A 144,179-nucleotide genomic window follows, 5' to 3' on the forward strand; every position below is an offset into this window, starting at 1 on the left:
AAAACTATAGTTTGTTAACAAGAAATTTGTGACGTGGTTGAAAAACGAGTTTTAATGACTCCAACCTAAGTGTATTCCCCTCTTGTCGAGGTGGGATAGGGCAGTGTGGATTGCAGTTGAGATTGCATCATCTGTGGATTTGTTGGGTTGGTACGCGATTTGGAGTGGGTCCAGGGTGTCTGGGATGATAGTGTTGATATGTGTCATGACCAGCCTTTCAAAGCACTTCATAATTACAGATGTGAGTGTCTACAGGGCGATAGTCGTTTAGGCAGGTTACCTTGGAGTTTATGGGAAAAGGGACAATGGTGGTCAGCTTGAAACATGTTGGGATTAAGGACTGGGACAACGAGAGATTACAACTGTTCATGAAGACACTTGCCAGCTGGTCTGGTTATACTTTGAGAAAGCGCCCTGGTATTCTGTTTGGCCCGGTGACCTTGTTTAAACAGGTTGTAAGCGGTAGCTCTAGCCTTTAGCCCAGAACGGATATTGCCTGTAATCCATGGTTTTTGGTTGGGATACAGGCTTATAGTCACTGTGGGGACGACATCCTCCATGCACTTATTGATGAAGCCTGTGACTGTTGTAGTAAACTCCAGTCTGTACTAGTAAAACAGTCTTGTAGTCTTGCGTCTGCTTCAGGCCAGAGAAGCTATGACTGTTGTGACAGACTGAAGACAAGCATAGCCACACCTCTGAAGACAAGTACTGGCCAATTTACTGACACATCACCCATCACTCTGGACCCAGGCACCAGTCTTCACCTAGCAACCAAATAGACCAGAACCTTGTTTCCCGATAGCAATGGAACTTAGGCTTACGAGTGTTTTACGATGCATCTTTCCTACAACAGACGAAGATGTAACTTAAGTTTCCCAAAAAACCACGCAGAGAGAACATTCGCTAAGTGCTTCGTTGAGGCATGTGTCGATACTGATGGGATCAAAAGAAAAGCAACGCTGCTCTTGGATCAGCAAATCCCATTCAGATCTTACCTTAACATTAGAATTATTCCACAATACTGATGACGGATAAGCTCTTAGGAAGATATTATCACCTATGGCTGCAAATATTGAGGAGCCTTATTCTATTCTATTCTAATGCTTACCCTATAATAATGCACTAAATCAAGATTTGTCACATCTGTTGTGGAAAATCTTACTCAGGGACACTCAAAGTCAATCTTAAAGGAATCATTGTTTATTATCAGTTAACTGGAGAGGTTCCAACAAACTTGATGCACCATAGTGAACATCTGTCAGGAGCTCCATTGGGGCAGACCCGTTAGATCTCTTATATACAGACAAGTTATATTTGCATGATTTAGCTTATTAATTCATCATTAATTCATCATTAATGTTTGCTTCATTCATGTGACCGACCAATACTGGGTCATGCATGTGACAGACCAATACCTCACAAGGATTCTTGTCTCGTAAGCTGAGACCTTGAAACAGAGACGTCTTTCATTCTCAAAACAAGCATCTGGGCCTACTGCCAAATTGCAGATACTGATAGTGAGGATTCGTTCAATCAGTCACTTGCATGAACACGGAAAACGGTTATTAGAAAAGCACAAACATACAGTGGTTGCTCAACTAAAAGTTTTGCGGTTATGCTGTGGGACTTAGAGGTAATTTTCGATTTAGTACGGTACCCTGCGTCACTACTTTATTGCTCCAGACCAGCGCAAGGGGGAGTTAGAGCACGGATTATGCTTTTGGGTCCCAAGGCGCTACTTTGTCTCTAACTGATAATGAATGAGCGACATAAACCAAATAGAAACTGATAATTGTGCACTTACCTACTAAAACTGTTGCTACACACCCTCTACTACGTTGTACAGTGCCCGAGTGGCGCAGTGGTCTAAGACACTGCATTGCAGTGCAAACTGTGCTGCTACAGATGCTGGTTCAATACCTGTGCCGGGTGTAACAGGAAGACCCATGAGGCGATGGTGGGCTTTTGGTTTCTCTCCCTCTAAAAACAGAAATAAATAAATAAACGGGCTTTATTTACAAATTAGTAACTATGTCTCACCCCATGTTCAAGAATAGCCTTTTTCTCGCTCACTTTAGGTTATTTGAAACTAAATCATCTCTAAAATATAGTTATTTTTTAAACAAGCCATAGAAAGTTGGTTGTAATTTCAGTTTAATCCACCAGAAAAGACAGAATAAATAATAAAACAAATATTGTGGTTAAAATCAAATATACTAATTGATAAAATGCCCCTTAGATATTAATTTAGAATCCTCCAATCCTCTAAATCTAATTATTGGCGGAGAGTCACGTCATCAATTTTTTAAAATGTTATAGATATACTGTAGGTCTACCGTAGGCGACATGAGTCTCACTAGTGTTGAGTAATGTGCTGTTAAAAGTGGTGTAGGTCTTATTTATTTTTAAGGTGTATGCAGCATTTGTGTGTTGGAGTCACTTTTAATTCTTAATTGACCTACCATTTCTATCATAGGCCACTGTAATCAATGGGGGCTCAGGGCGGTACATTCTGCTCATCTGATGAAGGTGCACATGGATCAGATTCAAACTTTGAAGACCGAGACCGAGTCATTGAAGGCAGACCATCAGAAAGAGAAACATTCTCCGAGGGCAGAGATACGGGCGACAGCTGATGCATTGGTCCAGAGCCAGGCGGTATCTGCGGAGAGTCACACGTCATTGGTGGAGAGTCAGGCGGCATTGGCGGAAAGTCAGGTGGAGAATGACGTGTTGAACAGGGCGAGGAATGAGATGTTGTCACAATCCATGCCAGGCACACCTGTGAGCTCTGGAACTCCACCTACAATAGGCAGAGTCAACATACCTGGCGGGTTCGTCAGGTCGTCGGTTCACCCTGACATTTCCATTCCTCTTCTGACAACAGAACTTGACCAACTGCTCACCAGGCACAGCAAGGACCGTTATGCTGTTCTGCTATTCCAAGGATGTGTACTTGTCAGACTGCACAGTAGCCTAATAAACAAATGCAGGCGGCTTCTATCTTCAAAATGCTTTAAATGCTTTATTATCCTCATGCAACCGCAAAAATGTCGGTTAAAGCATATACTGTACAGTACTGTATTTCTTCATCAGCATCTTTATGCTTTCCTTAATAAATAATGATAAAAATACTCTTTCAAAATGCAGATGAATCCATAACGAATTACTTTGGGAATAAATATCACTGAATGACAGAAATAATGGAACAAAGTAGGCTAATGAAGGTAAACAAATTGTTGCTTACTGGAAAATGTATGGAAGAGACAGCATTCAGAGGTCAAGACAGCGCTGCTCTGAGACAAGCACGGGGACTGGTCTTGATAAATCAGTAACATTTTTATTTTCACTGAATCTCCATTTGGGTATTGGTTCATCTACAATTAGGGTGTGGAAATGTTAGGATTATTTTGCTCTTACTGTAGTACTGTAGCCTACTCCCGGCGAGTCCTGATTTACAGCGCCATTATGGGCTATTAGCAGGAGCGTTGCTACAGATGCTGGTTCGATACCCGTGCCGGCCGTGACCGGGAGACCCATGAATCGACGGTGGGCTCTCTCCCTCTAGAAACAGAAATAAATTATTCGAAATAACAAACTGGTTTTATTTACAAATTAGTAACAATGTCTCACCCCATGTTCAAGAATGGCCATTTTCTCGCTCACTTTAGGTTATTTGAAAACAAAATAATCTCCAAAATATTGTTATTTTTAAAACAAAGAGACTATTATTATTATTATTAATTTATAATTATATAAAAGCCCCTTAGATATTCTCACAGATCAGATTTGCCTAAACGAAAAATGCCACTTAGATATTAATGTAGAATCCTCCAATCCTCTAAATCTAATTATTGGCTGAGTCACGTCATAAATTTTTTTTAAAATGATATACTGTAGGTCTACCGTAGGCGACATGAGTCTCACTAGTGTTGAGAAATGTGCTGTTAAAAGTGGTGTAGGTCTTATTTATTTAAAAAGCATATTGAAGTTAGAAGCAATAGGTTTGAAGCAATAGCCTTCCTGCTGTGGTCAACTATTTCAGCACCGTTTCACGCTGCTCTGAGACAAGCATGGGGACAGATCTTGATAAATCAATGCGATTTTTATTTTCACTGAATCTCCGATAAATTTCTTAAAAACAATCCCGTATACTATGTTCTTACAAAAAAAGGTTTAAAATTCTCCAGAACAGCCAATATTGAAGGCTATCAAATTCTTCTCAAAGATGCCCTCTGGTGGTCAAACTAGCACTAATGATAACAATTGCTGACAATTAAATAACATGTCATAGAATTCTGCGGCAGCCCGCAAGGTGTGCTGCAGTATGACGCAACTTTTAAAGGAAGAACCACTGTTGAACACAGAAATTGGTAAATAGAAAAGCACCAACATAAAATGTTCCATCACACATCATTGCACAATGCACACATGTTCGGCAGCAGCGCCTCTTCAACCTCAGGAGGCTGAAGAAATTCGGCTTGTCACCAAAAGCACTCACAAACTTCTACAGATGCACAATCGAGAGCATCCTGTCGGGCTGTATCACCGCCTGGTACGGCAACTGCTCCGCCCACAACCGTAAGGCTCTCCAGAGGGTAGTGAGGTCTGCAGAACGCATCACCGGGGGCAAACTACCTGCCCTCCAGGACACCTACACCACCCGATGTCACAGGAAGGCCATAAAGATCATCAAGGACAACAACCACCCAAGCCACTGCCTGTTCACCCCGCTATCATCCAGAAGGCGAGGTCAGTACAGGTGCATCAAAGCAGGGACCGAGAGACTGAAAAACAGCTTCTATCTCAAGGCCATCAGACTGTTAAACAGCCACCACTAACATTTAGCGGCCGCTGCCAACATACTGACTCAACTCCAGCCACTTTAAAAATGGGAATTGATGGAAATTATGTAAAAATGTACCACTAGCCACTTTAAACAATGCCACTTAATATAATGTTTACATACCCTACATTACCCATCTCATATGTATATACTGTACTCTATATCATCTACTGCATCTTGCCATCTTTATGTAATACATGTACCACTAGCCACTTTAAACTATGCCACTTTATGTTTACATACCCTACAGTACTCATCTCATATGTATATACCGTACTCTATACCATCTACTGCATCTGCCATGCCGTTCTGTACCACCACTCATTCATATATCTTTATGTACATATTCTTTATCCCTTTACACTTGTGTGTGTGTGTAAGGTAGTAGTTGTGGAATTGTTAGGTTAGATTACTTGTTGGTTATTACTGCATTGTCGGAACTAGAAGCACAAGCATTTCGCTACACTCGCATTAACATCTGCTAACCATGTGTATGTGACTAATAAAATTTGATTTGATTTGAAAAATAAATAAAGAGAGTCGCATACTCTATATATAAACTTCCAGTAATTTATTGGGTAAAGCACTAACGTTTCTGCATCACTGTGCTTGAACCAGGTAAAATAAACAATTTGTGCAACCAATGACAATATTGAGGGGTGTGTCAAAATTGGGGCGGCAGCGTAGCCTAGTGGTTAGAGCATTGGACTAGTTAACCGAAAGGTTGCAAGATCGAATCCTGAGCTGACAAGGTAAAGATCTGTTATTGTGCCCCTGAACAAGGCAGTTAACCCACTGTTTCTAGGCCGTCATTAAAAATAAGAATTTGTTCTTAACTGACTTTCCTAGTTAAATAAAGGTATAAGATATATATAAATGTGGTGGTCAAGAAGTGGTCTTGTGATGAAGGAACGTGCACCATTGAAAGGAGTGATTACCTGTGTAAAGGCAGGGGTGAAGCGGAAGATTCCCGGGGCCTATGATGCCCGCTGTCTGGTAAGACACAGACCCTGGTGGAGAGCGTGGTGAAACTGGACAGAGTGATAAGATAATGAATGAAATTTACTTCAGTAAGGTTGGCTTTGTAGCGGTCATGGTTATCAACTGTGGAATGGAAAACTGTACCGTAAGTCACAGAAAATAGGTGTTGTGGTGACAGCTGCAGAGAAGTACTTGCTATTACAACATTTAACCGAAGATTTTTTTTATAACAAAACCAAGATAGACAACAGCCTGTAATTTCAGTGGGCATAGTGGGCAGAACAAGCAAGGAGGTGGGCAAAGCCCACGAGCTAGCAAGAGCATATTGTCACGTTGTAGCATCATTTTCATAACAGATTGTAGTTTTGGGAACAGAAAACTGTATTGAAATCAAATGTTTAGGTAATGAGTAAATTAGCAGAATGTCGGCCAAAATCCATCTTGTTCCATCTCCCACTGCCGGCCACTGCTTCACATTTATACAGCCGTCTCATTGTACAGCTGTCTCATTGTTCTATCTGTGATTTAACTGCAGAAGAGCCACAGGGGGTATTGAATGGTAGTGTCCTGTCCTCCCAGGCCAGTGGTCTGCAGTGTCCTGTCCTCCCAGGCCAGTGGTCTGTGCAGTGTCCTGTCCTCCCCGGCCAGTGGTCTGTGCAGTGTCCTGTCCTCCCAGGCCAGTGGTCTGTGCAGTGTCCTGTCCTCCCAGGCCAGTGGTCTGTGCAGTGTCCTGTCCTCCCAGGCCAGTGGTCTGTGCAGTGTCCTGTCCTCCCCGGCTAGTGGTCTGTGCAGTATCCTGTCCTCCCAGGCCAGTGGTCTGTGCAGTGTCCTGTCCTCCCAGGCCAGTGTCTGTGTAGTGTCCTGTCCTCCCAGGCTAGTGGTCTGAGCAGTATCCTGTCCTCCCAGGCCAGTGGTCTGTGCAGTGTCCTGTCCTCCCAGGCCAGTGGTCTGTGCAGTATCCTGTCCTCCCAGGCCTGTGGTCTGTGCAGTATCCTGTCCTCCCAGGCAAGTGGCCTGGTGTAGGATCAAATAGGGTCACAATAGTGGAATGGGGTGGTGGGCTTTTTAATGAGTGTAGGGTTAGTTGATTGGGCATTCCCCCTCCTTTTCCATTGTTGTAGCGCAAAGTATGTTTTTTTTTACTCCAGTCCAGTTCGTGGCGGTAATGCAACATATTGGATGCCAACCGCCGTTAAACCTCACCAAAGAAGAAGAAAATGCGCAACACAAACATACATTGGCTACTGCTAGACAGGTTGACAGTTGGATTTTGAAGAAAGCATACAGACTTTGAACAATAAGGTAAGAGTTTTCCAAATACTATAGCTGATAATTATAGGAAATTATACAAGGGGTGGGTCTAATCCTGAATGCTGATTGGTTAAAAGCGCATTCCAGCCGGTGTCTATTCCACACGTTACCAATAAATCGATGATGTTAAAATGCCTCATCAACCCTACCAGGCAAATTATAAACTTGTTCTCCACTATAAAAAGCATCTAGACATTATCTCACATTTTATTTTAGACTAACATTTAGTTTTCATCTGAGGAGATTTGTATAAACTTCTTCTCAGGGCTAACACCCGTGCCAATATCCTACAAACAACGGTATATTTGGCATTATGACTTATTTGTTGAAGAAAGTGCCATGTACGCAAACACGGTAGTTAACTGATCCAGCTAACGTTAGCTAATTAGCCAGGCTAGATATCTCGCAGGTTCCACCCAGTACCAGTTAACGGGTGGGTATAATTTGTGGAACGTTCCAACAGGAAACTGTTCCAAAAACTACGTAAATAATAAGGATGCCAACAAACGCATACAAAGTAGCATGATCAATTCACCTCGCTAACTAGCTGCCGAATAGGCATCGACTCACCACGTAGCTTATTATTAATGTTTGTCCATAGGCTACCAGAGTGAGGACAGACATTTTTCGGAATAAACGTGGTGATTGAATAACTCAACAAAATTGCCCGCTTTCTACCTGGTATTTTATACTGCCGCTATACAACTTTGTATGCGTTTGTTTGCAACCTTGTTATTTACGACGTTTTTGGAACGGATTCCTGTTGGAACGTTCCACAAATTATACCCACCCCCAGCTAACATTAACATAATGGTGTCTCTTTCCATGTCAACACAGTCTGATTACGACAAGTGGATTTTGCGAGAAGTTCATCCGTTTAGGTGGGGAACTTTACTCTACAGAACAAGCAAACCAACCAATCCAGGAAATCGTGTGTTGCTGCTTGTTACCGGAAAAGAAGACGTCATGCTGCCCTCAAAAGACATCTGTTGGTCCTTGATAATAGGGATGGTACAACTTGCCTACATGGTTCTTCCTGTTCAAGGTAGGGTCAACTAGAATCAGTTATATTTCTATGCAACTCACCCTGTCTACAGTCGGTGGTTTGAAGGTTTTGTCTCCTGCATTTGGCTGCCTTGGTCATTAACATGAACTCTTTCTTCCACATCTTTTAGCTCAAGAATGCTCCAAACCCATAGGAAAGCCCAACATGGTTTTGACAGAAGCCTCCATCACCAAAGAGACATTCGGAGAGGGAACAAACGCAAATTTTGAGTGTGAAATTGGATATGTCAGTGCAGGAGGGTCTCGATCAGTCACCTGTACTGCAGGCGTTTGGAGTGAAGTGAAACTGACATGCAAAAGTAATTCCAATAATTATATTTATTATTGTGGTAAAAAGTTTATATATTCATTGCCCATCCATAAAACTCAGTGAAATACTAGCCTAAGCCTAGCCTGGAATCCGGACTTGTTTTGTGCAAAATATTCCACTCCTTGCCACTCCATGTCGTATGCCAATATGTTTGGCATATGAAATGGAGTGGCATTTTAGCACAAAACAAGTATTCCAAGCTAGCCTACATTTCCTCTGTACATGAGTCTGACTAGTTTTCTTCATGGTTTTCAGGAAGGTCATGTGGCCACCCAGGAGAAGTGACGAACGGCAAATATATTCTCGAAGGCGTAGAGTTCGGTGCCAGAGCTGCTGTTACCTGTGACACTGGGTCAGTGCAAGGCTATTTGCCTCCCCTTTCTCGCTCTCTCTTGTGCGTGCGCGCACTCATTCTTTAATAGGGCTCAACTGAGTACTTTAACATGTCAACTGTCATGTTTCACAAAGTTGACAATTTGCAGGCCTAATACTTTTTGTCCCTAAAAGCTAAAGGAAATGTTTGTAAAGCTTATGATATCATGATCAGTGAACAGTATGTTGTAACCCCTTGCTATCCCAAAACCAATGGTCCAAATACTGTCTCATATTGTGTAATCTTTCTCAGCTATACACTTGTGGGCAGCGGTGTAAGGAACTGTTTGGCCGAAGGCTGGGATGGCAGAGTTCCTGTATGTGAAGGTTAGTCAAGTGAACCCTGACCTGTTCACCGGACATGCTACCTGTCCCAGACCTGCTGTTTTCAACTCTCTAGAGACAACAGGAGCGGTAGAGATATTCTTAATGATCGGCTATGAAAAGCCAACTGACATTTACTCCTGAGGTGCTGACTTGCTGCACCCTCGACAACTACTGTGATTGTTATTATTTGACCATGCTGGTCATTTATGAACATTTGAACATCTTGGCCATGTTCTGTTATAATCTCCACCCGGGAACAGCCAGAAGAGGACTGGCCACCCCTCATAGCCTGGTTTCTTCCTAGGTTTTGTCCTTTCTAGGGAGTTTTTCCTAGCCACCGTGCTTCTACACCTGCATTGCTTGCTGTTTTGGGTTTTAGGCTGGGTTTCTGTACATCACTTTGAGATATCAGCTGATGTAAGAAGCGCTATATAAATACATTTGATTTGAAGTGAAAATAACAATAACTGTAACAGTTCTAAGCTTGTGCCTAGATCAAAACTGTTCATAACTGCTGTTGTGTTCTACTCTGCAGTGGTGAAGTGTGGAAAGCCCCCCACCATTGTCAACGGTGGACCTGTTATCCCACCTGAAGACGAGTACAGCTATAGAAGTGTTGTGGAATATAGCTGTGAGAAGGAATTCACTCTGGTTGGAACTAAATCCATAGTCTGTGAAAAGGACGGAGAATTCCAGCCAGCTCCACCTGAGTGTAAAAGTACGTTGAAAGCTTGCCTTTTTACCCCCTTCTGTTTTGAACAGTCATAATTATGGTTGTTAAAAACATAGAACTGTTCGTATGAACTGTTCACACTGATAAGATATTGTAATCAGATTACAGATACTTTTGAAAACTAGATTACTTCTTGGATTATTTGACTTCAGAAAGGATTCAACACCTTTCTGTTTTCAATGACATTCAATTCAGCTTTAAAAAACAGAGCAATTTTTAAGTTTGTTCCACCTGAGCGAGTCTGACCACAAGTCAGAGACCACTATGATGACACCCCAAATGCGTTGGGGTGTCATCATAGATGGATCCTTTGTCTACGTCTAATGCCTCGTAAAGAGAAAGTAATCAGATTACATTACTCCACCACACAATCATGAACACGGTCAGGGTCCAGATGACCTAATTTAAAAACATTTTTAAAATAGCAAAAATATCACTATCTAGCCTGATAAAAAAATAACATAAGCAGAGATGTGCGTGAGACATTTAAGTTATAATGCCCGAGAAGCCGGTGTTTGAAGAATGTGTTGGCACGGATGTTGTTCGTTTTCGTCGAGTGCCGGCAAACCGTGCCAATATATCCTCCAAACACCGGCGTCGAGGATATTATCACTTTTATACAACAAGTTACCAACATTTTCAAATAATGATTGACATATTTTCATAATTTTTTAAATTTTGATTAATTTATTCATACTATTTCATCTTTCCACAAGATATATTCCTGACCCAAATGTAGGATTGCTAGAGACGCAACCCAGTCATTCAGTCTTTTTATCTGTATCTATGGACGCGACCCAGTCGTTCGTTCTAAATGCCATACTGGCTGGCAATGGTCTTATCCCTTGCTTGCTAGCTAGCCAACTACGGCTAACTTAGCCACGTCAAAGTGGAGCCAGAATAACAGCAAAGCATTTGCATTTGTTTAACCTCTAACGAGCCTCTACCCCGGGTCCGGGATCACCCCCCATCCCCCCACACACTGATTAGCATAGCTAGCATAGCTTCACAAGTAGATAGTAGCATCTAAATATCATTAAATCACAAGTCCAAGACACCAGATGAAAGATACAGATCTTGTGAATAAAGCCACCATTTCAGATTTTTAAAATGTTTTACAGGGAAGACAAAATATGTAAATCTATTAGCTAAACACGTTAGCAAAATACACCACTTTTCTAACTCCATCAGTTTCTTACTACTTCAGGTGCTATCACCAATTCGGCTAAACTAAGATATTGATAGCCACTAACCAAGAAAAAACCTCTTCAGATGACAGTCTGATAACATATTTATGGTATAGGATAGGTTTTGTTAGAAAAAAGTGCATATTTCAGGTAGAAATCACAGTTTACAATTGCACCGACCATCACAAGACGACTAGAATTACTATAGAGAGCAACGTGTATGACCAATTTACTCTTAATAAAACATTTCATAAGAATAGACAAAGCATAGCAATGGAAAGACCCAGATCTTGTGATTCAAGACAATATTTCAGATTTTCTAAGCGTTTTACAGCGAAAACACAATAAATCGATAAGTTAGCATACCACATGTGAAAACGTTACCAGAGCATCGATTCCAGCCAAAGAGCGCTATAACGTAATCACCGCCAAAATATATTAATTTTTTCACTAACCTTCTCAGAATTCTTCCGATGACACTCCTGTAACATCATTTTACAACATACATATACAGTTTGTTCGAAAATGTGCATATTTAGCCATACAAAACCGTGGTTATACAATGAAAATAGTAGCAACTCAAGCATCAAAATGAGGGACGTCAGCTTTCAGAGTGATCTAGTTTAATCGAAAGCTAATCATATACTTGACTAAAAAATACAGGGTTGACAGGAATCGAAAGACAAATTAGTTCTTAATGCAACCGCTGACTTACATTTTTTAAATTATCCTTACTTTTCAATACAGGGTTCGCCAAGTGACGCGATAACAAACAAAATGGCGAAATATGCGTTTAAAATATTTCGACAGAACAACGATTTATCATATTAAATATTGCTTACTTTGAGCTGTTCTTCCATCAGATTCTTGGGCAATGTATCCTTTCTATGTTGTAATCTTCTTTTGGTCGATAGATGTCCTCTGTCCTTCGAAATATCCACTAACGATCGAACGGGACCCCAAAACGTGTCCAAAGTTTCAGAGTGCACAACAAAGAAATTCCTCAAAATCGCACTAAACGGATATAAATTGCTATAAAACGGTTCAAATTAACTACATTATGATGTTTTTAACAACTATAACGACTAAAAACATGACCGGAGAAATATTACTCTCTAAACAACGATTTGGAAGGAGGCAGGTCTGATGCCCATCTTGCGCACGACGCATGCAGGAAGAGAGCGGTACTTCTACGTTTTCGTGTTTTATAGTGGCTGTGATTGTGCAATCGACTCCATTCAAAACGTGATGACGTACAGACACCCAGAGGAAGACGTAGGCAGTGTCGGTTTCTTCATAGCATTCACTGTCGCCTTAAAAACAGACTCCAGATCAGGGGTAAAAATTTCTGAAATCTGACCCCTGTCATGAAAAGTGCTGTAGATATTGTTCTGTACCACTCAGAGACAAAATTCCAACGGCTATAGAAACTAGAAAGTGTTTTCTATCCAATAATAACAATAATATGCATATTGTACGATCAAGAATTTAGCACGAGGCAGTTTAATTTGGAGACCCAAATATGCTAATGCAGAACAGCACCCCCTATAGTTCCAAGAAGTTAAGCTGTTTTCTAGTTAGCTTTATTTGGATACATCTATAACAATGAGCTTGTCAGGACACTGAAGAAAGACAATCCATGACATTAATTTGAGGTGATTTTAATAAGCAAAACCATACTCTTTGTTATCCACCACAGCTGACATAGCTATAGCTACTTATTCTACCGGTATGTCACATTTATCTGTACATTCACCTGGATGGTTAAAATATCTGTCGGAGTCTGTGCTACTACTTCTGCTGCCTTGCTTCAGTCTTTTGGGTGTTGATGGTGCTGCAGTATTCTCTTTGTTTTCGGCCAGGATGTTGCTCGAGTGTTTTCTGTCTGTTGGTGAGGGACGCCAGTAGCTATGGAGCAAACCTTCGCACCGATGTCCACTCACTGACATAATCTCCCTCGCTTCTAAACCAGCATTGGCCAGTTTCTGGACTGTCGTGGTCCTGATGCTGTGATTTGTGTATGTAGTTGTTCCCGCTGCCCTGCAGATCTTGGGTAGAAGTGCTGCCAGATAGTTCACGCCCATCGGCTCTGACATGTACCAGATCGAGTCCCCGATACACCCTCCTCTCCTTGGGTGGAGATAAAATACAATACATGCGTTATCCAGGCATTTCGATAAATATTTCTCCAGTCATGCCACCGGGCGTAGTGGGTTCCCTGGCTGCTCGAACAAGAATCCCCTCTTGGACTCCCAGCCCCTCTCCCTTGAGTCCAGATGATTGTTTGTGGCCTCGTTATATGCGAGGGTTGTGTATCTGAGAGAGAGAATGCGTTATTGTTTTCCAGTAGCCTAATTACGAGTGCAGCTTAGAATTAACCCAAACAGACTATCAACAACATACCGTTCTCGTCTGTTTTCACGAGGAATGAGTTGGGCTTTAGTTGTCTGTTTTCCTCTTCGACCTCAGATGTAACTGGAGGTCGAACCACACTTTTTGGACCAAACCCCCTGGTGTACCGGGATTCAGAGCCTGGAAGTTTTGGAAAAGGGCCATGTCCTTATCGGTGTTTTGAGGGTAGCTGTTTTGATATTTTCCTTGCAAATTTTATTCGTCACATGCGCCGAATTCAACAGGTGTAGACCTTACAGTGAAATGCTTACTTATGTCTTGTCTTGACTATCATTAAATGTGAAGACTGTTATTTTATCAAATCAGTTTTCTATGTGTAATTATTATTACGTGATTAATCTGATCAGAAACTTTAATCAACTAGGAAGTCGGGGAACCACGGGAAATTGTTTAGTCCTCATCTTATCGAGTACAGTCTTCTATTAATGATTATTAATCTTTACCTTCCATCAGTCTCATTCCAAACGTTGTAAAATTCTTGGTTATGTGCACGAACCCTAGTGTAAATTATGAATCAACGATATACAAATTGGCTTATTTATTTACTAACTAAATAATCACAGAAATACATAAACGCACACAATTAGTTCATACATCGTGTTGCTACATTGTACAAAGAAAAGTCCCTAGCGGGCGAAACCAATATGATGGCTTGGTAAACAAATAATAGGGGCAGTGTGGCAGTTCAAGAGCGGGAAACTCATAGAGGATTACTACACTCATAGAAATTGCTAATACTTTACATGAAGGATGACCGCTCATTCGAAAATAAATTGCAATTGACATATTTACACGTATTTCTTGCTGTCTCTCTCTGTGGTCGCCGGTCCGTCTGCTGGAGAGAGTCGACAAAAGTCTCTGCTTGTGTTTCCCCGAAAATTGGTTTGTCTTTTGTGGTTGTAGGTGGTTAGAATGGATACTTTAGAGTACCGTTCATAAATGATCTCATAGATAGATGCTTCGGCGGTTGTCAGTATTCTCGTTCTAGACTTGCGTCATTTTTAGCAGCAGACTAGTAATTATACGTCTAAAATTTGCTCTTATTCTGTAGGGATCGATAGACTCAGTTTAACCATTTCTAGCCGTGTAGCCAATGCTCCACGTGGTATAGTCTTGTCCTTTGGTAGAGTTGTAGTTTAAACCACTTCACACACCAGCATCACCTGGCATGATTTGGTCTTAGAAATTCAACCATTTGCAACTTACACCGGGGTTTCCGTGGTCTGGTGTGAATTTCATCAGTAGTGGGTTTTATACATTTTAGTAGAAAAGTGTGGTTCCGTGACGCCGACGTAATGTCTATGCTCACGTGGGCCATGATCTACACCCAGAAAGGGCCACGTCATGACCCTTACAAGCCCTTAACACGTTTCTTAACTTTGTTGGTTAAGTAGAAAAATAAAAGTAACAAATAAATAAACAGTAGCAGTAAAATAACAATAGCAAGGGGGTACCAGTACAAAGTCAATGTGCGGGGGCACCGGTTAGTCGAGGTAATTGAGATATGTACATGTAGGTAAAGTGACCATGCCAAGATAATAAACAGAGTAGCAGCAGCGTAAAGAGGTCTGGGTAGCCCTTTGATTAGCTGTTCAGGAGTCTTATGGCTTGGGGGTAGAAGCTGTTAAGAAGCCTCTTGGACCTAGACTTGGCGCTCAGGTACCGCTTGCCATGAGAGAACAGTCTATGACTAGGGTGGCTGCCGTCTATGAACATTTTTTAGGGCCTTCCTCTGACACCGCCTTGTATAGAGGTCCTGGATGGCAGGAAGCTTGGCCCCAGTGATGTACTGGCGGTACGCACTACCTTCTATTGTACCTTGCGGTTGGAGGCCGAGCAGTTGCCATACCAGGCAGTGATGCAACCGGTCAGGATGCTCTCGATGGTGCAGCTGCAGAACCTTTTGGGGATTTGAGGATCCATGCCAAAACTTTTCAGTCTCCTGAGGGGGAATAGGCTTTGTCGTGCCCTCTTCACGACTGTCTTGTTGTTCTTGGGCCATGTTCGTTTTTTTAGTGATGTGGACACCAAGGAACTTGAAGCTCTCAACCAGCTTCACTGCAGCCCCGTCGATGAGAATGGGGGCGTGCACGGTCCTCCTTTTTCCTGTAGTCCACAATCATCTCCTTAGTCTTGATCACGTTGAGGGAGAGGTTGTTGTCCTAGCACCACACGGCCAGGTCTCTGACCTCCCTATAGGCTGTCTCATCGTTATTGGTGATCAGGCCTACCACTGTCATCAGCAAACGTGATGATGGTGTTGGAGTCGTGCCTGCCATGCAGTCATGAGTGAACAGGGAGTACAGAGGGGACTGAGCACGCATCCCTGAGGGGCCCCGTTTTGAGGATCAGCATGGCGGATGTGTTGTTACCTACCCTTACCACCTAGGGGCAGCCTGTCAGGAAGTCCAGGATCCAGTTGCAGAGGGAGGTGTTTAGTCCCAGGGTCCTTAGCTTAGAGCTATGAGGGCACTATGGTGTTGAACGCTGAGCTGTAGTCAATGAATAGCATTCTCACGTGGGTGTTCTTTTTGTCCAGGTGGGAAAAGGCAGTGTGGAGTGCAATTGAGATTGCGTCATCTGTGGATCTGTTGGGGTGGTATGCAAATTGGAGTGGGTCTAGGGTTTCTGGGATAATGGTGTTGTGAGCCATGATCAGCCTTTTAAAGCACTTCATGGCTACAGACGTGAGTGCTACGGGTCGGGAGTCATTTATGCAGGTTAACTTAGTGTTCTTGGGCACAGGGACTATTGTGGTCTGCTTGAAACATGTTGGTATTACAGACTCCGTCAGGGACAGGTTGAAAATGTCAGTGAAGACACTTATTTCTTATTTAACCTTTATTTAACTAGGCAAGTCAGTTAAGAACAAATTCTTATTTTCAATGACGGCCTACACTGGCCAAACCCCCGGACGAATCTGGGCAAATTGGGCGCCGCCCTATCTCAATCACGGCCGGTTGTGATACAGCCTGGATTAAAACCAGGGTGTCTGTAGTGAAGCCTCAAGCACTGGGATGCAGTGTCTTAGACCGCTGCACCACTCGGGAGCAACTTGCCAGTTGGTCAGCGCATGCTCGCAGTACACGTCCTGGTAATCCATCTGGCCCTGCAGCCTTGTGAATGTTGACCTGTTTAAAAGGTCTTACTCACATCAGCTACGGAGAGAGTGATCACACAGTGGTCCGGAACAGCTGATGCTCTCATGCATCCTTCAGTTTTACTTGTCTTGAAGCGAGTATAGAAGTCATTTAGCTCGTCTGGTAGGCTCGTGTCACTGGGCAGCTCGCGGCTGTGCTTCCCTTTGTAGTCTGTAATAGTTTGCAAGCCCTGCCACTTCCGACGAGCATCGGAGCCGGTGTAGTACGACTCAATCTTAGTCCTGAATTGACACTTTGCCTGTTTGATGGTTCGTCGCAGGGTATAGCAGGATTTCTTATAAGCTTCCGGGATAGTGGCCCGTTCATTGAAAGCGGCAGCTCTACCCTTTAGTTCAGTACGGATGTTGCCTGTAATCCATGGCTTCTGGTTGGGGTATGTACGTACAGTCACTGTGGGGATGACATCATCGATGCACTTATTGATGAAGCCAGTGAATGGCATTGGAAGAATCCCGGAACATATTCCAGTCTGCTAGCAAAACAGTCCTGTAGCTTAGCATCTGCTTCATCTGACCACTTCCTTATTGACTGAGTCACTGGTGCTTTAGTTTTTGTTTGTAAGCAGGAATCAGGAGGATAGAATTTGTCAGATCTCCCTCGCCAAATGGAGGGCAAGGGAGAGCTTTGTACGTGTCTCTGTGTGTGGAGGTGGTCTGTAGTTATAGGTGGTTAAGGTGGTCTATATATATATATATATCTCCCCTCTGGTTGCACATTTAACATGCTGATAGAAATGAGGTAAAACAGTTTTGAGTTTCCCTGCATTAAAGTCCCCGGCCACTAGGAGAGCCGTCGCAGGATGAGTTTTTTCCTGTTTGCTTATGGCCGTGTACAGCTCATTGAGTACGGTCTTAGTGCCAGTATCGGTTTGTGGTGGTATGTAGACAGCTATGAAAAATACACAAACTCTCTTGGTAAATAGTGTAGTCTACAGCTTATGAGAGACTCTACCTCAGGTGAGCAAAACCTTGAGACTTCCTTAGAATTCGTGCTTCAGCTGTTGTTTACAAATATACATGGACTGCCACCCCTTGTCTTACCAAAGGCCACTGTTCTATCCTGCCGAAAAAGCTTAAAACCCCCCAGCTGTATGTTTATTAATGTCGTCGTTCAGCCACGACTCGGTGAAACATAAGATATTACAGTTTTTAATGTCCTGTTGGTAGGATATACGTGATCGTAGTTTGTCTATTTTATTATTGATTGGTTGTACGTTGGCTAATAGGACCGATGGTAAAGTTAGATTACCCTCTCAGTGACGGATCCTAACAAGCCACCCGGATCTGCGTCCACGATACCTCTGTCTCTTTCTCCTGCGAATTACAGGGATAAGGGCCTTGTCTGAAGTAAATTGAAGAAAAAGTATTCCCCCAGTATGGGGTGAGTAATCACTGTCCTGATATCTAGAAGCTCTTTTCGGTCATAAGACACGGTGGCAGAAACGTCATCAACAAAATAACTTACAAATAACGCAAAAAAAACATACACAATAGCACAATTGGTTACGGGATCGTAAAACGGCAGCCATCTCCTTCCGCGCCATTATTCATACATTTCCTGGCAGGGTTGATGAGACAGTGGATTGCGCAGTGAGATGGAACATAGTAAATAGGCATTTCAACGTCATAGATTTAGCAGGTGGTATCTTGTGAAATACACAGGCTGGAATGCAGTTTTATCCAATCAGCATTCAGGATTAGACCCACCTGTTGTATAAACATACAACACAGGCTAATAGAGCAGTCTAAAACATGGTTTATGTGTACTGTGGGCCTATACTTAAAAACCATGATGCAACATTGAGCTCAGAATAGGTGTGTAACAAACTAGCTTATTTATTGAAGGCCTAGTTCCAGAATTCATAAATAAATGGTTATAGCAAAATTGTGATAATATTGCCTTCAAATAGCCTTAAACTAATGAGGAACTTGGGCCCACCTTGTTCACAACAGTAGCTAATGAAATTGCTCTTTGTTTACATCTGCAGTGGTTTCATGTCCTGCTCCTGTTGTTGAGAATGGCGTTAGGATTGAAGGTCGTTCGCCCCCCTACAAGCACAAGTCTTTTGTGACGTATAAGTGCAACGATGGATATGAGATGACGGGAGAGGCCAGTCTGACATGTGAAATAGAAGGCTGGTCAGCTTCTATTCCCACATGCAAAGGTAAGACTTGTTTCGTGTGTTTGTTATTTAACAGACTTTAGCCTATATTTTAACTTAGATATTTTGGTGTTTAGGACCAGAAGACCAATATGTCAGCAAACTGACTTTCTGAATTGACCCTATCTTATATAAACATATTGAGACTATTTTGATAAGACATTATGGTATGTGTGGTAGGCCTAGTCTTCATGTTAATCATTATTTTTCACCATATGCATGCCTGTGCATAGCAACCTCAGGTAATTATTTTCCCTGACTGCATTAGTTTGGATTTGGTCATTGTGATTTCCATTTATTATTTCCTTCTTGTCCATTCCTTGCTACTCGCCTGCATGCTTTTTAGGGCTGACCCCAGTTATTCGACTGGTTGATTGTCTGGTCAATAATGGGCTGTTGGTCGACCAAGATTGTTTTTTATTTTGTTTGGGCAGTAAAATAAAGGTATTTATTTTATACGGCACACAAGACACCGGTCTTATTCACGCCCATCTCAGTGAACGAATCTATTGCGGAGGCCGAGACAAATCCATTGCAGAGGTCGCAGGGATGGCACAGTCCAAGAAGTCCATTGTGCAGCCACACTCCCCGTCTCCCTCCAGAATGCGCACTCTCTCTTCACATCAAACAGCAAGCAAACAGTCTGTTTTTACATCCATTGAGAATGACAATAGTTCCTCAATGTATTTGAAAAATATTTCCAGCTCTCTCCCTTTCGAGAACCACTCAGTGTGAAAGGGAAAAATGTTATGCTCTGATCGAGTGGAAACCCCCTGGTGTACCGGCATTCAGAGCCTGGAAGTTTTGGAGCAGGGGCATGTCCTTATCGGTGTTTTGAGGGTAGCTGTTTTGATATTTTCCTTGCTGCCTTAGTTGTTTGATTTTGCCCAGAAATACATGGTTAAAAATGGTAAATTCAGTGTCCTTCATAAGGCACCAGCTGCGACTGATGGGTGGGTCATTTAGAAACCGGTTGAGCCCACTACGGAGTGCCAGGTAGCTACTTATGCTGTACTGCTCACCCTTCCCATTTCGTACATTTCCATAAAACTGTCGGAGAAGGATGTTAAACTCTTCCTTAGTGACAGTTTTGAAGTCAACAACTTTTTTCTTCTCTGCTAGCCAGCCCTCGAAGCAACGCACAGCCCAGTTTGTATTCTTAACTGTTTTTTTCCCGTTGCAGCTTTTCTCTTGGTCTATTCAATGCAGTGTCCCCCAAATCTGCATGCCTGGGTATTTTTGCCATCTCTTTTTCCGATTAATCAATAGTCTTGTCGACAAAAATATCCAAAAAGGTTCCACTCATCCATTTTAGTTTTGGCAGCAAAGTATCGATTTAGCCAATCAACTGAAAAAGTTTTGCATGTTGCTATGACAACCAGCTCAAATAGCTGTCTGTCTCTCATTCGGACACGTTCACTTTATATGGGACAATGGAGATCGCAATTCAGTATTGAGAAGGTTGGAGAGACAGACGGTAAGGTTTATACATCTCTGCTGTTGAAAACCAAATGCTAGTCTAAAAGAAATGGGAGATAATGTCTAGATGCTTTTTAAGTTTATAAATCAAATGTTATTCGTCACATGCGCCGAATTATGTCTTGTCTTGACTATCATTAAATGTGAAGACTGTTATTTTATCAAATCAGTTTTCTATGTGTTATTATTATTACGTGATTAATCTGATCAGAAACTTTAATCAACTAGGAAGTCGGGGAACCACGGGAAATTGTTTAGTCCTCATATCGACTCTTCAGATATTTTCATATCTTATCGAGTACAGTCTTCTATTAATGATTATTAATCTTTACCTTCCATCAGTCTCATGCCAAACGTCGTAAAATTCTTGGTTATGTGCACGAACCCTAGTGTAAATTATGAATCAACGATATACAAATTGGCTTATTTATTTACTAACTAAATAATCACAGAAATACATAAACGCACACAATTAGTTCATACATCGTGTTGCTACATGGTACAAAGAAAAGTCCCTAGCGGGCGAAACCAATATGATGGCTTGGTAAACAAATAATAGGGGCAGTGTGGCAGTGTGGCAGTTCAAGAGCGGGAAACTCATAGAGGATTACTACACTCATAGAAATTGCTAATACTTTACATGAAGGATGACCGCTCATTCGAAAATAAATTGCAATTGACATATTTACACGTATTTCTTGCTGTCTCTCTCTGTGGTCGCCGGTCCGTCTGCTGGAGAGAGTCGACAAAAGTCTCTGCTTGTGTTTCCCCGAAAATTGGTTTGTCTTTTGTGGTTGTAGGTGGTTAGAATGGATACTTTAGAGTACCGTTCATAAATGATCTCATAGAATAGATGCTTCGGCGGTTGTCAGTATTCTCGTTCTAGACTTGCGTCATTTTTAGCAGCAGACTAGTAATTATACGTCTAAAATTTGCTCTTATTCTGTAGGGATCGATAGTCTCAGAGTTTAACCATTTCTAGCCGTGTAGCCAATGCTTCACATGGTATAGTCTTGTCCTTTGGTAGAGTTGTAGTTTAAACCACTTCACACACCAGCATCACCTGGCATGATTTGGTCTTAGAAATTCAACCATTTGCAACTTACACCGGGGTTTCCGTGGTCTGGTGTGAATTTCATCAGTAGTGGGTTTTATACATTTTAGTAGAAAATTGTGGTTCCGTGAAGCCGACGTAATGTCTATGCTCACGTGGGCCATGATCTACACCCAGAAAGGGCCACGTCATGACTCTTACAAGCCCTTAACCAACAAAGTTAAGAAACGTGTTAAGTAGAAAAATAAAAGTAACAAATAAATAAACTAGCAGTAAAATAAGAATAGCAAGGGGGTACCAGTACAAAGTCAATGTGCGCGGGCACCGGTTAGTCGAGGTAATTGAGATATGTACATGTAGGTAAAGTGACCATGCCAAGATAATAAACAGAGTAGCAGCAGCGTAAAGAGGTCTGGGTAGCCCTTTGATTAGCTGTTCAGGAGTCTTATGGCTTGGGGGTAGAAGCTGTTAAGAAGCCTCTTGGACCTAGACTTGGCGCTCAGGTACCGCTTGCCATGAGAGAACAGTCTATGACTAGGGTGGCTGCCGTCTATGAACATTTTTTAGGGCCTTCCTCTGACACCGCCTTGTATAGAGGTCCTGGATGGCAGGAAGCTTGGCCCCAGTGATGTACTGGCGGTACGCACTACCTTCTATTGTACCTTGCGGTTGGAGGCCGAGCAGTTGCCATACCAGGCAGTGATGCAACCGGTCAGGATGCTCTCGATGGTGCAGCTGCAGAACCTTTTGGGGATTTGAGGATCCATGCCAAAACTTTTCAGTCTCCTGAGGGGGAATAGGCTTTGTCGTGCCCTCTTCACGACTGTCTTGTTGTTCTTGGGCCATGGTCGTTTTTTAGTGATGTGGACACCAAGGAACTTGAAGCTCTCAACCAGCTTCACTGCAGCCCCGTCGATGAGAATGGGGGCGTGCACGGTCCTCCTTTTTCCTGTAGTCCACAATCATCTCCTTAGTCTTGATCACGTTGAGGGAGAGGTTGTTGTCCTAGCACCACACGGCCAGGTCTCTGACCTCCCTATAGGCTGTCTCATCGTTATTGGTGATCAGGCCTACCACTGTCATCAGCAAACGTGATGATGGTGTTGGAGTCGTGCCTGCCATGCAGTCATGAGTGAACAGGGAGTACAGAGGGGACTGAGCACGCACCCCTGAGGGGCCCCGTTTTGAGGATCAGCATGGCGGATGTGTTGTTACCTACCCTTACCACCTAGGGGCAGCCTGTCAGGAAGTCCAGGATCCAGTTGCAGAGGGAGGTGTTTAGTCCCAGGGTCCTTAGCTTAGAGCTATGAGGGCACTATGGTGTTGAACGCTGAGCTGTAGTCAATGAATAGCATTCTCACGTAGGTGTTATTTTTGTCCAGGTGGGAAAAGGCAGTGTGGAGTGCAATTAAGATTGCGTCATCTGTGGATCTGTTGGGGTGGTATGCAAATTGGAGTGGGTCTAGGGTTTCTGGGATAATGGTGTTGTGAGCCATGATCAGCCTTTTAAAGCACTTCATGGCTACAGACGTGAGTGCTACGGGTCGGGAGTCATTTATGCAGGTTAACTTAGTGTTCTTGGGCACAGGGACTATTGTGGTCTGCTTGAAACATGTTGGTATTACAGACTCCGTCAGGGACAGGTTGAAAATGTCAGTGAAGACACTTATTTCTTATTTAACCTTTATTTAACTAGGCAAGTCAGTTAAGAACAAATTCTTATTTTCAATGACGGCCTACACTGGCCAAACCCCCGGACGAATCTGGGCAAATTGGGCGCCGCCCTATCTCAATCACGGCCGGTTGTGATACAGCCTGGATTAAAACCAGGGTGTCTGTAGTGAAGCCTCAAGCACTGGGATGCAGTGTCTTAGACCGCTGCACCACTCGGGAGCAACTTGCCAGTTGGTCAGCGCATGCTCGCAGTACACGTCCTGGTAATCCATCTGGCCCTGCAGCCTTGTGAATGTTGACCTGTTTAAAAGGTCTTACTCACATCAGCTACGGAGAGAGTGATCACACAGTGGTCCGGAACAGCTGATGCTCTCATGCATCCTTCAGTTTTACTTGTCTTGAAGCGAGTATAGAAGTCATTTAGCTCGTCTGGTAGGCTCGTGTCACTGGGCAGCTCGCGGCTGTGCTTCCCTTTGTAGTCTGTAATAGTTTGCAAGCCCTGCCACTTCCGACGAGCATCGGAGCCGGTGTAGTACGACTCAATCTTAGTCCTGAATTGACACTTTGCCTGTTTGATGGTTCGTCGCAGGGTATAGCAGGATTTCTTATAAGCTTCCGGGATAGTGGCCCGTTCATTGAAAGCGGCAGCTCTACCCTTTAGTTCAGTACGGATGTTGCCTGTAATCCATGGCTTCTGGTTGGGGTATGTACGTACAGTCACTGTGGGGATGACATCATTGATGAAGCCAGTGAATGGCATTGGAAGAATCCCGGAACATATTCCAGTCTGTGCTAGCAAAACAGTCCTGTAGCTTAGCATCTGCTTCATCTGACCACTTCCTTATTGACCGAGTCACTGGTGCTTTAGTTTTTGTTTGTAAGCAGGAATCAGGAGGATAGAATTTTGGTCAGATCTCCCTCGCCAAATGGAGGGCAAGGGAGAGCTTTGTACGTGTCTCTGTGTGTGGAGGTGGTCTGTAGTTATAGGTGGTTAAGGTGGTCTATATATATATATATATATATCTCCCCTCTGGTTGCACATTTAACATGCTGATAGAAATGAGGTAAAACAGTTTTGAGTTTCCCTGCATTAAAGTCCCCGGCCACTAGGAGAGCCGTCGCAGGATGAGTTTTTTCCTGTTTGCTTATGGCCGTGTACAGCTCATTGAGTGCGGTCTTAGTGCCAGTATCGGTTTGTGGTGGTATGTAGACAGCTATGAAAAATACACAAACTCTCTTGGTAAATAGTGTAGTCTACAGCTTATGAGAGACTCTACCTCAGGTGAGCAAAACCTTGAGACTTCCTTAGAATTCGTGCTTCAGCTGTTGTTTACAAATATACATGGACTGCCACCCCTTGTCTTACCAAAGGCCACTGTTCTGCCCTGCCGAAAAAGCTTAAAACCCCCCAGCTGTATGTTTATTAATGTCGTCGTTCAGCCACGACTCGGTGAAACATAAGATATTACAGTTTTTAATGTCCTGTTGGTAGGATATACGTGATCGTAGTTTGTCTATTTTATTATTGATTGGTTGTACGTTGGCTAATAGGACCGATGGTAAAGTTAGATTACCCTCTCAGTGACGGATCCTAACAAGCCACCCGGATCTGCGTCCACGATACCTCTGTCTCTTTCTCCTGCGAATTACAGGGATAAGGGCCTTGTCTGAAGTAAATTGAAGAAAAAGTATTCCCCCAGTATGGGGTGAGTAATCACTGTCCTGATATCTAGAAGCTCTTTTCGGTCATAAGACACGGTGGCAGAAACGTCATCAACAAAATAACTTACAAATAACGCCCAAAAAACATACACAATAGCACAATTGGTTACGGGATCGTAAAACGGCAGCCATCTCCTTCCGCGCCATTATTTATACATTTCCTGGCAGGGTTGATGAGACAGTGGATTGCGCAGTGAGATGGAACATAGTAAATAGGCATTTCAACGTCATAGATTTAGCAGGTGGTATCTTGTGAAATACACAGGCTGGAATGCAGTTTTATCCAATCAGCATTCAGGATTAGACCCACCTGTTGTATAAACATACAACACAGGCTAATAGAGCAGTCTAAAACATGGTTTATGTGTACTGTGGGCCTATACTTAAAAACCATGATGCAACATTGAGCTCAGAATAGGTGTGTAACAAACTAGCTTATTTATTGAAGGCCTAGTTCCAGAATTCATAAATAAATGGTTATAGCAAAATTGTGATAATATTGCCTTCAAATAGCCTTAAACTAATGAGGAACTTGGGCCCACCTTGTTCACAACAGTAGCTAATGAAATTGCTCTTTGTTTACATCTGCAGTGGTTTCATGTCCTGATCCTGTTGTTGAGAATGGCGTTAGGATTGAAGGTCGTTCGCCCCCCTACAAGCACAAGTCTTTTGTGACGTATAAGTGCAACGATGGATATGAGATGACGGGAGAGGCCAGTCTGACATGTGAAATAGAAGGCTGGTCAGCTTCTATTCCCACATGCAAAGGTAAGACTTGTTTCGGTGTTTGTTATTTAACACACTTTAGCCTATATTTTAACTTAGATATTTTGTGCGTCATTTGGTGTTTAGGACCAGAAGACCAATATGTCAGCAAACTGACTTTTTGAATTGACCCTATCTTATATAAACATATTGAGACTATTTTGATAAGACATTATGGTATGTGTGGTAGGCCTAGTCTTCATGTTAATCATTATTTTTCACCATATGCATGCCTGTGCATAGCAACCTCAGGTAATTATTTTCCCTGACTGCATTAGTTTGGATTTGGTCATTGTGATTTCCATTTATTATTTCCTTCTTGTCCATTCCTTGCTACTCGCCTGCATGCTTTTTAGGGCTGACCCCAGTTATTCGACTGGTTGATTGTCTGGTCAATAATGGGCTGTTGGTCGACCAAGATTGTTTTTTATTTTGTTTGGGCAGTAAAATAAAGGTATTTATTTTATACGGCACACAAGACACCGGTCTTATTCACGCCCATCTCAGTGAACGAATCTATTGCGGAGGCCGAGACAAATCCATTGCAGAGGTCGCAGGGATGGCACAGTCCAAGAAGTGCATTGTGCAGCCACACTCCCCGTCTCCCTCCATAATGTGCACTCTCTCTTCACATCAAACAGCAAGCAAACAGTCTGTTTTTACATCCATTGAGAATGACAATAGTTCCTCAATGTATTTGAAAAATCTTTCCAGCTCTCTCCCTTTCGAGAACCACTCAGTGTGAAAGGGAAAAATGTTATGCTCTGATCGAGTGGAAATTTCATAAAATAGGCTTACCTGAATAATTCTTATCCCTTGCGCAAATTCCCTACAGCTGTGTCTTTCCTGAACTCACTGGTGCAGCAAACTGAGGGGCCCAAAATATTTTATACAATGTCAGTCTGGACCCAAGTTAATAGTTGATACAATGTTTCAAGTTTGTTGCAGACTGGCAATGCTTAGCCTGTGTAATTTATAGGATATTTATTTTTCATCAGGATATTTTCTACCTGCAGGCTGCAATGTTTTTACGTAGTTGGCAATAGATGTTATTTTTTAGGGTTGTATACTTTTCATTTAGATTTGGATAGAATTTTGATTAATAACATGACAAAGATTGAGATACGAAGACGTATTATAAATTAAATGAAACTGTTCCACGCAAAGTGTGCATATGAAAACCATAACTTGGCACGCAGATCAGTAGAACTTGTCAAATAAATTGGAATTCTACATGAGAAAGTTTGCAGACTCCTCGTGTATCCTATTACTGGCAACTTCAGGAGAGTAACGGCAGAATTTCCGAATGTCAGTAGGAGCGGAAGGAGGATGGTCGGACAGGTTACTTTTTCCCCTTATGGTTATCTTGATCTCTGGCTCCCTCTTCAGTCATTTGTGTTATTTCATCACCGTGAGTTTAAAGTAGAGGTTGACCGATTTATGATTTTTCAATACCGATTATTGGAGGACCAAAAAAAGCCGATGCCGATTAGTCGGATGCTTTTTTAAAATATTTTTTTATATATATTTGTAATAATGACAATTACAACAATACTGAATGAACACTTATTTTAACTTAATACATACATCAATAAAATCAATTTGGTCTCAAATAAATAATGAAACATGTTAAATTTGGTTTAAATAATGCAACAACAAAGTGTTGGAGAAGAAAGTAAAAGTGCAATATGTGCCATGTAAAAAAGCTAACGTTTAAGTTCCTTGCTCCGAACATGAGAACATATGAAAGCTGGTGGTTCCTTTTTAACCTGAGTCTTCAATATTCCCAGGTATGAAGTTTTAGGTTAGTTATTATAGGACTATTTCTCACTATACCATTTGTATTTCATATACCTTTGACTTTTGGAAGTTCTTATAGGCACTATAGTATTGCAAGCCTAATCTCGGGAGTTGATAGGCTTGAAGTCATAAACAGCGCAATGCTTGAAGCACAGTGAAGAGCTGCTGGCAAATGCAGGAAAGTGCTGTTTGAATGAATGCTTACGAGCCTGCTGCTGCCTACCACCGCTCAGTCAGACTGCTCTATCAAATATCAAATCATAGACATAATTGTAATATAATAACACACAAATACGAGCCTTAGGTCAATAATATGGTCAAATCCGGAAACTATTATTTCGAAAACAAAACGTTTATTCTTTCAGTGAACGGGTGGCATCCTTAAGTCTAAATATTGCTGTTACATTGCACAACCTTCAATGTTATGTCATAATTATGTAAAATTCTGGCAAATTATTTACGGTCTTTGTTAGGAAGAAATGGTCTTCACACAGTTCACAACGAGCCAGGCGGCCCAAACTGCTGCATATACCATGACTCTGCTTGCACAGAACGCAAGAAAAGTGACACAATTTCCCTAGTTAAAAGAAATTCATGTTAGCAGGCAATATTAACTAAATATGCAGGTTTAAATATATATATATACTTGTGTATTGATTTTAAGAAAGGCATTGATGTTTATGGTTAGGTACACATTGGTGCAACGACAGTGCTTTTTTCGCGAATGCTCTTGTTAAATCACCCGTTTGGCAAAGTAGGCTTTGATTCAATGATAAATTAACAGGCACCGCATCGATTTATATGCAACGCCAGACAAGTTAGATAAACTAGTAATATCATCAACCATGTGTAGTTAACTAGTGATTGTTAAGATTGATTGTTTTTTATAATATAAGTTTAATGCTAGCTAGCACCTTACCTTGGCTCCTTGCTGCACTCGCATAACAGGTAGTCAGCCTGCCATGCAGTCTCCTCGTGGAGTGCAATGTAATCGGCCATAATCGGTGTCCAAAAATGACGATTACCGATTTATAAAAACTTGAAATCGGCCCTAATTAATCGGCCATTCCGATTTAATCGGTCGACCTCTAGTTTAAAGCATCAGAAAATCTCAATGCATATATAGTTGATTTTATTAACACACAAGGTGTGGTTATATATGGAAAAATACATGTTTTAAAATCAATTGGTTGAAAGTACAGACCTTTTTTCTTCTTTTTTTCGGAACAGCCCTAATGCTTTTAGTAGCAAAGTTGGTTACTATTTAAAACAAACTGGTGTTCATGTTCTACCTTTGATCTATTCAAACAATCCCTTGGTCTAGTGAGCTGCTTACCTTCCATTGAGGTCTGCTGATTTACACTTTATTAATGATTGATTAGCCATCTTGTCCAAGACCATTCTACTCCTCAGACCACACTGGCTGACTAAAGCATTTGAGGGATCACAACAGTAAAGTGTTGTGACAGACTAGACAAGAATAAGTACTGGCTTAATTGTATTGCATTCCTTTGTAGCCCTTCCGACTACAACAGCCGAAAATGTGCTTCCCAAAAACATTTTGAATGGGTATTACAGTGACCTGCAGTCATTTGGCTGGCCAATTATCGTCAATTACATGACCGTCACAGCCCTACTAACACCTCAACTGACTTTATTAGCCTAACCTTTGATCCTTTATGGTAATAGAATAAGCCAGTGGTGTGTTTCTGGTGAGGCTTTCAAATTACCTCCACACAAAGTTGCATGTCAGTCTGGCTGAGGTGGAGAATTGTCATTGGTACTGTGAAGTACACACAGCCTATTATGCTCGCTAAATTCCCCTAATTATTTGTGTCCACAGAGATATGCTTGTCTAAACTTTAATTGACTCTTGAATTATAGATTCAACTTGAACCTGGCCGGCAACAAGTGGTAGTTTATGGTGGCTTTTCTCCTTGATTGTGATCTGAATATACAGTATGTAACAATGTACCTATCAAGTAGTCATGGGGAAATACAACCCATATCAAAAACGTTTGAAGTAAACATCAATCTGTACTCGCATAGGGCTGAACCCGACCTTGAGTTATGTTTCACATAGACTACCTCTAACACAGAAATAAAGTAGTTTGTTCACTGGCATGCCATGCCTCTAACACCACCTAATTCTTTCACTGCATTCTTTTTGATTTATTTTATTTATCCAACACCAGTAAGCTGTAATTGTTGGTGTTAAGTGTGTGTGTGAACCCTAATATCACCTCTTTTAGTAACAGATGGTGCACCTGGTCCTGTTCCCACTGATCCACCAGCGGCCAACAGTAAGCTGCCTATTGATGTTTTACATGCTCTTTCCATGACATAGACTGGCCAGGTGAAAGCTATGATCCCTTATTGATATCACTTGTTAAGTCCAATTCAATCAGTGTAGATGAAGGGGAGGAGACGGGTTAAAGAAGGATTTTTAAGCCTTGAGACGATTGAGACATGGATTGTGTATGTGTGCCATTCAGAGGGTGAATGGGCATGACAAAAAATGTAGGTGCCTTGGAACGGGAAATGGTACTAGGTGCCAGGCGCACCGGTTTGTGTCAAGAACTGCAATGCTGCTGGGTTTTACATGCTCAATAGTTTAGTGTGTATCAAGAATGGTCCACCACCCAAAGGACATCCAGCCAACTTGACACAACTGCGGGAAGCATTCGTGTCAACATGGGCCAGCATCCCTTTTTAAAAAAGAAAAAAATTACATTCTTATTTACAATGACGGCCTACCCCGGACGACGCTGGGCCAATTGTGCCCGCCCTATGGGACTCCCAATCACGTCCGGATGTGATGCAGCCTGGATTCGAACCACTGCACTAAGATGCAGTGTCTTAGACCGCTGCGTCACTCGGGGGGCCCCTGAGTGTGGAGTCTATGCCCTGATGAATTGAGGCTGTTCTGAGGGCAAATGGGGTGGGGGGGCAACTCAATATGAATGTTTTGTACACTCCGTGTATATGTTACAACAGTAAGCTGTCTCCCAGTTGCTATCTATTGGTTTTGTATATGATATCTTTGATGGTTTGAGCATTATTTAGGCTATTAAGTGATGATTTAATATTTACTGCAAATTCATGATGGCATATTCCTTCCCTCGTTTGTTTCTCTTACAGACCACACATGGAAAATAGTACTGGGATTTCTAGGTGCACTTGGTAAGTTGCAAGAATTTTACTATATTCCATCTTATAAAGACGAACAGGATAAGCAGTATTTGTTTGGTTTTATGTTGAACATTTTCACATCTAGTCATGCAACAATGTTGCTGTACCAATAATTATTTTTTTAACATACTCAGCAAAAAAAGAAGCGTCCTCTCACTGTCAACTGTGTTTATTTTCAGCAATCTTAACATGTGTAAATATTTGTATGAACATAACAAGATTCAACAACTGAGACATAAACTGAACAAGTTCCCCAGACATGTGACTAACAGAACTGGAATAATGTGTCCCTGAACAAAGGTGGGGTCAAAATCAAAAGTAACAGTCAGTATCTTGTGTGGCCACCAGCTGCTTTATGTACTGCAGTGCATCTCCTCCTCATGGACTGCACCAGATTTGCCAGTTATTGCTGTGAGATGTTACCCCACTCTTCCACCAAGGCACCTGCAAGTTCCCGGACATTTCTGGGGGGGAATGGCCCTAGCCCTCACCCTCCGATCCAACAGGTCCCAGACGTGCTCAATGGGATTGAGGTCTGGGCTTTTCGCTGGTCATGGAAGAACACTGACATTCCTGTCTTGCAGGAAATCACGCACAGAACGAGCAGTATGGCTGGTGGCATTGTCATGCTGGAGCGTCATGTCAGGATGAGCCTACAGGAAGGGTACCACATGAGGGAGGAGGATGTCTTCCCTGTAACACACAGCATTGATTGCCTACAATGACAACAAGCTCAGTCCGATGATGCTGTGACACACCGCCCCAGACCACAACGGACCCTCCACCTCCAAATCGATCCCGCTCCAGAGTACAGGCCTCGGTGTAACGCTCATTCCTTCTATGATAAACGCGAATCCGACCATCACCCCTGGTGAGACAAAACCGCGACTCGTTAGTGAAGATCACTTTTTGCCAGTCCTGTCTGGTCCAGCGACGGTGGGTTTGTGCCCATAGGTGACGTTGTTGCCGGTGATGGAAGGCAGGTCCTCACCAGACAACAGGCCTACAAGCCCTCAGTCCAGCCTCTCTCAGCCTATTGCGGACAGTCTGAGCACTGATGGAGGGATTGTGCGTTCCTGGTGTAACTCGGGCAGTTGTTGTTGCCGTCCTGTACCTGTCCTGCAGGTGTGATGTTCGGATGTACCGATCCTGTGCAGGTGTTGTTACACGTGGTCTGCCACTGCGAGGACGATCAGCTGTTCGTCCTGTCTCCCTGTAGCTTTGTCTTAGGCATCTAACAGTACGGACATTGCAATTTATTGCCCTGGCCACATCTGCAGTCCTCATGCCTCCTTGCAGCATGCCTAAGGCATGTTCACACAGATGAGCAGGGACCCTGGGCATCTTTCTTTTGGTGTTTTTCAGTCAGTAGAAAGGCATCTTTGGTGTCCTAAGTTTTCATAACTGAGACCTCAATTGCCTACCATCTGTAAGCTGTTAGTGTCTTAACGACCGTTCCACAGGTGCATGTTCATTAATTGTTTATGGTTCATTGAACAAGCATTGGGAAACAGTGTTTAAACCCTTTACAATGAAGATCTGAAGTTATTTGGATTTTTACGAATTATCTTTGAAAGACAGGGTCCTGAAAAAGGGACGTTTCTTTTTTTGCTGAGTTTATTTTTATTACCATGGTAGTATTCTGTTCAAGCCTTACCTTGCAGGACAGACATGAAGTTATTTGTAATACTTTTCTATTGTTACTGGCACACAAACCTATACCAATACCCCTTTCTTTTGACATCCCTTTTTTTAAATTAATGTTGTTCACAATAAGGAGAAGGAATGTTGTGGTGTTAAACTCTTTGCCAAGTAAAAATTAACTACTTTATATGTTAAACAAAATAATACCTAAAGGATTCAAACTTCTCCTTTTTTCTTTCTAGTCGGTGTTTGTATTATAGGATTTATAATCTACAAATATAGAGCACGGTAAGTCATTCTCATTTCATTAACTAACATCCAATCAAGGCTTGTTTCCTGTCATGGCTCCTCCCTCTTTTCTTTGCTCACTAAAACAACTGTTGCTCAGTTTCATGTGTTCTTTTGAGTTCTTACTGCCGTCATAGCCACCAATGCCGTTTCAGCTAAATGCTGCATGCTTTATATTTGCGAAGCTTTCTGGTGTTTAATATCAATATACACACACCAGCCACAGTAGTGGAGCTGCAAAGTAAACGCAATGGCCATTTTGTCAAATCTTCTAGTGTTCTTAAACATTGAACTGGTTGGTGTGATGTCCAGACGGGTTGTCACTCACGTGTCGGGCAAGGGTGACAGATTGTTGGGGCAATGGGTTTGGCCTAGCCTGGGTTCCAGACTTGTTTTGTGCTAACATTCCACTCCTTACCACTCTGTCATATAACAAACAGTTTGCCATGACACATGTCAAGGAGTAGATTGTTACACAGAACAGGTCTGGGTTCCAGGCTAGGTTTGGCCTCCTGGTCATCCAGAAAAACAGACATGGTGACCAGTGCTCGACCTTTGTGTTACAGCTTTCAATTTGGATACTCAGGAAATGTGGCCACTAATATCTCTGAAGAGAGAGAGTTGTAGCACCCTTGGCCATGGTAAGAAGATGGACTTCTGAGCACACCGTTTTAATGTATTTTTATATAATAAGAAGTTTAAATGCTGCATGCTTTATATTTGCGAAGCTTTCTGGTGTTTAATATCAATATACACACACCAGCCACAGTAGTGGAGCTGCAAAGTAAATGCAATGGCCATTTTGTCAAATCTTCTAGTGTTCTTTAACATTGAACTGGTTGGTGTGTCTGTCGTTGATGTCCAGACGGGTTGTCACTCACGTGTCGGGCAAGGGTGACAGATTGTTGGGGCAATGGGTTTGGCATAGCCTGGGATCCAGACTTGTTTTGTGCTAACATTCCACTCCTTACCACTCTGTCATATAACAAACAGTTTGCCATGACACATGTCAAGGAGTAGATTGTTACACAGAACAGGTCTGGGTTCCAGGCTAGGTTTGGCCTCCTGGTCATCCAGAAATGCAGTCATGAAATACATTGCTCAACTTTTGGGTTGCAGCTATCGATTTGGCTACCTAGGAAATGTACCCAGTAATAACTCACTAAAGACAAATGTATCCCGTTTATGTTCACTCTTTTAGCAGGGCAGGTGTAGAAATAAATGTGAAATGTATTTTCTGGAGTTTTCTAACTGAATTTTTGGTATTTTATTTTTCAGTACCAGGTCTTATTTGCCCTAGTTTCCTCTTGCTTCCTTGATAAGGGAGTCACAGTGAACATGCTGCTGTGATTTAATGTACTACCCTCCTGCTTATGAATGTAGTAGCCCCTCCCAAACACCGGGTTCATATCCTTTCAAAGGAAGTTCTATTACGTGATGTTTAGAAACCTCATGATGAAGAATGAATTGGTTCATTCCCATTTGGAAGCTTGTGCTTAATGAGTGGCCAAACCTGATTATTCAATAACTATTCATGTTTCCAGTGTACTTCACAAATAACAGTTTTGCCCGTTCTGAAATGAAGGCAATCATATCCATTAAGATGCCCCGCAAGACTCACAGTATAGATGCATCAAGTGCTGTCATTTCTAAACAGTAAAACAGATTTGAATGAAAATACCCTCAAATAAATGTGGCATTCTGTACTGTCGCCTCATATCAAACATTTGATCTAACGTGCTGGAGTATAGATCCTAATTTAAGTTTTAGATTCACTGACCAAATAAATACATATAGGAGTGTGTTTGACGCAACGTCTTAATATAAGTCATGCCACTGAAGGTCAACATATTGGTTTGCTAGAGCAGGTTGCAGGTGTGTTGAAATACTCATATCCTGGAGCTCAAGAGCAAAGATGGTTCAATTGCTTTCACCAAGTTTAGCTCTAGTCATTGAATTTGAAAAGCTTGGTTTTACAAGGAGACCATGCTTGAAACACTAAAGTATACTTTTGAGTGTGTTTAGCTCTTTGAGGGATCAAGGACTCTGGCTCATGATCCAGCTTTGGAATCTTTATTTGAACTTATAGCCTATTTGTATTGTTCTACTGTAGATAAGCCAAGGAAAGATGCATTTTTAAAAAGTAAAGACATTTTGTTTTAATAAAAAGGGAAATAAATGCCTGTAATGTTCCAATGTCTATTTCCAGAGATGAATCATGTTTGAGACTTTTTCCCCTGTAAACTGTTCTTGAATGTGTCACATTGAATGTGTGAGATTCATTATGGCAACTGGCTGAAGTATATTGAGCAAATGTATTGGAGATCTGCTATTCAACCACTTCTAATTTAACATCCACCGTACCTGACAGCTGAATTGCTGCCTTTCAGTAAATGCAAATCTCTTGCAATAAGACCACTGGGCCATGGTGTTCTAGGAGGAAGCCTGCAGCTGTCACTATTATATAAGGCTAAAATGAATCAGTTTATTTGTCACATGCACAGAATAGCGCGTGTAACAGTAGTAGAATGCTTACTTCCTCAACAGTGCAGAGTAAATGTAAAGTAGAAAAACTCACTATACAAAGTAGATGAATCAGCACAGTGAATTTTGAATGTTAGAGTTTTAGATTCTTTACTTTGCCTTATCAATGGAAAAGACAAAACATTCTGCAGTTATACCCTGTATTTATTTGATATCTTGACTGACATTTTCCACTCCCCTCTTTATTCCATTGCTTGGTCGTCTCATACTAAATAAACAGCAGTGTTAAATGTAAAACAGCATGTTTACCAAATGGAATGAAAATACGTGTTCCAAAAGGTCGTCTTTCATTATATCTAAGACAACTATCGAACAGGATCAATTTTAATGAATAAAATGAAGTATTAATGTGTGTTTAAGTATAATGTAGATCTCACCACTGACTCTAAATGCTCTACTTACTCTACGTCTGTGTCTATAGCCAGTTTTATTATCAGTGTGGAACCACTTAATGTATGTTGTGGTCAGCCAATTATGAAAGTTTTTTCTTCTTCACATGTTTGATTTAATGTACCAATCAATTAAACATCGCTCATTTATACATGAACTGGTGTCGTTTGTCTGTCCATTGATTACATTTGATACTGAACTAGTATCCATCGTTACTGTTACAGTATACTGTGTCTGGGTCATGGCAGTCCTTGGTTCTTTGCCTAATATTTACACATCTCAGATGGATCTGTTATCTTGCTGAAACTGCTCTGGGCCTGTGATGTAATTTAAAGGAATACTTAAGGATTTTGGCAATGGTCTGCCCTTTATTTAGAGTCTAATGAACTCATGAGAAAAACAAATCTGTATCTAGTATTAAGGACGTTTGAGGTAGTTTCGCGAGCCAATGCTAACCAGCATTTTCGCAATGACGAAGTTCATGGTATCTACTAGCAGTTACCATAGACTTCCGGTCATTGCGCTAACGCTAGTTAGCACCTACCTCCAAACTGCACGCAGACACACACAAATGGTATCCACGAGTTCATATGACCCTGGGGAAGAAGGTGAAGGGCTACATTGCCAAAATCCTGACGTATCCCTTTAAACATTAAGACGATAGTACCAGATGCATCATTATTTAGGAGCCAACTACATGTTTCACGAACAAGCACGTAGCGATAACGTTCGCTAAGGACGTCATTACGCTTCGAACACACCGATTGTGTGTGCGTTTCGACACACCAGAAGTACATTCATTTCCAATGGAACGCTGCGTTTGCCTTGCAGCATTGCGTTGCAGAGGCAGTTGCAGAGGCAGTTGCAGAGCGTTCTGTGTGGTCAAATTGTATGCATGGACTTGACAGAAAGTAGCAAAATGTGAATGTTGAATTTTTGTTGCACACATATCCAGTAAAAAATGTGTGGGATTACATAATAAAAACAGTTTGACTGGAGAATTTCTTTACATGTTTTTATTCATTTATTTGCCAAGTACACTGCTCAAAAAAATAAAGGGAACACTTAAACACAATGTAACTCCAAGTCAATCACACTTCTGTGAAATCAAACTGTCCACTTAGGAAGCAACACTGATTGACAATACATTTCACATGCTGTTGTGCAAATGGAATAGACAACAGGTGGAAATTATAGGCAATTAGCAAGACACCCCCAATAAAGGAGTGGTTCTGCAGGTGGTGACCACAGACCACTTCTCAGTTCCTATGCTTCCTGGCTGATGTTTTGGTCACTTTTGAATGCTGGTGGTGCTTTCACTCTAGTGGTAGCATGAGACGGAGTCTACAACCCACACAAGTGGCTCAGGTAGTGCAGCTCATCCAGGATGGCACATCAATGCGAGCTGTGGCAAATCAAATCAAATCAAATTTTATTAGTCACATACACATGGTTAGCAGATGTTAATGCGAGTGTAGCGAAATGCTTGTGCTTCTAGTTCCGACAATGCAGTAATAACCAACAGTAATCTAACCTAACAATTCCACACTACTACCTTACACACACACACACAAGTGTAAAGGGATAAAGAATATGTACATAAAGATATATGAATGAGTGGTGGTACAGAACGGCATGGCAGATGCAGTAGATGGTATAGAGTACGGTATATACGTATGAGATGAGTACTGTAGGGTATGTAAACATAAAGTGGCATAGTTTAAAGTGGCTAGTGGTACATGTATTGCATAAAGATGGCAAGATGCAGTAGATGATATAGAGTACAGTATATATACATATGAGATGGGTAATGTAGGGTATGTAAACATAGTATTAAGTGGCATTGCTTAAAGTGGCTAGTGGTACATTTTTACATAATTTCCATCAATTCCCATTTTTAAAGTGGCTGGAGTTGAGTCAGTATGTTGGCAGCGGCCGCTAAATGTTAGTGGTGGCTGTTTAACAGTCTGATGGCCTTGAGATAGAAGCTGTTTTTCAGTCTCTCGGTCCTTGCTTTGATGCACCTGTACTGACCTCGCCTTCTGGATGATAGCGGGGTGAACAGGCAGTGGCTTGGGTGGTTGTTGTCCTTGATGATCTTTATGGCCTTCCTGTGACATCGGGTGGTGTAGGTGTCCTGGAGGGCAGGTAGTTTGCCCCTGGTGATGCGTTCTGCAGACCTCACTACCCTCTGGAGAGCCTTACGGTTGTGGGCGGAGCAGTTGCCGTACCAGGCGGTGATACAGCCCGACAGGATGCTCTCGATTGTGCATCTGTAGAAGTTTGTGAGTGCTTTTGGTGACAAGCCGAATTTCTTCAGCCTCCTGAGGTTGAAGAGGCGCTGCTGCGCCTTCTTCACAACGCTGTCTGTGTGGGTGGACCAATTCAGTTTGTCCGTGATGTGTACACCGAGGAACTTAAAACTTTCCACCTTCTCCACTACTGACCCGTCGATGTGGATAGGGGGGTGCTCCCTCTGCTGTTTCCTGAAGTCCACAATCATCTCCTTTGTTTTGTTGACGTTGAGTATGAGGTTATTTTCCTGACACCACACTCCGAGGGCCCTCACCTCCTCCCTGTAGGCCGTCTCGTCGTTGTTGGTGATCAAGCCTACCACTGTAGTGTCATCCGCAAACTTGATGATTGAGTTGGAGGCGTGCATGGCCACGCAGTCGTGGGTGAACAGGGAGTACAGGAGAGGGCTCAGAACGCACCCTTGTGGGGCCCCAGTGTTGAGGATCAGCGGGGTGGAGATGTTGTTACCTACCCTCACCACCTGGGGGCGGCCCGTCAGGAAGTCCAGGACCCAGTTGCACAGGGCGGGGTCGAGACCCAGGGTCTCGAGCTTGATGACGAGTTTGGAGGGTACTATGGTGTTAAATGCTGAGCTGTAATCGATGAACAGCATTCTCACATGGGTATTCCTCTTGTCCAGATGGGTTAGGGCAGTGTGCAGTGTGGTTGCGATTGCGTCGTCTGTGGACCTATTGGGTCGGTAAGCAAATTGGAGTGGGTCTAGGGTGTCCGGTAGGGTGGAGGTGATATGGTCCTTGACTAGTCTCTCAAAGCACTTCATGATGACGGAAGTGAGTGCTACGGGGCGGTAGTCGTTTAGCTCAGTTACCTTAGCTTTCTTGGGAACAGGAACAATGGTGGCCCTCTTGAAGCATGTGGGAACAGCAGACTGGGATAAGGATTGATTGAATATGTCCGTAAACACACCAGCCAGCTGGTCTGCGCATGCTCTGAGGACGCGGCTGGGAATGCCGTCTGGGCCTGCAGCCTTGCGAGGGTTAACACGTTTAAATGTTTTACTCACCTCGGCTGCAGTGAAGGAGAGCCCGCAGGTTTTGGTAGGGGGCCGTGTCAGTGGCACTGTATTGTCCTCAAAGCGGGCAAAAAAGTTGTTTAGCCTGTCTGGGAGCAAGACATCCTGGTCCTCGACGGGGCTGGTTTTCTTTTTGTAATTCGTGATTGACTGTAGACCCTGCCACATACCTCTTGTGTCTGAGCTGTTGAATTTCGACTCGATTTTGTCTCTGTACTGAGACTTAGCCTGTTTGATTGCCTTGCGGAGAGAATAGCTACACTGTTTGTATTCGGTCATGCTTCCGGTCACCTTGCCCTGGTTAAAAGCAGTGGTTCGCGCTTTCAGTTTCACGCGAATGCTGCCGTCAATCCACGGTTTCTGGTTTGGGAATGTTTTTATCGTTGCTGTGGGTACGACATCGTCAATGCACTTCCTAATGAACTCGCTCACCGAATCAGCATATTCGTCAATATTGTTGTTGGACGCGATGCGGAACATATTCCAATCCGCGTGATCGAAGCAGTCTTGAAGCGTGGATTCAGATTGGTCGGACCAGCGTTGAACAGACCTGAGCGCGGGAGCTTGTTGTTTGAGTTTCTGTTTGTAGGCTGGAATCAACAAAATGGAGTCGTGGTCAGCTTTTCCGGAAGGGGGGCGGGGGAGGGCCTTATAAGCGTCGCGGAAATTAGTATAACAATGGTCTAGTGTTTTTCCAGCCCTGGTAGCACAATCGATATGCTGATAGAATTTAGGGAGTTTTGTTTTTAGATTAGCCTTGTTAAAATCCCCAGCTACGATGAATGCAGCCTCAGGGTGTGTGGTTTCCAGTTTACAAAGAGTCAGATAAAGTTCGTTCAGGGCCATCGATGTGTCTGCTTGGGGGGGAATGTATACGGCTGTGATTATGATTGACGAGAATTCCCTTGGTAGATAATGCGGTCGACATTTGATTGTGAGGAGTTCTAGATCAGGTGAACAGAACGACTTGAGTTCTTGTGTGTTGTTATGATGATCACACCACTTCTCGTTAATCATAAGGCATACCCCCCCGCCCCTCTTCTTACCGGAAAGATGTTTGTTTCTGTCGGCGCGATGCATGAAGAAACCAGCTGGCTGCACCGACTCCGTTAGCGTCCCTTGAGTTAGCCATGTTTCCGTGAAGCAGAGCACGTTGCAATCCCTGATGTCTCTCTGGAATGCTACCCGTGCTCGGATTTCATCAACCTTATTGTCAAGAGACTGGACATTGGCGAGTAGTATGCTAGGGAGTGGAGCGCGATGTGCCCGTCTCCGAAGCCTGACCACGAGACCGCCACGTTTTCCCCTTTTTCGGCGTCGCACAGGGTCGCCGGCTGGGATCAGATCCATTGTATTGTGTGGAAGGCAAAACACTGGATCCGTTTCGGGAAAGTCATATTCCTGGTAGGAACGATGATGAGTTGACGTTAATCGTATATTCAGTAGTTCCTCCCGACTGTATGTAATGAAACCTAAGATTACCCGGGGTACCGATGTAAGAAATAACACGTAAAAAAACAAAATACTGCATATTTTCCAAGGAACATGAAGCGAGGCAGCCATCTCTTTTCGGCGCCGGCAAGAAGGTTTGCTGTGTCTGTCAGCGTAGTGTCCAGAGCATGAAGGCACTACCAGGAGACAGGCCAGTACATCAGGAGACGTGGAGGAGGCCGTAGGAGGGCAACAACCCAGCAGCAGGACCGCTACCTCTGCCTTTGTGCAAGGAGGAGCAGGAGGAGCACTGCCAGAGCCCTGCAAAATGACCTCCAGCAGGCCACAAATGTGCATGTGTCTGCTCAAACGGTCAGAAACAGACTCCATGAGGGTGGTATGAGGGCCCGACGTCCACAGGTGGGGGTTGTGCTTACAGCCCAACACCGTGCAGGACGTTTGGCATTTGCCAGAGAACACCAAGATTGGCAAATTCGCCACTGGCGCCCTGTGCTCTTCACAGATGAAAGCAGGTTCATACTGAGCACATGTGACAGACGTGACAGAGTCTGGAGACGCCGTGGAGAACGTTCTGCTGCCTGCAACATCCTCCAGCATGACCGGTTTGGCGGTGGGTCAGTCATGGTGTGGGGTGGCATTTCTTTGGGGGGCCGCACAGCCCTCCATGTGCTCGCCAGAGGTAGCCTGACTACCATTAGGTACCGAGATGAGATCCTCAGACCCCTTGTGAGACCATACGCTGGTGCGGTTGGCCCTGGGTTCCTCCTAATCCAAGACAATGCTAGACCTCATGTGGCTGGAGTGTGTCAGCAGTTCCTGCAAGAGGAAGGCATTGATGCTATGGACTGGCCCGCCCGTTCCCCAGACCTGAATCCAATTGAGCACATCTGGGACATCATGTCTCGCTCCATCCACCAACGCCACGTTGCACCACAGACTGTTCAGGAGTTGGCGGATGCTTTAGTCCAGGTCTGGGAGGAGATCCCTCAGGAGACCATCCGCCACCTCATCAGGAGCATGCCTAGGCGTTGTAGGGAGGTCATACAGGCACGTGGAGGCCACACACACTACTGAGCCTCATTTTGACTTGTTTTAAGAACATTACATCAAAGTTGGATCAGCCTGTAGTGTGGTTTTCCACTTTCATTTTGAGTGTGACTCCAAATCCAGACCTCCATGGGTTGATACATTTGATTTCCATTGATAATTTGTGTGATTTTGTTGTCAGCACATTCAACTATGTAAAGAAAAAAGTATTTAATAAGAATATTTCATTCATTCAGATCTAGGATGTGTTATTTTAGTGTTCCCTTTATTTTTTTGAGCAGTGTATATTATTTATTCGATGACATCCACAAATTAATTGTGAGAGTCTATAATATAATTTCCATCAAATGCAGTTTTGGAGCGAAATGCAACAATAGTCAAGATAGCAGAGTAGGCTCTTTCAACAATGAGACCAACGTTGAGGAAGGTGGTCTTGATCACGCTGTTGGACCGGGACCAGCCCCGCCGAAAGCGCAGGTCTGTGTGGTTCCAGAGATGGCTAAACTCCCGAAAGCAGGCAGGGGAGTTCCATCGTCTCATTCAAGAGCTTCGAATGTTTGGAGAGGAATTCCGAAGTTACTTTCGTCTGGACCACATTCAGTTCGATCACCTGCTCCAGATGGTTGGAGCCAGGATCGCCCGGATGGATATCAACTACCAGGAGTCCATCAGCCCAGTTGAACGCCTGGCGATTTGTCTCCGGTAAGCTACATTCTAGGACATTTTGAAAGCCTTTGATACCATAATTGATTGATTCATTGTTTTTATGTGCAACCTAGCTACTTAAAAGGGTTCTCCGGCTGTCCCCATAGGAGATCCCTTTTTGGTTCCAGGTAGTACCCCTTTTGGTTCCAAGTAGAACCCTATTTAGGTTCCATGTATAACATTTTCCCCAAAGGGTTATACCTGGAACCAAAAATGGTTATCGGGACCCTCCGGGACTCTGCCTTTGGCCAGGCACTTCAGGATGGCACCCTGGAGATTCCACCACCTGCATCATTCCCTGGAGCTGAAGACCTGGGACCTGTTCCCCACGTCTTCGTCGGCGACTAGGCCTTCCCTTTAAGACCCAACTTCATGAGGCCATACGCTGGACGCCAGCTGCCATTGCCAAAGCCTGTAAGGATCTTTAACAAACGATTGTCCAGGGCAAGGTTAGTTGTTGAATGCGCCTTTGGGATTCTGGCAGCCCGGTGGAGAATGTATTGGAGAGTGCTTGGTCTCAGCCCCTCAAATGTCGATGCCTGCGTGAAGGCCACATGTGTTCTCTATAACTACCTGTGGAGGTCATTCCAGGAGCCGCTCCGGATGGAGATGGGCACGCCAAATGGTCCCCTACCTGATGTCACCAGGGCAGGTGCCAACAACACCCCCAGACAGGCACTCCAGGTGAGGGAGAAGCTGACCACCTACTTCTCATCGCCAGCAGGTGAAGTCCCATGGCAGTATGCCGTGGAGTGAAACTGCTCTTTTAAGAGCCCCCTAACACAAAGGTTATTTTAAGAACCATCCACCATTGTCCATAAAGTTGCATTTTTTCCACAGATTACTTTGTATCATTGTCTCTCTTCATTTGGAAGTTATATTTAAGTGAAATTTGGGAGTAAAGACCACACCGTAACCCCTTCCCTCTCCCATTAACGTCAGTATTATACACACCTGGCATGGTACATCAGGTGAGCGGGAGCACTAATTAAGGTTATACGACATACAGTTAGTATGATAACAAAGGGTAACCTAGGGTCCATACAAATAGTACAGTTTACCACCATGTTCACTGGCCTGACAAAATACAGGTGGGAAAAAAACGAATTGGGAAGAGAATGACGTGTTTTTACTTTCATCTAGATAAGGTATTTCTTAATTTTTTTTATACATTTGCTAACATTTCTAAAAACCTTTTTTCGCTTTGTCATTATGGGCTATTGTGTGCGGATTGCGCAGTATCTTTATTTATTTAATCCATTTTAGAATAAGACTAAGGTAACAAAATGTGGAAAAGTGAAGGTCTGAATACTGATTTACTGTAGGCCTATTCTTGTGTGTATTAATAATCTAAACCCGATCTAGTGTGACAGTAAAACAAGCAGTGAATGATATCATGCAATAAACAAATAATCTAAACCCGATCTAGTGTGACAGTAAAACAAGAAGTGAATGATATCATGCAATAAACAAATAATCTAAACCCGATCTAGTGTGACAGTAAAACAAGAAGTGAATGATATCATGCAATAAACAAATGTTGCTTAATGAGTCCGGTGACTTTCATTGCATTTGTCAGGATTTCATCATGTATGTTCTTCCTGTGATTGCCCTGTATAAAACAAGTCTTATCTATTGATTTTGGTCGGAGACGGGAGAAAAGAAGCCTAACATAAATGGAGTTGAGAGCTCAAAAATAAATGTCTGTATGTTGTAATAAATAAGTTATTCCATTGTAGCACAAATTTTGTTTGTTAGAAGGGGAGAATACTGAGTTGTGTGACATGAGATTATAAATCGATCATAAAATCATCATCCATTTATAATCTCATGGTGATTGTTATTATATCCCTCCCAGGAACTCTGTCATACAATGAGACAATGTTGCACAGCGTGAGAGTCACTTTTCACTGTAGACACTCAACATAATGGAGAGCCAAACCTTTCAGATCTTGACCAGAAATGACAAACCACTTCCGGTTGTAGCCCCTCTTTCAAACTAATAACCTCAATATAAAAGTTTTCCATCATGATATGTGATTACTGTATATTAAGAGATCAGATATGTGTACATAAAGTTGGTAAAACATGTAAGGAATGTCTTTGCTGTAATCACTTTAAGAACATGGTTACAGCAGAACTGTTCGTGAGGAAGCTGTGATGATATTGTGTTAACCACAAACACACAATAATACTTACAGTATCTTACTGCTTAGAAACCATGCATAAAATATGCAGTAATCTTGCCCAAGTATTTGGAAGCATATCTACAGCTTTGACAAATATTGTGTCAGAGCTGGGAGGAGTGGCAGGAAATTATGAAAGGGTGTGCCGTTTCCTCAGTTACTCTACATGAGTCACACTTAGAATTGTTCTTCATAGCACATTTACATGGAGTGGTTCTGATACTTTAAATACAAAAGTGGTGATTATTTTTTATTTTTTTATTTTTAAACAATCCATCCAGCTCAGCGTGCCACTCCTTCAGGGGTGTAATCAGTAGTCCAAACAAATGTTCAGTTTCTCAACTTAAACGAGTCTCTACTTGACAAATTCAGGTAGCTCCCTCCCCATTTCGTTCCGTTGGCTTCCATTTAAGAAACGTTTTGCAACAGAATCGGCGTAATAAATCAAATCAAATGTTATTTGTCACATGCGCTGAATACAACAGGTGTAGTAGACCTTACTGTGAAATGCTTACTTACAAGCCCTTAACCAACAATGCAGTTCAAGAAAGTGTTAAGAAAATATTTACAAAATAATCGAAAGTAAAAAATAATAAAAAGTAACACAATAACAAAAACAAGGATAAATACAGGAGATACCGGTACCGAGTCAGTGTGCGGGGGTACAGGTTAGTCGAGGTAATTTGTACATGTAGGTATGGGTAAAGCGACTATGCATAGATAATAGACAGCAGTGAAAAACTAATGGAGGGGGAGGGGGGGGGGGGGGTGTCAATGTAAATAGTCCGGGTGGCCATTTGATTAATTGTTCAGCAGTCTAATGGCTTGGGGGTAGAAGCTGTTAAGAAGCCTTTTGGTCCTAGACTTGGCGCTTTGGTACCGCTTGCCGTGCGGTAGCAGAGAGAACAGTTTATGACTTGGGTGACTGGAGTCTTTGACCATTTTTTGGGCCTTCCTCTGAAACCGCCTAGTATATAGGTCCTGTATGGCAGTGATGTACTGGGCCATACGAACTACCCTCTGTATCGCCTTACGGTCAGATGCCAAGCAGTTTCCATACTAGGCAATGATGCAACGGGTCAGGATGCTCTCGATGGTGCAGCTGTAGAACTTTTTGAGGATCTGGGGACCCATAACAAATCTTTTCAGTCTCCTGAGGGGGAAAAGGTGTTGTCGTGCCCTCTTCACGACTGTCTTGGTGTGCTTGGACCATGATAGTTTGTTGGTGATGTGGACACCAAGGAACTTGAAACTCTCGACCCGCTCCACTACAGCCCCGTCGATGTCAATGGGGGCCTGTTGGGTCCGCATTTTCCTGTAGTCCACGATCAGCTCCACTGTCTTGCTCACATTGAGAGAGAGGTTGTTGTCCTGGCACCACACTGCCAGGTCTCTGACCTCCCTATAGGCTGTCTCATCGTTGTCGGTGATCAGGCCTACCACCGTTGTGTCATCAGCAAACTTAATGATGGTGTTGGAGTCGTGTTTGGCCACACAGTCGTGGGTGAACAGGGAGTACAGGAGGGGACTAAGCACGCACCCCTGAAGGGCCCCCGTGTTAAGGATCAGCGTGGCAGATATGTTGTTGCCTACCCTTACCACCTGGGGGCAGCCTGCCAGGAAGTCCAGGATCCAGTTGCAGAGGGAGGTGTTTAGTCCCAGGATCCTTAGCTTATTGATGAGCTTTGAGGGCACTGGTGTTGAACGCTGAGCTGTATTCAACTGCATTCTCACATAGGTGTTCCTTTTGTCCAGGTGGGAAAGGGCAGTGCGGAGTGCGATTGAGATTGTGTCGTCTGTGGATCTGCTGGGGTGGTATGTGAATTGGAGTGGGTCTAGGTTTTCCGGGATGATGGTGTTGATATGAGCCATGACCAGCCTTTCAAAGCACTTCATGGCTACCGACGTGAGTGCTACGGTGCGGTAATCATTTAGGCAGGTTACCCTCGCTTCCTTGGGCACAGAGACTGTGGTGGTCTGCTTGAAACATGTAGGTATTACAGACTCGGTCAGTGAGAGGTTGAAAATGTCAGTGAAGACACTTGCCAGTTGGCCTGCGCATGCTTTGAGTACACGTCCTAAAAATCCGTCTGGCTTTGTGAATGTTGACCTGTTTAAAGGTCTTGCTCACATCGGCTTCAGAGAACGTGATCACACAGTCGTCCGGAACTGCTGGTGCTCTCATGCATGCTTCAGTGTTGCTTGCCTCGAAGCGAGCATAAAAGGCATTTAGCTCGTCTGATAGGTTCACGTCACTGGGCAGCTCGTGGCTGGGTTTCCCTTTGTAATCCGTAATAGTTTTAAAGCCCTGCCACATCCGACAAGCGTCAGAGCCGGTGTAGTAGGAATACACCCAGGTTCACTACTGAGTTGACCTGGTTGGTTCCTAGCTGGGGTATTTTGCAATAAACTGTTAACTTAAAACAGAAAATGTTTTTCAACGAAAACAAGAGTTTTTATTGGACAAATTCTGGGGTGTATTCATTACGTCTCACAACGGAAACCGTTTATCATTTAAGAACCAAATGGAAGCAAACGGAACTGTCACGCCCTGATCTGTTTCACCTGTCTTTGTGCTTGTCTCCACCCTCCTCCAGGTGTCGTCCATCTTCCCCATTATCTAACCCCTGTGTATTTATACGTGTGTTTTCTGTCTGTCTGTTGCCAGTTCGTCTTGTTTGTTCAAGCCTACCAGCGTTTTGTCTCAGCTCCTGTTTTTCCCTAGTCTCTCTTTTTCTCGTCATCCTGTTTTTTAAAAACTTTTGCCTGTCCTGACCCTGTACCTGCCCACCTGACCACTGCCTGTCTCTGACCCTGCCTGCTGTCCTGTACCTTGGCCTCTGCTCTGGATTATCGACCCCTGACTGCCTTGACCTGTCGTTCGCCTGCCCGTGGTTACAATAAACATTGTTACTTCACACAGTCTGCACTTGGGTCTTACCTTGATTCCTGATAGGAATGAAACGGAGAGGGACCTACCTTAATTTATTCAATAGAAACTCGTTTTTGTATTTTTTGTTATTGATAAGACCCAGGAAATTACAACCTTTTTTTAGTCGCACTAATGCAAAAAATACACAGCATAAATTCAAAGCACACTTCTAATTAACATTGCAATTCGAACCGAATGCAGTTCATAAACCCTGCAGAAAACCACTATAACCCATAAAATAATGTGTGCCTCTGAGCTTTCATTGTGTCTTCAGACAGTTACCAATTTGATAGGCCTATGCACAATTCATTACATAGGCATCTCTGTCACAGCCATGGTCTGTTCACAATTCCGAGAGGCATGAGGGGAAATTATATTTTCTCTTGTCCTAGACCCTATAAGCTATTTTCCTATTCAGTCCCAATCTCACTGAAACATAAATTCCTGACTCCTGTCTCACATGGAAATTCCTAACTTTATTCTGTAATCCATAGGTTGCTTTATCAAAGCACTTCTCTCACTTATGGATGTCAAAATACCGCTAATAACATTTCCCCCGCTTCTTTGCGATGTCTAGTATATGCTGCCCATCTGAGAGCTTCGGTTGAGAATGTGTGATCAACAAATGGTATGAGAGTAGATGTCTATTTTCAGGGGCGCAACTTTGGTTTTAGAAGTGAGGGGGACATAACTTGGTGGGGGGTCTGGGGTACCTCCCGTTTTTGGGGGCATCTAAAGCTCATTTCCTGCATTTCTACACAATCTAATATGACCCATGGCCCTTTAGCAGTCTCTATTTAGAACATAAAGTAAGCAAAAATGCCCAAGCTAGGTAAGATATCATTATTAAATATGTTTAAGTGATTGATAAGGCCGAACTAGATCAATGATAATTCAATAACCTATATTGTGTTGTACCTTTAACCAATAGCTTAACAAATGAACAACTCTTACAAATGAAGTACAAAGATTGTCTTTATTAAGCCAGCCCGAGCCGCCTGAACGCGCCAACACAACTTCCTTCCCATCTTTTTTTTTATGTCTCAAGGAAAGGTTGGAAAACAATTTTTTAAATAAAAAACCACATTAACAGTACACCCTCCATATAATTAATATATTTTTACTTGCACACAATATAGCTGAGTCACCCCGTCCTACCCCTAGGGGTCCACGTCCCTGCAGCGCACCAACCCAACACACCAAACCAACATTTATTATTGGTTTCAGGTGTGTAAGGCCAAGGCCAAAGTGTCAACCAACAGTACAGCAGACCCCCAAGGCCAGGACTGAGCAGCCCAACAGCTAGGGATTGCCTAATAGGTATCTCCCATGACGTGGGCATGTTTTCAATACAGACTCCTTTTGTCGTACTGTATTCCATATGGCATCCAGACCTTATAAAAGTTCCACAGTATACACTTAGTCTTGTAATAAATACAATCTAGTGATGCATAACTTGACATTTCTTCCATCCATTGTGGGTGTAAGGGCACAAGGCGAGACCCAAATGCAGACACAGGAGGCAGATGGTTGAGCTCCGATATTTATTACACCAAAAGGGCTAGGCAAAAGGCAGGTCGGGGACAGGCGAGAGTTCATAAACCAGGTCAGAGTCCAAACAGTACCAGGGCATAGGCAGGCTCGAGGTCAGGACAGGCAGGGGTTCAGTGAACAGGTCCGAGTCCAAACAGTACAAGGGGATAGGCAGGCTCGAGGTCAGGCAGGCGGATTCGTAGTCAGGACAGGCAAGGGTCAAAACCAGCAGGACTAGGAAAAAACAGAGACTGGGAAAACTAGGAGCTAGAAGAAACACTGGTTGACTTGGCAAGACAAACTGGCACAGAGAGACAGGAAACACAGGGATAAATACACTGGGGACTCATGGAGAAAACAGGAGACACCTGGAGGTGGGTGGAGACAATCAGGGCGTGACAGTGGGAGGATAACCAACCTTCCAATTAATGGCAATGCATTTCTTAGCCGCTATAAATGCTAGGTTACACAGTTTCTTCTGATAAGTCTCCAGTATCAACATTTCCAAGCAAACAAAAACAGGGAGAAGGGAGAATCTGTGCACAGATAAAAGAGCATACTCTTTGACAGAATTCAGCCAGCCTTCACAAGACCACAACATATGCAAATATGTCCCCTTTTGTGTTTTACACTTCCAACAGAATAATTACATTTCTATGTGCATGATATTCAGTTTCACTGGCATATAGTACATTCTATGGATAGGCTTAAACTGCAGTAATTTATGTCTGAGATTCTATGAACACGACTGGGCATTCTAACATATCTTTATCCATTCATCATCATCAACAGCGTCTCCCAGGTCTTCCTATTTTATTTTATTTTATTTCACCTTTATTTAACCAGGTAGGCTAGTTGAGAACAAGTTCTCATTTGCAACTGCGACCTGGCCAAGATAAAGCATAGCAATTCGACACATACAACAACACAGAGTTACACATGGAATAAACAAAACATACAGTCAATAATACAGTAGAAAAAAATTAAAAAGTCTATATACAGTGAGTGCAAATGAGGTAAGATAAGGGAGTTAAGGCAATAAATAGGCCATGGTGGCGAAGTAATTACAATATAGCAATTAAACACTGGAATGGTAGATGTGCAGAAGATGAATGTGCAAGTAGAGATATTGGGGTGCAAAGGAGCAAGATAGATAAATAAATACAGTATGGGGATGAGGTAGATAGATGGGCTGTTTACAGATGGGCTATGTATAGGTGCAGTGATCTCTAAGTTGCTCTGACAGCTGGTGCTTAAAGCTAGTGAGGGAGATGTGAGTCGCCAGCTTCAGTGATTTATGCAGTTCGTTCCAGTCATTAGCAGCAGAGAACTGGAAGTAAAGGCGACCAAATGAGGAATTGGCTTTGGGGGTGACCAGTGAGATATACCTGCTGGAACGCGTACTACGAGTGGGTGCTGCTATGGTGACCAGTGAGCTGAGATGAGTCGGGGCTTTACCTAGCAGAGACTTGTAGATAACCTGTAGCCAGTGGGTTTGGCGACGAGTATGAAGCGAGGGCCAACTAACGAGAGCGTACAGGTCGCAGTGGTGGGTAGTGTATGGGGCTTTGGTGACAAAACTCACTATTGTTCGACATGTTTTGTGTCATCGGGAAAAGCCTTTATCAACCCTTGATACAGTTTGGAAATGAACTTTAGAGACTGCCTTAAAATAGTTTCAATCTTTTTGCCTGTCCAGTGTTTGCCGCACAGAGAATGTAAATGTAGAAATAAAGTGTATCTGCAAAAATTCACCTCAGCTCCGTCAGACTAGTCATCCCTGGCTACCTGACCCTGATGAGACCCCTTTCACCATCTGATCCTGCTCCGATGAGGCATGACAAATAATTCCATTTGTGTACATTTATACATTCTATTATCCATGAATAGACTAAATGGTTCAACAATTTAAATGACTATTACTCCCGGATCTCAGACTGTAGCCTACCTATCAACTCAAGATGGAACTTTGAATCCATTCACTGATGGTTATAATATACTGCAAAATCTTCCCTGGCTGTCTGACCCTGCTGGGACACCTGTCACCATCTGATCCTGCTAAGACATGATTAGCATAGTGTTGTGTACTGACTGTGCACCATGACAGTGAAGCCTTGTGAAAATGGATGGGGCGGCAGGTAGCCTAGTGGTTAGAGCGTTGGGCCAGTAACCGAACGGTTGCTAGATCGAATCGCCGAACTGACAAGGTAAAAATCTGTTGTTCTGCCCCTGAACAAGGCAGTTAACCCACTGTTCCTGGGCCGTCATCGTAAATAATAATTTGTTCTTAACTGACTTGCCTAGTTAAATAAAATAAAAAAAATGGAAAGCCTGTAAAGCTGTTTATACCATGGCAGTGTGAAAAGTAGGGAATTAGCTAGGGAAACTGACAGATCAATAACGGTACATTGTTATACTGACTAGTAAAAGCTTGCATTGCACTGAAAAAACGTCAGAATATTGGAGAAGACCCAGATGCAGACAGTGTCGAAGTAACAAAAGTGTATTACTAGAACAGGTGGCAGGCAAAACGACAGGTCAAGGGCAGGCAGAGGTCAGTAATCCAGATCAGAGTCCATAAGGTACAGAACGGCAGGCAGTCTTGGGGTCAGGGTAGGCAGAGGTCAATAATCTAGGGTGGTGTGACAAGGTACAGAACGGCAGGCAGAAATGGTCAAAACTGGGAAAACTAGAAAACAGGAACTAAAAAAAAGACAGGTGCAAGGGAAAAACGCTGGTAGGCTTAACGAACAAAACAAACAACACAGGTACAAATACACTGGGGATAATGGGGAAGATGGGCGACATCTGGAGGGGGGTGTAGACAAGCACAAAGACGGATGAAACAGATCAGGGTGTGACAGGTCTTCAATCGTTTGGCCGCTGGTTTCATCGTTTGATTCAGGTCTAGTGTGATTGAGAAAAAAACAATAGCTAAGTTAGTGACTTTGGCTAACTCTGCTAGCTAATTTTACAATGGTACATCATCAAATTTACTTCTGTTGAAACGGGACAAAACAAAGGTTACCAAACATTTCCATACACATAACAGCTCTTAGATACTGCTACCAGACAGATAGCTAGAGCTGAACTGGCTGTGGTAGCTACTAGCTAGCTAACTAGCTGCTCGTACTGTAGGTCATCAGTGGCGGATTTAGGCATAGGCGACATGCGCAGCCGCCCAGGGCGGCATCTTGCCGGGGGCGGCATGGGGCGCCCGCACAAAAAAAGAAGATTGGAATATATATACAGTGGGGAGAACAAGTATTTGATACACTGCCGATTTTGCAGGTTTTCCTACTTACAAAGCATGTAGAGGTCTGTCATTTTTATCATAGGTACACTTCAACTGTGAGAGACGGAATCTAAAACAAAAATCCAGAAAATCACATTGTATGATTTTTAAGTAATTAATTTGCATTTTATTGCATGACATAAGTATTTGATCACCTACCAACCAGTAAGAATTCCGGCTCTCACAGACCTGTTAGTTTTTCTTTAAGAAGCCCTCCTGTTCTCCACTCATTACCTGTATTAACTGCACCTGTTTGAACTCGTTACCTGTATAAAAGACACCTGTCCACACACTCAATCAAACAGACTCCAACCTCTCCACAATGGCCAAGACCAGAGAGCTGTGTAAGGACATCAGGGATAAATTGTAGACCTGTACAAGGCTGGGATGGGCTACAGGACAATAGCCAAGCAGCTTGGTGAGAAGGCAACAACTGTTGGCACAATTATTAGAAAATGGAAGAAGTTCAAGATGACGGTCAATCACCCTCGGTCTGGGGCTCCATGCAAGATCTCACCTCGTGGGGCATCAATGATCATGAGGAATGTGAGGGATCAGCCCAGAACTACACGGCAGGACCTGGTCAATGACCTGAAGAGAGCTGGGACCACAGTCTCAAAGAAAACCATTAGTAACACACTACGCCGTCATGGATTAAAATCCTGCAGCGCACGCAAGGTCCCCCTGCTCAAGCCAGCGCATGTCCAGGCCCGTCTGAAGTTTGCCAATGACCATCTGGATGATCCAGAGGAGGAATGGGAGAAGGTCATGTGGTCTGATGAGACAAAAATAGAGCTTTTTGCTCTAAACTCCACTCGCCGTGTTTGGAGGAATAGAAGGATGAGTACAACCCCAAGAACACCATCCCAACCGTGAAGCATGGAGGTGGAAACATCATTCTTTGGGGATGCTTTTCTGCAAAGGGGACAGGACGACTGCACCGTATTGAGGGGAGGATGGATGGGGCCATGTATCGCGAGATCTTGACCAACAACCTCCTTCCCTCAGTAAGAGCATTGAAGATGGGTCGTGGCTGGGTCTTCCAGCATGACAACGACCCGAAACACACAGCCAGGGCAACTAAGGAGTGGCTCCGTAAGAAGCATCTCAAGGTCCTGGAGTGGCCTAGCCAGTCTCCAGACCTGAACCCAATAGAAAATCTTTGGAGGGAGCCGAAAGTCCGTATTGCCCAGCGACAGCCCCGAAACCTGAAGGATCTGGAGAAGGTCTGTATGGAGGAGTGGGCCAAAATCCCTGCTGCAGTGTGTGCAAACCTGGTCAAGAACTACAGGAAACGTATGATCTCTGTAATTGCAAACTAAGGTTTCTGTACCAAATATTCAGTTCTGCTTTTCTGATGTATCAAATACTTATGTCATGCAATAAAATGCAAATTAATTACTTAAAAATCATACAATGTGATTTTCTGGATTTTTGTTTTAGATTCCTTCTCTCACAGTTGAAGTGTACCTATGATAAAAATTACAGACCTCTACATGCTTTGTAAGTAGGAAAACCTGCAAAATTGTCAGTGTATCAAATACTTGTTCTCCCCACTGTATATATATATGAGAGAGAGAAATAATGGTGACATTTGATCGGTTTGGTTCGATCGGTTTTCTATCACTCAGTTGCACGCCATGTCGATGATATTATGTCACCGTGTGGGACTGTGGGTCAATTAACCTTGTCGGAGTGGGCGCCCTGTGTCACGTTCTGACCTTAGTTCCTTTGTTTTAGTATGGTCAGGGCGTGAGTTGGGTGGGTAATCTATGTTTTCTATTTCTGTGTTGGTTTTCTGTGTTTGGCCTGATATGGTTCTCAATCAGAGGCAGCTGTCAATCGTTGTCACTGATTGGGAACCATATTTAGGCAGCATGTTTTCTGTTGGGTTTTGTGGGTGGTTGTTTTCAGTCTTTGTGTGTCTGCCCACCAGATAGAACTGTTTCGGTTTTCACTTTGTTGTTTTTGTATTTTGAGTTGTTCACTTCCATTAAATAAGATGAACAATTACCACGCTGCGCATTGGTCCTCTGATCCTTCAAACTTCTCCTCCTCAGACGAGGAGCAAGACGACAGCCTTTACAGAACCTCCCACCAAAACCGGACCAAGCAGCGTGGTAACAGGCAGCAGCAACAGGAGTGGCAGCGATACCTGGAGTACTGGACTTGGGAGGAAATATTAGACGGCAAGGGACCATGGGAACAGCCGGGTGAATATCGCCGCCCCAAGGCAGCTGGAGGCAGCGAAAGCCGAGAGGCGGCATTATGAGGAGCTAGCTCGGCAGCGCGGCTGGAAGCCCGAGAGGCAGCCCCAAACATTTCTTGGGGGGGGGGGGGGGGGGGCACACGGGGAGTGTGGCAGAGTCAGGAGTCAGACCTGAGCCAACCCGTGCTTACCGTGAGGAGCCGAGGATGGAACCAGAGCCAGTCGGGGTGGAATTGGAGGTGAGCAAGGGGAGTGAAACAGAGACAGTGAAGGAGTTAATGGGGAGATTGGAGGAGAGAGTTATGAGGGAGGTGCTGTGTTGGTGCATGAGGCACGATATCCGCCCGACGGAGCATGTCGGGGATTTGATGTCACCTGAGTCAGCTCTCCATACTCGCCCTGAGGTGCGTGCTAGCCGTCTGGTGAAGACTGTGCCAGCCCCACGCAACAGGCCTCCTGTGCGCCTCCCTAGCCCTGCACGTCCTGTGCCAGCTCAGCGCACTAGCTCTCCTGTGGCAGCCCCTCGCACCAGTCCTGCGGTGCCGGCACCACGTACTAGGCCTCCTGTTCCTGCTCCCCGCACCCGCCCTGAGGTGCGTGTTCCCAGTCCGGTACCACCAGTTCTGGCACCACGCACCAGGCATACTGTGCGCCTTCAGAGTCCAGTATGCCCTGTTCCTGCTCCCCACACTCGCCCTGAGGTGCCTCGCACCAGCCCAGTACCACCAGTGCCAACACCACGCCCCAGGCTTCCTGTGCGTCTCCAGAGCCCTGTAAGCCCTGTTCCTCCTCCCCGCACTCGCCCTGAGGTGCGTGTCCTCAGCCCGGTACCACCAGTGCCGGTACCACGCACCAGGCATCCAGTGCGTCTCCAGGGTCCAGTACTCCCTGTTCCTGCTCCCCGCACTCGCCCAGAGGTGCGTGTCCCCAGCCCGGTACCACCAGTTCCGGCACCACGCACCAGGCCTACTGTGCGCCTCAGCAGGCTAGAGTCTTCCGTCTGTCCAGCGCCGCCTGAGCCGCCCGTCTGTCCAGCGCCATCTGAGCCGCCCGTCTGTCCTGAGCCGTCAGAGCCGCCCGTCTGTCCTGAGCCGTCAGAGTCGTCCGCCAGTCAGGAGCCGCCAGAGCCGCCCGCCAGTCAGGAGCCGCCCGCCAGTCAGGAGCCGCCAGAGCCGCCCGCCAGTCAGGAGCCGCCAGAGCCGCCCGCCAGTCAGGAGCCGCCCGCCAGTCAGGAGCCGCCAGACCCGCCCGCCAGTCAGGAGCCGCCAGAGCCGCCCGCCAGTCAGGAGCCGCCAGAGCCGCCCGCCAGTCAGGAGCCGCCAGAGCCGCCCGCCAGTCCGGAGCCGCCCCTCAGCCCGGAGCCGCCCCTCAGCCCTGAGCCGCCCCTCAGTCCTGAGCCGCCCCTCAGTCCTGAGCCGCCCTTCAGTCCGGAGCCGCCCTTCAGTCCGGAGCCGCCCCTCAGTCCAGAGGCGCTCCTCAGTCCAGTGGGGTTCTTTATTAGGGTTCCCAGGCGCTCAAAGGACGTCACTGAAGCGGACAAAGACAATGGTGGAGTGGGGTCCACGTCCAGCGCCAGAGCCGCCACCGCGGACAGATGCCCACCCAGACCCTCCCCTATAGGTTCAGGTTTTGCGGCCGGAGTCCGCACCTTGGGGGGGGGGGGGGGTACTGTCACGTTCTGACCTTAGTTCCTTAGTTTTGTCTTTTGTTTTAGTTGGTCAGGGCGTGAGTTGGGTGGGTAATCTATGTTTTCTTTTTCTGTGTTTGGCCTGATATGGTTCTCAATCAGAGGCAGCTGTCAATCGTTGTCCCTGATTGGGAACCATATTTAGGTAGCCTGTTTTCTGTTGGGTTTTGTGGGTGGTTGTTTTCAGTCTTTGTGTGTCTGCACCAGATAGTACTGTTTCGGTTGTCACTTTGTTGTTTTTGTATTTTGAGTTGTTCACTTCCATTAAATAAGATGAACAATTACCACGCTGCGCATTGGTCCTCTGATCCTTCAAACTTCTCCTCCTCAGACGAGGAGGAAGACGACAGCCGTTACACCCTGATTGTAGTTTGTGAGCTAGGCAGGCTATTGCCTGGGTAGGTCTCCCACTCAGAAGTACGAGATGGGGAGGGGGCGGGGGTAGGTTGACCTCAGGTCTCCCCACTGGAAGCCTGAGGTAGGGGGAGTGGATGACTCTATCAAATAGCGCACCTCTTACTTTGTACAGTACTAATGCAATTAGTTTTGCAATTTAGTTTGTGTGTTTTTTGTTTGAAGTGCAATAGTGTAATAATCAGGTTCTCTTCTTTCTAAGTGTGTTATTCTATTTGTGTGATATAGGATTTGTGCAATTTTGTTTTATTTGTGTGTTTTTTGTTAGCAATAGGGTAATAGGGTAATAATTAGATTCTCTTTTTTTATTTGTATTTATATACTTAAATTTGTTTCTATTTGTCTTTGTTACTTCTTTTTTTATATTTATGAGTCTTATTTTGTATATATATATATATATATATATATATATATATAGTTTTAAATGTTTTAAATGTTATGATTATTTATTTGTGTTGTTCCAAATGTCGGAATAAAAATTACAGTTAGTGCAGAATGGTGCTTTTTTTGTTGGGGGCGGCTAAAGGGGGGGGGGGGGTAGTTCGCCCAGGGAGCCATATAAGCTAGAACCGCCACTGCAGGTCATTCACCTAAGTCAAGAGGGGATGAAATATTAGCTAATGTAACATGTCAGTTACACTACTAGCTCAGCACTGGGAATACACTTTTTTGTTGTTGTCAAACAGCGGTTACCTTGCCAGCTAGACCACTCAACTAAACAGTAGCCAGTTTCTGCTCTGCTTGCATTTACAACTCGGAGAACAAAAGCACTTGCACTGAGACGCAGTGCCTTAGACCGCTGCGCCACTCGGGAGGCCATGAACAGAAGTTCTTCCACACCGATCTCGACAAGCCACTTCTGTATGGACCTCGCTTTGTGCACGGGGACATTGTCATGCTGAACCAGGAAAGGGCCTTTCCCAAACTCTTGTCACAAAGTTGGTAGCCCAGTATCGTCTAGAATGTAATTGTATGCTGTAGAGTTAAGAGGCCTAGCCCGAACCATGAAAAACATTCCCAGACCATTATTCCTCCTCCACCAAACTTCACAGCTGGCACTATGCATTGGAGCAGGTACCATTCTCCTGGCATCCGCCAAACCCAGATTCATCCGTCGGACTGCCAGATGGTGAAGTGTGATTCATCACTCCAGAGAACGCGTTTCCACCGCTCCAGAGTCCAATGGTGGCGATCTTTACACCATTCCAGATTATGCTTGGCATTGGTGATCTTAGGCTTGTGAGATGCTGCTCGGCCATGGAAACCCATTTCATGAAGTTCCCGACAAACAGTTATTGTGCTGACGTTGCTTCCAGTGGCAGTTTGGAACTCGGTAGTGAGTTTTGCAACCGAGGACAGACAATTAATACGCGCTACGCGCTTCAGCACTCGACGGTCCCGTTCTGTGAGTTCTTCAGTAAGGCCATTCTACTGCCAATGTTTGTCTGTGGAGATTGCATGGCAATTTTATACACCGGTCAGCAACGGATGTGACTGAAGTAGCCAAATCCACTAATTTGAAGGGGTGTCCACATAATTTTTTATATATAGTGTAGTTACTCTATCATTACTAAGTATTACTAAGTAATTTACTCTGAATTCTTTACATAGTGGTGCAGCCAAGCCGACAAGGTAGTGCAACACCCCTCTTATTTGGGGAGAACCCTGCATAGTGACCATATCTTGGTTTTAAAAGGGAATTTCACCCTGAATCTCCCACGGAATATAGTCACTACTATATTAACAACATTACGTTTTTGCAGTGATGTAAATGACTTAACTAAAAAATACTTGAAAGTACTACTAAAGTCGTTTTTTTTAGGTATCTGTACTTTACTATTTATATTTTTGACAACTTTATACTTTTACTTTAATACATTCCTAATGAAAGTGATGTACTCCTGTAATGCCCGAGGTGCAGTGGATGAACAGGAGTCAAACGCAGGAGACAGAGTTCAGAGTAGCGTTCCAAATTTAATTCCCCACACGGGTGCACACACGACGCTACTCAAAAAACAAATGCTTCACCACAAACAAAGTGAGAAACACGAAAATCACCAACCTACGTACACGTACCCTGACACACAAGAATGTACAGAGTGTACACACAACAATCCCGCACACCCAGCAGGCCGGGCTGCTGGGTAATAAAGCCCCACAAATCACCCTAACCACAAACAGGTGTACCTACTCAACACAAAAGGGAGGGGGAGGAAAAGTCAGTAGCAGCTAGTAGGCCGGTGACGACGACCGCCGAGCGCCACCCGAACAGGAAGGGGAGCCACCTTCGGTGGGAGTCGTTACATCTCCATACATTTTCCCTGAAACCCAAAAGTACTCGTTACATTTTGACAGGAAAATGGTCTAATTCACACACTTATCAAGAGAACATCCCTACTGCCTCTTATCTTTCCTAAACACATGCTTCATTTGTAAATTCTCTCCGAGGGTGAGAGCGTTCCCCTGGCTATCCGTAAATAAATAAAAACTATAAAATGGTGCCATCTGGTTTTCTTAATATAAGGAATTTGAAATGATTTATACTTTTACTTTTGATACTTTAGTATATTTTAGCAATTACATTTACTTTTGAAACTTAAGTATATTTAAAACCAAATACTTTTACACTTTTACTCAAGTAGGATTTTACTGGGTGACTTTCACTTTTACTTGAGTCATTTTCTAGGTATCTAGGTATCTTTACTTTGATACTTTTTCCACCACTGCGTTTGTCATAAACGTTATAAACATTATCCAAACCACAAGCTAGAACGAGCACATTTTCATTTGACGTATTTTCATCAGGAAGTTTCGACTTCCTGTGTATTCGTCAGCTCATAGTGAATCACAAAGTCAGGCATTCATAGCAAATGCAGACACCGCCCCACTACGTACAAACTTGCCTGATAGTGTTGTTTATTTCGAACGACCAACACACACTAATATCAGAACTTCTCAAGGCACACATTTTTTATGGTCTGTTTTTCACTCACATTTGTCATCAAGCGCGAAAATGTGTAATCTTTCATAGTTTCTACCTACCAGAGATGTACTGTGTCAGCTCGTATATTTAGCAATGAATCAGCTGATAGGAACATTACTGAAAGACTTTCCTCTTTTTCCTAAACTCGGCACCTGATGGCTTAGATCTTTTCTTATCCATTTGTGTTGATTTGGCACTGGAGCATCAATACATTACCCATCCCCCAACACTGTCAACCAAGTCAAGATTAAACCAATTCACCTTGGTGGTGTGCAGACTGGTTTTATATTATTCTTAACGATTTCGCACAAACCCCCAAAAAATGCAACAATATGTCTGTGAAACTATATATTCACAGTATTATGAATGAATTGTGGTTTATTTGGTAGCATTTCGTAGTGTGACTGATTTGACTAATTGCATTAGTACTGTACAAAGTTAGAGGTGCGCTATTTGATAGATTCCCCCGCTCCCCCTAACTCGGGCTTCCAGTGGGGAGACCTGAGGTCAACCTACCCCCTCCCCATCTCATACTTCTGAGTGGGAGACCTTCCCAGGCAGTAGCCTGCCTAGCTCACAAACTAGAATCAGGGCACACACTCCGACAAGGTTAATTGACCCACAGTCCCACATGGTGACATGATATCAATGTCACATTACAAAAAAAATTGTGCGGACGCCCTGTGCCGCCCCGGGCGGCTTCCTATGTCGCCTATACCTAAATCCGTCACTGCCTACAAGAATAGTCCCAGTAAACAAAAATTACGCTGAAAATATGTCTAAAATATGTATTTTTCCAGACGTTGAAGTTCGATTTAGGTTCTGAATGAAAGGTGAAAATATGTATTTTCCGAACATTGAAATCAGGTCAATTTTCATTTCTCAATGAAAGTTGAAAATATGTCATTTATAGACATCTATGTTTGGGCCAAATCAAGGCTGGACCAGACTGGACTAAATGTGAAGCAAACATAGACGTCTATTTATTTATTTTTTTAAACCTTATACTTTTACTCAAGTAGAATTTTACTGAATGACTTTTATGTGAGTCATTTTCTATTAAGGTATCTTTACTTTTACTCAAGTATGATAGGTTGATAGACTTTCCACCGGTGGAAATTGGGTAACGGTGCATATGTATAATAATTGCAATGCCATTATGCACTCCAGTCTGTCTAATACAGCGGTCTCCAAACTTTTCTAGAATGAGCTACTTAAAAATAGTTTTTTACATGTTGTGAGCTACAAAACTAGCTTTCAAATAGGCACATTCTTCTCTTCCCTGCAACTCTTCCCCAGGTACTTAGTGTACAATAGAAAGTCGTGCACTATATTTTCTGGCAATATACCTGGTAGAATAATGGTTAAAACAACTCGGAGAGTCCATGTCAATGCTTAAATCTGAATACCTTTTTCAGGGATGGGGGGATGAAAGAAATGTTTTATTTTGTATAATTCCCCTTTAATTGGGCATCTAGCTAGTGAGGAATGTGCCATCTAATGTGTTGATAGCAGCAGTAGTACAGAGCCATTGCTCATTTCATGGCTAAGTTAGCAAATGACAAATAATATATATAAATAACATACTTACTCATGATATACACTACTTCTGCCATGTAAGCCTAATTTGCAGTTAACGTTTAATTGAGAAGGTTTCTGGTAAAGTATTTCTATCATCCCTCAAGATGGTTATCACATCAATTGGCTACACACAGTGATAGACAAATTGAGACCCCTGATCTAATACATCCACAGTGGGATTTCGACTGTTTGTATTTATTGTAAATATAATTCATTATTGTATTTTATTTTTAAGTTATGTAACACCATTACAACCTTGTTTAGCATTATTTAGTCCAAATATGGCATTATTCCACTCTTTGGATTAGTTCACATGGGGAACTTTTATTTTGAAGGCAAACCGCAAATTCCACTATTCACACTAGCTTCAAGACCGCTGCCATCCAGGAAGTTCGCAAAATAAACGTTAATTTGCTGTTGCGAAACAGGCAGACAGAGTTGCCAGTTGAAGAAGTTGTAGCTACACTACTTGAACAATAAGGTAAGACTATGAGTTTTCCTAATACTATAACTGATCATTATTGGACATTGTTATAGAAGAAAGTGCGATGTACGCAAACACAGTAGCTAGCTAACGTTAATTAGCCATGCTAGCTAGCTCGCAGTCTCCAGTACCAGCTAGCTAACTTAGTTGTGCCTATATTTTATTATGAACACAGTGTGATTACGACAAGTGGATATTGAGAAAAATTCATCCGTATAAGAGGGGATCAAACTTTACAGTACAGAGCAAACCAACCAATCCAGGAAACCGTGTGCTGCTGCTGCTCGTTACAGGAAACGAAGACGTCATGCAGCCCTCTAAAGACGTCTGTTGGTCCTTGACAATATGGATGGTCCACCTTGCCTTCATGGTTCTCACTGTTCAAGGTAGGGTCATCTAGAAGCAGAACTCTATTTCTCCGAGTGCATGTTTTCATTCATTGGTTTGAAGCGTGTACCACATAGTTTCTAAACCCAGAGGCGCAACACTCCGAGACTTCCGGGAACGCTTGTCAAATAGACCAGGCCAGGGTTTGAGAAGGCAATGAGAAAAGTTGGGATACAAATTGGGGGAAACCAACATTAGTTTCCTATTGACCCCCATTGTAAAATCGGCAACTTGGTCGTCGTCGATTATTTGTTTTTGTTATACAGAAATAACACATGTCGATAGGCTGCAGTGTTGTTCAGGAGTACATGAAGCCAGGTCAAAAATCCCAACCGATGGTTTGTAATGCTTCCATGCAGGGAAATGGAGCCAATGGAAAGACTCGAGGTAAAGTTGTTTTTAGATTCGGACATTCAACATACATTAGCCAAAATCCATTTAAAATGGTAAACATCAATAACTAATTCATTGATTGTCACAAACATAAAAATAGATATGGTTTAGTCTATAAATGACATTTTACAACCTGTTTAGAATAAAAATTCCAGTTTTGATTTGCTTTTTACTTTTCCCACTGTTAGGTTAACCTTTTTCTAAAATAGATTAAATAGTCCTCCCCCCCCCCCCCCCAATCTACACACAATACCCCATAATGTATTTAAATATATATATTTAACCAGGCAAGTCAGTTAAGAACAAATTCTTATTTACAATGACGACAAAGCAAAACAGGTTTGTGCAAATTTTTAGTATTCAGACACTTTACTCAGTCCTTTGTTGAAGCACTTTTGGTAGCGAATACAGCCTGGCGTCTTCTTGGGTATGACATTACAAGCTTGGCATACTTGTACTTGGGGAGTTTCTCCCATTCTTCTCTGCAGATCCTCTCAAGCTCTGTCAGGTTAGGTGTGGAGCGTCGCTGCACAGATATTTTCAGGTCTCTCAAGAGCTGTTCGATCTGGTTCAGGCTTTGGCTGGGCCACAAGGACATCCAGACTTGTCCCGCAGCCACTCCTGCGTTGTCTTGGCTGTGTGCTTAGGGTCGTTGTCCTGTTGGAAGGTGAACCTTCGCCCCAGTCTGAGATCCTGAGCGCTCTGGAGCAGGTTTTCGTCTAGGCTCTCTGTACTTTACTCCATTCATCTTTCCCTCAAACCTGACTAGTCTCCCAGTCCCTGCCGCTGAAAAACATTGACACAGCATGATGCTGCCACCACCATGCTTCACCATAGGGATAGTGCCAGGTTTCCTCCAGATGTGACGCTTGGCATTCCAGCCAAAGTTTTACATTTTTGTTTCATCAGACCAGAGAATCTTGTTTTTCATGGTCTGAGAGTCCTTTTAGGTCCCTTTTGGCAAACTCCAAGTGGGCTGTCATGTGCCTTTCACTGAGGATTGGCTTCTGTCTGGCCACTACCATAAAGGCCTGATTGGTGGAGTGCTGCAGAGATTGTTGTCCTTCTGGAAGGTTCTCCCATCTCCAAAGAGGACCTCAGGAGCTGTCAGTGTCCATCGGATTCTTGGTCACCTCCCTGACCAAGGCCCTTCAACCCCGTTTGCTCAGTTTGGCCGGGCGGCCAGCTCTAGGAAGAGTCTTGGTGGTTCAGAACTTCTTCCATTTAAGAATGATGGAGTCCACTGTGTTCTTGGGGACCTTCAATGCTGCAGAAATGTTTTGGTACCCTTTCCCAGATCTGTGCCTCGACACAATCCTGTCTCGGAGCTCTACAGACAATTCCTTCAACCTCACTGCTTGGTCTTTGCTCTGACATGCACTGTCAACTGTGGGACCTTTTTATATAGACAGGTGTGTGCCTTTCCAAATCATGTCCAATCAATTAAATTTACCACAGGTGGACTCCAATCAAGTTGTAGAAACATCTCAATGATGATCAATGGAAACAGTATGCACCTGAGCTCAATTTATAGTCTCTTAGCAAAGGGTCTGAAATGTAAACCAAGGTATTTCTGTTTAATTTTTTATATATTTGCAAAATGTTCTAAACCTGTTTTCACTGTTATTATGGGATGTGGATTGATTAGGAAAAACACATATTTAATCAATTTTAGAATAAGGCTGTAACGTAACAACATGTGGAAAAAGTAAAGGGATCTGAATGCTTTCTGTGTGTGTGTGTGTGTAAAACATTTAATCACAGGTAAGACGTTTAGCTAGCTTATCTTGGCTAGCTTAACCCTTACAAAATAAGTTGGCAGTCTTGGTACAGTCCACTGCACTTTTACTGCAGTTTCAAAACGGCAATCTTTTTTTTCTATGGGAATATTCCGGTAGCTAGCTAGCACTCACTCAATTGGCTCTTAGCATTGTCATGAAAAGGGGCACGATGTAATCCCCATAATATTATGTTTTTAGTAGTGAGAAGGCAATGTTGAACATTTTTAGACATGTACTATTCTTAAATGTACTTTTGTAATTGACTAAAACAAGCAGACTACAAGAAAATTGTTTTTCAAAGTCTGCAGTAAGCCGATGGGGTAACCACAGGTTGTCTTCCCCACAGGCGCGCAGGGTCATAATGATATATCTAATACCGACTGGGTCTATTGCTATTGGAGAAGCAGTTTTAGCATATCTTCATACTGTACTGTTTTTGCTTATACCACAGTTTTCAAACCTAGAGGCGCAATGTGTTTGCGACAACGTTTTTTGGGGTTAGTTATCAATGCCTATCTGTGTCGTTTACAATGGGAGCAAAGGAAGCATAGTGGGCAAAGCCAAGCACGAGCTAGCGAGATCCTATTGGCTCATTATAGCATGTATTTGTATATTTCCGTTACGGAACGCCTCCTCTGAAGTGTATCTGTGCACAAACTCAATTCAACCTTGCACTCCTTCTAAACAATGTCATTTTTTTTCAACTTTGGCAAAGCTTCAAGTCTTATCAAATTTAGTACAATGTGTTCGTAACAGATTATAGTTTTGGGAACATACATGTATTGATCAGATGTTTCATTGATGAGAAAATGTGCAGAATGTCAGCCCAGTTTCGCTCCTCTGGCTTTCTGTCCGACTCCCACACGCTACCACAAGAACTGGTCCTGAACCCAACCACAGTCCTGCAATGTTATTTTAGGTGTACAGTACCAGTCAAGTTTTAGAACACCTATGCATTCAATGGGGTTTCTTTATTTGTATTATTTTCTACATTGTAAATGAATAGTGAAGACATCAAAACTATGAAATAACACATATGGAATCATGTAACCAATTTATTTTTATATTTGAGATTCTTCAAATAGCCACCCTTTGCCTTGATGACAGCTTTGCACACTCTTGGCATTCTCTCAACCAGCTTCATGGGGTAGTCACCTGAAATGCATTTCAATTAACAGGTGTGCCTTGTTCATTTTGTGAAATGTATTTTCTTAATGCGTTTGAGCCAATCAGTTGTGTTGTGACAAGGTAGCTGTGGTATACAGAAGATAGACCTATTTGGTAAAAGACCAAGTCCATATTATGGCAAGAACAGCTCAGATAAGCAAAGAGAAACGACAGTCCATCATTACTTTAAGACATGAAGGTCAGTCATTCCGCAAAATATCAAGAACTTAAAATGTTTCTTCAAGTGCAGTCGTAAAAACCATCAAGCGCTATGATGAAACTGGCTCTCATGAGGACCGCCACAGGAAAGGAAGACCCAGAGTTACCTCTGCTACAGAGGACATGTTCATTAGTTACCAGCCTCAAATTGCAGCCCAAATAAATGCTTCACAGAGTTCAAGTAACAGACACATCTCAACATCAACTGTTCAGAGGAGACTGCATGAATCAGTCCTTCATGGTCGAATTGCTGCAAAGAAACCACTGTTAAAGGACACCAATAAAGAAACACGCGCAATGGACATTAAACCGGTTGAAATCTGTCCTTTGGTCTGAGTCCAAATTTGAGATTTTTGGTTCCAACTGCCGTGTCTTTGTGAGACGCAGAGTAGGTGAACGGATGATCTTTGCATGTGTGTTTCCCACCATGAAGCATGGTGGGGGTGTGGGCGTGCTTTGCGGGTGACACGGTCTGTGATTTATTTAGAATTCAAGGGACACTCAAACAGCATGGCTACCACAGCATTCTGCAGCGACACGCCATCCCATCTCGTTTGCTTTGTTTTTATTTTTATTTAACCTTTATTTAACTAGGCAAGCTTAGTGGGACTATCCATTTGTTTTTCAACAGGACAATGACCCCAAACACACCTCCAGGCTGTGTAAGGGTTATTTGACCAAGGAGAGTAATGGAGACTGTATCAGATGACTTGGCCTCCACATTCATCTGACCTCAACCCAATAGAGATGGTTTGGGATGAGTTAGACTACAGAGTGAAGGAAAAGCCAACAAGTGCTCAGCATATGTGGGAACTCCTTCAAGACTGTTGGAAAAGCATTCCAGGTGAAGCTGGTTGAGAGAATACCAAGTGGGTGCAAAGCTGTCATCAAGGTAAAGAGTGGTTACTTTGAATATGAAATATATTTTTATAAAATTAAACTTTCTTCTTTCGCCTACTCAAGTGGCCTATTTTAGGACGCAAATATGGGTATTCGGACACGGCCAGTGTCTCCTGGTGTCCTAGCTAGCTTCTTCTGCAGGGTTTATCAGTGGTTGGCATCCAACGTTATGTACTGGAGCACCCCCAATAGAAGTATAAAGAGGAGTTCGTACAGAAATGCCCACATGCAGGAACGCCCTTACTTGCGAGCCGCAATACGCCCTTCTCGACCGGGTTAGAAATTTGGCAAGTCTGTGAAGTGAAAAATTCGAAAGGCAACCTAGATTCGAGCCACTGTCTTTATATAGCTGAGCCTGTCATTACTACAACCGTGTGACACTGACACGTTAACATTTTTTGTTAAGACCAATTTTATATGGAATAGGAGTGCCTTTTCAGTTGACGACATGCGCAGTTCAGTGCGACGCGACTGGTAGACCAGACGACGCGTTTCTTCGCGTGAGCTATGCTAGATAACGTTGCCATGACATAGCATTTTTTAAAAACCTTTTATTTAACTTTGCAAGTCAGTTAAGAACAACTTACAATGACGGCCTACACCGGCCAAACCCGGACGACGCTGGGCCAATTGTACGCCGCACTATGGCACTCCCAATCCCTGCCGGTTGTGATACAGCCTGTATATCTTCATACTGTACTGTCTTTGCTTATACCATCTATGGTTTGAAGCATTGGCTCACGTCAGATTGCGCGACGGCCGTCTGCACCGATAGTATACTGAAATTATATCGAATAACACACATTAGTTTTCATTATCGTTAATGTTCTGATTAGTGTGCCGAATTCTGCAGCACAGCTGACGGTTCTAGCTGCGACGTCATCGCGTTGGCCAAATGATACAGAGTAGTGAGACAGTGCCAGTTGTCAGTCAGATGCATGGTGATTTCTTAGAACAGTCCCGTATCTTTAGTGGCATACAACTTCATCAACAAGCTGGCAAACTAGCTACCGTAATGGTCAAACAAGCTAGCACAAGGCTGCTAGCTGGGGCAAGAGGAGCTGATCAAGCATGTTTTTCCGTAGGAGCCAGCAAAGATGGTTCACTCAGGCTGTTTACATTTGGGGAAAAATTCTGGTCTACTTAATGGGGTGGGTCTCCTATAGACACCAATGCACTAGTAACTGAGTCTGATCTAATTAGTTAATTTGCCTTTAATTGAACCAGAAAAAAACAGAGTGGGGTATCTCGCTTCCACTTCCGTCTCTGGTAACCAGTGCTTTATATCTGCGTGATTTTCAAAACTAAGAACTAGTGTTTGGAGAATGAGCAAAATCTCAATTTTAAGAGATGCTGATTTCAAGACAGCTCAAAACTAACATTTTCGACTTGGAAACCCACTGTAGAAAAATGAGCTCAGAGCTTCCCACTTGGAAAATATCAGAATCGACCAATGGGAAGCTTTACGCAAAATACGTACGTAAATGTTAACCCTTCGAGTGTCTGAGTTGTCTTGAAAGCACCATGAGTTCCACGTTTAGTTAGACACATGGCTCCTGGCAACTGCGTGTCGGGTTAGAATGAGGCCATCTGACGTGAGACAATGTGGGTTTTGAAGGTGTTGTCTCCAGTATTTGTCCACCTTGGTCATTCAATTTTGTCTCCTTTGTTTTCAGGTCAAGACTGCTCCAAACCCATACCGTTAGAAGGGTCAAACATGGTTTTTACATCAACTGAAGAGACATTTGGAGATGGAACAAAAGCAACTTTTGAGTGTGCAACTGGATATGTCAGTGCAGGAGGGTCTCGATCAGTCACCTGTACTGCTGGCGTGTGGAGTACAGTGAAACGGACATGCGAATGTAATTCCAATAATTGTATTTTATTGTGCTAAAAAGTTTGGCCATATTCCTGTAAATGTTTTTAGTAATACAAATAAATAGTCTCCCACTCTATATAAGCTCCCAGTTATTTATTGGGTAAACCACCAATGTTTCAGTATCACTGCCTTCTTCAGGGTAATATCATGAATGCTTGAACCAGGGCTGCGTTCAGTAAATGTTTACATTCTGGAGCGTTCAATTAAACGGAAACGGTGCTGTACAGAACGACCTGTTGAAAAACCTGGAGGGGTTGGGGAGCCTTGTCATCGTGGCTCTGTCCTTTTTAAATACGTCACTCATTGCTTCAAGCCACACGGGAGCAAATGTACCTCAAAGTCTGTTCCAGAGCGATTTGGGGAAACGTGATGTTCAGCACAAACCGTTCTGCAATGTAGCAACCGTTCGAGCGAACTGAACGCACCTCAGGTTATATAGACAAACTGTTTGTGCAACCAGTGACAATAGTGAGGTGTGTCATAATAAAAACATCCCTGTTAGTGGTGTCATCTCATGCAAGACACATGGAGGAATCCACCTCCCCACCTGTCCATGTGGGAAAACCCATGTAGGACAAAGGGGGGAAAAAATTAAAACAAGGCATAGCCGAACACCGCAGCTCAATCAGGTGTAAGAACACTGACTACCCAGTAGCAGCCCACTCTGTTGAAGCTAACCATCCTATCTCGTTCATCAAATACAGAATGGTATCGAGCATGTTACCCTACCAAGGAGAGGCGGTAACATTGAGACCCTACTACTACAGAGGGAGGCCTCCTGGATCTCCTATACAAAAATACTAGTGGTCTGAATGTTGACTTGGACCTCAGGCCCTTTTCTATAAACAAGTCCCCCTTTTTTTATGACCAGGTCTGCTAAATGAACATGTTCTTTCCACAGCTTATCAGCGTGCAGCCAGATGTTTCCTGGTAGAGATGCTTATTATGCATTGCGTTTGAACCAAAGGATTGCATGTAACTAAGATGAAATTAATTGGAAACAATTAAATATATATGAAATAGTAATGCATTTTCATGTTAATAGTATGTACAATATCTAATCATGTTGTAATATGATGAAAACAATAGCCTAATATATTTAACATGCTGTAAACTATTGTCTTTTAACAGTAACTTTTTCATCCTCACCACCCTAATTACTATGACATATTCCTCACTAGTCAATGGTTGCATTAATTGCACTGGTTGTTTATATAAGCTGGTTCAAGCATTCATGATATTACCCTGAAGAAGGCACAGTGATGCAGAAAGTTGGTGGTTTACCCAATAAATTACTGGGAGCTTGTGTATACAGTGTGCAACTCTCTTATTTATTTTTTATAGCCTATAGTTTACTCACCGTTAGTCAGCACCTCCTCTAACTCTTTTGGGTATGCACCAGTTCATGCTCTTCACTAAACAGTTTTTACCCACCCACTCACAACTTGATATATTCATTGCCCATTCATAAAACTCACTGAAAAAGTAGCCTAGCCTGGAATCTGGACCTGTTTTGTTTCAACATTCCACTCCTTGCCACTCCATGTCATGTTTGGCATATGAAACAGAGTGGCAAGGAGTGGGATGTTGGCACAAAACAGGTCAGGCTAGCCTACATTTCCTCCGTACATGACTATTTTTCTTTATGGTTGTTTCAGTAAGGCCGTGTGGCTCACCAGGAGAAGTGCTAAACGGCCGATATAATCTCTCGGGGGTTCTGTTTGGCGCCAGGGCTGTTGCTTTCTGTGACACTGGGTCAGTGCAAGGCTATTTGCCTCATATCTCTCTGTCTCTGTCTCTCTGTGTCTCTCATAGGGCTGATCCATAGAGAGAGCACTCATCTTTGTATCTGTGCCATTATAGCATCTGTGACCCCTACGTTTTAAAGTTGTCCATTTTTATTCTTCTTCACTGGGCTCCTAACTCATAGCAATCCCCACCCAGTTGGCTATTTTAAAATGCTGGAAGCCATATTAGCAATGTCCATGATGAGTCTATCTTCATGGGCTGAACTAAGTGCTTTAACATGTCAACTGTCATGCTTCACAAAGCTGTTCATTTGTAGGTCTAATTTTATGATTTCCAGGTAGGCCTTAATCAAACTTCCCCTCCCTAAAAGCTGAAGGAAATGTTTAATGTTTAGCCTATGATCTTCCTTTACTATCTTGCTTGAGATCAGAGTTGTCTCTGTTGTAACCCTTGCTATCCTAAAATGAATGCTCCAAATACTGTCTAATCATTCACTTTTTCAGCTATACACTTGTGGGCAGCGGTGTAAGGAACTGTTTGGTTGGAGGCTGGGATGGCAGAGTTCCTGTATGTGAAGGTTAGTCATCTGAAGGAGCATGTCAAGTGAAAATAACAATAACGTAACAGTTCTACGCTTGTGCCTAGATCAAAACTGTTCATGCTGTTGTGTTCTACTCTGCAGTGGTGAAGTGTGGAAAGCCCCCCACCATTGTCAACGGTGGACCTGTTATCCCACCTGAAGACGAGTACAGCTATAGAAGTGTTGTGGAATATAGCTGTGAGAAGGAATTCACTCTGGTTGGAACTAAATCCATAGTCTGTGAAAAGGACGGAGAATTCCAGCCAGCTCCACCTGAGTGTAAAAGTACGTTGAAAGCTTGCCTTTGTACCCCCTTCTGTTTTAAACAGTCACAATTATGGTTGTTAACAAAACATAGAACTGTTCGTATGAACTGTTCACACTGATAAGATATTGTAATCAGATTACAGATACTTTTGAAAACTAGATTACTTCTTGGATTATTTGACTTCAGAAAGGATTCAACACCTTTCTGTTTTCTCAATGACATTCAATTCAGCTTTGAAAAACGGAGCAATTTTTAAGTTTGTTCCATCTGAGCGAGTCTGACCACAAGTCAGAGACCACTATGATGACACCCCAAATGCGTTTGATGAATCCTTTGTCTACTTCTAATGCCTCGTAAAGAGAAAGTAATCAGATTACATTACTCTACCTCACAATCATGAGCACAGTCAGGGTCCAGATGACCTATTTTAAAAAATAAATTACAAAAATATCACTATCTAGCCTGATAATATATATTTTTTAACATAAGCAGAGATGTGCGTGGGACATTTAAGTGATAATGCCCAAGAAGCCGGTGTTTGAAGAATGTATTGGCATGGATGTTGTTCGTTTTTGTCGAGTGCCGGCAAACCGTGCCAATATATCCTCCAAACACCGGCGTCGAGGACATTATCACTTTTATACAAGTTACCAACATATTCAAATAATGATTGATATATTTTCATAAAAAATGTTATTAAAATTGTATTAATTTATTCATACTATTTCATCTTTCCACAAGATATATTCCTGACACAAATGTAGGTTTGCTAGAGACGCAACCGTCATTCAGTCTTTTGTTCTGTATCTATGGACGCGACACAGTCGTTCGTTCTAAATGCCATACTGGCTGGCAATGGTCTTATCCCTTGCTTACAGTTAACTTATTCACGTCAAAGTGGAGCCAGAATAACAGCAAAGCATTTGCATTTGTTTAAGCTGTTTTCTAGTTAGCTTTATTTGGATACATCTATAACAATGAGCTTGTCAGGACACTGAAGAAAGACAAGCCATGACATTAATTTGAGGTGATTTTAATAAACAAAACCATACTCTTTGTTATCCACCACAGCTGACATAGCTATAGCTACTTATTGTACCGGTATGTCAGATTTTATCTGTACATTCACCTGGATGGTTAAAATATCTGTCGGAGTCTGTGCTACTACTTCTGCTGCCTTGCTTCAGTCTTTTGGGTGTTGATGGTGCTGCAGTATTCTCTTTGTTTTCGGCCAGGATGTTGCTCGAGTGTTTTCTGTCTGTCGGTGAGGGATGCCAGTAGCTATGGAGCAAACCTTCGCACCGATGCCCACTCACTGACATAATCTCCCTCGCTTCTAAACCAGCATTGGCCAGTTTCTGGACTGTCGTGGTCCTGATGCTGTGATTTGTGTATGTAGTTGTTCCTGCTGCCCTGCAGATCTTGGGTAGAAGTGCTGCCAGATAGTTCACGCCCATCGGCTCTGACATGTACCAGATCGAGTCCCCGATACACCCTCCTCTCCTTGGGTGGAGATAAAATACAAGGGCGTTATCCAGGCATTTCGATAGATATTTCTCCAGTGATGCCACCGGGCACAGTGGGTTCCCTGGCTGCTCGAACATGAATCCCCTCTTGGACTCCCAGCCCCTCTCCCTTGGGTCCAGATAATTCTTTGTGGCCTCGTTATATGCGAGAGTGGCGTATCTGAGAGAGAGAATGCGTTATTGTTTTCCAGTGGCCTAATTACGAGTGCAACTTAGAATTAACCCAAACAGACTATCAACAACATACCGTTCTCGTCTGTTTTCACGAGGAATGAGTTGGGCTTTAGTTGTCTGTTTTCCTCTTCTACCCCAGGTGTAACTGGAGGTCGAACCACACTTTTTGGACCAAACCCCCTGGTGTACCGGGATTCAGAGCCTGGGAGTTTTGGAACAGGGCCATGTCCTTATCGGTGTTTTGAGGGTAGCTGTTTGTGATATTTTCCTTGCTGCCTTAGCTGTTTGATTTTGCCCAGAAATACATGGTTATAAATGGTAAATTCAGTGTCCTTCATAAGGCACCAGCTGTGACTGATGGGTGGGTCATTTAGAAACCGGTTGAGCCCATTACGGAGTGCCAGGTAGCTACTTATGCTGTACTGCTCACCCTTCCCATTTCGTACATTTCCATAAAACTGTCGGAAAAGGATGTTAAACTCTTCCTTAGTGACAGTTTTGAAGTCAACAACTTTTTTCTTCTCTGCTAGCCAGCCCTCGAAGCAACGCACAGCCCAGTTTGTATTCTTAACTGTTTTTTTCTCTCTAGGTCATTCAATGCAGTATCCCCCAAATCTGCATGCCTGGGTATTTTTGCCATCTCTTTTTCTGATTCATCAATAGTCTTGCTGACAAAAATATCCAAAAAGGTTCCACTCATCCATTTTAGTTTTGGCAGCAAAGTATCGATTTAGCCAGTCAACTGAAAGTTTTGTATGTTGCTATGACAACCAGCTCAAATAGCTGTCTGTCTCTCATTCGGACACGTTCACTTTATATGGGACAATGGAGATCGCAATTCAGTATTGAGAAGGTTGGAGAGACAGACGGTAAGGTTTATACATCTCTGCTGTTGAAAACCAAATGCTAGTCTAAAAGAAATGGGAGATAATGTCTAGATGCTTTTTAAGTTTATAAATCAAATTATATTTGTCACATGCGCCAAATTCAACAGGTGTAGACCTTACAGTGAAATGCTTACTTATGTCTTGTCTTTACTATCATTAAATGTGAAGACTGTTATTTTATCAAATCAGTTTTCTATGTGTAATTATTATTACGTGATTAATCTGATCAGAAACTTTAATCAACTAGGAAGTCGGGGAACCACGGGAAATTGTTTAGTCCTTATATCGACTCTTCAGATATTTTCATATCTTATCGAGTACAGTCTTCTATTAATGATTATTAATCTTTACCTTCCATCAGTCTCATGCCAAACGTCGTAAAATTCTTGGTTATGTGCACGAACCCTAGTATAAATTATGAATCAACGATATACAAATTGGCTTATTTATTTACTAACTAAATAATCACAGAAATACATAAACGCACACAATTAGTTCATACATCGTGTTGCTACATTGTACAAAGAAAAGTCCCTAGCGGGCGAAACCAATATGATGGCTTGGTAAACAAATAATAGGGGCAGTGTGGCAGTTCAAGAGCGGGAAACTCATAGAGGATTACTACACTCATAGAAATTGCTAATACTTTACATGAAGGATGACCGCTCATTCGAAAATAAATTGCAATTGACATATTTACACGTATTTCTTGCTGTCTCTCTCTGTGGTCGCCGGTCCGTCTGCTGGAGAGAGTCGACAAAAGTCTCTGCTTGTGTTTCCCCGAAAATTGGTTTGTCTTTTGTGGTTGTAGGTGGTTAGAATGGATACTTTAGAGTACCGTTCATAAATGATCTCATAGAATAGATGCTTCGGCGGTTGTCAGTATTCTCGTTCTAGACTTGCGTCATTTTTAGCAGCAGACTAGTAATTATACGTCTAAAATTTGCTCTTATTCTGTAGGGATCGATAGTCTCAGAGTTTAACCATTTCTAGCCGTGTAGCCAATGCTTCACATGGTATAGTCTTGTCCTTTGGTAGAGTTGTAGTTTAAACCACTTCACACACCAGCATCACCTAGCTTGTTTTAGTCTTAGAAATTCAACCATTTGCAACTTTAGCTTACACCGGGGTTTCCGTGGTCTGGTGTGAATTTCATCAGTAGTGGGTTTTATACATTTTAGTAGAAAAGTGTGGTTCCGTGACGCCGACGTAATGTCTATGCTCACGTGGGCCATGATCTACACCCAGAAAGGGCCACGTCATGACTCTTACAAGCCCTTAACCAACAAAGTTAAGAAACGTGTTAAGTAGAAAAATAAAAGTAACAAATAAATAAACAGTAGCAGTAAAATAACAATAGCAAGGCTATATACAGAAGGTACCAGTACAAAGTCAATGCGTTAGTCGAGGTAATTGAGATATGTACATGTAGGTAGAGTTAAAGTGACCATGCCAAGATAAAAAACAGAGTAGCAGCAGCGTAAAGAGGGGTCTGGGTAGCCCTTTGATTAGCTCTTCAGGAGTCTTATGGCTTGGGGGTAGAAGCTGTTAAGAAGCCTCTTGGACCTAGACTTGGCGCTCAGGTACCACTTGCCATGCGATAGCAGAGAGAACAGTCTATGACTAGGGTGGCTGCCGTCTATGAACATTTTTTAGGGCCTTCCTCTGACACCGCCTTGTATAGAGGTCCTGGATGGCAGGAAGCTTGGCCCCAGTGATGTACTGGCCGTACGCACTACCTTCTATTGTACCTTGTGGTTGGAGGCCGAGCAGTTACCATACCAGGCAGTGATGCAACCGGTCAGGATGCTCTCGATGGTGCAGAACCTTTTGAGGATCTGAGGACCCATGCCAAATCTTTTCAGTCTCCTGAGGGGGAATAGACTGTCGTGCCCTCTTCACGACTGTCTTGGTGGTCTTGGACCATGTTAGTTTATTGGTGATGTGGACACCAAGGAACTTGAAGCTCTCAACCTGCTCCACTGCAGCCCCGTCGATGAGAGTGGAGGTGTGCACGGTTCTCCTTTTCCTGTAGTCCACAATCATCTCCTTAGTCTTGATCACGTTGATGGAGAGGTTGTTGTCCTAGCACCACACAGCCAGGTCTCTGACCTCCTCCCTATAGGCTGTCTCATCGTTGTTGGTGATCAAGCCTACCACTGTTGTCATCAGCAAACGTGATGATGGTGTTGGAGTCGTGCCTCCCATGCAGTCATGAGTGAACAGGGAATACGGAGGGGACTGAGCACGCACCCCTGAGGGGCCCAGTTTTGAGGATCAGCATGGCGGATGTGTTGTTACCTACCCTTACCACCTAGGGGCAGCCTGTCAGGAAGTCCAGGATCCAGTTGCAGAGGGAGGTGTTTAGTCCCAGGGTCCTTAGCTTAGTGATGAGCTTTGAGGGCACTATAGTGTTGAACGCTGAGCTGTAGTCAATGAATAGCATTCTCACGTAGGTGTTCCTTTTGTCCAGGTGGGAAAGGGCAGTGTTGAGTGCAATAGAGATTGCGTCATCTGTGGATCTGTTGGGGCGGTATGCAAATTGGAGTGGGTCTAGGGTTTCTGGGATAATGGTGTTGTGTGCCATGATCAGCCTATTAAAGCACTTCATGGCTACAGACGTGAGTGCTACGGGTTTGTAGTCATTTATGCAGGTTACCTTAGTGTTCTTGGGCACAGCGACTATTGTGGTCTGCTTGAAACATGTTGTTATTACAGACTCCATCAGGGACAGGTTAAATGTCAGTGAAGACACTTTATTTCTTATTTAACCTTTATTTAACTAGGCAAGTCAGTTAAGAACAAATTCTTATTTTCAATGACGGCCTACACTAGCCAAACCCCCGGACGAATCTGGGCAAATTGGGCGGCGCCCTATCTCAATCATGGCCGGTGTGATACAGCCTGGATTAAAACCAGGGTGTCTGTAGTGACGCCTCAAGCACTGGGTTGCAGTGTCCTAGACCGCTGCACCACTCGGGAGCAACTTGCCAGTTGGTCAGCGCATGCTCGCAGTACACGTCCTGGTAATCCATCTGGCTCTGCAGCCTTGTGAATGTTGACCTGTTTAAAAGGTCTTACTCACATCAGCTACGGAGAGAGTGATCACACAGTTGTCCGGAACAGCTGATGCTCTCATGCATCCTTCAGTTTTACTTGTGTTGAAGCGATTATAGAAGTAATTTAGCTCGTCTGGTAGGCTTGTGTCACTGGGCAGCTCGCGGCTGTGCTTCCCTTTGTAGTCTGTAATAGTTTGCAAGCCCTGCCACTTCCGACGAGCATCGGAGCCGGTGTAGTACGACTCAATCTTAGTCCTGTATTGACACTTTGCCTGTTTGATGGTTCGTCGCAGGGCATAGCATGATTTCTGATAAGCTTACGGGATAGAGGCCCGTTCATTGAAAGCAGCAGCTCTACCCTTTAGTTCAGTACGGATGTTGCCTGTAATCCATGGCTTCTGGTTGGGGTATGTACGTACAGTCACTGTGGGGACGACATCATCGATGCACTTATTGATGAAGCCAGTGAATGCCATCGGAAGAATCCCGGAACATATTCCAGTCTGTGCTAGCAAAACAGTCCTGTTGCTTAGCATCTGCTTCATCTGACCACTTCCTTATTGACCGAGTCACTGGTGCTTTAGTTTTTGTTTGTAAGCAGGAATCAGGAGGATAGAATTTTGGTCAGATCTCCCTCGCCAAATGGAGGGCAAGGGAGAGCTTTGTACGTGTCTCTGTGTGGAGTAAAGGTGTTCTATATCTCTATATCTCTATATATCTCTCTATCTCTCTCTCTCTCTCTCTCTCTCTCTCTCTCTCTCTCTCTCTCTCTCTCTCTCTCGCTCTGTCTCTGTCTGTGTGCACATTGAACATGCTGATAGAAATGAGGTAAAACAGATTTGAGTTTCCCTACATTAAAGTCCCCAGCCTCTAGGTGCGCCGTCTCAGGATGTGCTTTCCTGTTTGCGTATGGCCGTGTACAGCTCATTGAGTGCGGTCTTAATGCCAGTGTTGGTATGTAGACAGCTATGAAAAATACACAAACTCTCTTGGTAAATAGTGTGGTCTTCAGCTTATGAGAGACTCTACCTCAGGCAAGCAAAACCTCGAGACTTCCTTAGATTTCGTGCACCAGCTGTTGTTTACAAATATACATGGACTGCCACCCCTTGTCTTAGCAGAGGCCACTGTTCTATCCTGCCGAAAAAGCTTAAAACCCCCCAGCTCTATGTTTATTAATGTCGTCGTTCAGCCACGACTCGGTGAAACATAAGATATTACAGTTTTTAATGTCCTGTTGGTAGGATATACGTGATCGTAGTTTGTCTATTTTATTATTGATTGATTGTACGTTGGCTAATAGGACCGATGGTGAAGGTAGATTACCCTCTCAGTGACGGATCCTAACAAGCCACCCGGATCTCCGTCCACGATACCTCTGTCTCTTTCTCCTGCGAATTACAGGGATAAGGGCCTTGTCTGAAGTAAATTGAAGAAAAAGTATTCCCCCAGTATGGGGTGAGTAATCACTGTCCTGATATCTAGAAGCTCTTTTCGGTCATAAGACACGGTGGCAGAAACGTCATCAACAAAATAACTTACAAATAAAGCAAAAAAACATACACAATTGGTTACGGGATCGTAAAACGGCAGCCATCTCCTTCCGCGCCATTATTCATACATTTCCTGGCAGGGTTGATGAGACAGTGGATTGCGCAGTGAGATGGAACATAGTAAATAGGCATTTCAACGTCATAGATTTAGCAGGTGGTATCTTGTGAAATACACAGGCTGGAATGCAGTTTTATCCAATCAGCATTCAGGATTAGACCCACCTGTTGTATAAACATACAACACAGGCTAATAGAGCAGTCTAAAACATGGTTTATGTGTACTGTGGGCCTATTCTAAAAACCATGATGCAACATTGAGCTCAGACGAAGTGTGTAACAAACTAGCTTATTTATTGAAGGCCTAGTTCCAGAATTTAGAAATATGTGGTTATAGCAAAATTGTGATAATATTGCCTTCAAATAGCCTTAAACTAATGAGGAACTTGGGCCCACCTTGTTCACAACAGTAGCTAATGAAATTGCCCTTTGTTTACATCTGCAGTGGTTTCATGTCCTGATCCTGTTGTTGAGAATGGCGTTAGGATTCAAGGTCGTTCGCCCCCCTACAAGCACAAGTCTTATGTCATGTATAAGTGCAACGATGGATTTAAGATGACGGGAGAGGCCAGTCTGACATGTGAAATAGAAGGCTGGTCAGCTTCTATTCCCACATGCAAAGGTAAGACTTGTTTCGGTGTTTGTTATTTAACACACTTTAGCCTATATTTTAACTTAGATATTTTGTGCGTCATTTGGTGTTTAGGACCAGAAGACCAATATGTCAGCAAACAGGGTCAATTCAAAAATTCTATCTTACATAAACATAATGAGACTAGTCTTCATGACAATCATTATTTTTCACCATATGCATGCCTGTGCATAGCAACCTCAGGTAATTATTTTCCCTGAATGCATTAGTTTGGATTTGGTCATTTTGATTTCCATCTATTATTTCCTTCTAGTCCATTCCTTGCTACTCGCCTGCATGCTTTTTAGGGCTGACCCCAATTATTCGACTGGTTGATTGTCTGGTCAATAATGGGCTGTTGGTCGACCAAGATTGTTTTTAAATTTGTCGAGCAGTAAAATAAATGTATTTATTTATACGGCACACAAGACACCGGTCTTATTCACGCCAGTCTCAGTGAACGAATCTATTGCGGAGGCCGAGACGAATCCATTGCGGAGGCCGCAGGGATGGCACAGTCCAAGAAGGGGAGTGTGGCTGCACATTGCACGTCTCCCTCCAGAATGATTACTCTCTCTTCACCTCAAACAGCAAGCAAACAGTCTGTTTTTACATCCATTGAGAATGACAATAGTTCCTCAATGTATTTGAAAAATCTTTCCAGCTCTCTCCCTTTCAGTAACCCCTCAGCGTGAAAGGGAAAAATGTTATGCTCTGATCCATTGGAAATTTCATAAAATAATAATTCTTATCCCTTGCATAAATTGTCTGTCCTGAGCTCACTGGTGCAGCAAACTGAGGGGCCCAAAATATTTCATACAATGTCAGTCTGGACCCAAGTTAATAGTTGATACAATGTTTCAAGTTTGTTGCAGACTGGCAATGCTTATTAGCCTGTGTAATTTATAGGATATTTATTTTTCATCAGGATATTTTCTACCTGCAGGCTGCAATGTTTTTACGTAGTTGGCAATAGATGTTATTTTTTAGGGTTGTATACTTTTCATTTAGATTTGGATAGAATTTTGATTAATAACATGACAAAGATTGAGATACGAAGACATATTATAAATTAAATGAAACTGTTCCACGAAAAGTGTGCATATGAAAACCATAACTTGGCACGCAGATCAGTAGAAATTGTCAAATAAATTGGAATTCTACATGAGAAAGTTTGCAGACTCCTCGTGTAGCCTATTACTGGCAACTTCAGGAGAGTAACGGCAGAATTTCCGAATGTCAGTAGGAGCGGAAGGAGGATGGTCGAACAGGTTACTTTTTCCCCTTATGGTTATCTTGATCTCTGGCTCCCTCTTCACTCATTTGTTATTTCATCACAGTGAGTTTAAAGTAGAGGTCGACCGATTTTATGATTTTTCAATACCGATTTATTCGAGGACCAAAAAAAGCCGATACCGATTAGTCGGCCGCTTTTTAATAAAAATAAAAAATATATATATATATATATTTGTAATAATGACAATTACAACTACTTAATAAATACATCAATAAAATCAATTTGGTCTCAAATAATGAAACATGTTCATTTTGGTTTAAATAATGCAAAAACAAAGTGGTGGAGAAGAAAGTATAAGTGCAATATGTGCCATGTAAAAAAGCTAACGTTTAAGTTCCTTGCTCCGAACATGAGAACATATGAAAGCTGGTGGTTCCTTTTTAACCTGAGTCTTCAATATTCCCAGGTATGAAGTTTTAGGTTGTAGTTATTATAGGACTATTTCTCGCTATACCATTTGTATTTCATATACCTTTGACTTTTGGAAGTTCTTATAGGCACTATAGTATTGCAAGCCTAATCTCAGGAGTTGATAGGCTTGAAGTCATAAACAGCGCAATGCTTGAAGCACAGTGAAGAGCTGCTGGCAAATGCAGGAAAGTGCTGTTTGAATGAATGCTTACGAGCCTGCTGCTGCCTACCACCGCTCAGTCAGACTGCTCTATCAAATATCAAATCATAGACATAATTGTAATATAATAACACACATAAATACGAGCCTTAGGTCATTAATATGGTCAAATCCGGAAACTATTATTTCGAAAACAAAACGTTTATTCTTTCAGTGAACGGGTGGCATCCTTAAGTCTAAATATTGCTGTTACATTGCACAACCTTCAATGTTATGTCATAATTATGTAAAATTCTGGCAAATGAATTAGTCTTTGTTAGGAAGAAATGGTCTTCACACAGTTCACAACGAGCCAGGCGGCCCAAACTGCTGCATATACCATGACTCTGCTTGCACAGAACGCAAGAGAAGTGACACAATTTCCCTAGTTAAAAGAAATTCATGTTAGCAGGCAATATTAACTAAATATGCAGGTTTAAATATATATACTTGTGTATTGATTTTAAGAAAGGCATTGATGTTTATGGTTAGGTACACTGGTGCAACGACAGTGCTTTTTTTCGCGAATGCGCTTGTTAAATCACCCGTTTGGCGAAGTAGGCTGTGATTCAATGATAAATGAACAGGCACCGCATCGATTATACTCAACGCAGGACAAGCTAGATAAACTAGTAATATCATCAACCATGTGTAGTTAACTAGTGATTATGTTAAGATTGATTGTTTTTTATAATATAAGTTTAATGCTAGCTAACACCTTACCATGGCTCCTTGCTGCACTCGCATAACAGGTAGTCAGCCTGCCATGCAGTCTCCTCGTGGAGTGCAATGTAATCGGCCATAATCGGTGTCCAAAAATGACGATTACCGATTTATAAAAACTTGAAATCGGCCCTAATTAATCGGCCATTCCAATTAATCGGTCGACCTCTAGTTTAAAGCATCAGAAAATCTCAATGCATATATAGTTGATTTTATTAACACACAAGGTGTGGTTATATATGGAAAAATACATGTTTTAAAATCAATTGGTTGAAAAAACAGACAATTTCCCCCCATTTTTATTTTGTTGTTTTTTTCGGAACAGCCCTAATGCTTTTAGTAGCAAAGTTGGTTACTATTTAAAAGAAAATGGTGTTCATGTTCTACCTTTGATCTATTCAAACAATCCCTTGGTCTAGTGAGCTGCTTACCTTCCATTGAGGTCTGCTGATTTACACTTTATTAATGATTGATTAGCCATCTTGTCCAAGACCATTCTACTCCTCAGACCACACTGGCTGACTAAAGCATTTGAGGGATCACAACCGTAAAGTGTTGTGACAGACTAGACAAGAATACATACTGGGTTAATTGTATTGCATTCCTTTGTAGCCCTTCCGACTACAACAGGCGAAAATGTGCTTCCCAAAAACATTTTGAATGGTTATTACAGTGACCTGCAGTCATTTGGCTGGCCAATTATCGTCAATTACATGACCGTCACAGCCCTACTAACACCTCAACTGACTTCATTAGCCTAACCTTTGATCCTTTATGGTAGTAGAATAAGCCAGTGGTGTGTTTCTGGTGAGGCTTTCAAATTACCTCCACACAAAGTTGCATGTCAGTCTGGCTGAGGTGGAGAATTGTCATTGGTACTGTGAAGTACACACAGCCTATTATGCTCGCTAAATTCCCCTAATTATTTGTGTCCAAAGAGATATGCTTGTCTAAACTTTAATTGACTCTTGAATTATAGATTCAACTTGAACCTGGCCGGCAACAAGTGGTAGTTTATGGTGGCTTTTCTCCTTGATTGTGATCTGAATATACAGTTTGTAACAATGTACCTATCAAGTAGTCATGGGGAAATACAACCCATATCAAAAACGTTTGAAGTAAACATCATTCTGCACTCGCACAGGGCTGAACCCGACCTTGAGTTATGTTTCACATAGACTACCTCGAACACAGAAATAAAGTAGTTTGTTCACTGGCATGCCATGCCTCTAACACCACCTAATTCTTTCACTGCATTATTTTTTATTCATTTTATTTATCCAACACCAGTAAGCTGTAATTGTTGGTGTTAAGTGTGTGTGAACCCTAATATCACCTCTTTTAGTAACAGATGGTGCACCTGGTCCTGGTCCCACTGAACCACCAGCGGCCAACAGTAAGCTGCCTATTGATGTTTTACATGCTCTTTCCATGACATAGACTGGCCAGGTGAAAGCTATGATCCCTTATTGATATAACTTGTTAAGTCCAATTCAATCAGTGTAGATGAAGGGGAGGAGACGGGTTAAAGAAGGATTTTTAAGCCTTGAGACGATTGAGACATGGATTGTGTATGTGTGCCATTCAGAGGGTGAATGGGCACGACAAAAAATGTAGGTGCCTTGGAACGGGAAATGGTACTAGGTGCCAGGCGCACCGGTTTGTGTCAAGAACTGCAATGCTGCTGGGTTTTACATGCTCAATAGTTTAGTGTGTATCAAGAATGGTCCACCAACCAAAGGACATCCAGAGAACTTGACACAACTGCGGGAAGCATTCGTGTCAACATGGGCCAGCATCCCTTTTTAAAAAAGAAAAAAATAACATTTTATTTACAATGACGGCCTACCCCGGACGACGCTGGGCCAATTGTGCCCGCCCTATGGGACTCCCAATCACGTCCGGATGTGATGCAGCCTGGATTCGAACCACTGCACTAAGATGCAGTGTCTTAGACCGCTGCGTCACTCGGGGGGCCCCTGAGTGTGGAGTCTATGCCCTGATGAATTGAGGCTGTTCTGAGGGCAAATGGGGTGGGGAGGGCAACTCAATATGAATGTTTTGTACACTCCGTGTATATGTTGTTACAACAGTAAGCTGTCTCCCAGTTGCTATCTATTGGTGTTGTATATGATATATTTGATGGTTCAAGCATTATTTAGGCTATTAAGTGATGATTTAATATTTACTGCAAATTCATGATGGCATATTCCTTCCCTCGTTTGTTTCTCTTACAGACCACACATGGAAAATAGTAGGGGGTGTTCTTGGACCTGGTAAGTTGCAATAGAAGTTGTGTGGATAATGACAGTAACAGTCCAACATGGTGACCTGTTAAATAAAACAATAATTTTACTATATTCCATCTTATAAAGACGAACAGGATAAGCAGTATTTGTTTGGTTTTATGTTGAACATTTTCAAATCTAGTCATGCAACAATGTTGCTGTACCAATAATTTATTTTTTAACATACTCAGCAAAAAAAGAAGCGTCCTCTCACTGTCAACTGTGTTAATAAACTGTGTTTTTTCAACAACTGAGACATAACTGAACAAGTTCCCCAGACATGTGACTAACAGAAATGGAATAATGTGTCCCTGAACAAAGGTGGGGTCAAAATCAAAGGTAACAGTCAGTATCTTGTGTGGCCACCAGCTGCTTTAATTACTGCAATGCATCTCCTCCTCATGGACTGCACCAGATTTGCCAGTTATTGCTGTGAGATGTTACCCCACTCTTCCACCAAGGCACCTGCAAGTTCCCAGACATTTCTGGGGGGGAATGGCCCTAGCCCTCAACCTCAACGTGCTCAATGGGATTGAGATCCTGGCTCTTCGCTGGCCATGGAAGAACACTGACATTCCTGTCTTGCAGGAAATCACGCACAGAACGAGCAGTATGGCTGGTGGCATTGTCATGCTGGAGCGTCATGTCAGGATGAGCCTACAGGAAGGGTACCACATGAGGGAGGAGGATGTCTTCCCTGTAACGCACAGCGTTGATTGCCTACAATGACAACAAGCTCAGTCCGATGATGCTGTGACACACCGCCCCAGACCACAACGGACCCTCCACCTCCAAATCGATCCCGCTCCAGAGTACAGGCCTCGGTGTAACGCTCATTCCTTCTATGATAAACGCGAATCCGACCATCACCCCTGGTGAGACAAATCCGCGACTCGTTAGTGAAGATCACTTTTTGCCAGTCCTGTCTGCTCCAACGACGGTGGGTTTGTGCCCATAGGTGACATTGTTGCCGGTGATGTAAGGCAGGTTCTCACCAGACAACAGGCCTACAAGCCCTCAGTCCAGCCTCTCTCAGCCTATTGCAGACAGTCTGAGCACTGGAGGGATTGTGCGTTCCTGGTGTAACTTGGGCAGTTGTTGTTGCCATCCTGTACCTGTCCTGCAGGTGTGATTTTCGAATATACCGATCCTGTGCAGGTGTTGTTACACGTGGTCTGCCACTGCGAGGACGATCAGCTGTCCGTCCTGTCTCCCCGTAGCGCTGTCTTAGGCGTCTCACAGTACGGACATTGCAATTTATTGCCCTGGCCACATCTGCATGCCTCCTTGCAGCATCCCTAAGGCATGTTCACGCAGATGAGCAGGGACCCTGGGCATCTTTCTTTTGGTGTTTTTCAGTCAGTAGAAAGGCATCTTTAGTGTCCTAAGTTTTCATAACTAAGACCTTAATTGCCTACCGTCTGTAAGCTGTTAGTGTCTTAACGACCGTTCCACAGGTGCATGTTCATTAATTGTTTATGGTTCATTAAACAAGCATTGGGAAACAGTGTTTTAAACCCTTTACAATGAAGATCTGAAGTTATTTGGATTTTTACGAATTATCTTTGAAAGACAGGGTCCTGAAAAAGGGACGTTTCTTTTTTTGCTGAGTTTATTTTTATTACCATGGTAGTATTCTGTTCAAGCCTTACCTTGCAGGACCGACATGAAGTTATTTGTAATACTTTTCTATTGTTACTGACACACAAACCTATACCACTACCCCTTTCTTTTGACATCCCTTTTTCTAAATTAATGTTGTTCACAATAAGGAGAAGGAATGTTGTGGTGTTAAACTCTTTGCCAAGTAAAAATTAACTTCCTAATATGTTAAACAAAATAATACCTAAAGGATTCAAACTTCTCCTTTTTTCTTTCTAGTCGGTGTTTGTATTATAGGATTTATAATCTACAAATATAGAGCACGGTAAGTCATTCTCATTTCATTAACTAACATCCAATCAAGGCTTGTTTCCTGTCATGGCTCCTCCCTCTTTTCTTTGCTCACTAAAACAACTGTTGCTCAGTTTCATGTGTTCTTTTGAGTTCTTACTGCCGTCATAGCCACCAATGCCGTTTCAGCTAAATGCTGCATGCTTTATATTTGCGAAGCTTTCTGGTGTTTAATATCAATATACACACACCAGCCACAGTAGTGGAGCTGCAAAGTAAACGCAATGGCCATTTTGTCAAAACTTCTAGTGTTCTTCAACATTGAACTGGTTGGTGTGATGTCCAGACGGGTTGTCACTCACGTGTCGGGCAAGGGTGACAGATTGTTGGGGCAATGGGTTTGGCCTAGCCTGGGTTCCAGACTTGTTTTGTGCTAACATTCCACTCCTTACCATTCTGTCATATAACAAACCGTTTGCCATGACACATGTCAAGGAGTAGATTGTTACACAGAACAGGTCTGGGTTCCAGGCTAGGTTTGGCGTCCTGGTCATCCAGAAATGCAGTCATGAAATACATTGCTCAACTTTTGGGTTACAGCTATCGATTTGGCTACCTAGGAAATGTACCCACTAATAACTCTGAAGACAAATGTATCCCGTTTATGTTCACTCTTTTAGCAGGGCAGGTGTAGAAATAAATGTGAAATGTATTTTCTGGAGTTTTCTAACTGAATTTTTGGTATTTTATTTTTCAGTACCAAACAGGCTGCTGTGATTTAATGTACTACTCTCCTGCTTATGAATGTAGTAGCCCCTCCCAAACACCGGGTTCATATCCTTTCAAAGGAAGTTCTATTACGTGATGTTTAGAAACCTCATGATGAAGAATGAATTGGTTCATTCCCATTTGGAAGCTTGTGCTTAATGAGTGGCCAAACCTGATTATTCAATAACTATTCATGTTTCCAGTGTACTTCACAAATAACAGTTTTGCCCGTTCTGAAATGAAGGCAATCATATCCATTAAGATGCCCAGCAAGACTCACAGTATAGATGCATCAAGTGCTGTCATTTCTAAACAGTAAAACAGATTTGAATGAAAATACCCTCAAATAAATGTGGCATTCTGTACTGTCGCCTCATATCAAACATTTGATCTAACGTGCTGGAGTATAGATCCTAATTTAAGTTTTAGATTCACTGACCAAATAAATACATATAGGAGTGTGTTTGACGCAACGTCTTAATATAAGTCATGCCACTGAAGGTCAACATATTGGTTTGCTAGAGCAGGTTGCAGGTGTGTTGAAACACTCATATCCTGGAGCTCAAGAGCAAAGATGGTTCAATTGCTTTCACCAAGTTTAGCTCTAGTCATTGAATTTGAAAAGCTTGGTTTTACAAGGAGACCATGCTTGAAACACTAAAGTATACTTTTGAGTGTGTTTAGCTCTTTGAGGGATCAAGGACTCTGGCTCATGATCCAGCTTTGGAATCTTTATTTGAACTTATAGCCTATTTGTATTGTTCTACTGTAGATAAGCCAAGGAAAGATGCATTTTTAAAAAGTAAAGACATTTTGTTTTAATAAAAAGGGAAATAAATGCCTGTAATGTTCCAATGTCTATTTCCAGAGATGAATCATGTTTGAGACTTTTTCCCCTGTAAACTGTTCTTGAATGTGTCACATTGAATGTGTGAGATTCATTATGGCAACTGGCTGAAGTATATTGAGCAAATGTATTGGAGATCTGCTATTCAACCACTTCTAATTTAACATCCACCATTGCTGCCTTTCAGTAAATGCAAATATCTTGCAATAAGACCACTGGGCCATGGTGTTCTAGGAGGAAGCCTGCAGCTCTCACTAATATATAAGGCTAAAATGAATCAGTTTATTTGTCACATGCACAGAATAGCGCGTGTAACAGTAGTAGAATGCTTACTTCCTCAACAGTGCAGAGTAAATGTAAAGTAGAAAAACTCACTATACAAAGTAGATGAATCAGCACAGTGAATTTTGAATGTTAGAGTTTTAGATTCTTTACTTTGCCTTATCAATGGAAAAGACAAAACATTCTGCAGTTATACCCTGTATTTATTTGATATCTTGACTGACATTTTCCACTCCCCTCTTTATTCCATTGCTTGGTCGTCTCATAGTGGTGGTCTTTACAGCTTCTTTTTTTGTTGTTGATGAAAATGCTATTTAATTTCTAATGTATTTCGTGGGATCTGATCAAGTGGTTGCTTCATATGAACCCATGTTGTTATTTAGTAGAGCACAATGTTAGGTGAATATAAAAGTAGGTTTGATCTTATTCTGATCAATGTACCCTACTAAATAAACAGCAGTGTTAAATGTAAAACAGCATGTTTTCCAAATGGAATGAAAATACGTGTTCCAAAAGGTCGTCTTTCATTATATCTAAGACAACTATCGAACAGGAGCAATTTTAATGAATAAAATGAAGTATTAATGTGTGTTTAAGTATAATGTAGATCTCACCACTGACTCTAAATGCTCTACTTACTCTACGTCTGTGTCTATAACCAGTTTTATTATCAGTGTGGAACCACTTAATGTATGTTGTGGTCAGCCAATTATGAATGTTTTTTTTTCTTCACATGTTTGATTTAATGTACCAATCAATTAAACATCGCTCATTTATACATGAACCGGTGTCGTTTGTCTGTCCATTGATTACTTTTGATACTGAACTAGTATCCATCGTTACTGTTACAGTATACTGTGTCTGGGTCATGGCAGTCCTTGGTTCTTTGCCTAATATTTACACATCTCAGATGGATCTGTTATCTTGCTGAAACTGCTCTGGGCCTGTGATGTAATTTAAAGGAATACTTAAGGATTTTGGCAATGGTCTGCCCTTTATTTAGAGTCTAATGAACTCATGAGAAAAACCAATCTGTATCTAGTATTAAGGACGTTTTGAGGTAGTTTCGCGAGCCAATGCTAACCAGCATTTTCGCAATGACGAAGTTCATGGTATCTACTAGCAGTTACCATAGACTTCCAGTCATTGCGCTAACGCTAGTTAGCACCTACCTCCAAACTGCATGCAGACACACACAAATGGTATCCACGAGTTCATATGACCCTGTGGAAGAAGGTGAAGGGCTACATTGCCAAAATCCTGACGTATCCCTTTAAACATTAAGACGATAGTACCAGATGCATCATTATTTAGGAGCCAACTACATGTTTCACGAACAAGCACGTAGCGATAACGTTCGCTAAGGACGTCATTACGCTTCGAACACACCGATTGTGTGTGCGTTTCGACACACCAGAAGTACATTCATTTCCAATGGAACGCTGCGTTTGCCTTGCAGCATTGCGTTGCAGAGGCAGTTGCAGAGGCAGTTGCAGAGCGTTCTGTGTGGTCAAATTGTATGCATGGACTTGACAGAAAGTAGCAAAATGTGAATGTTGAATTTTTGTTGCACACATATCCAGTAAAACAGAACAGTCAAAACTGTTCGCTGCTCTGGCACCCCAATGGTGGAACAAACTCCCTCACGACGCCAGGTCAGCGGAGTCAATCACCACCTTCCGGAGACACCTGAAACCCCACCTCTTTAAGGAATACCTAGGATAGGATAAAGTAATCCTTCTAACCCCCCCCCCTTAAAAGAGTTAGATGCACTATTGTAAAGTGGTTGTTCCACTGGATATCATAAGGTGAATTCACCAATTTGTAAGTCGCTCTGGATAAGAGCGTCTGCTAAATGACTTAAATGTAATGTTAAATGTAAAAAATGTGTGGGATTACATAATAAAAACAGTTTGACTGGAGAATTTCTTTACATGTTTTTATTCATTTATTTGCCAAGTACACTGCTCAAAAAAATAAAGGGAACACTTAAACACAATGTAACTCCAAGTCAATCACACTTCTGTGAAATCAAACTGTCCACTTAGGAAGCAACACTGATTGACAATAAATTTCACATGCTGTTGTGCAAATGGAATAGACAACAGGTGGAAATTATAGGCAATTAGCAAGACACCCGAAATAAAGGAGTGGGTCTGCAGGTGGTGACCACAGACCACTTCTCAGTTCCTATGCTTCCTGGCTGATGTTTTGGTCACTTTTGAATGCTGGCGGTGCTTTCACTCTAGTGGTAGCATGAGACGGAGTCTACAACCCACACAAGTGGCTCAGGTAGTGCAGCTCATCCAGAATGGCACATCAATGCGAGCTGTGGCAAGAAGGTTTGCTGTGTCTGTCAGCGTAGTGTCCAGAGCATGGAGGCGCTACCAGGAGACAGGCCAGTACATCAGGAGACGTGGAGGAGGCCGTAGGAGGGCAACAACACAGCAGCAGGACCGCTACCTCTGCCTTTGTGCAAGGAGGAGCAGGAGGAGCACTGCCAGAGCCCTGCAAAATGACCTCCAGCAGGCCACAAATGTGCATGTGTCTGCTCAAACGGTCAGAAACAGACTCCATGAGGGTGGTATGAGGGCCCGGCGTCCACAGGTGGGGGTTGTGCTTACAGCCCAACACCGTGCAGGACGTTTGGCATTTGCCAGAGAACACCAAGATTGGCAAATTCGCCACTGGCGCCCTGTGCTCTTCACAGATGAAAGCAGGTTCACACTGAGCACATGTGACAGATGTGACAGAGTCTGGAGACGCAGTGGAGAACGTTCTGCTGCCTGCAACATCCTCCAGCATGACCGGTTTGGCGGTGGGTCAGTCATGGTGTGGGGTGGCATTTCTTTGGGGGGCCGCACAGCCCTCCATGTGCTCGCCAGAGGTAGCCTGACTGCCATTAGGTACCGAGATGAGATCCTCAGACCCCTTGTGAGACCATACGCTGGTGCGGTTGGCCCTGGGTTCCTCCTAATCCAAGACAATGCTAGACCTCATGTGGCTGGAGTGTGTCAGCAGTTCCTGCAAGAGGAAGGCATTGATGCTATGGACCGCCCGTTCCCCAGACCTGAATCCAATTGAGCACATCTGGGACATCATGTCTCGCTCCATCCACCAACGCCACGTTGCACCACAGACTGTTCAGGAGTTGGCGGATGCTTTAGTCCAGGTCTGGGAGGAGATCCCTCAGGAGACCATCCGCCACCTCATCAGGAGCATGCCCAGGCGTTGTAGGGAGGTCATACAGGCACGTGGAGGCCACACACACTACTGAGCCTCATTTTGACTTGTTTTAAGAACATTACATCAAAGTTGGATCAGCCTGTAGTGTGGTTTTCCACTTTCATTTTGAGTGTGACTCCAAATCCAGACCTCCATGGGTTGATACATTTGATTTCCATTGATAATTTGTGTGATTTTGTTGTCAGCACATTCAACTATGTAAAGAAAAAAGTATTTAATAAGAATATTTCATTCATTCAGATCTAGGATGTGTTATTTTAGTGTTCCCTTTATTTTTTTGAGCAGTGTATATTATTTATTCGATGACATCCACAAATTAATTGTGAGAGTCTATAATATAATTTCCATCAAATGCAGTTTTGGAGCGAAATGCAACAATAGTCAAGATAGCAGAGTAGGCTCTTTCAACAATGAGACCAACGTTGAGGAAGGTGGTCTTGATCACGCTGTTGGACCGGGACCAGCCCCGCCGAAAGCGCAGGTCTGTGTGGTTCCAAAGATGGCTAAACTCCCGAAAGCAGGCAGAGGAGTTCCATCGTCTCATTCAAGAGCTTCGAATGTTTGGAGAGGAATTCCGAAGTTACTTTCGTCTGGACCACAGCCAGTTCGATCACCTGCTCCAGATGGTTGGAGCCAGGATCACCCGGATGGATATCAACTACCAGGAGTCCATCAGCCCAGTTGAACGCCTGGCGATTTGTCTCCGGTAAGCTACATTCTAGGACATTTTGAAAGCCTTTGATACCATCATTGATTGATTCATTGTTTTTATGTGCAACCTAGCTACTTAAAAGGGTTCTCCGGCTGTCCCCATAGGAGATCCCTTTTTGGTTCCAGGTAGTACCCCTTTTGGTTCCAAGTAGAACCCTATTGGGTTCCATGTACAACCTTTTCCCCAAAGGGTTATACCTGGAACCAAAAAGGTTATCCTATGGGGAAAGCAGAAGGACACTTTTGGAACCTTTTTCTCTAAGAGTGTATGTGAGTCCAATAAGAATGTCATGAATGACTGTAACTGTCTTGAACAACAATGGGTTCTGGAGAAGACTAGCCTACCTTCATCAGGGCAGAAGGCACCTCAACTTTCTTTTCATTTGGTAACATTGCATAATTAAAAAAGGATTATAAACCAACGTTGGGAAAAGTTATAGTCCTAATGAACATTCTGTAAAAGTACATCTGATATCAAATTGGGACTATTAACTAGAGAGCCCTTTAGCTAGATAGTACCATTCTTTCTAAGAGTAGAGTTGGCCTGGGCTACAGTTTATTGATATAGTCATAGACTGAATTGTACTGTTTCAAGGCATTGTTCATGATGGTTGATGAGTATTACAATGTAATGAGGTAGCTATATGAGTAGATATAATATGTGGGTGGAATTCAAGTTACACACAATATTGATCATTATTTTGAATTATATTTTAGATTCTTGGCGACAGGGGACTCCTACAGGAAAATTGGATTCAGTTTCCGAGTTGGACGGTCCACGGTGGCAGGCATTGTCCCCTCTGTGGCACAAGCCATTTGGGACTGTCTGATTGGTGAATACATGCCTGTCCCCAAGGAGGAAGACTGGATGGCCATCGCTGCCGAGTTCCTGGAGAGGTGGAATTTCCCCAACTGTCTTGGCTCCATTGACGGGAAACATGTAGTAATCCAGGCTCCACCGTGCTCAGGTTCGCAATTCTACAACTACAATGGTACATATTCAGTTGTACTCTTGGCTGTAGTAGATGCCATCTACTGTTTCCGTGTTGTCGATGTTGGTGCTTACAACAAGGGAAGTGATGGCGGGACCCTCCGGGACTCTGCCTTTGGCCAGGCACTTCAGGATGGCGCCCTGGAGATTCCACCACCTGCATCATTCCCTGGAGCTGAAGACCTGGGACCTGTTCCCCACGTCTTCGTCGGCGACGAGGCCTTCCCTTTAAGACCCAACTTCATGAGGCCATACGCTGGACGCCAGCTGCCATTGCCAAAGCCTGTAAGGATCTTTAACCAGCGATTGTCCAGGGCAAGGTTAGTTGTTGAATGCGCCTTTGGGATTCTGGCAGCCCGGTGGAGAATGTATTGGAAAGTGCTTGGTCTCAGCCCCTCAAATGTCAATGCCTGCGTGAAGGCCACATGTGTTCTCCATAACTACCTGCGGAGGTCATTCCAGGAGCCGCTCCGGATGGAGATGGGCACGCCAAATGGTCACCTACCTGATGTCACCAGGGCAGGTGCCAACAACACCCCCAGACAGGCACTCCAGGTGAGGGAGAAGCTGACCACCTACTTCTCATCGCCAGCAGGTGAAGTCCCATGGCAGTATGCCGTGGGGTGAAACTGCTCTTTTAAGAGCCCCCTAACATAAAGGTTATTTTAAGAACCATCCACCATTGTCCATAAAGTTGAATTTTTTCCCCAGATTACTTTGTATCATTGTCTCTCTTCATTTGGAAGTTATATTTAAGTGAAATTTGCGAGTAAAGACCACACCCTTCCCTCTCCCATTAACGTCAGTATTATACACACCTGGCATGGTACATCAGGTGAGCGGGAGCACTAATTAAGGTTATACGACATACAGTTAGTATGATAACAAAGGGTAACCTAGGGTCCATACAAATAGTACAGTTTACCACCATGTTCACTGGCCTGACAAAATACAGGTGGGAAAAAAACGAATTGGGAAGAGATTGTGTTTTTACTTTCATCTAGATAAGGTATTTCTTAATTTTTTTTATACATTTGCTAACATTTCTAAAAACCTTTTTTCGCTTTGTCATTATGGGCTATTGTGTGCGGATTGCGCAGTATCTTTATTTATTTAATCCATTTTAGAATAAGACTAAGGTAACAAAATGTGGAAAAGTGAAGGTCTGAATACTGATTTACTGTAGGCCTATTCTTGTGTGTATTAATAATCTAAACCCGATCTAGTGTGACAGTAAAACAAGAAGTGAATGATATCATGCAATAAACAAATAATCTAAACCCGATCTAGTGTGACAGTAAAACAAGAAGTGAATGATATCATGCAATAAACAAATAATCTAAACCCGATCTAGTGTGACAGTAAAACAAGAAGTGAATGATATCATGCAATAAACAAATGTTGCTTAATAACCTCTAACGAGTCACAAACCCGGATCCGGGATCCCCCCCATCAAAAAAGCTGACTAGCATAGCCTAGCCTAAAGCCACAGGGATATCATATAATAAAATGTTAATGAAATCACAAGTCCATGACACCAAATGAAAGATACACATCTTGTGAATCCAGCCATCATTTCTGATTTTTTAAATGTTTTACAGGGAAGACACAATATGTATTTCTATTAGCTAACCACGATAGCAAAAGACACAACTTTTTTTTCACACCATTTTTTTACTGCATAGGTAGCTATCACAAATTCGACCAAATAAAGATATAAATAGTCACTAACCAAGAAACAACTTCATCAGATGACAGTCTGATAACATATTTATTGTATAGCATATGTTTTGTTCGAGAAATGTGCATATTTCAGGTATAAATCATAGTTTTACATTGCAGCCACCATCACAAATCTCACCAAAGCAGCTAGAATAACTACAGAGAGCAACGTGAAATACCTAAATACTCATCATAAAACATATATGAAAAATACACAGTGTACAGCAAATGAAAGACAAAGATATTGTGAATCCAGCCAATATTTCAGATTTTTTAAGTGTTTTACAGCGAAAACACAATATAGCATTATATTAGCTTACTACAATAGCCAACCACACAACAGCATTGATTCAAGCCAACAATAGCGATAACGAATAAACCAGCAAAAGATATTTATTTTTTCACTAACCTTCTCAAACTTCTTCAGATGACAGTCCTATAACATCAAATTACACAATACATATATGGTTTGTTCGAAAATGTGCATATTTAGCGGCACAAATCGTGGTTATACAATATGAATAGTAGCCAAACAACAAATAAAATGTCGGGAGAAATCTTGGGAGAGGCACCTAATCTAATCAATAACTAATCATAAACTTGACAAAAAAATACAGGTTGGACAGCAAATGAAAGATACATTAGTTCTTAATGCAACCGCTGTGTTAGATTTTTAAAATTAACGTTACTACGACATACAGCGTGCGTTACAGCGAGACCGTACCGAAATTAATGGCGGAATTATAGTCTAACATTTTTCAACAGCAATACGAATTAATAGCATAAATAGTTCTTACTATTTGATGAGCTTCCATCAGAATCTTGTGCAAGTTGTCCTTTGTCCAGAATCATCGTTGCTCGGTTGTAGATTGTCGTCTTCAGCTTAGGAATTAGCAGTAAACATTAGCTATGTGGCCCAGACGTGTCCAACTCTTCATTACGCAGGACAAAGAAAATTCCGAAAAGCGCAATATACTGATATAAACTGATATAACTCGGTTTAAAATAACTACATTATGATGTTTTTAACACCTATATCGAATAAAATCAGAGCCGGATATATCTAAGGCCTATAACGAGAGCTTTTCAGAATGCCATCCTGAGGTCTGCTTTGCGCCATGACGAACGTTGAAAAGAGTGCACCCCTCATTCCAAGAGCCTTTATAAGGCCTCAGATCTACCTAGCAACACCATTCCAATTCTCACTACTTACTGACATCTAGGGGAAATCGTATGCAGTGCATGTCGACTCATAGATTACATGCAAATTAATAAACTGACCCTGGAACAGAGTGCCCGATTTCAGATTTCTCACTTCCTGACAGGAAGTTTGCTGCAACTTGAGTTCTGTTTTACTCACAGATCGGTTTTAGAAACTACAGAGTGTTTTCTATCCAATAGTAATAATAATATGCATATTGTACGAGCAAGAATTGAGTACGAGGCAGTTTAATTTGGGAACGAATTTTTACAAAGTGAAAACAGCGCCCCCATATTGACAAGAAGTTTTAATGAGTCCGGTGACTTTCATTGCATTTGTCAGGATTTCATCATGTATGTTCTTCCTGTGATTGCCCTGTATAAAACAAGTCTTATCTATTGATTTTGGTCGGAGACGGGAGAAAAGAAGCCTAACATAAATGGAGTTGAGAGCTCAAAAATAAATGTCTGTATGTTGTAATAAATAAGTTATTCCATTGTAGCACAAATGTTGTTTGTTAGAAGGGGAGAATACTGAGTTGTGTGACATGAGATTATAAATCGATCATAAAATCATCATCAATTTATAATCTCAAGGTGATTGTTATTATATCCCTCCCAGGAACTCTGTCATACAATGAGACAATGTTGCACAGCGTGAGAGTCACTTTTCACTGTAGACACTCAACATAATGGAGAGCCAAACCTTTCAGATCTTGACCAGAAATGACAAACCACTTCCGGTTGTAGCCCCTCCTTCAAACTAATAACCTCAATATAAAAGTTTTCCATCATGATATGTGATTACTGTATATTAAGAGATCAGATATGTGTACATAAAGTTGGTAAAACATGTAAGGAATGTCTTTGCTGTAATCACTTTAAGAACATGGTTACAGCAGAACTGTTCGTGAGGAAGCTGTGATGATATTGTGTTAACCACAAACACACAATAATACTTACAGTATCTTACTGCTTAGAAACCATGCATAAAATATGCAGTAATCTTGCCCAAGTATTTGGAAGCATATCTACAGCTTTGACAAATATTGTGTCAGAGCTGGGAGGAGTGGCAGGAAATTATGAAAGGGTGTGCCGTTTCCTCAGTGACTACATGAGTCACACTTAGAATTGTTCTACATAGCACATTTACATGGAGTGGTTCTGATACTTTAAATACAAAAGTGGTGATTATTTATTTTATTTTTTAAAACAATCCATCCAGCTCAGCGTGCCACTCCTTCAGGGGTGTAATCAGTAGTCCAAACAGTTGCAAATGTTCAGTTTCTCAACTAAAATGAGTCTCTACTTGACAAATTCAGGTATGTCCCTCCCCATTTCGTTCCGTTGGCTTCCATTTAAGAAACATTTTGCAACAGAATCGGCGTAATAAATCAAATCAAATGTTATTTGTCACATGCGCCGAATACAACAGGTGTAGTAGACCTTACTGTGAAATGCTTACTTACAAGCCCTTAACCAACAATGCAGTTCAAGAAAGTGTTAAGAAAATATTTACAAAATAATCGAAAGTAAAAAATAATAAAAAGTAACACAATAACAAAAACAAGGATAAATACAGGGGTTACCGGTACCGAGTCAGTGTGCGGGGGTACAGGTTAGTCGAGGTAATTTGTACATGTAGGTATGGGTAAAGCGACTATGCATAGATAATAGACAGCAGTGAAAAACTAATGGAGGGGGGGGGGGGGGGGGTGTCAATGTAAATAGTCCGGGTGGCCATTTGATTAATTGTTCAGCAGTCTTATGGCTTGGGGGTAGAAGCTGTTAAGAAGCCTTTTGGTCCTAGACTTGGCGCTTTGGTACCGCTTGCCGTGCTGTAGCAGAGAGAACAGTCTATGACTTGGGTGACTGGAGTCTTTGACCATTTTTTGGGCCTTCCTCTGAAACCGCCTAGTATATAGGTCCTGTATGGCAGGAAGCTTGGCCCCAGTGATGTACTGGGCCATACGCACTACCCTCTGTATCGCCTTACGGTCAGATGCCGAGCAGTTTCTATACTAGGCAATGATGAAACGGGTCAGGATGCTCTCGATGGTGCAGCTGTAGAACTTTTTGAGGATCTGGGGACCCATAACAAATCTTTTCAGTCTCCTGAGGGGGAAAAGGTGTTGTCGTGCCCTCTTCACGACTGTCTTGGTGTGTTTGGACCATGATAGTTTGTTGGTGATGTGGACACCAAGGAACTTGAAACTCTCGACCCGCTCCACTACAGCCCCGTCAATGTCAATGGGGGCCTGTTGGGCCCACGTTTTCCTGTAGTCCATGATCAGCTCCTCTGTCTTGCTCACATTGAGGGAGAGGTTGTTGTCTTGGCACCACACTGCCAGGTCTCTGACCTCCCTATAGGCTGTCTCATCGTTGTCGGTGATCAAGCCTACCACCGTTGTGTCATCAGCAAACTTAATGATGGTGTTGGAGTCGTGTTTGGCCACGCAGTCGTGGGTGAACAAGTAGTACAGGAGGGGACTAAGCACGCACCCCTGAAGGGCCCCCGTGTTAAGGATCAGCGTGGCAGATATGTTGTTGCCTACCTTTACCACCTGGGGGCAGCCTGCCAGGAAGTCCAGGATCCAGTTGCAGAGGGAGGTGTTTAGTCCCAGGATCCTTAGCTTATTGATGAGCTTTGAGGGCACTGGTGTTGAACGCTGAGCTGTATTCAACTGCATTCTCACATAGGTGTTCCTTTTGTCCAGGTGGGAAAGGGCAGTGCGGAGTGCGATTGAGATTGTGTCGTCTGTGGATCTGTTGGGGTGGTATGTGAATTGGAGTGGGTCTAGGTTTTCCGGGATGATGGTGTTGATATGAGCCATGACCAGCCTTTCAAAGCACTTCCTGGCTACCGACGTGAGTGCTACGGTACGGTAATCATTTAGGCAGGTTACCCTCGCTTCCTTGGGCACAGAGACTGTGGTGATCTGCTTGAAACATGTAGGTATTACAGACTCGGTCAGTGAGAGGTTGAAAATATCAGCGAAGACACTTGCCAGTTGGCCTGCGCGTGCTTTGAGTACACATCCTGATAATCCGTCTGGCTTTGTGAATGTTGACCTGTTTAAAGGTCTTGCTCACATCGGCTTCAGAGAGCGTGATCACACAGTCGTCCGGAACTGCTGGTGCTCTCATGCATGCTTCAGTGTTGCTTGCCTCGAAGCTAGCATAAAAGGCATTTAGCTCGTCTGGTAGGCTCACGTCACTGGGCAGCTCGTGGCTGGGTTTCCCTTTGTAATCCATAATAGTTTTAAAGCCCTGCCGCATCCGACAAGCGTCAGAGCCGGTGTAGTAGGAATACACCCAGGTTCACTACTGAGTTGACCTGGTTGGTTCCTAGCTGGGGTATTTTGCAATAAACTGTTAACTTAAAACAGAAAATGTTTTTCAACGAAAACAAGAGTTTTTATTGGACAAATTCTGGGGTGTATTCATTACGTCTCACAACGGAAACCGTTTACCATTTAAGAACCAAATGGAAGCAAACGGAACTGTCACGCCCTGATCTGTTTCACCTGTCTTTGTGCTTGTCTCCACCCTCCTCCAGGTGTCGTCCATCTTCCCCATTATCTAACCCCTGTGTATTTATACGTGTGTTTTCTGTCTGTCTGTTGCCAGTTCGTCTTGTTTGTTCAAGCCTACCAGAGTTTTGTCTCAGCTCCTGTTTTTCCCTAGTCTCTCTTTTATTCGTCATCCTGTTTTTAAAAAACTTTTGCCTGTCCTGACCCTGTACCTGCCCACCTGACCACTGCCTGTCTCTGCCCCTGCCTGCTGTCCTGTACCTTGTATCGACCCCTTCCTGCCTTGGCCTGTCGTTCGCCTGCCCGTGGTTACAATAAACATGGTTACTTCACACAGTCTGCACTTGGGTCGTACCTTGATTCCTGATAGGAATGAAACGGAGAGGGACCTACCTTAATTTATTCAATAGAAACTCGTTTTTGTATTTTTTGTTGTTGATAAGACCCAGGAAATTAGAACCTTTTTTTAGTTGCACTAATGCAAAAAATACACAGCATAAATTCAAAGCACACTTCTAATTAACATTGCAATTCGAACCGAATGCAGTTCATAAACCCTGCAGAAAACCACTATAACCCATAAAATAATGTGTGCCTCTGAGCTTTCATTGTGTATTCAGACAGTTACCAATTTGATAGGCCTATGCACAATTCATTACATAGGCATCTCTGTCACAGCCATGGTCTGTTCACAATTCCGAGAGGCATGAGGGGAAATTATATTTTCTCTTGTCCTAGACCCTATAAGCTTTTTTCCTATTCAGTCCCAATCTCACTGAAACATAAATTCCTGACTCCTGTCTCACATGGAAATTCCTAACTTTATTCTGTAATCCATAGGTTGCTTTATCAAAGCACTTCTCTCACTTATGGATGTCAAAATACCGCTAATAACATTTCCCCCGCTTCTTTGCGATGTCTAGTATATGCTGCCCATCTGAGAGCTTCGGTTGAGAATGTGTGATCAATAAATGGTATGAGAGTAGATGTCTATTTTCAGGGGCGCAACTTTGGTTTTAGAAGTGAGGGGGACATAACTTGGTGGGGGGTCTGGGGTACCTCCCGTTTTTGGGGGCATCTAAAGCTCATTTCCTGCATTTCTACACAATCTAATATGACCCATGGCCCTTTAGCAGTCTCTATTTAGAACATAAAGTAAGCAAAAATGCCCAAGCTAGGTAAGATATCATTATTAAATATGTTTAAGTGATAGATAAGACCGAACTAGATCAAAATTCAATAACCAATATTGTGTTGTACCTTTAACCAATAGCTTAACAAATGAACAACGCTTACAAATGAAGTACAAAGATTGTCTTTATTAAGCCAGCCCGAGCCGCCTGCACGCCCCAACACAACTTCCTTCCCATCTTTTTTTATGTCTCAAGGAAAGGTTGGAAAACAATTTTTTAAATAAAAAACCACATTAACAGTACACCCTCCATATAATTCATATATTTTTACTTGCACACAATATAGCTGAGTCACCCCGTCCTACCCCTAGGGGTCCACGTCCCTGCAGCGCACCAACCCAACACACCAAACCAACATTTATTATTGGTTTCAGGTGTGTAAGGCCAAGGCCAAAGTGTCAACCAACAGTACAGCAGACCCCCAAGGCCAGGACTGAGCAGCCCAACAGCTAGGGATTGCCTAATAGGTATCTCCCATGACGTGGGCATGTTTTCAATACAGACTCCTTTTGTCGTACTGTATTCCATATGGCATCCAGACCTTATAAAAGTTCCACAGTATACACTTAGTCTTGTAATAAATACAATCTAGTGATGCATAACTTGACATTTCTTCCATCCATTGTGGGTGTAAGGGCACAAGGCGAGACCCAAATGCAGACACAGGAGGCAGATGGTTGAGCTCCGATATTTATTACACCAAAAGGGCTAGGCAAAAGGCAGGTCGGGGACAGGCGAGAGTTCATAAACCAGGTCAGAGTTCAAACAGTACCAGGGCATAGGCAGGCTCGAGGTCAGGACAGGCAGGGGTTCAGTGAACAGGTCCGAGTCCAAACAGTACAAGGGGATAGGCAGGCTCGAGGTCAGGCAGGCGGATTCGTAGTCAGGACAGGCAAGGGTCAAAACCAGCAGGACTAGGAAAAAACAGAGACTGGGAAAACTAGGAGCTAGAAGAAACACTGGTTGACTTGGCAAGACAAACTGGCACAGAGAGACAGGAAACACAGGGATAAATACACTGGGGACTCATGGAGAAAACAGGAGACACCTGGAGGTGGGTGGAGACAATCAGGGCGTGACAGTGGGAGGATAACCAACCTTCCAATTAATGGCAATGCATTTCTTAGCCGCTATAAATGCTAGGTTACACAGTTTCTTCTGATAAGTCTCCAGTATCAACATTTCCAAGCAAACAAAAACAGGGAGAAGGGAGAATCTGTGCACAGATAAAAGAGCATACTCTTTGACAGAATTCAGCCAGCCTTCACAAGACCACAACATATGCAAATATGTCCCCTTTTGTGTTTTACACTTCCAACAGAATAATTACATTTCTATGTGCATGATATTCAGTTTCACTGGCATATAGTACATTCTATGGATAGGCTTAAACTGCAGTAATTTATGTCTGAGATTCTATGAACACGACTGGGCATTCTAACATATCTTTATCCATTCATCATCATCAACAGCGTCTCCCAGGTCTTCCTATTTATTATTTTATTTTATTTCACCTTTATTTAACCAGGTAGGCTAGTTGAGAACAAGTTCTCATTTGCAACTGCGACCTGGCCAAGATAAAGCATAGCAATTCGACACATACAACAACACAGAGTTACACATGGAATAAACAAAACATACAGTCAATAATACAGTAGAAAAAAATTAAAAAGTCTATATACAGTGAGTGCAAATGAGGTAAGATAAGGGAGTTAAGGCAATAAATAGGCCATGGTGGCGAAGTAATTACAATATAGCAATTAAACACTGGAATGGTAGATGTGCAGAAGATGAATGTGCAAGTAGAGATATTGGGGTGCAAAGGAGCAAGATAGATAAATAAATACAGTATGGGGATGAGGTAGATAGATGGGCTGTTTACAGATGGGCTATGTATAGGTGCAGTGATCTCTAAGTTGCTCTGACAGCTGGTGCTTAAAGCTAGTGAGGGAGATGTGAGTCGCCAGCTTCAGTGATTTATGCAGTTCGTTCCAGTCATTAGCAGCAGAGAACTGGAAGTAAAGGCGACCAAATGAGGAATTGGCTTTGGGGGTGACCAGTGAGATATACCTGCTGGAACGCGTACTACGAGTGGGTGCTGCTATGGTGACCAGTGAGCTGAGATGAGTCGGGGCTTTACCTAGCAGAGACTTGTAGATAACCTGTAGCCAGTGGGTTTGGCGACGAGTATGAAGCGAGGGCCAACTAACGAGAGCGTACAGGTCGCAGTGGTGGGTAGTGTATGGGGCTTTGGTGACAAAACTCACTATTGTTCGACATGTTTTGTGTCATCGGGAAAAGCCTTTATCAACCCTTGATACAGTTTGGAAATGAACTTTAGAGACTGCCTTAAAATAGTTTCAATCTTTTTGCCTGTCCAGTGTTTGCCGCACAGAGAATGTAAATGTAGAAATAAAGTGTATCTGCAAAAATTCACCTCAGCTCCGTCAGACTAGTCATCCCTGGCTACCTGACCCTGATGAGACCCCTTTCACCATCTGATCCTGCTCCGATGAGGCATGACAAATAATTCCATTTGTGTACATTTATACATTCTATTATCCATGAATAGACTAAATGGTTCAACAATTTAAATGACTATTACTCCCGGATCTCAGACTGTAGCCTACCTATCAACTCAAGATGGAACTTTGAATCCATTCACTGATGGTTATAATATACTGCAAAATCTTCCCTGGCTGTCTGACCCTGCTGGGACACCTGTCACCATCTGATCCTGCTAAGACATGATTAGCATAGTGTTGTGTACTGACTGTGCACCATGACAGTGAAGCCTTGTGAAAATGGATGGGGCGGCAGGTAGCCTAGTGGTTAGAGCGTTGGGCCAGTAACCGAACGGTTGCTAGATCGAATCGCCGAACTGACAAGGTAAAAATCTGTTGTTCTGCCCCTGAACAAGGCAGTTAACCCACTGTTCCTAGGCCGTCATCGTAAATAATAATTTGTTCTTAACTGACTTGCCTAGTTAAATAAAATAAAAAAATGGAAAGCCTGTAAAGCTGTTTATACCATGGCAGTGTGAAAAGTAGGGAATTAGCTAGGGAAACTGACAGATCAATAACGGTACATTGTTATACTGACTAATAAAAGCTTGCATTGCACTGAAAAAACGTCAGAATATTGGAGAAGACCCAGATGCAGACAGTGTCGAAGTAACAAAAGTGTATTACTAGAACAGGTGGCAGGCAAAACGACAGGTCAAGGGCAGGCATGGGTCAGTAATCCAGATCAGAGTCCATAAGGTACAGAACGGCAGGCAGTCTTGGGGTCAGGGTAGGCAGAGGTCAATAATCTAGGGTGGTGTGACAAGGTACAGAACGGCAGGCAGAAATGGTTAAAACTGGGAAAACTAGAAAACAGGAACTAAAGAAAAGACAGGTGCAAGGGAAAAACGCTGGTAGGCTTAACGAACAAAACAAACAACACAGGTACAAATACACTGGGGATAATGGGGAAGATGGGTGACATCTGGAGGGGGGTGTAGACAAGCACAAAGACGGATGAAACAGATCAGGGTGTGACAGGTCTTCAATCGTTTGGCCGCTGGTTTCATCGTTTGATTCAGGTCTAGTGTGATTGAGAAAAAAACAATAGCTAAGTTAGTGACTTTGGCTAACTCTGCTAGCTAATTTTACAATGGTACATCATCAAATTTACTTCTGTTGAAACGGGACAAAACAAAGGTTACCAAACATTTCCATACACATAACAGCTCTTAGATACTGCTACCAGACAGATAGCTAGAGCTGAACTGGCTGTGGTAGCTACTAGCTAGCTAACTAGCTGCTCGTACTGTAGGTCATCAGTGGCGGATTTAGGCATAGGCGACATGCGCAGCCGCCCAGGGCGGCATCTTGCCGGGGGCGGCATGGGGCGCCCGCACAAAAAAAGAAGATTGGAATATATATATATATATATATATATATATATATATAATGGTGACATTTGATCGGTTTGGTTCGATCGGTTTTCTATCACTCAGTTGCACACCATGTCGATGATATCATGTCACCGTGTGGGACTGTGGGTCAATTAACCTTGTCGGAGTGGGCGCCCTGTGTCACGTTCTGACCTTAGTTCCTTTGTTTTGTCTTTTGTTTTAGTTGGTCAAGGCGTGAGTTGGGTGGGTAATCTATGTTTTCTATTTCTGTGTTGGTTTTCTGTGTTTGGCCTGATATGGTTCTCAATCAGAGGCAGCTGTCAATCGTTGTCCCTGATTGGGAACCATATTTAGGTAGCCTGTTTTCTGTTGGGTTTTGTGGGTGGTTGTTTTCAGTCTTTGTGTGTCTGCACCAGATAGAACTGTTTCGGTTTTCACTTTGCATGAGGCACGATATCCGCCCGACGGAGCGTGTCGGGGATTTGATGTCACCTGAGTCAGCTCTCCATACTTGTCCTGAGGTGCGTGCTAGCCGTCTGGTGAAGACTGTGGGCCTCCTGTGCAGCAGGCCTCCTGTGTGCCTCCCTAGCCCTGCACGTCTTGTGCCAGCTCAGCGCACTAGCTCTCCTGTGGCAGCCCCTCGCACCAGTCCTGCGGTGCCGGCACCACGTACCAGGCCTCCTGTTCCTGCTCCCCGCACCCGCCCTGAGGTGCCTCGCACCAGCCCAGTACCACCAGTGCCAACACCACGCACCAGGCTTCCTGTGCGTCTCCAGAGCCCTGTAAGCCCTGTTCCTCCTCCCCGCACTCGCCCTGAGGTGCGTGTCCTCAGCCTGGTACCACCAGTGCCGGTACCATGTGTGTACCACGCACCAGGCATCCAGTGCGTCTCCAGGGTCCAGTACTCCCTGTTCCTGCTACCCGCACTCGCCCAGAGGTGCGTGTCCCCAGCCCGGTACCACCAGTTCCGGCACCACGCACAAGGCCTACTGTGCGCCTCAGCAGGCCAGAGTCTTCCGTCTGTCCAGCACCGCCTGAGCTGCCCGTCTGTCCAGCGCCGCCTGAGCTGCCCGTCTGTCCAGCGGGATCTGAGCCGCCTGTCTGTCCTGAGCCGTCAGAGCCGCCCGTCTGTCCTGAGCCGTCAGAGCCGTCCGCCAGTCAGGAGCCGCCAGAGCCGTCCGCCAGTCAGGAGCCGCCCGCCAGTCAGGAGCCGCCAGAGCCGCCCGCCAGTCAGGAGCCGCCAGAGCCCCCCGCCAGTCAGGAGCCGCCAGAGCCGCCCGCCAGTCCGGAGCCGCCCCTCAGTCCGGAGCCGCTCTTCAGTCCGGAGCCGCTCTTCGGTCCGGAGCCGCTCTTCGGTCCGGAGGCGCCCCTCGGTCCGGAGGCGCCCCTCGGTCCGGAGGCGCCCCTCGGTCCAGAGGCGCCCCTCGGTCCAGTGGGGTCCTTTATTAGGGTTCCCAGGCCAAGGTCGGCGGCGAGGGTCGCCGCTCAAAGGACGTCACTGAAGCGGACAAAGACAATGGTGGAGTGGGGTCCACGTCCAGCGCCAGAGCCGCCACCGCGGACAGATGCCCACCCAGACCCTCCCCTATAGGTTCAGGTTTTGCGGCCGGAGTCCGCACCTTGGGGGGGGGGGGGGGTACTGTCACGTTCTGACCTTAGTTCCTTTGTTTTGTCTTTTGTTTTAGTTGGTCAGGGCGTGAGTTGGGTGGGTGGGTATCTAATCTATGTTTTCTATTTCTGTGTTGGTTTTCTGTGTTTGGCCTGATATGGTTCTCAATCAGAGGCAGCTGTCAATCGTTGTCCCTGATTTGGAACCATATTTAGGTAGCCTGTTTTCTGTTGGGTTTGTGGGTGGTTGTTTTCAGTCTTTGTGTGTCTGCACCAGATAGAACTGTTTCGGTTTTCACTTTGTGGTTTTGTATTTTGAGTTGTTCACTTCCATTAAATAAGATGAACAATTATCACGCTGCGCATTGGTCCTCCGATCCTTCTAACTTCTCCTCCTCAGACGAGGAGGAAGACGACAGCCGTTACACCCTGATTGTAGTTTGTGAGCTAGGCAGGCTATTGCCTGGGTAGGTCTCCCACTCAGAAGTACGAGATGGGAAGGGGGCGGGGGTAGGTTGACCTCAGGTCTCCCCACTGGAAGCCTGAGGTAGGGGGAGTGGATGACTCTATCAAATAGCGCACCTCTTACTTTGTACAGTACTAATGCAATTTAGTTTTATTTGTGTGTTTTTTGTTCGCAATAGGGTAATAGTGTAATAATTAGATTGTCTTTTTTTATTTGTATTTATATACTTAAATTTGTTTCTATTTGTCTTTGTTACTTCTTTTTTTATATTTATGAGTCTTATTTTTGTATATATATATATATATATATATGGTTTTAAATGTTATGATTATTTATTTATGTTGTTCCAAATGTCGGAATAAAAATTACAGTTAGTGCAGAATGGTGCTTTTATTGTTGGGGGCGGCTAAAGGGGGGGGGGTAGTTCGCCCAGGGAGCCATATAAGCTAGAACCGCCACTGCAGGTCATTCACCTAAGTCAAGAGGGGATGAAATATTAGCTAATGTAACATGTCAGTTACACTACTAGCTCAGCACTGGGAATACAGTTTTTGTGTTGTCAAACAGCAGTTACCATGCCAGCTAGATCACTCAACTAAACAGTAGCCAGTTTCTGCTCTGCTTGCATTTACAACTCGGAGAACAAAAGCACTTGCACTGAGACGCAGTGCCTTAGACCGCTGCGGCACTCGGGAGGCCATGAACAGAAGTTCTTCCACACCGATCTCGACAAGCCACATCTGTATGGACCTCGCTTTGTGCACGGGGACATTGTCATGCTGAACCAGGAAAGGGCCTTTCCCAAACTCTTGTCACAAAGTTGGTAGCACAGTATTGTCTAGAATGTAATTGTATGCTGTAGAGTTAAGAGGCCTAGCCCGAACCATAAAAAACAGCCCCAGACCATTATTCCTCCTCCACCAAACTTTACAGCTGGCACTATGCATTGGAGCAGGTAGCGTTCTCCTGGCATCCACCAAACCCAGATTCATCCGTCGGACTGCCAGATGGTGAAGTGTGATTCATCACTCCAGAGAACGCGTTTCCACCGCTCCAGAGTCCAATGGTGGCGATCTTTACACCATTCCAGATTATGCTTGGCATTGGTGATCTTAGGCTTGTGAGATGCTGCTCGGCCATGGAAACCCATTTCATGAAGTTCCCGACAAACAGTTATTGTGCTGACGTTGCTTCCAGAGGCAGTTTAGAAGTCGGTAGTGAGTGTTGCAACCGAGGACAGACAATTAATACGCGCTACGCGCTTCAGCACTCGACGGTCCCGTTCTGTGAGCTCTTCAGTAAGGCCATTCTACTGCCAATGTTTGTCTGTGGAGATTGCATGGCAATTTTATACACCGGTCAGCAACGGATGTGACTGAAGTAGCCAAATCCACTAATTTGAAGGGGTGTCCACATAATTTTTTATATATAGTGTAGTTACTCTATCATTACTAAGTATTACTAAGTAATTTACTCTGAATTCTTTACATAGTGGCGCAGCCAAGCCGACAAGGTAGTGCAACGCCCCTCTTATTTGGGGAGAACCCTGCATAGTGACCATATCTTGGTTTTAAAAGGGAATTTCACCCTGAATCTCCCATGGAAAATAGTCACTACTATATTAACAACATTACGTTTTTGCAGTGATGTAAAGTACTTAAGTAGTACTTTCAAGTATTTTTACTTAAGTATATATTTTTTTAGGTATCTGTACTTTACTATTTATATTTGACAACTTTATAATTTTACTTTAATACATTCCTAATGAAAGTGATGTACTCCATACATTTTCCCTGAAACCCAAAAGTACTCGTTACATTTTGACAGGAAAATGGTCTAATTCACACACTTATCAAGAGAACATCCCTACTGCCTCTTATCTTTCCTAAACACATGCTTCATTTGTAAATTCTCTCCGAGGGTGAGAGCGTTCCCCTGGCTATCCGTAAATAAATAAAAACTATAAAATGGTGCCATCTGGTTTTCTTGATATAAGGAATTTGAAATGATTTATACTTTTACTTTTGATACTTTAGTATATTTTAGCAATTACATTTACTTTTGATACTTAAGTATATTTAAAACCAAATACTTTTACACTTTTACTCAAGTAGGATTTTACTGGGTGACTTTCACTTTTACTTGAGTCATTTTCTAGCTATCTAGGTATCTTTACTTTGATACTTTTTCCACCACTGCGTTTGTCATAAACGTTATAAACATTATCCAAACCACAAGCTAGAACGAGCACATTTTCATTTGAAGTATTTTCATCGGGAAGTTTCGACTTCCTGTGTATTCGTCAGCTCATAGTGAATCACAAAGTCAGGCATTCATAGCAAATGCAGACACCGCCCCACTACGTACAAACTTGCCTGATAGTGTTGTTTATTTCGAACGACCAACACACACTAATATCAGAACTTCTCAAGGCACACATTTTTTATGGTCTGTTTTTCACTCACATTTGTCATCAAGCGCGACAATGTGTTATCTTTCATAGTTTCTACCTACCAGAGATGTACTGTGTCAGCTCGTATATTTAGCAATGAATCAGCTGATAGGAACATCACTGAAAGACTCTTCCGAACAAGGACAACCATATACATGCCCACAAAAACGTAGGTTGGGAAATACTGAGATAGAGACTAAGCGAAATGTCATATCAATACACCGAAAGTCGTCATTCGGGGTGTCGTTCAGTGGGCGAATTGCAGCGCCTACAAGCAGTGGCAGTGGCAGCCCCCCCCCCCCCAAAAAAAACACCATTCTGCACTAACTGTAATTTTAAGTTAGCCTACAGCATTGGAAATTCCCCTTACTGAGCTCAGGACTTAGTCAATACAATCACAGAAAACCTTTGTCACCTCAATAAAAGTTAACCAAATCAATAATGTGCTAGTTAGGTTGTAATCGTTTTGCTGCAGGCTACACACATTATCATGAGGAAACTGTGAAATTATATCCAATGTTATGTAGCATGTTGGACAGAAAACAGAATATTGTCGCCCTATGTGTAATAGCATAGCAAGCAACATAGGCTAACAAACATAAGTGTTATACTAGCCTATTTCATTACATGCATAATAGTATACTCATAAAGAGATGACATACCTTTATCTTTTGCGCGTTTCTCCTCTTCTTCTTTCCTCTTTTTCCTAAACTGGGTACCTGATGGTTTAGACCTTTTCTTATCCATTTGTGTTGATTTGGCACTCGAGCATCAATACATTACCCATCCCCCAACACTGTCAACCAAGAGTCAAGACTAAACCAATTCACCTTGGTGGTGTGCAGACTGGTTTTATATTATTCTTAACGATTTCGCACAAACCAGAAAAAAATGCAACAATATGTCTGTGAAACTATATATTCACAGTATTATGAATGAATTGTCGTTTATTTGGTAGCATTTCGTAGTGTGACTGATTTTACTAATTGCATTAGTACTGTACAAAGTTAGAGGTGCGCTATTTGATAGATTCGCCCGCTCCCCCTAACTCGGGCTTCCAGTGGGGAGACCTGAGGTCAACCTACCCCCTCCCCATCTCATACTTCTGAGTGGGAGACCTTCCCAGGCAGTAGCCTGCCTAGCTCACAAACTAGAATCAGGGCGCCCACTCCGACAAGGTTAATTGACCCACAATCCCGCATGGTGACATTATATCAATGTCACCATTACAAAAAAAATTGTGCGGACGCCCTGTGCCGCCCCGGGCGGCTGCCCATGTCGCCTATACCTAAATCCGTCACTGCTGTAAGAAATTGTATTAGATATTGGTAACTTGTTTTAACAACTTCTCAACATTACCTATAAGTTGACACAACATACACACCCCGTCTTTCTCTTGGACATATGCTGGACACATAGGACATATACACGGCACCCACAATTCCCCTCCCCCATGACAATCACACAGACACACCCAACCCATGGTTGGACCTCAGGACAAAGAACTCTCAGGAACCAATGGAACGTGGACACCAGGCCTGATCAGGACTACCCAAGACCCAGATCGACCAATCGGAAGGCCGGACTCGCAGATCTACCTACTTTGCTTGTTGTCTATATAGTACTGAACATTTCTGGAAACTGTCTCTTTTCCGGACGATTCACTAGGAGTCAGACTGAAAGAGCCTTGCTGCAAGATTTTACTAAGATATCTTTACATGTGATTAAACGGCCTTATTATAAAATTATCCACCTCGTCCTATTGTCTCCTCTTGTTCTCCTGTCAACAGTAAACGTTTTACTAACAGACTTGGTAAGCAGAGGATGGTTTCATCTTTGAATTTGGCCCAATAGAAAATTAATCGGACAGGAGACGAGAGGGAGAAAGATTCCAGAGGAGAGGTGACCTTTTCGAGGGAGAATCGCGATTCAACCCACACAGGAAACTGATCAAAGAGCTCGAAAATATTAAGGTAAGCAGAGCCGGTTTAATCAAAATCTGCATATTGTATTATAGCCAATATCTAAATTATGATCAGGAGTACTGTGGTGAGTGTGAATTGTTGCTAAATTTATGTGGAATTGTTTAAAATTTAAGGCATTGTGTACAGATATCTAAGTATTAATAGGTCAAAGACTTATTCACATAGTCTGGCACTACGCGGTATGCTGATCGAGTAGGTGTACAGTGAAGAATAAGCTTTATAACGATTCACATAGTCGGGCCATATCTGACAGTCGATCAGGTAGGGGTTACCGTGAAGAATCCATAATTAAAAGATGGGATCCAAATAGCCGGGCAGTAGTTAGATTTGGCAAATCAGCTAGGTGTTACCGTGACGACCCATAAAAAATAAAAATAAAAAAATATATATAACGATTCACACAGTCGGGCCATATTTGACAGTCGATCAGATAGGGGTACCGTGAAGAATCCATACGTTTTCAAATAGTCGTGCAGTAGCTATACTTAGCTAGGTGTTACGTGAGAAATCTAATGTGAATTCAAATAGTCGTGCAGTAGCTATACTTAGCTAGGTGTTACGTGAGAATTCTAATATTGCATGTGTAAGTTGTGTTGTAATTATATGTGTAAGTTGTGTTGTAATTATATGTGTAAGTTGTGTTGTCGCAATGTGGGGGATTGAACGTTCCACGAGACCAATTGCTACTAACTAGCCATATGCTAGTTGAGGCTGTGCTAAAGTGACCGCCGTGTCGATGTGTATATATCGCTGTGAAGCAACTATTTTCTGCTGATGAGTTGACCGGATTTTTCCCTCTCCTGCTGTTGATAAATCCCTAAGGGTGAGAATCAATTTGAAAATTATTATAGAAGCGTGTGAATTACTAGTATATTGTCCCCAAAGGAAATTTTTGAAATGTTTTGGCAAAGTATTTAATTAATCGGAAAAAGTTCAAATTAAATCGGAAAAGTTAATAGAAATAATATCTTTCGAATTATATATCATATAATTGCCATTCCAATTATATCAGGAGCGCTTGAATTACTAGTATATTGTCCCCAAAGGAAACTTCTGAAATATTTTGCCAAAGTATTTAATTAATTAAATTAGCGAAAAGCAATAATATCTTTTATTAAAAGTACCTAAAACTGTCATTCCAATTATAACAGGAGCGCGTGAATATATTCGTATATTGTTTCAAAGAGATATAGTTGAAATATTGTTGGAAAACGAAAATAATTCATCGAATACACGGCAATAAAATCCTTTGTCCACGCGAGTCGGACACGAGACTGGGGGAGGTTAGGGGAAGAAAAATACATCGCTGCTTTCGATCAGTGACGGGCTAAAGTATACAAAGATAATAATAGACCCAGACATAGCTTAACGACAAAATGACCACGACTATCGTCCCCAAACACAAATTCAACGAATATTTAGATCAGAGAATGAAAGACAGAGCAGGCGGGAAATTACACTACAAACCCGTTAAAAAGATTTGGGAGGAAGTGAGGCTGAGATGGACTCAAACAGGTTTCCTTAGTGGAGTCGCCCCATCAAAAGGGCAACTCCTCATTATGGAGAAAGAATTGGAGGAAGCAGTGAAGCAAGGGATAGAATGTGAAGTTGATAAGAATAAGAGTCACTTATTTAAAAAGAAGGGACAAAGCAAAGGGAAAAGGCACAGGCTGAGATGAGAATAGGTTTATGGGCAATTGAGGAAATTAGGAAAGCTCTCCCTTACCGGAAACCTGATACGATGGGAGTGGTCACTGGAGCACCAACTGACACCAAAGAGGGCAGGCCCAACAATAATGACGCCCCACCTACCACCACAGCAGCCCCATCGGCCCCAGCCCATCTCAGGGGCACTGTGGGGTTAATGGCAATTCCCCAGGCTCAGTTCAACTCCCATGTGCATCACCACATTACCCAATACAATAAGGATAAGGGAGGGGCTGAAACACAAATCCAGTCCCTACAGGTACAACTTTTGAAACTACAATTGAAAGAGGCCCAGAAAGGAGAGAAACCCAAGAAACAGATGGTGGCTGAAGACCAACAAGAAATCTCACAAATCATTGAAAAAACTGTTTCCCGAATGATACAGCAACAACAACTACCCATCTTCACCCAGCAGGGACCACCTATACACCCACCCCAGGAGCAGCCATTCCAACTGCCGTATGCCTACCCGTTTCAGCCATACCCTTCGTCGGAACCACCACTACAACCCTACTACCCACTACCACAATCAAACTATTCACCCACATGGGGACAGCCCCAGAGGTACTCTGGATCTTATGGAAGCTGTCATAATTGTAAACAAGCTGGGCATATGGTGCGACAGTGTCCACACCCAATAACCCCGGCCCAAAGCCAGTTTCTGGCCAAAAGGGGACGAGGATACGCCCCTAGACCAAGGGGGAGTCAGGCCAATGATGTATCAACCACGTGCGGCCCTTCAACCCGCATACAATCACCCCAATCCAGACCCGAATCAGCAATCACCTCCCCCTTTTCAGGGCATGGCTGACGAATATGCCCCATGGCCCTGAAGCTGCTCACCACTAACCTACACTCATCATTGACCTGGACTACTGAAGCATCAAAGGCTTTTGCACTCTTGAAAACAGATCTCTAAGTGGCAGTAGCCCTAACAGCACCTGACTAAAAAAAAAAAAAAAAAAACAAGTTCCATCTGGATGTTTATGAAAAAGAAGGATTTACATCATCCATCCTTTTCCAGAACCTAGAGGGGGAGAGTAGAGTGTTGGTGTATCACTCCTCCAAACTGGGCCACATTGAAGAAGGACAAATCACATGCTCCAGGTATGTGGCTGCAGTGGCAAAAGCTATTGGAAAAACAGCCCACATGATAATGTGCCATCCATTGGAAATCCACACCCACCATGGGGTTGCAGCATATCTGATGAGCAAAGAATTCACGTTCAGCGCTGAAAGGAAAACGAAAATCCAGAATAAATGCACACAATCACACATCACATTTGTCAACACTGACAAAAACATGGCAGACGCACTCAATGCTGAAGGTATACCCCACTCCTGTGCAGAAAGAGCTGCACAGGAACTGAAACGGAGACCTGACCTGGGGAACGAACCACTCACCAACACACACAGATATGGGGAAAGACAATGTGACAAATGGAAAAAGGTACCTGTTAGTTATGGTAGACAGGTTCTCTAAATGGGTTGAGGCAATACCAACAGCAGGGGAGGATGCAAAATAGGTCATTAAGTGGCTGCAAACCGAACTCATGTGTATTGTTTAATGACAAACGCTCCATGTACCAATAGGGTCGGATGTGTAAATGTCAACTGATTGTTGTTTAATGATGGGGTTAGTGTACAGGCCACAATCTCATAAGTCTCGTGGAACGCGCCAATCAAATGTATGTGCAGGTTTGAAGTTGATTTGGGTTGAAGTCCTGCCCCTGGCGTTGCTGGCCATGATAGCCTCTCCAGGTGCAGGCACCCATCTCTCTCCTCATGAGACAATGGCTGGAGGAGTCATGCTTGGTCCACCAAGGAAGGGAGGTCATATGCCCGCCCTTGATGTACAACAAATTGTAATGTTTGATAATTGACGGAACTATCTGCAGCTCTCTCCACACAGATTCATAAGGTCCAACGGGGAAGCAGAAGGGAGATCTGGCACACGGAAGGTAAAAATTGGTGACTGGGTGGGGTTAATGTCCACAAGAGAAAGTGGCTAGAACCCAGGTGGACTGGACAGTACGAAGTGAGGGAGGTTACTTCACACTCAGTCCAGGTCAAAGGTAAATCAGGCGCACCTTGGCACCACCTCACACATTGCACTCCAGCCCCAATCCCTTCTAGAACACTGACAGAAGTCAGAGCTGATTTAAACAGCTTAAATTCGATTCCAAATGAAGACATTTCTGACTCAGGTGATGCGGAATCAAACTCCGCCTCCCCTGATAAAGGAACCTCGCCCAGTTAGAGGGATATTTCTCCCTCCCTGGGCAAGGCTAGGGATATCTGGCCCCTTATTTGTGATATTCCTACTGACATTTGGGGTGTCCCTGGGCACTTTCACATGGTTAATAGAATAACTATAACCGGATCCCCATGGATGTATGTCACGGACACTCTAGTCTAACTAGGTAATAATAGATTAAAAAATTTAAAAAAATTAAAAATTTAGAAAACAATAGTTAAAATAAGAAACTAATATGGCTCAAATTGAGAAGGTTGAATAAGAGTGGGTGGAGAGCTATGCAGAGAATGGACAGAAGATGGCAGTATTGCAGCACCCAAATGGTCTCCCAGCCGACTGGTTGAATGCTGGTGACATAATTTTGATTTTTGGAGTAAACATTAAGGTTAAGGGTTTCCGTGTACCCAGAGATAAGATATCTTAAAAGAATACACTCATATGGGAATAGGAGTTTTACTTTCTGAGTTTTATTTAGGCAAGGGACTTTGAGAAGATAAAGGGTTCTTTTGGTATGTTTAGATATGGAACACGAATGTAGGTGTAACATTTTGACCTGTTTTCTGTTTCCATTGCATTTTCCGGCGACTTGATCACTCGCGGGGAAATGTGGTGAGAATAATGAGATTGTGTCATTTGGGATACTAGTTTTGAGGTAAATTGATTATAATAGAGTTTATAACTCTTGACCATAAGGTAAGCATTTGTATTGGCCATTAGAAGATAGAGATAGGTTAATTAAGGTTATGTTAGGACTTTAAAGGTTGACACTATAAGACCTGTGGTTATTTTTAAATCCATGCAGATAAAGTCAAAACAGTGAGACACTTAGTTAATATTGTAAAGGAACACACAGTTGTTATTGACTATTATTACAAAAAGGCAGACAGATGGGTCTACCCCGCACTGTTCAGACCTTGAAGGTTTGAGAGCAGAGTGGGGAGGGTGGACCAGGAAATGAGCAAGGTAGGCTGTGAAATAAGATAGGAGAAAGGGGTTAACATATATAAGCAGCACAGATACATTTCAAAGTAGATAAGTCACTTGACAGAGAATTAGAAAAGAAGAGATATGAATGTACGCCAAAGGGAGAATTGGATATGCGGGGAATAAAAGGGACGTTCCTAGAATATGATGTACTAAGTTATTATTTAGAGTAGGTAAGGTTGATACCTGGCCAGAGCCAGGTATCAAACGAAGGAGGGTACATTGTGGACTAGGAAAGGATGGGGCCTATTGGATAATAAACTTATTTAAAATTAAACATTTATAGCTAAAAAAATAAATAAATAATTAGGCATAGAAGTTAAATATATAATCAGAAAGAACAAATGAGGAACTGTTTGCTAACCAAACCTGTATGTCCAAGAGTTTATACATTGCAGGTGAATTAAGGGAGAAGGTGAATCACTCGACCTGGGGGCATATCGCACTTGGAGGGTGAGACACACTGACACTGCCGAATGATCACAGAGTTAAGGAGAAGAACTGTTGCTAATAGAGCTCGGGGATCAACTCCTTAATGAAGAATTCCCTGCCCCCGACCTTTCCTCACTGTGTTCGTTCATAGAAGTGAAAGTGTTGCTTGATCTCTGGCTGATGATGTGTTCTCTGGGAGAGGGTGGGGTTTTACAGGACTGCTTGTAGTCCTGAGCTGCCTGATCAGGATACGATGGGGATGATACCATCGCAGTGCTGCCAGAACCACCACCAGTTCCAACGGACCAGGGTTCAGCCGGCCTCCTCCACCACTTCAAGACCAAGTCCCACGCCATCACCTAAGCTCTCCAATCTGGTACAGATAATAAATATAAAAGACATCTCAGATAAGTGAACATTTGGGGACTGAAACTGTTTATGAGGAAAGGGAGAATATGTGGTTGGCCTAAAAAACACTTAATAGAAAAGACTGTGTCGTATGTGGACATGCCAGACCTATTCTGGCTGCTCACCCATTTGTCCTAAGTAATGGGGAAGGTTGGATGTGCATATTGGAAAAGTTCGAGCCAAATTCAACCCTGTGTAAAACTCTGAGTTTTGTGTTCCCAGTGGTCCCTCCCCAGAAGGTACCGTGGGGAGTTAAGGCATATGGGGGATATAACAGCTGTATCCCTGGCACAGGTAGCGGTATAGACTATGGAGGGCTCCCTGCTACTACCTGCATCACTAATACCACTAGGAACTAGAGGTGTTGCTGATGTATGGTGGATGTGTGGACCTGCCAGGCGGGTGACCCCATTTTTGAAAGGAAATTGTCGTTGCTCATGTGTTTTGGCCAGTCTGATACCACCGTTGCCTATTATTATAGCTAATCAACTTCTGGGAGTTACACAGGACACAGAGGCTTGGGACCAACCCAGGAGACGGCAGAAACGTGACGCTCCTTGGTCCGAGGGTACAGATAACATGCACACCAACCTGTTGGGGGTCCCAATAGGGGTCCCCCACGAATTCCAGACATTAACCAGGAATGATGGCCTGTGGCATCTGATGCCCATCATTGGCCCAGCTATTGTTGATGTTAAACAAAAGGTCTGGATCAATTATAAACACACCCACACAGGACTTACTGGGATGGCTGAACAATTGGATGCTGCCTCACAAACCAGTAGACACAATAGACTAACACTGGACATAAGTCTGGCCAACCAGGGAGGTGTATGTAAAAAGATTGTAGAACAGTGTTGCACGTTTGTTCCTAACAATACTAGTCCGGAGGGGAGCATTTCAAAAGCTCTGAGTGGGTTGGCAAGGTTATCTGTGGAGATGAAGGGTCTTGCAGGTGTGGAGGAGAGTGGACTGTTCCCCTGGCTGGGTGGTTGTTTTGGTAAGTACACTGCAATGATGATTACTGGATTTCTGACACTAGTTGTGGTTTTTCATTTCTGTGGTGCCTGTATCATACCTTGTTTGAAGAAGTTTGTTACAGATGTGTAAGGAGACTCTAGTATGATGCCGTTGCTTGATGCTCCAGTTGGAGAGGCTGATACGAAAACGAGCTTCCGCAGGAGAGTGGGCTGACAGAGGAGGACCCTTGGTTTGCTGTAGTTGATGTTGAATGAATAAAAAGTGATGTTTGTCCTCCCTGTTGTGAAGGTTTGAAGTTCCCGGGTGGCGACGAGCCCACCTGGTACAGGTTGCATAGAGGGATGGACCTGAGGGTTTAACATATTCTCGTTTTTTGGTTTACTAATGTGTGGTTGACCACTCCAGGGGTAGTTATTGGAGTGGTCTCCTTTTTGGTCCTTGCTCATTTACGACTCAACTTACATTGATGCTATTGGTCTCCCTAGGGGGTGCCAGATGAATATAAACTGGCGGACCAAGTGACAGCTGGGTTTGAATCATCATTTTGTTGGTGTACAGTTAATAAAAATGTGGACAGAATTAACTACATTCATTTTAATGTCCAGAAACTGGGCAATTGGACTCAACAAGGCTTCGAGGCGGTCCATGGACAATTGGCAGCTACGTCCCTGATGGCATTTCAAAATAGAATCGCGGTGGATATGTTATTGGCAGAACGGGGGGGGGTCTGTACTATGTTTGGTGAACAGTGTTGTACTTTCATTCCCAACAACACGGCTACGGATGGGAGTCTGACTGTAGCATTGGAGGGACTTCGTACCCTTAATGGTAAGATGAAACAGCATTCTGGAGTGGACACTTCTATGTGGGACTCATGGATGGATGCTTTTGGTAAATATAAGACGCTGGTTTCCTCCATCCTAGTATCAATTTCTGTTTTTGCGGCCATTCTTGTACTTTGTGGATGCTGTTGCATTCCATGTGCGCGCACGCTTGGTAGCTGTGTTATAACTGCCGCCATAGACCCTAATCAGGAAAGGGCCCAAATGTTCCCATTGCTTGATGATGGGGAAGCTGGACCTGTCTATCTATTTGAGGACTAAGATACTTTTATGTCACGTCTCTTGTGAGACGTGAAGAGAGGGAATTAAAAATTTGTCTTCTGACAAATTTTATCCTTTAGTTTTGTCTTTTATATACTTTTATGTCACGTCTCTTGTGAGACGTGAAGAGGGGGATTTGTAAGAAATTGTATTAGATATTGGTAACTTGTTTTAACAACTTCTCAACATTACCTATAAGTTGACACAACATACACACCCCGTCTTTCTCTTGGACATATGCTGGACACATAGGACATATACACGGCACCCACAATTCCCCTCCCCCATGACAATCACACAGACACACCCAACCCATGGTTGGACCTCAGGACAAAGAACTCTCAGGAACCAATGGAACGTGGACACCAGGCCTGATCAGGACTACCCAAGACCCAGATCGACCAATCGGAAGGCCGGACTCGCAGATCTACCTACTTTGCTTGTTGTCTATATAGTACTGAACATTTCTGGAAACTGTCTCTTTTCCGGACGATTCACTAGGAGTCAGACTGAAAGAGCCTTGCTGCAAGATTTTACTAAGATATCTTTACATGTGATTAAACGGCCTTATTATAAAATTATCCACCTCGTCCTATTGTCTCCTCTTGTTCTCCTGTCAACAGTAAACGTTTTACTAACACTGCCTACAAGAATAGTCCCAGTATACAAAAGTTACGCTGAAAAGACGTCTAAAGTATGTATTTTTCCAGACGTTGAAGTTCGATTTAGGTTCTGAATGAAAGGTGAAAATATGTATTTTCCGGACATTGAAATCAGGTACATTTTCATTTCTCAATGAAAGTTGAAAATATGTCATTTATAGACATCTATGTTTGGACCAAATCAAAGCTGGACCAGACTGGACCAAATGTGAAGCAAACATAGACGTCTATTTTTTATTTTTTTTAAACCTTTAAACCTAGAATTTTACTGAATGACTTTTATTTGAGTCATTTTCTATTAAGGTATCTTTACTTTTACTCAAGTATGATAGGTTGATAGACTTTCCACCGCTGGAAATTGGGTAACGGTGCATATGTATAATAATTGCAATGCAATTATGCAGTCCAGTCTGTCTAATACAGCGGTCTCCAAACTTTTCTAGAATGAGCTACTTAAAAATTGTTTTTTACATGTGAGCTACAAAACTAGCTTTCAAATAGGCACATTCTTCTCTTCCTGCAACTCTTCCCCAGGTACTTAGTGTACAATAGAAAGTCGTGCACTATATTTTCTGGCAATATACCTGGTAGAATAATGGTTAAAACAACTCGGAGGGTCCATGTCAATGCTTAAATCTGAATACCTTTTTCAGGGATGGGGGGATGAAAGAAATGTTTTATTTTTGTATAATTCCCCTTTAATTGGGCATCTAGCTAGTGAGGAATGTGCCATCTAATGTGCTGTTAGCAGCAGTAGTACAGAGCCATTGCTCATTTCATGGCTAAGTTAGCAAATGACAAATAATATATATAAATAACATACTTACTCATGATATACACTACTTCTGCCATTAAACCTACTTTGCAGTTAACGTTTAATTGAGAAGGTTTCTGGGAAAGTATTTCTGTCATCCCTCAAGATGGTTATCACATCAATTGGCTACACACAGTGATAGACAAATTGAGACCCCTGATCTAATACATCCACAGTGGGATTTCGACTGTTTGTATTTATTGTAAATATAATTAATTATTGTATTTTATTTTTAAGTTATGTAACACCATTACAACCTTGTTTAGCATTATTTAGTCCAAATATGCCATTATTCCACTCTTTGGATTAGTTTACATGGAGAACTTTTATTTTGAAGGCAAACCGCAAATTCCATGATTCTCACTAGCTTCAAGACCGCTGCCATCCAGGAAGTTCGCAAAATAAACGTGAATTTGCTGTTGCGAAACAGGCAGACAGAGTTACCAGTTGAAGAAGTTGTAGCTAGACTACTTGAACAATAAGGTAAGACTATGAGTTTTCCTAATACTATAACTGATCATTATTGGACATTGTTATAGAAGAAAGTGCGATGTACGCAAACACAGTAGCTAGCTAACGTTAATTAGGCATGCTAGCTAGCTCGCAGTCTCTAGTACCGGCTAGCTAACTTAGTTGTGCCTGTATTTTATTATGAACACAGTGTGATTACAACAAGTGGATATTGAGAAAAATTAATCCGTATAAGAGGGGATCAAACTTTACAGTACAGATTATCAAGCAAACCAACCAATCCAGGAAACCGTATGCTGCTGCTGCTCGTTACAGGAAACGAAGACGTCATGCAGCCCTCTAAAGACGTCTGTTGGTCCTTGACAATCTGGATGGTCCACCTTGCCTTCATGGTTCTCACTGTTCAAGGTAGGGTCATCTAGAAGCAGAACTCTATTTCTCCGAGTGCATGTTTTCATTCATTGGTTTGAAGCGTGTACCACATAGTTTCTAAACCCAGAGGCGCAACACTCCGAGACTTCCGGGAACGCTTGTCAAATAGACCAGGCCAGGGTTTGAGAAGGTAATGAGAAAAGTTGGGATACAAATTGGGGGAAACCAACATTAGTTTCCTATTGACCCCCATTGTAAAATCGGCAACTTGGTCGTCGATTATTTATTTTTGTTATACAGAAATAACACAACATGTCGATAGGCTGCAGTGTTGTTCAGGAGTACATGAAGCCAGGTCAAAAATCGCAACCGATGGTTTGCAATGCTTCCATGCAGGGAAATAGAGCCAATGGAAAGACTCGAGGTAAAGTTGTTTTTAGATTCGGACATTCAACATACATTAGCCAAAATCCATTTTAAATGGTAAAAATCAATAACTAATTCATTGATTGTCACAAACATAAAAATAGATATGGTTTAGTCTATAAAGGAGATTTTACAAACAACCTGTTTTGAATAAAAATTCCAGTTTTGATTTGATGGAAATGCAAATCTTTAAAATGCAATTAAAGCTGTATAAATCATTAACTAATTCACCGTTTGTCACAAACATCAAACTATGTAGGATTTATTCTATAAATGTCTAGCATACTTTTACAACCTTTGTTTTGAGTTCTGATTTGATAGAAATACATACCGTCTATAAAATGCAAATTTTAAAGCTATATACATCAATAACGTTTTCACAGATTATTACAGAAAAATCAAACTAGGTATGATTTATTCTATAAGTGTCTAGCATACTTTTACAACCTTTTGTTTTGTGTAAACAGGACAGTTTTTGATAGAGGGCATGTAGTCTGTCTAGAGGGCATGTGGTCAAAGTTCTAACGAGTCTGTTATACCCTATTAGAAGGGGCCTGGCCATAACATTTGGCATCTTAAGTTATATTAAATTAGATTACAGGAAAAAAACTACAGGATGAAGGGGTCAGGCCTGACTAACAAAGAAGACCGGTTGGTGGATTAAGAGGACCAAGACAACCAATAGGATCAACATGGACATTCCACAGTGGCGATAAGGAAAACTAAGAGTGAACCATAACATACACTACAGTTCAAAAGTTTGGGGTCACTTAGAAATGTCCTTGTTTGTGAAAGAAAAGCAACAACATAAAGTCCCTTTAAAATAACATCAAATTGATCAGAAATACAGTGTAGACATTGCTAATGTTGTAAATGACTATTGTAGCTCGATACAGCTGAGTTTTAATGGAATGTCTACATAGGCGTACAGAGGCCCGTTATCAGCAACCATCACTCCTGTGTTCCAATGGCACGTTGTGTTAGCTAATCCAAGTTTATCATTTTAAAAGGCTCATTGATCATTAGAAAACCCTTTGCAATTATGTTAGCACATTTAAACTGTTGTTCTGATTTAAAAAAGCAATAAAACTGGCTTTTAGACCATTTGAGTATCTGGAGCATCAGCATTTGTGGGTTCGATTACAGGCTCAAAATGGCCAGAAACAAAGCACTTCTTCCGAAACTCGTCAGTCTATTCTTGTTCCGAGAAATGAAGGCTATTCCATGCGAGAAATTGCCAAGAAACTGAAGATGTCGTACAACGCTGTGTACTACTCCCTTCACAGAACAGCGCAAACTGACCCCACAAAAAATCTACTGGCCCAAATCAGCTCTACATAATTCAGCAGGGAGGTGTGCAACTACCACACATTTATACCCATTATACCAGTAGAGAAACTACGTCACCTACATAGGTATTACCATATCCCTTTCGATTCACATTCCTTGCAGAAAGAACTATTTGCAAACCTTTTAAAACATCCAGAAAGACAGTGGTCTTAGAAAGGTATTTATACTTTAAAAGACATATTTTATGTAGATGAAAGAATTCTGCCAGTGTTTTAATGTCCTAGTTTCATCTTTTTTTCTTTACCTCCAACTCTAAATATCCAAGTGAGCCTATGAGGACCTTGGATCAGATTTACCATTATACCCATTGATCAAACGTATAACAGACAGACACTGCTCAAAAGGAGTTGTTTGTGATCTCTAGACTCGCCACTTTATTAGGTTCACCACCCTATTCACAAAAATAAATTGCTCCTACATACACCAAGTCCCGTGGTCTTGGCTTGCTAGACACTAAAGCATGCAGAGAAGTATTCAGGTATTCTGTTACTGTTAGAACTTTAGAATGTGCAAAATGACAGCACAGTCTGATGGTCTTTTGTAAGTCAGAAAAGTTCCAAAACGTGTAGTGACTGTAATAAACTCCAACTGGACATAACGTGAACAGTCTAGCTCCTTTCCCAGTTTCATCATCAGTTTTGAATTCACGCTGTTCCAGATGCAAAGGAAATACCCAGGGTATAAAATATTTGGCTTTAAGTGTTGAACAGTTGAATCTATTACCTCAGGAGATGGTACCGTTCAGCTTGTCTGGAGATGACGAAGAAGGACTTCAACAAAGCCAAAGTAGAAGATGATTGGAAGGGTCCTCTTTCCTGTTAAAATAGAGACATGAATAAATGACTGTTGTGCCTTGCAACTACTTTAAAATGTGTTGCACTAAAAATGCAAACATTGATTTGGCATACAATGTAAGATTGTAAACATTGTACAACTTCATATAGAACAAATTGCACTTGAAATTAACATTTCTTTAAAGTTATTGCAAATAAATGCATATTTTCACTTTTCTGTGAATCACTGAATTAGTTATAGATTTTTTTCTGTCTTTAAAAGCAATATTTGAGATTTTATGTATTTATCAAAACTGGAATTTCTACTCCAAGCAAAGGTTGTAAAAGTACACTAGACATTTATAGAATAAATCATACCTTGTTTGATTGTCAGTGAAAACGTTATTGATTTATACCGTTTAAATGGCATTTTATAGATGCCATAGTTATGTATTTCTATCAAGTCAGCTTGAATTTCTTCTCAAAACAAAGGTTGTAAAACTATGCTAGACATTTATAGAATAAGTCATATCTAGTTTGATTTTGTGACAAGCGGTGAATTAGTTATTGATTGTCAAATGGCTTTTGGCGAATATCCGTTGAATGTCGAATGTGCGATTATAAAACCAACTTTACCTCAGTGTGAAAAGAAGCCAGTGGCTTCAGGCTATTTGGAGTGGGATATGTGGGGACGCTGTGTTCAAGTAGGATACACATACAGTGCATATCCCCGTTACTTTTCCCACATTTTGTTAGTTTAACCTTTTTCTAAAATAGATTAAATCGTCCCCCCCCCCAATCTACACACAATACCCCATAATGTATTTAAATATATATATTTAACCAGGCAAGTTAGTTAACAAATTCTTATTTACAATGACGACAAAGCAAAACAGGTTTGTGCAAATTTTTAGTATTCCGACACTTTACTCAGTACTTTGTTGAAGCACTTTTGGTAGCGAATACAGCCTGGCGTCTTCTTGGGTATGACATTACAAGCTTGGCATACTTGTACTTGGGGAGTTTCTCCCATTCTTCTCTGCAGATCCTCTCAAGCTCTGTCAGGTTAGGTGTGGAGCGTCGCTGCACAGATATTTTCAGGTCTCTCAAGAGCTGTTCGATCTTGTTCAGGCTTTGGCTGGGCCACAAGGACATCCAGACTTGTCCCGCAGCCACTCCTGCGTTGTCTTGGCTGTGTGCTTAGGGTCGTTGTCCTGTTGGAAGGTGAACCTTCGCCCCAGTCTGAGATCCTGAGCGCTCTGGAGCAGGTTTTCGTCTAGGCTCTCTGTACTTTACTCCATTCATCTTTCCCTCAAACCTGACTAGTCTCCCAGTCCCTGCCGCTGAAAAACATTGACACAGCATGATGCTGCCACCACCATGCTTCACCATAGGGATAGTGCCAGGTTTCCTCCAGATGTGACGCTTGGCATTCCAGCCAAAGTTTTACATTTTTGTTTCATCAGACCAGAGAATCTTGTTTTTCATGGTCAGAGTCCTTTTAGGTCCCTTTTGGCAAACTCCAAGTGGGCTGTCATGTGCCTTTCACTGAGGATTGGCTTCCTTCTGGCCACTACCATAAAGGCCTGATTGGTGGAGTGCTGCAGAGATTGTTGTCCTTCTGGAAGGTTCTCCCATCTCCAAAGAGGACCTCAGGAGCTGTCAGTGTCCATCGGATTCTTGGTCACCTCCCTGACCAAGGCCCTTCAACCCCGTTTGCTCAGTTTGGCCGGGCGGCCAGCTCTAGGAAGAGTCTTGGTGGTTCAGAACTTCTTCCATTTAAGAATGATGGAGTCCACTGTGTTCTTGGGGACCTTCAATGCTGCAGAAATGTTTTGGTACCCTTTCCCAGATCTGTGCCTCGACACAATCCTGTCTCGGAGCTCTACAGACAATTCCTTCAACCTCACTGCTTGGTCTTTGCTCTGACATGCACTGTCAACTGTGGGACCTTTTTATATAGACAGGTGTGTGCCTTTCCAAATCATGTCCAATCAATTAAATTTACCACAGGTGGACTCCAATCAAGTTGTAGAAACATCTCAATGATGATCAATGGAAACAGTATGCACCTGAGCTCAATTTATAGTCTCTTAGCAAAGGGTCTGAAATGTAAACCAAGGTATTTCTGTTTAATTTTTTATACATTTGCAAAATTTTCTAAACCTGTTTTCACTGTCATTATGGGATGTGGATTGATTAGGCAAAACACATATTTAATCAATTTTAGAATAAGGCTGTAACGTAACAACATGTGGAAAAAGTAAAGGGATCTGAATGCTGTGTGTGTGTGTAAAACATTTAATCACAGCTAAGACGTTTAGCTAGCTTAACTTGGCTAGCTTAACCCTTACAAAATAAGTTGGCAGTCTTGGTACAGTCCACTGCACTTTTACTGCAGTTTCAAAACGGCAATCTTTTTTTTCTATGGGAATATTCCACTAGCTAGCTAGCACTCACTCAATTGGCTCTTAGCATTGTCATGAAAAGGGGCATGATGTAATCCCCATAATATTATGTTTTTAGTAGTGAGAAGGCAATGTTGAACATCTTTAGACATGTTGTACTATTCTTAAATGTTCTTTTGTAATTGACTAAAACAAGCAGTCTACAAGAAAATTGTTTTTGAAAGTCTGCAGTAAGCCGATGGGGTAACCACAGGTTGTCTTCCCCACAGGCACGCAGGGTCATAATGATATATCTAATACCGACTGGGTCTATTGCTATTGGAGAAGCAGTTTTAGCATATCTTCATACTGTACTGTTTTTGCTTATACCACAGTTTTCAAACCTAGAGGCGCAATGCGTTTGTGACAACGTTTTTTGGGGTTAGTTATCAATACCTATCTGTGTCGTTTACAATGGGAGCAAAGGAAGCATAGTGGGCAAAGCCAAGCACGAGCTAGCGAGATCCTATTGGCTCATTATAGCATGTATTTGTATATTTCCGTTACGGAACGCCTCCTCTGTGAAGTGTATCTGTGCACAAACTCAATTCAACCTTGCACTCCTTCTAAACAATGTCATTTTTTTTCAACTTTGGCAAAGCTTCAAGTCTATCAAATTTAGTACAATGTGTTCGTAACAGATTATAGTTTTGGGAACATAAAAATGTATTGATCAGATGTTTCATTGATGAGAAAATGTGCAGAATGTCAGCCCAGTTTCGCTCCTCTGGCTTTCTGTCCGACTCCCACACGCTACCACAAGAACTGGTCCTGAACCCAACCACAGTCCTGCAATGTTATTTTAGGTGTTCAGTACCACTCAAGTTTTAGAACACCTATGCATTCAATGGGGTTTCTTTATTTGTATTATTTTCTACATTGTAAATGAATAGTGAAGACATCAAAACTATGAAATAACACATATGGAATCATGTAACCAATTTCTTTTTATGTTTGAGATTCTTCAAATAGCCACCCTTTGCCTTGATGACAGCTTTGCACACTCTTGGCATTCTCTCAACCAGCTTCATGGGGTAGTCACCTGAAATGCATTTCAATTAACAGGTGTGCCTTGTTCATTTTGTGAAATGTATTTTCTTAATGCGTTTGAGCCAATCAGTTGTGTTGTGACAAGGTAGCTGTGGTATACAGAAGATAGACCTATTTGGTAAAAGACCAAGTCCATATTATGGCAAGAACAGCTCAGATAAGCAAAGAGAAACGACAGTCCATCATTACTTTAAGACATGAAGGTCAGTCATTCCGCAAAATATCAAGAACTTAAAATGTTTCTTCAAGTGCAGTCGTAAAAACCATCAAGCGCTATGATGAAACTGGCTCTCATGAGGACCGCCACAGGAAAGGAAGACCCAGAGTTACCTCTGCTACAGAGGACATGTTCATTAGTTACCAGCCTCAAATTGCAGCCCAAATAAATGCTTCACAGAGTTCAAGTAACAGACACATCTCAACATCAACTGTTCAGAGGAGACTGCATGAATCAGTCCTTCATGGTCGAATTGCTGCAAAGAAACCACTGTTAAAGGACACCAATAAAGAAACACGCGCAATGGACATAAAACCGGTTGAAATCTGTCCTTTGGTCTGACTCAGACCGTCTGAGTCCAAATTTGAGATTTTTGGTTCCAACTGCCGTGTCTTTGTGAGACGCAGAGTAGGTGAACGGATGATCTTTGCATGTGTGTTTCCCACCATGAAGCATGGTGGGCGTGCTTTGCGGGTGACACGGTCTGTGATTTATTTAGAATTCAAGGGACACTTAAACAGCATGGCTACCACAGCATTCTGCAGCGACACGCCATCCCATCTCGTTTGCGCTTATTTTCTTTATTTTCTTTAACCTTTATTTAACTAGGCAAGCTTAGTGGAACTATCCATTTGTTTTTCAACAGGACAATGACCCCAAACACACCTCCAGGCTGTGTAAGGGTTATTTGACCAAGGAGAGTAATGGAGACTGTATCAGATGACTTGGCCTCCACATTCATCTGACCTCAACCCAATAGAGATGGTTTGGGATGAGTTAGACTACAGAGTGAAGGAAAAGCCAACAAGTGCTCAGCATATGTGGGAACTCCTTCAAGACTGTTGGAAAAGCATTCCAGGTGAAGCTGGTTGAGAGAATACCAAGTGGGTGCAAAGCTGTCATCAAGGCAAAGAGTGGTTACTTTGAAGAATCTCAAATATAAAATAGTTTTATAAAATTAAACTTTCTTCTTTCGCATACTCAAGTGGCCTATTTTAGGAAGCAAATATGGGTATTCGGACACGGCCAGTGTCTCCTGGTGTCCTAGCTAGCTTCTTCTGCAGGGTTCATCAGTGGTTGGCATCCAACGTTATGTACTGGAGCACCCCCAATAGAAGTATAAAGAGGAGTTCGTACAGAAATGCCCACATGCAGGAACGCCCTTACTTGCGAGCCGCAATTACGCCCTTCTCGACCGGGTTAGAAATTTGGCAAGTCTGAAGTGAAAAATTCGAAAGGCAACCTAGATTCGAGCCAATGTCTTTATATAGCTGAGCCTGTCATTACTACAACCGTGTGACACTGACACGTAATTTTTTTTTGTTAAGACCAATTTTATATGGAATAGGAGTGCCTTTTCAGTTGACGACATGCGCAGTTCAGTGCGACACGACTGGTAGACCAGACGACGCGTTTCTTCGCGTGAGCTATGCTAGATAACGTTGCCATGACATAGCATTTTTTTTTTAAAAAACCTTTTATTTAACTTTGCAAGTCAGTTAAGAACAACTTACAATGACGGCCTACACCGGCCAAACCCGGACGACGCTGGGCCAATTGTGCGCCGCACTATGGCACTCCCAAACCCGACCGGTTGTGGTACAGCCTGTATATCTTCATACTGTACTGTCTTTGCTTATACCATCTATGGTTTGAAGCGTTGGCTCACGTCAGATTGCGCGACGGCCGTCTACACTGATAGTGTACTGAAATTCTATCGAATAACACACATTAGTTTTCATTATAGTTCATGTTCTGATTAGTGTGCCGAATTCTGCAGCACAGCTGACGGTTCTAGCTGCGACGTCATCGCGTTGGCCAAATGTTACATAGTAGTGAGACAGTGCCAGTTGTCAGTCAGATGCATGGTGATTTCTTAGAACAGTCCCGTATCTTTAGTGGCATACAACTTCATCAACAAGCTGGCAAACTAGCTCCCGTCATGACCATTCAAACAAGCTAGCACAAGGCTGCTAGCTGGGGCAAGAGGAGCTGATCAAGCATGTCTTTCCGTAGGAGCCAGCAAAGATGGTTCACTCAGGCTGTTTACATTTGGGGAAAAATTCGGGTCTACTTAACGGGGTGGGTCTCCTATAGACACCAATGCACTAGTAACTGAGTCTGATCTAATTAGTTAATTTGCCTTTAATTGAACCAGAAAAAAACAGAGTGGGGTGTCTCGCTTCCACTTCCGTCTCTGGTAACCAGTGCTTTATATCTGCGTGATTTTCAAAACTAAGAACTAGTGTTTGGAGAATGAGCAAAATCTCAATTTTAAGAGATGCTGCTTTCAAGACAGCTCAACTAACATTTTCGACTTGGAAACCCACTGTAGAAAAATGAGCTCAGAGCTTCCCACTTGGAAAATATCAGAATCGACCAATGGGAAGCTTTACGCAAAACAGGTACGTAAATGTTAACCCTTCGAGTGTCTGAGTTGTCTTGAAAGCACCATGAGTTCCACGTTTAGTTAGACACATGGCTCCTGGCAACTGCGTGTCGGGTTAGAATGAGGCCATCTGACGTGAGACAATGTGGGTTTTGAAGGTGTTGTCTCCAGTATTTGGCCACCTTGGTCATTCAATTTTGTCTCCTTTGTTTTCAGGTCAAGACTGCTCCAAACCCATACCGTTAGAAGGGTCAAACATGGTTCTTACATCAACTCAAGAGACATTTGGAGATGGAACAAAAGCAACTTTTGAGTGTGCAACTGGATATGTCAGTGCAGGAGGGTCTCGATCAGTCACCTGTACTGCTGGCGTGTGGAGTACAGTGATACTGACATGCGAATGTAATTCCAATAATTGTATTTTTTTATTGTGCTAAAAAGTTCGGCCATATTCCTGTAAATGTTTTTAGTAATAAAAATAAATAGTCTCCCACTCTATATAAGCTACCAGTTATTTATTGGGTAAACCACCAATGTTTCAGTATCACTGTGCCTTCTTCAGGGTAATATCATGAATGCTTGAACCAGGGCTGCGTTCAGTAAATGTTTACATTCTGGAGCGTTCAATTAAACGGAAACGGTGCTGTACGGAACGACCTGTTGAAAAACGTGGAGGGGTTGGGGAGCCTTGTCATCGTGGCTCTGTCCTTTTTAAATACGTCACTCATTGCTTCAAGCCACACCTCGCCACACGGGAGCAAATGTACCTCGAAGTCTGTTCCAGAGCGATTTGGGGAAACGTGATGTTCAGCACAAACCGTTCTGCAATGTAGCAACCGTTCAAGCGAACTGAACGCACCTCAGGTTATATAGACAAACTGTTTGTGCAACCAGTGACAATAGTGAGGTGTGTCATAATAAAAACATCCCTGTTAGTGGTGTCATCTCATGCAAGACACATGGAGGAATCCACCTCCCCACCTGTCCATGTGGGAAAACCCATGTAGGACAAAGGGGGGAAAAAATTAAAACAAGGCATAGCCGAACACCACAGCTCAATCAGGTGTAAGAACACTGACTACCCAGTAGCAGCCCACTCTGTTGAAGCTAACCATCCTATCTCTTTCATCAAATACAAAAAGGTATCGAGCATGTTATCCTACAAAGGAGAGGCGGTAACATTGAGACCCTACTACTACAGAGGGAGGCCTCCTGGATCTCCTATACAAAAATACTAGTGGTCTGAATGTTGATTTGGACCTCAGGCCCTTTTTTTATAAACAAGTCCCCCTTTATGACCAGGTCTGCTAAATGAACATGTTCTTTCCACAGCTTATCAGCGTGCAGCCAGATGTTTCCTGGTAGAGATGCTTATTATGCATTGCGTTTGAACCAAAGGATTGCATGTAACTAAGATTAAATTAATTGGAAACAAATATATATATATATATATATATATATATGAAATAGTAAAATGCATTTTCATGTTAATAGTATGTACAATATCTAATCATGTTGTAATATGATGAAAACAATAGCCTAATATATTTAACATGCTGTAAACTATTGTATTTTAACAGTAACTTTTTCATCCTCACCACCCTAATTACTATGACATATTCCTCACTAGTCAATGGTTGCATTAATTGCACTGGTTGTTTATATAAGCTGGTTCAAGCATTCATGATATTACCCTGAAGAAGGCACAGTGATGCAGAAAGTTGGTGGTTTACCCAATAAATTACTGGGAGCTTGTGTATACAGTGTGCAACTCTCTCATTTATTTTTATATCCTATAGTTTACTCACCGTTAGTCAGCACCTCCTCTAACTCTTTTGGGTATGCACCAGCTCATGCTCTTCACTAAACAGTTTTTACCCACCCACTCACAACTTGATATATTCATTGCCCATTCATAAAACTCACTGAAAAAGTAGCCTAGCCTGGAATCTGGACCTGTTTTGTTTCAACATTCCACTCCTTGCCACTCCATGTCATGTTTGGCATATGAAACAGAGTGGCAAGGAGTGGGATGTTGGCACAAAACAGGTCAGGCTAGCCTACATTTCCTCCGTACATGACTATTTTTCTTTATGGTTGTTTCAGTAAGGTCGTGTGGCTCACCAGGAGAAGTGCTAAACGGCCGATATAATCTCTCGGGGGTTCTGTTTGGCGCCAGGGCTGTTGCTTTCTGTGACACTGGGTCAGTGCAAGGCTATTTGCCTCATATCTCTCTGTCTCTCTGTCTCTGTCTCTCTGTGTCTCTCATAGGGCTGATCCATAGAGAGTGCACTCATCTTTGTATCTGTGCCATTATAGCATCTGTGACCCCTACGTTTTAAAGTTGTCCATTTTTATTCTTCTTCACTGGGCTCCCAACTCATAGCAATCCCCACCCAGTTGGCTATTTTAAAATGCTGGAAGCCCTTATTAGCAATGTCCATGATGAGTCTATCTTCATGGGCTGAACTAAGTGCTTTAACATGTCAACTGTCATGCTTCACAAAGCTGTTCATTTGTAGGCCTAATTTTATGATTTCCAGGTAGGCCTTAATCAAACTTCCCCTCCCTAAAAGCTGAAGGAAATGTTTAATGTTTAGCCTATGATCTTCCTTTACTATCTTGCTTGAGATCAGAGTTGTCTCTGTTGTAACCCTTGCTATCCTAAAATGAATGCTCCAAATACTGTCTAATCATTCACTTTTTCAGCTATACACTTGTGGGCAGCGGTGTAAGGAACTGTTTGGTTGGAGGCTGGGATGGCAGAGTTCCTGTATGTGAAGGTTAGTCATCTGAAGGAGCATGTCAAGTGAAAATAACAATAACTGTAACAGTTCTACGCTTGTGCCTAGATCAAAACTGTTCATGCTGTTGTGTTCTACTCTGCAGTGGTGAAGTGTGGAAAGCCCCCCACCATTGTCAACGGTGGACCTGTTATCCCACCTGAAGACGAGTACAGCTATAGAAGTGTTGTGGAATATAGCTGTGAGAAGGAATTCACTCTGGTTGGAACTAAATCCATAGTCTGTGAAAAGGACGGAGAATTCCAGCCAGCTCCACCTGAGTGTAAAAGTACGTTGAAAGCTTGCCTTTGTACCCCCTTCTGTTTTAAACAGTCACAATTATGGTTGTTAACAAAACATAGAACTGTTCGTATGAACTGTTCACACTGATAAGATATTGTAATCAGATTACAGATACTTTTGAAAACTAGATTACTTCTTGGATTATTTGACTTCAGAAAGGATTCAACACCTTTCTGTTTTCTCAATGACATTCAATTCAGCTTTGAAAAACAGAGCAATTTAAGTTTGTTCCACCTGAGCGAGTCTGACCACAAGTCAGAGACCACTATGATGACACCCCAAATGCGTTTGATGAATCCTTTGTCTACTCCTAATGCCTCTTAAGGGGAAAGTAATCAGATTACATTACTGCGTTTGAGTAAGTCAAAGGTTATGTAACTGATTACAATTTTGGACAGGTAACGGATTACATTTAGAAATGAACCTACCCAGTCCTGTCCACTACACAATCATGAGCAAGGTCACGGTCCAGATGATAAAATAAGTGTATAAATATCACAGTATCAAGCCTGATGGCACAGATGTCCATGAGACAGCCTAAGGAGTGGTCTGAACAGTGGACACCCTAATGCAGGGCTGCCCAACCATCTTCCTGGAGATCTACCATCCTGTGGGTTTTCAGTCCAACCCTAATTTAACACACCTGGTTCTACTTATTAGCTGCTCAACAAGACCTTAACTAGCTGAGTCAGATATGCTAAATTAGGGTTGGACTGAATACCTACAGGACAGTAGATTTCCAGGAAGAGGTTTGGGCAGCCCTGCCCTAATGTGTACTATACACTTAAAATCATGATGCAACACAAAAATCTAGCCTATTTATTGAATAGATTAGTTGCATAATATACATAAATAGGTGGTTATAACAACATTGTGTTTATATTGCTTCAAGTAGCCTAAAACCAAAAAATAATTGACTTGGGCCACCTTTACTTCACAACCATAGAGAATAAACATCTCTTTGTTTACATCTGCAGTGGTTTTATGTCCTGCTCCTGTTGTTGAGAATGGCGTTAGGATTCAAGGTCGATCGCCCCCCTACAAGCACAAGTCTTTTGTGACGTATAAGTGCAACGATGGATATGAGATGACGGGAGAGGCCAGTCTGACATGTGAAATAGAAGGCTGGTCAGCTTCTATTCCCACATGCAAAGGTAAGATTTGTTTCGGTGTTTGTTATTTAACACACTTTAGCCTATATTTTAACTTAGATATTTTGTGCGTCATTTGGTGTTTAGGACCAGAAGACCAATATGTCAGCAAACAGACTTTTTGAATTGACCCTATCTTATATAAACATATTGAGACTATTTTGATAAGACATTATGGTATGTGGAGGGATAACAACAGTAAATTGATGTGACAGACTGGACAAGAATAGTTATTGGCCTAATTCAATTACATGCCTTTATAGCCCTTCCGACTACAACAAAGCCCCCTACTAATACTACTACTACTACTACTACTACTACTACCACAACAGCTACTACCACAACAGCTACTACCACAACAGCTACTACCACTGCTACAAAGAAAACCACAAACCAAGGTAGAGTATATTTTGATACTGCTTGGCACAATCCTAATCTAATTTTACAGTGAGCTACAAAAGTATTGGGATGGTGAACATTTTTGTTGTTTTGGTTTTGAAATGATACAATATCTATGCAGTTAAAGTGCAGGCTTTTTGTACATAGTCCACCCATTTTAGGGGACCAAAACTATTTGGGACAAATTCTCTTAGGTATATTAAAGTAGTAAAAAGTAAAGTATTTGGTCCCATATTCATAGCACGAAAAGACTACATCAAGCTTGTGACTCTGCACATTTATTTGTTGGATGCATTTGCTGTTTGTTTTGGTTGTGTTTCAGATTATTTAGTGCCCAATAGAAATTAATGGTAAATAATGTATTGTGTCATTTTGGAGTCACTTTTATTGTAAATAAGAATATGTTTTTAAACACTTTTACATTAATGTGGATGCTACCTTGATTATATGGATAATCCTGAATGAGTTGTGAGGAATGATACAATAACGGGAGGTTAGCATTGTGCGTCTTAACCTTTTCACTCATTATTCACGATTCATTCAGGATTTTCCGTAGTCATGGTAGCATCCACATGAATGTAGAAACACCCCCTTTTGACAAAATCGCAATGTTATTTTTGCACTAGTTGGCTGAACCTGCACAAACTCCTTCATAGCTTGTTTTCCATCTTTTTAAATGGGAGCAAATTTGTTTTCAGCACTTTTATTTCAATGACGGCTCAACGTTCATTTTGTAATGGCTTTGGCGTCCCTCTGCAGCAGACATGTGGTGAACAATATGTTTGGAACATTGAATCGCAATAGAAATCACAGTATCTAATCGCAATACCTATGGAATCTTGAGAATCGCAATACATATCGTATCGGCACCTAAGTATTGCGATATCGTACCGTGAGGTTGTTGACAATTACCAGCCTCTCTCTGTCACACACACACACACACACACACACACACACACACACACACACACACTTGTCATAAAACTAGAAGTACAATATTGTCTGATGCAGAGAACTAACTTAGTGAAAGAAGTCCTCATTCGCCTTCCATGTATACAGTACCAGTCTAAAGTTTGGACACACCTACTCATTCCAGGGTTCTTTATTATTTTCTAAATTGTAGAATAATAGTGAAGGCATCAAAACTATGAAATAACACATATGGAATCATGTAGTAACCAAAAAAGTGTTAAACAAATATATTTGATGACAGCTTGGCACACTCTTGGCATTCTCTCAACCAGCGTTCTCCTGGCATCCACCAGACCCAAATTCGTGATTCATCACTCCAGAGAACTATTTTCCACTTCTCCGGAGTTCAATGGTGGCGAGCTTTACACCACTCCAGCCGACACTTGGCATTGCGCGTGGTGATCTTAGGCTTGTGTGTGGCTGCTTGGCCATGGAAACCCATTTCATGAAGCTCCCGACAAACAATTATTGTGCTTACGTTACTTCCAGTGGCAGTTTGGAACTCGGTAGTGAGTGTTGCAACCGAGGACAGATGGTTTTACGCTCTTCAGCACCCTGCGGTCCCGTTCTGTGAGCTTGTGTGGCATACCACTTTGCGGCTGAGCCGTTGTTGGTCCTAGACGTTCCCACTTCACAATAACAGCACGTACAGTTGACCGGGCAGCACTATCAGGGCAGAGATTTGATGAACTGATTTGTTGGAAAGGTGGCATTCCAATGACTGTACCACGTTGAAAGTCACTGAGCTCTTCAGTTAGGCCATTCTACTGTGTGTGTGTGTGTGTGTCCCCACAATAATAGTAAACCAACAAAAATGTGTTTTGGTTTTGGGATCCAACTGGGGACAGTTGGTTCCCAAAAGGTCAAATGCTATGTGTAGGGGGTTTAGGGTTAGGAGCTAGGGTTAAGGGTACAGGTTAGGAAAATAGGATTTTGAATGGGACTGAATTGTATATCTCCACAAGGTTAGCTGTGCAAGACTGTGTGTGTGTATGCTCGCCAGGACCAGACATGAGAGCTGCAGCTCTGTGGTAAAACATGATTATTTACTAGCATAACAACTGCCATTGTTAATGCAGTAAAGGTTGGATGATATTTTGGACACATTTTGGATGATATTTCTTTTGCTTGTTACAACGCTAAAATCAGCTTTCAAACAATTCCTATTCAGTGGCCGAGTCTACCAGCAGCATTGGAGCATTCATGACCCATCCCAAGTCCATCTAGTGGGCGGGGATACCTGGACGAATTTCTCTGAGTATGAACATCGACTGTCGCAACATGAATGGAAATGGGTGTAGGTGCAAGCTGGTGGCGTTGATATTTGGCAGTCTCTGCCACGTACACAGGCTTGCCGTGCGTAGCCTCTAGATTGCGAGCCTGACAACTAGGGCAAAGCAGTTGGCTAGGTACTGCTCTGTTTCAGCGGTCCTGGGAAGCCTAGCAGTTTGGAGAAGGAGGTGCTTTTCCTGTACCCTTGAGTGCCTACAGGGACCTTTTGAAGTGTTTGGATCCTTTTTTTTGTACATTTGATTGTTGGATTCAAGTAAAGTATTTATTGTGTGTGTGTGCGCAAACCTTAATATCGCTTCTTTGTGTTACAGATCGCGTACCTGGTCCCCCGGAGGCCAAAAGTAAGCGGTCACCCAGTTGCTATCTATTGGTGTTGTATATGATGATACAACAGTTAGCTCTCATCCGTACATGTTGTACGATGTTCTCTTTGATGGTTCAAGCAGTGTTTAGGCTATTTAGTGATGATTTATCTTCATTGCAAGTTCATGATGGTATCTTCCTTCCCTCGTTTGTTTCTCTTACAGACCACACTTGGAAAATATTAGGGAGTGTTCTAGCTGTACTTGGTAAGTTGCAATATAGATTACAAGTGGTGTGGATAATGACAGTAACAGTGGTGACCTGTTAAATCAAGTCGTACCATCTTCTCCAAAACAAGTTCCAAGAATTGTACTATATTCCATCTTATAAAGACGAACGGGAGAAGCAGTATTTGTTTGGTTTTATGTTAAACGTTTTCAAATCTAGTCGTCATGCAACAATGTTTACTTGTTGCTCTACCAATCCTTCATTTTCTAACGTATGCTCACCAATGGATTTTTATTACCATGGTAGTATTCTGTTCAAGCCTTACCTTGCAGGACAGACATTAAGTTATTTGTAATAATTTGCTATTGTTACTGGCATACAAACCTATAACAATACCACTTTCTGTTGACATCCCATTATTTTTTGTCATGTTGGTCACAATTAGGAAAAGGAGAAGGAATGTTGTGGTTTTAAACTCTATGCCAAGGAAAAATTAACTACTTAATATGTTAAACAAAATAATACCTCAAGGATTCAAACTTCTCCTTTTTTCTTTCTAGTCATTGGTTGTATTATAGGATTTATAATCTACAAATATAAAGCACAGTAAGTAATTCTTATTTCATTAACTAACATCCAATCAAGGCTTGTTTCCTGTCATGGCTCCTCCCTCTTTTCTTTGCTCACTAAAACAACTGTTGCTCAGTTTCATGTGTTCTTTTGAGTTCTTACTGCCGTCATAGCCACCAATGCCGTTTCAGCTAAATGCTGCATGCTTTATATTTGCGAAGCTTTCTGGTGTTTAATATCAATATACACACACCAGCCACAGTAGTGGAGCTGCAAAGTAAACGCAATGGCCATTTTGTCAAAACTTCTAGTGTTCTTAAACATTGCGCTAGTTGGTGTGTCTGTCTTTGAAGAGGTCCAGACGGGTGGCGGATTGGTGAGGCCAATGGGTTTGGCCTAGCCTGGTATCAATAACATTCCACTCCGTGCCATATAGCAAACCGTTTGGCATATGACATGTGGCAAGGAGTGGCTTGTTAGCACAAAACACGTCTGAGTTCCACGCTAGGTTTGCCCTCCTGGTCACCCAGAAAAACGCATGGTGACCAGTGCTCGACCTTTGTGTTACAGCTCTCAAGTTGGATACTCAGGAAATGTGGCCACTAATATCTCTGAAGAGAGAGAGTTGTAGCACCCTTGGCCATGGTAAGAAGATGGACTTCTGAGCACACCGTTTTTATTTATTTTTATATAATAAGAAGTCGCCGTTCCAATTCATCCCAAAGGTGTTCGATGGGGTTGAAGTCAGGGCTCTGTGCAGCCAGTCAAGTTCTTCCACACCGATCTCAACAAGCAATTTTTGTATGGACCTCGCTTTGTATAATAAGAAAATAGAATAACAAAATATGGGTGATGTGATTGAATATGATGTAGCAGTGAAATGCTAAATGTTTTTATTTTGATGGGTGAGCATCACTGAGCTATTCAGTAAGGTCATTCTACTGTCAATGTTTGTCTATGGAGATTGCATGATATGACTGTGTGCTCCATTTTATACACCTGTCCGCAACAGGTGTGGCTGAAATAGCCAAATCCTCTAATTTGAAGGGGTGTCCACATACTTTTCAATATATATTGTATGTGTCAAAGTCCAACAGATTTATCCCGTTTATGTTCCACAGGTCCACACATTCTTTTAGCAGAGAATGTGTGGAAATAAATGTAAAATGTATTTTCTGGGGTTGTCTAACTTTATTTTTTTGTTTTCCTTTTCAGTACCAAGTCTTCTGATTTGCTTTAGTTTCCTCTTGCATCCTTGAGAAGGGAGTCACAGTGAACAGGCTGCTGTGATTCAATGTACTACTCTCCTGCTTATGAATGTAGCAGCCCCTCCCAAACACCGGGTTCATATCCTTTCAAAGGAAGCTTGATCATGTGACGTTTAGAAACCTCATGATGAAGAATGAATTGGTTCACTCTCATTTGGAAGCTTGTGCTTAATGAGTGGCCAAACCTGATTATTCAAAAACAATTTATGTTTCCAATGTACTTCACAAATAACTCTTTATCTGAGCCTGCTTTATCTCATTGCCAACATTCTTAGTTACAATTCTCCCCTTTAGGGCAACCCTGCATCACAAAGCCAGATTTGCACCCTTTGAAATAAAGAATTTGAAGGAAATCATATTTATTAAAATGTCCAACAAGATTCCCCTGTGTATTTATTTGGATAGTGAAGCTAAAACTTAAAAATGTGGCTCTATACTGAAAAACAGCTTGTATCTCAAGGCCATCAGACTGCTGATCAGCCAACAACCATCTCCTGTAGTTAGAGTAGTAAGTAGTACTCCTGGAGTAAGTAAGAGACAAAGAAAACACACAAAGGTAATCCTTTTTAGATAAAACTATACTAAATATATTCACGTCATGCAATTATTTATATAAACACACTGTTTTGCAATGAAGGTCTACAGAAGCCTCAACACAATGGTGTAGCCTGAGGACTACTACTTTCCGTCCTCTGAGTACATTGACTTCAATACAAAACCTATGAGGCTCATGGTTCTCACCCCCTTCATCGACTTACACAGTAATTATGACAACTTCCAGAGGAAGTCAACCAACCTCAGTTCATGCTGCAAGAGCTCTGATATGTTGTCCACCCAATCAAAGGATCAGAAGGAATCTAGTACTGAAAGCATAAGCTACAACTGCAGTGCATAAAATGTGGTGAGTAGACTCAGAGAGAGAGACAATAGTTGAACAGTTTTAAACAAATTAATTTCTTTAAAAATGAAGGAGAAGCAAAAGAGAGCAAGAGCTAGCTCTTTCATTGTTTTTTTTGTGTGTGTGTCCCCCTGCTTACTTAGCTAGTTTAGCCTACTCAAACGCCTGGCTGAAACAGTGACGGATGCTATGTTAGTTAGCTGGCTATGGCTACCCAACACTAGAACTCTTCCAATGTAAGCTTTAGGTTTTATAAATATATTGCCCTCGGGCCTGTCGGTGTAAGTGCTAAACTTCTTGCTGACTACATTGTACTGGATGATTGTAGCGGGTTTACTAACGCGTTATTTCTAATAACTATGTTGACTATGACTAGCTAATATGGTGACAACGAAGTAGGCTGTGTGTAGCGGTTAGCTGTTATGATATGACGGTTTGGCTTAGAAAGTTTTTTTTGCCTGGTCACAGACAGCTGATGTCCACACGTGAAGGGAAAAGGTGAGAGGAGGAGAGTGCGTAGATGCGAGAAAGAATTATACAATGATCAAAGGGTTCATGCTGTTTGTATGTGGCGGCTATGAAATTGAACTGTTTGCTTGTGATCAGGTCTATTCATTCTGGCAATTCTGTTTAAAAAAAAATCTAAAACAGAAGCAAACTGAACAAAATGGGAATAAACATACCTGAATTTGTTAAGTATAAACTATTTTGCAACTGTTGGACTAATGATCACATCCTAGATCAGCTAGATGCAGGCAAGAGTGTGCAAAGCGGTATGTTTAAATGTCTGTCACCTTGATTACTCAAATTTCTCTTGACCTGTACGCCTACTTTGTAAACTTACATCCATAGACTAGGTTGTAGCAACCTAATGATGGGAATAGGGAAAAATTTTGGATCATATAGTAGCCTAAACCTATCGATGTTACATTGAGCTAGGTGAATGGAATATGAATGACAGTCATCCAATATGTTGTAATAGAAATAAGAACATGCTCACACATTTAAAAAAATAAAATAAAAATCTTCCCTCATCTTAAAAGGCACCGACCGCCACTGATACACATACACACACACAGCCAACGCTGCTGTCCCATATATATAGAGACATTAAACACTGGAACATTTATTTTATACTGTTTTCACCCTGTGTGTTCATATACTGTATTCTTCACATTGCTCATTCTAATAGATCTACTACTGTGCATTGCATTTTATTGTATTTATCAACTGAATTCTTGACATAGTTCACTAATAAATCTACTGCTGTACATGTACATTCTTCGTGTGTATATATATCTTGGTTTATATACACAGATTGTATTTGGATTACTGATAGTGTTATTTGGGTTGTTCGCTGGATTCATCCTGTCATTTGTGATTTCTTGTTTCAAATTTTTTCTTATTTGTGTACTTGCATGACATTTTTTACAGCACTGTTAGGAGCCAGTAACACAAGCATTTTGATGTACCTGCGATAACATCTGCTAAACTGTGTATGCGACCAATAAACTTGGATTTGATCTATCTCGTCCCCCCCATTTCAAGGTGTCATAAGTATTTGGACAAATTCATTTGTGTATTAAAGATATGCTCCGGAACTTTGGCGACCAAGTGTTTTTTTTTACTTCTCGCTTTTGACTGGACGTGTCGACGTGTAGTTCATACATGCATAATCTATGAGCAGAATTAGTGTTTTACCTCAATTAGCCAAGAAATCCTTAGTTTTGAAAGCAACAGTTTTCTGGAAGATGTGCATTTTCCTCCACGTGAGCCAGCCCCCTAGCAATTCAAGTTCAACCAATGAGCTTCAGCCCCTCACCATATCAGTGACAGCTAGCAAGATGCACATGATGCACCCACAGCAGAGCAAGAGAGAGCAATGACGTGGTGTACAAATCTGCAAATGTGTAGTATGCAATTTTCAGGGAAATGTTTTGGCTTGTGAATGCTACTTCAGAACTATTGGCTAAAATGTACACAAAAGTACCGGAGAATCCCTTTTAAAGTAGTCATGTTTTTTGGATGCATTTCCAGTTTGTTTTTGTTTCAGATTATGTTGTGCCCAATCGAAATTTTTATTTTTTTCTAAACAAGAATATCTAACCAGTAGAAAGAGGAAGGGACTCCCTGACGAAGGCCATGCAGCCGAAACGCGTCGGTTTAAAAAAAACTTTGTTTCTATTGAACATGCCATACTAATGAAGGCATTTTAATTAATTATATGAAGAGTGCCTTGGTCCTCCTTTCTTTTTGATGAATATCTAACCACTTGGATGCTACTGTGATTATGGATAATCAAGAATGAATCTTGAATATCAATTAAAATTGTATTTGTCACATGCTTTGTAAATAACAAGTGTAGACTAACAGTGCTTACTTATGGGCCCTGCCCAACAATGCAGAGAGAAAAATAACACAATGAATAAATACAACGATAAAAGGGGAAAGGGGGATACCTAGTCAGCTGTACAACTGAATGCCTTCAACTGAAATGTGTCTTCCGCATTTAACCCAACCCCGATAACTTGATGCATGGGGAAAAGTATTCGGAAAGTGTTCAGACCCCTTGACTTTTTTCACATTTTGTTACGTTACAGCCTTATTCTAAAATGGATTCAATCATTTCCCCCCCCCTACATCAATCTACACACAATACTCCATAATGACAAAGCAAAAACTGTTTTTTAGACATTTTTGCAAATGTATTAAAAATTAACTGAAATATCACATTTACATAAGTATTCAGACACTTTATTCAGTACATTGTTGAAGCACCCTTGGCAGCGATTACATCATTGAGTCTTCTTGGGTATGACGCTACATGCTTGGCACACCTGTATTTGTGGAGTTTCCCCAATTCTCTGCAGATCCTCTCAAGCTCTGTCAAGTTGGATGGGGAGCGTCGCTGCGCAGCTATTTTCAGGTCTCTCCAGAGATGTTCGATCGGGTTCAAGTCCGGACTCTGGCTGGGCCACTCAAGGACATTCAGAGACTTGTCCCAAAGCCACTCCTGCGTTGTCTTGGCTGTGTGCTTAGGGTCGTTGTCTTGTTGGAAGGTGAACCTTCGCCTCATTGAAAGGTACTGAGCGCTCTGGAGCAGGTTTTCATCAAGGATCTCTCTGTACTTTGCTCCGTTCATCTTTCCCTCGATCCTGACGAGTCTTCCAGTCGCTGCCGCTGAAAAACATCCCCACAGCATGATGCTGCCACCACCATGCTTCACAGTAGGGATGGTGCCAGGTTTTCTCCAGACATGACGCTTGGCATTCAGGCCAAAGAGTTCAACATTGGTTTCATCAGACCAGAGAATCTTGTTTTTCATGGTCTGAGAGTCTTTAGGTGCCTTTTGGCAAACTACAAGCGGGCTGTCGTGCCTTACTGAGGAGTGGCATCCGTCTGGCCATTCAAAGGGCTGATATAAATACTATGCATGCCAGTCTCTCTTGATTAAGAGTTGAGGAGAGACTGACTGCATCACTTCTTCTTTTTATAAGAAACATGAATGTGGGCCTCCCGGGTGGCGCAGTGGTCTAAGGCACTGCCTTGCAGTGATAGAAGCATCACTACAGACCCGGGTTCGATCCTGGGCTGTGTAGCAGCCGGCCGACGACCGGGAGACCCATGAGGCGGCGGTCAATTGGCCCAGCGTCGTCCTGGTTAGGGGAGGGTTTGGCCAACTGGGATGTCCTTGTCCCATCGTGCTCTAGCGACTCTTTGTGGCGGGCCAGGGGCATGCACGCTGACCTTGGTCGCCAGTTGTACGGTGTTTCTTCCGACACATTGGTGCGGCTGGCTACTGGGTGAAGCGACCAATGTGTTAAGAAGCACTGCGGCTTGGCAGGGTCGTATCTCGGAGAACGCATGTCTCTCGACCGTTGCCTCTCCCGAGTCCGTACGGGAGTTGCAGTGAAGGGCCAAGACTGTAACTACCAATTGGATATCACGAAATTGGGGAGAATTTTGTTTTTACATCCCAAATTGTTTGCATAGTCAACTTACTCACGGCTCTGACACACACGCTTACCCCACCAGACATGCCACCAGGGGTCTTTTCACAGTCCCCAATTCAAGAAAGTGTACAGTATTAAATAGAGCTATTATTGCATGGAACTCCGTTCCATCTCGAACTGCTCAAAATTAACAGCAAACCTGGTTTCAAAAAACAGATAAAGCAACAGCTTACGGCACAACGCCTGTCCCCTATTTGACCTAGACAGTTCGCATGTGTTGATTTGTAGGCTAAGTGTGCCTTTAAAAAAAATATATATCTAAAGTCAGCAAAAAAAGAAACATCCCTTTTTCAGGAACCTGTCTTTCAAAGATAATTCATAAAAATCTAAATAACTTCACAGATCTTCATTGTAAAGGGTTTAAACAAGGTTTCCCATGCTTGTTCAATGAACCATAAACAATGAATGAACATGCACCCGTGGAACTGTCGTTAAGACACTAACAGCTTACAGATGGTAGGCAATTGAGGTCACAGTTATGAAAACTTAGGACACTAAAGAGGCCTTTCTACTGACTCTGAAAAACACCCAAAGCAAGATGCCCAGGGTCCCTGCTCATCTGCGTGAACGTGCCTTAGGCATGCTGCAAGGAGGCATGAGGACTGCAGATGTGGCCAGGGCAATACATACTGTGAGACGCAAAAGACAGTGCTTCAGGGAGACAGGGTGGACAGCTGATTGTCCTCGCAGTGGCAGACCACGTGTAACAAAACCTGCACAGGATCGGTACATCCAAACATCACACCTGCGGGACAGGTACAGGAAGGCAACAACAACTGCCCGAGTAACACCAGGAATGAACAATCCTTCCATGAGTGCTCAGACTGTCCGCAATAGGCCGAGAGAGGCTGGACTGAGGGCTTGTAGGCCTGTTGTAAGGCAGGTCCTCACTAGACATCACCGGCAACAACATTGCCTATGGGCATAAACCCACCGTCACTGGACCAGACATGACTGGCAAAAAGTACTCTT

General features: G+C 42.7%; 2 protein-coding genes and 2 long non-coding RNA genes across 26 annotated transcripts; 2 read left to right on the forward strand and 2 right to left on the reverse strand.

Moving 5' to 3' along the window:
• Window positions 1-6,981: 6,981 nt before the first annotated feature.
• On the forward strand, window positions 6,982-87,959 carry LOC139542371 (C4b-binding protein-like). 12 transcript variants are annotated; one of them, XM_071347713.1, is made up of 13 exons: window positions 6,982-7,132; window positions 7,979-8,186; window positions 8,317-8,505; window positions 8,772-8,868; window positions 9,142-9,215; window positions 9,751-9,933; window positions 18,696-18,872; window positions 25,390-25,566; window positions 78,282-78,458; window positions 82,443-82,493; window positions 83,335-83,373; window positions 85,267-85,312; window positions 86,036-87,959. In XM_071347713.1, exons 2-13 carry the CDS (start codon window positions 8,108-8,110, stop codon window positions 86,058-86,060), a joined length of 1,314 nt encoding a protein of 437 aa, XP_071203814.1. In that variant the 5' UTR covers window positions 6,982-7,132; window positions 7,979-8,107; the 3' UTR covers window positions 86,061-87,959. The 12 variants fall into 12 exon arrangements, with proteins under 12 accessions (XP_071203814.1, XP_071203816.1, XP_071203818.1 ...); XM_071347715.1 differs by having other exon boundaries at window positions 82,449-82,493; XM_071347717.1 differs by lacking the exon at window positions 86,036-87,959 and adding an exon at window positions 85,588-86,029.
• LOC139542375 (uncharacterized) lies at window positions 48,601-62,042 on the reverse strand. The gene is made up of 2 exons (XR_011668497.1): window positions 58,401-62,042; window positions 48,601-51,511 (listed from the first exon to the last, which is right to left on the reverse strand). It is a non-coding gene; the product is annotated as an uncharacterized lncRNA (long non-coding RNA).
• Window positions 87,960-101,436: 13,477 nt separating the features above from the next.
• LOC139542374 (uncharacterized) lies at window positions 101,437-110,767 on the reverse strand. The gene is made up of 2 exons (XR_011668496.1): window positions 108,861-110,767; window positions 101,437-103,359 (listed from the first exon to the last, which is right to left on the reverse strand). It is a non-coding gene; the product is annotated as an uncharacterized lncRNA (long non-coding RNA).
• A 9,113-nt stretch (window positions 110,768-119,880) lies between these two features.
• LOC139542372 (membrane cofactor protein-like) lies at window positions 119,881-140,721 on the forward strand. Of its 12 annotated transcripts, XM_071347727.1 has the most exons (14): window positions 119,887-120,014; window positions 120,257-120,410; window positions 129,243-129,428; window positions 131,133-131,229; window positions 131,736-131,809; window positions 131,916-132,098; window positions 133,090-133,266; window positions 133,527-133,580; window positions 133,611-133,661; window positions 136,239-136,268; window positions 136,455-136,496; window positions 137,019-137,064; window positions 137,599-137,673; window positions 138,244-140,721. In XM_071347727.1, the coding sequence occupies exons 2-13, from the start codon at window positions 120,296-120,298 to the stop codon at window positions 137,657-137,659; spliced, it is 1,116 nt and encodes a 371-aa protein (XP_071203828.1). In that variant the 5' UTR covers window positions 119,887-120,014; window positions 120,257-120,295; the 3' UTR covers window positions 137,660-137,673; window positions 138,244-140,721. The 12 variants fall into 12 exon arrangements, with proteins under 12 accessions (XP_071203830.1, XP_071203833.1, XP_071203835.1 ...); XM_071347729.1 differs by having other exon boundaries at window positions 119,881-120,014; window positions 120,318-120,410; window positions 133,527-133,661; XM_071347726.1 differs by having other exon boundaries at window positions 119,888-120,014; window positions 133,527-133,661.
• The last annotated feature ends 3,458 nt before the right edge of the window (window positions 140,722-144,179 follow it).

This window comes from Salvelinus alpinus, chromosome 17 (genome assembly GCF_045679555.1).
Source record: "Salvelinus alpinus chromosome 17, SLU_Salpinus.1, whole genome shotgun sequence".
Taxonomy (NCBI): domain Eukaryota; kingdom Metazoa; phylum Chordata; class Actinopteri; order Salmoniformes; family Salmonidae; genus Salvelinus; species Salvelinus alpinus.

Coding starts and splice junctions, on each gene's coding strand:
- LOC139542371 (XM_071347713.1), top strand. CDS start 8,108: ATGCTGCCCTCAAAAGACATCTGTTGGTCCTTGATAATAGGGATGGTA. Junction 25,567..78,281: donor TTCTATTCCCACATGCAAAG/GTAAGACTTGTT, acceptor TTACATCTGCAG/TGGTTTCATGTCCTGATCCT. Junction 83,374..85,266: donor AGGGGGTGTTCTTGGACCTG/GTAAGTTGCAAT, acceptor TTTTCTTTCTAG/TCGGTGTTTGTATTATAGGA.
- LOC139542372 (XM_071347726.1), top strand. CDS start 120,296: ATGCTGCTGCTGCTCGTTACAGGAAACGAAGACGTCATGCAGCCCTCT. Junction 120,411..129,242: donor CATGGTTCTCACTGTTCAAG/GTAGGGTCATCT, acceptor CTTTGTTTTCAG/GTCAAGACTGCTCCAAACCC. Junction 132,099..133,089: donor AGCTCCACCTGAGTGTAAAA/GTACGTTGAAAG, acceptor TTACATCTGCAG/TGGTTTTATGTCCTGCTCCT.